The 143,632-nt window shown below is 38.5% G+C and overlaps 1 protein-coding gene, 36 non-coding genes and 1 pseudogene across 37 annotated transcripts; 36 read left to right on the forward strand and 2 right to left on the reverse strand.

The window, feature by feature from the left end:
* The first annotated feature begins 30,672 nt into the window (after positions 1 to 30,672).
* Positions 30,673 to 30,744, forward strand: trnap-agg (transfer RNA proline (anticodon AGG)). The gene has a single exon. It is a non-coding gene; the product is annotated as a tRNA-Pro (tRNA).
* Positions 30,745 to 32,228: 1,484 nt separating this feature from the next.
* trnap-agg (transfer RNA proline (anticodon AGG)) lies at positions 32,229 to 32,300 on the forward strand. The gene has a single exon. It is a non-coding gene; the product is annotated as a tRNA-Pro (tRNA).
* A 1,468-nt stretch (positions 32,301 to 33,768) lies between these two features.
* On the forward strand, positions 33,769 to 33,840 carry trnap-agg (transfer RNA proline (anticodon AGG)). The gene has a single exon. It is a non-coding gene; the product is annotated as a tRNA-Pro (tRNA).
* Positions 33,841 to 34,441: 601 nt separating this feature from the next.
* On the forward strand, positions 34,442 to 34,513 carry trnap-agg (transfer RNA proline (anticodon AGG)). The gene has a single exon. It is a non-coding gene; the product is annotated as a tRNA-Pro (tRNA).
* Positions 34,514 to 35,819: 1,306 nt separating this feature from the next.
* trnap-agg (transfer RNA proline (anticodon AGG)) lies at positions 35,820 to 35,891 on the forward strand. The gene has a single exon. It is a non-coding gene; the product is annotated as a tRNA-Pro (tRNA).
* A 1,484-nt stretch (positions 35,892 to 37,375) lies between these two features.
* trnap-agg (transfer RNA proline (anticodon AGG)) lies at positions 37,376 to 37,447 on the forward strand. The gene has a single exon. It is a non-coding gene; the product is annotated as a tRNA-Pro (tRNA).
* Positions 37,448 to 38,048: 601 nt separating this feature from the next.
* trnap-agg (transfer RNA proline (anticodon AGG)) lies at positions 38,049 to 38,120 on the forward strand. Its single transcript has one exon. It is a non-coding gene; the product is annotated as a tRNA-Pro (tRNA).
* Positions 38,121 to 39,947: 1,827 nt separating this feature from the next.
* On the forward strand, positions 39,948 to 40,019 carry trnap-agg (transfer RNA proline (anticodon AGG)). Its single transcript has one exon. It is a non-coding gene; the product is annotated as a tRNA-Pro (tRNA).
* A 1,484-nt stretch (positions 40,020 to 41,503) lies between these two features.
* On the forward strand, positions 41,504 to 41,575 carry trnap-agg (transfer RNA proline (anticodon AGG)). Its single transcript has one exon. It is a non-coding gene; the product is annotated as a tRNA-Pro (tRNA).
* Positions 41,576 to 42,176: 601 nt separating this feature from the next.
* On the forward strand, positions 42,177 to 42,248 carry trnap-agg (transfer RNA proline (anticodon AGG)). Its single transcript has one exon. It is a non-coding gene; the product is annotated as a tRNA-Pro (tRNA).
* A 1,827-nt stretch (positions 42,249 to 44,075) lies between these two features.
* Positions 44,076 to 44,147, forward strand: trnap-agg (transfer RNA proline (anticodon AGG)). Its single transcript has one exon. It is a non-coding gene; the product is annotated as a tRNA-Pro (tRNA).
* A 1,484-nt stretch (positions 44,148 to 45,631) lies between these two features.
* trnap-agg (transfer RNA proline (anticodon AGG)) lies at positions 45,632 to 45,703 on the forward strand. The gene has a single exon. It is a non-coding gene; the product is annotated as a tRNA-Pro (tRNA).
* Positions 45,704 to 46,307: 604 nt separating this feature from the next.
* Positions 46,308 to 46,379, forward strand: trnap-agg (transfer RNA proline (anticodon AGG)). The gene has a single exon. It is a non-coding gene; the product is annotated as a tRNA-Pro (tRNA).
* A 1,484-nt stretch (positions 46,380 to 47,863) lies between these two features.
* On the forward strand, positions 47,864 to 47,935 carry trnap-agg (transfer RNA proline (anticodon AGG)). The gene has a single exon. It is a non-coding gene; the product is annotated as a tRNA-Pro (tRNA).
* Positions 47,936 to 48,536: 601 nt separating this feature from the next.
* On the forward strand, positions 48,537 to 48,608 carry trnap-agg (transfer RNA proline (anticodon AGG)). Its single transcript has one exon. It is a non-coding gene; the product is annotated as a tRNA-Pro (tRNA).
* Positions 48,609 to 50,435: 1,827 nt separating this feature from the next.
* trnap-agg (transfer RNA proline (anticodon AGG)) lies at positions 50,436 to 50,507 on the forward strand. Its single transcript has one exon. It is a non-coding gene; the product is annotated as a tRNA-Pro (tRNA).
* A 1,484-nt stretch (positions 50,508 to 51,991) lies between these two features.
* Positions 51,992 to 52,063, forward strand: trnap-agg (transfer RNA proline (anticodon AGG)). Its single transcript has one exon. It is a non-coding gene; the product is annotated as a tRNA-Pro (tRNA).
* Positions 52,064 to 52,664: 601 nt separating this feature from the next.
* trnap-agg (transfer RNA proline (anticodon AGG)) lies at positions 52,665 to 52,736 on the forward strand. The gene has a single exon. It is a non-coding gene; the product is annotated as a tRNA-Pro (tRNA).
* A 1,827-nt stretch (positions 52,737 to 54,563) lies between these two features.
* On the forward strand, positions 54,564 to 54,635 carry trnap-agg (transfer RNA proline (anticodon AGG)). The gene has a single exon. It is a non-coding gene; the product is annotated as a tRNA-Pro (tRNA).
* A 1,484-nt stretch (positions 54,636 to 56,119) lies between these two features.
* Positions 56,120 to 56,191, forward strand: trnap-agg (transfer RNA proline (anticodon AGG)). The gene has a single exon. It is a non-coding gene; the product is annotated as a tRNA-Pro (tRNA).
* Positions 56,192 to 56,792: 601 nt separating this feature from the next.
* Positions 56,793 to 56,864, forward strand: trnap-agg (transfer RNA proline (anticodon AGG)). Its single transcript has one exon. It is a non-coding gene; the product is annotated as a tRNA-Pro (tRNA).
* Positions 56,865 to 58,691: 1,827 nt separating this feature from the next.
* Positions 58,692 to 58,763, forward strand: trnap-agg (transfer RNA proline (anticodon AGG)). Its single transcript has one exon. It is a non-coding gene; the product is annotated as a tRNA-Pro (tRNA).
* Positions 58,764 to 60,247: 1,484 nt separating this feature from the next.
* On the forward strand, positions 60,248 to 60,319 carry trnap-agg (transfer RNA proline (anticodon AGG)). The gene has a single exon. It is a non-coding gene; the product is annotated as a tRNA-Pro (tRNA).
* A 601-nt stretch (positions 60,320 to 60,920) lies between these two features.
* trnap-agg (transfer RNA proline (anticodon AGG)) lies at positions 60,921 to 60,992 on the forward strand. The gene has a single exon. It is a non-coding gene; the product is annotated as a tRNA-Pro (tRNA).
* Positions 60,993 to 62,819: 1,827 nt separating this feature from the next.
* Positions 62,820 to 62,891, forward strand: trnap-agg (transfer RNA proline (anticodon AGG)). The gene has a single exon. It is a non-coding gene; the product is annotated as a tRNA-Pro (tRNA).
* A 1,484-nt stretch (positions 62,892 to 64,375) lies between these two features.
* Positions 64,376 to 64,447, forward strand: trnap-agg (transfer RNA proline (anticodon AGG)). Its single transcript has one exon. It is a non-coding gene; the product is annotated as a tRNA-Pro (tRNA).
* Positions 64,448 to 65,048: 601 nt separating this feature from the next.
* On the forward strand, positions 65,049 to 65,120 carry trnap-agg (transfer RNA proline (anticodon AGG)). Its single transcript has one exon. It is a non-coding gene; the product is annotated as a tRNA-Pro (tRNA).
* Positions 65,121 to 66,947: 1,827 nt separating this feature from the next.
* trnap-agg (transfer RNA proline (anticodon AGG)) lies at positions 66,948 to 67,019 on the forward strand. The gene has a single exon. It is a non-coding gene; the product is annotated as a tRNA-Pro (tRNA).
* Positions 67,020 to 68,322: 1,303 nt separating this feature from the next.
* On the forward strand, positions 68,323 to 68,394 carry trnap-agg (transfer RNA proline (anticodon AGG)). The gene has a single exon. It is a non-coding gene; the product is annotated as a tRNA-Pro (tRNA).
* A 1,827-nt stretch (positions 68,395 to 70,221) lies between these two features.
* On the forward strand, positions 70,222 to 70,293 carry trnap-agg (transfer RNA proline (anticodon AGG)). Its single transcript has one exon. It is a non-coding gene; the product is annotated as a tRNA-Pro (tRNA).
* A 1,303-nt stretch (positions 70,294 to 71,596) lies between these two features.
* Positions 71,597 to 71,668, forward strand: trnap-agg (transfer RNA proline (anticodon AGG)). Its single transcript has one exon. It is a non-coding gene; the product is annotated as a tRNA-Pro (tRNA).
* A 1,827-nt stretch (positions 71,669 to 73,495) lies between these two features.
* Positions 73,496 to 73,567, forward strand: trnap-agg (transfer RNA proline (anticodon AGG)). The gene has a single exon. It is a non-coding gene; the product is annotated as a tRNA-Pro (tRNA).
* A 1,484-nt stretch (positions 73,568 to 75,051) lies between these two features.
* On the forward strand, positions 75,052 to 75,123 carry trnap-agg (transfer RNA proline (anticodon AGG)). Its single transcript has one exon. It is a non-coding gene; the product is annotated as a tRNA-Pro (tRNA).
* A 1,283-nt stretch (positions 75,124 to 76,406) lies between these two features.
* trnap-agg (transfer RNA proline (anticodon AGG)) lies at positions 76,407 to 76,478 on the forward strand. The gene has a single exon. It is a non-coding gene; the product is annotated as a tRNA-Pro (tRNA).
* An 8,874-nt stretch (positions 76,479 to 85,352) lies between these two features.
* On the reverse strand, positions 85,353 to 99,644 carry LOC140680124 (uncharacterized). Its single transcript, XM_072916487.1, has 3 exons — positions 99,164 to 99,644; positions 89,980 to 90,237; positions 85,353 to 87,021 (listed from the first exon to the last, which is right to left on the reverse strand). The coding sequence occupies exons 1-3, from the start codon at positions 99,348 to 99,350 to the stop codon at positions 85,913 to 85,915; spliced, it is 1,554 nt and encodes a 517-aa protein (XP_072772588.1). The 5' UTR covers positions 99,351 to 99,644; the 3' UTR covers positions 85,353 to 85,912.
* A 13,618-nt stretch (positions 99,645 to 113,262) lies between these two features.
* Positions 113,263 to 113,333, forward strand: trnag-gcc (transfer RNA glycine (anticodon GCC)). Its single transcript has one exon. It is a non-coding gene; the product is annotated as a tRNA-Gly (tRNA).
* Positions 113,334 to 115,592: 2,259 nt separating this feature from the next.
* LOC140680180 (uncharacterized) lies at positions 115,593 to 119,056 on the forward strand (annotated as a pseudogene).
* A 705-nt stretch (positions 119,057 to 119,761) lies between these two features.
* Positions 119,762 to 119,834, reverse strand: trnav-cac (transfer RNA valine (anticodon CAC)). The gene has a single exon. It is a non-coding gene; the product is annotated as a tRNA-Val (tRNA).
* Positions 119,835 to 143,632: the final 23,798 nt, after the last annotated feature.

Below are 143,632 nucleotides of genomic sequence, written 5' to 3' on the forward strand. Positions count from 1 at the left end.
AGATATAAGCCATGAGCATTACACAGACAGAAAAAAAACCTAGGCAGGACAAGTAAAAATATTGGGGCAAGTAGATTTGAGAAGACGGGCAAGTAGAAAAAAAGCTTAACGTTGAACCCTGCATGTGTTGAGCTGCTGCCGCTTAAGGTTAGACGGCACTTTACATAGAGCGCTTCTGCTCGTTAGTAATAAATTCTAATGTTGGATCACTCCTTCACGCAGATGAGTATAGAAAAATATTTTCAACAGCCGAAAAGGGCTGGACTTGGAGAGGAGGTAGGCCTACAGTCCGGACCACAGGAGGTATTATCAAAACGGTGTAGACACTCAGAAATCTCATAAGGAAAGTGAACAGACGTCCATCAGTGTGAAAATTAATTTGCTTCCAATACTTCCAGGCTTCAACTAGTGCCGCAGCTGGCTGAGGCAGTAAGAGAGGGTGAGGAGGAAGGGATAGTAAGTACGCAGGGAGATGTTGTAGGAGAGGAGGAAGACAGGCAGCATGTAGAGCCAGCTAGGGTGGAGGCAACAGGTGAGACTCAGAAAACACTGAGAAATAAAGCAGGGTCAGATCAGAAATGCACTTTTCTCATGAAAAGGGTCCTATTTTATATTCTTATGTGCCTTATAGAGAGGACCACGACAAAACATTGAGCGACTGGGTTCGATCCAGTATGGCTAAAAATGCCCCAATTTAAGTCATGGCTGTATAACACCCAGCACGGTAAGTTTAGTATCTTTATTGATAAAGTTAAAGTTAAATTATTTAGTATGCACTAATTAAAGGGGCAGAGCTTTAAGAGACATTTTAGCTTTTATATTTTATAAGATATATTTTTTATAAGAACCACAATTAATAAATATATTTCAGTGAATAACTAATTGTTCAAATCTGTATATAAATATGTACATAAAGTGTTGTAATTATATTCCAACTCCACGTTCTTCTTGGTCATCGCCGCTGCCGCCCCCCCACCACACCACCACAAATAGATGCCTGTCCTGTGGGAAACACTGATATATATATATATATATATATATATATATATATATATATATATATATATATATATATATATATATATATATATATATATATATATATATATATATATAAATGCTGTTAAATGTAGCTTTGATGTGGCAAGCTACTTTTGCAGTGTAGCTTGTAGTGTAGCGTGCTACAATTCTCTGAGAATAGCTTAGCTCCATTTAATTGAGAGTAACTTGTAGCTTAGCTTACTACATTGTCCAGGTAGCTTGCCCATCACTGTCTATTTGGCCTAGCTCACATGTCAATAGTTTGAATACTGCAAACTTCAATACAGTAACACCTCATTTGTTCTGCAGACGTCCAGCGGGTGTCAGCGGGGAGTCATGAAGAGGAGTGGCACACCAGTGTGGGACAGAAGGAGCTACAGGCCCCCTCCCACATTAAAGAGGAGCAGCTTCATGATGAAGATGAAGCTCAGTCCTTACAGCTTCATCACAGTCAAAGTGAGGAGAACAGAGGGGCGGAGCTTGTAAGTCAACACATCACAGAAGCTGATGGAGAGCATTGTGAAGATATCAAGTCAGAACCAGACAGCATCTTTGCTCCACTGTCAGACATGGACCACATGATGTCACACTCTTCTGATCACAGTGACCACATCCAAAAACATTTGGAGAGTAAAAATGACTCTAAAGGTGATACGAGACATCACACTAACAACAAACACTTTGACTGCTCTGAATGTGGGAAGTCATTTAGACTAAAAATTGATTTTACAAGACACATGAGAACACATACTGGAGAGAAACCTTTTACTTGCTCTGTTTGTAAGAAGAGTTTCTCCACAAAACCTAACATGACCACACACATGAGAATACACACTGGAGAGAAACCTTTTACTTGCTCTGTTTGTAAGAAGAATTTCTTGCAAAAGGTACACATGACCACACACATGAGAACACACACTGGAGAGAAACATTTTACTTGCTCTGTTTGTCAGAAGAGTTTCTCCAGTAAGCGAAATATGACCACACACATGAGAACACACACTGGAGAGAAACCTTTTGCTTGCTCAGCTTGTGCTAAAAGATTCTACTCTAAGAATGAGGTGATATTACACATGAGAATACATACTGGAGAGAAACCTTTTACTTGCTCTGTTTGTAAGAAGAGTTTCTCCATAAAGCGTAACATGACCACACACATGAGAACACACACTAGAGAGAAACCCTTTACTTGCTCTGTTTGTAAGAAGAGTTTCTCCAACAAGCATCACATGACCAGACACATGAGAACACACACTGGAGAGAAACCGTCTAGTTGCTTTGCGTGTGTTAAAAGGTTCAGGTTTATGTATCAGGCCAGTAAACACAAGTGTGTAACAGTCATGGAAGCTGCAGGGATGTAAAAACACTTAAACAGTGATTGTGCTAAATGTAGTTTAAAAACACAGCATGTTTAATATGAATGTATATTTGATGTTGTATGTAGTGCTTCTCATCTTCTAGTCTTATATGTTGTCCTGTACTTACTTTTTAAGTTGTGTGCATGTATTGAATATTATATATGTAGCTACTATTTTATTTTATTTTATCATTGTTTAAAGAGATGGCATCTTATTTAAATTTGGTTTTTTTTGTGTCTTATAAAATCACACATTTTTTTGATTGCATTTTATTGATGTTATTATCCAACTAAAAGTATGAATGAATAAAATGGTTAACTAAATGTGGACTCTGGTAGATTAGCAGCATTGTTACATCATGGATGTTAACTACTGCAAAACATCAACAAAGAAGAAAAATGCTGAAGTTAGCAACACATCACTGAACTTTAGAGCCATCGTGAGTGGAGTTGCTTGTTTTTATTGCTGCATTTGTACTTATTTCACCTCACATCTTCACTTTTAATCCTAAAGTCTTCTTCACATATATTGTTGTAGGCTTCTAACATTTATGTTTCTGACGTGTGTGTGTAGTCTGTGGAAAGGGTTGTTGTCCCTTGTGGATCCAATTGTTCACTTGCATAGATACATCTTCATCATCATCATCATCATCACCGGCCCAATACTGGACGGAACCTTAGCATTAATGTTTTAATATAAGTGCGACCTCATTATTCCTTGATAATAAGACTAAAAATACAGATTTAAGCACTGTATTAGAGTGCTTCTTGTAGTACTCCAAGTCGCCACACTGAGAAGTGGGGGCGATCATGAGCTAGCAGATGCATGTTGCTATCATGTTTTATCAGCGAGGAAGACAACATTTGTGTTTACTTTTTTGTGAGATCCAAGTTTTAATGCTCTGCTGAATAAATGAATCACTATGGCTGCCAATATGGAGGATTATTTATATATTTAATCAAATACTTTTCTTAACAGCTAGAAAAATGACACCACAAAAAGTGAAACAGCAGCAGGACTCAGTAAATATTTTATTAATTGACTAATTAATAAACTGTAAAGAGTAACATGACAGTGGATATTTCACAAGAGTTGACTAAAAAGTGTAAAATGGGAATGCTACATAAAATGCTTAACATAGACTGGTACTGATACTGTGTAATCATTTATTTGTCCTAACATTATTTTGGGATATAAATTGATGTCCCCCCAATGTTAAACTCATTTCTACGCTCACTGTGTGAAGACTGGAGGTTAATGTACTAATAAAGTAAAAACATGGACCACAAATGATGTGTATATATGTTAGCCAATAACAAGTCCGTCTGTAAGTGTCAGGCTTGGACGTAGGAAGGGACTCAGATGCAGAGAGGTGATTCCAAATAAAGCTTTTATTTTGAAAAAACTCTTTAAGCCTCCAGAGCCGAGTAAATTCTAATACTATGAAATAGAAAAATACTATCGACAAAATGTTCCAAAAGGGAAAAACCGAAAATCACTCCAAAAGGGAGGGAATACAAAAATAAGGACGATATAATTAGCACCGTATCTGTTATCAAAAAACTTTAACTCTAAACGCTCCAACAGGAGGAAGAAAATAAAGACTATAAAACTTAACTACTCTAATCAATGTAAACAAAAAATCACTCAACAAACTTTGAGGAAAAAATCTTTAAGGAAAAATTATAACTCACCACTGCGGTAAAAAAAGGTAGGATAACAAAAGTCGCTCTGAGGGAGGAAAAAAGTTAATTCAAAATTACAGCGTGGGATATTCTGGGAGCAAGGACGTAGACATGAGACAAGGCAAGGCATGGACATGAACAGGGACATGGAACGCAAGACAGGCACGAAAGCTCGAGACAATCTGGCACAGAACAAGGGGAGGCTTGGGGTTTATAAAGAACATGAGGGTAATGGGAAACAGGTGGAAACAATCAAGGGTCCGGAATGACGTCAGACTGGTGACACAAGAGGAAGGACCCGTGATCTGAAACAAGAGGAGTTGCTTTTCAAAATAAAACATGTAAATCACAAGGCAGAAAAAACCAAGACAAGACTTCCCTCACCGCGGTGTAACAGTAAGGCACACAAACACATTTATTCAACATCGTTATGATGTAACATGGAAGATGCTAACGTTAAGCTAACTAGCGAGGTGATGCTGTGAAGAGCTGCTCCGCAAAGTTGGCATACAACCAAAAATGACTTTAAAATGTTATTATTAATGTTCACTTTCAATGTATTTATTTGGAACATGTCAAAACTTTACAAGCACAACTTTTGCTCAAGTGATCAAGCGTCCAACATGAGTGGAAGAAGCAGAGCTTGTCTGGTCCCCCCCAGTGTAAAAACTAAATGCTTGTCTGGTCCCCCCCAGTGTAAAAAGAAAATGCTTGTCTGGTCCCCCCCAGTGTAAAAACTAAATGCTTGTCTGGTCCCCCCCAGTGTAAAAACAAACTAAATGCCACTCAATGATGTGTTGAGTTGAGTTGAGTGTATTTATTTATATGTCACATTTAAAACAAGCTCAGTTGGCCAAAGTGCTGTACAGACATAAGACATAAGGTGCACATAGTGTCACATTAAAGGCCTACTGAAATGAAATGTTCTTATTTAAACGGGGATAGCAGGTCCATTCTATGTGTCATACTTGATCATTTCGCGATATTGCCATATTTTTGCTGAAAGGATTTAGTAGAGAACAATGACGATGAAGTTCGCAACTTTTGGTCGCTGATAAAAAAGCCTTGCCTGTAGCGGAAGTAGCAGACGAGTAGCGTGACGTCACAGGTTGTGGAGCTCCTCACATCTGCACATTGTTTACAATCATGGCCACCAGCAGCGTGAGCGATTCGGACCGAGAAAGCGACGATTGCCCCATTAATTTGAGCGAGGATGAAAGATTTGTAGATGAGGAAAGTGAGAGTGAAGGACTAGAGGGCAGTGAGAGCGATTCAGATAGGGAAGATGCTGTGAGAGGCGGGTGGGACCTGATATTCAGCTGGGAATGACTAAAACAGTAAATAAACACAATAATTATTTATACTCTATTAGCCACAACACAACCAGGCTTATATTTAATATGCCACAAATTAATCCCGCATAACAAACACCTCCCCCCTCCCGTCCATATAACCCGCCAATACAACTCAAACACCTGCACAACACACTCAATCCCACAGCCCAAAGTACCGTTCACCTCCCCAAAGTTCATACAGCACATGTATTTCCCCAAAGTTACGTACGTGACATGCTCATAGCGGCACGCACGCACAGGCAAGCGATCAAATATTTGGAAGCCGCAGCTGCGTACTCTTGGTAGCGCTTATCCAACTCAAAGTCCTCCTGGTATGAGTCTATGTTGTCCCAGTTCTCCACAGGCCAATGTGTATCCAACTCAAAGTCCTCCTGGTAAGAGTCTCTGTTGTCCCAGTTCTCCACAGGCCAATGTGTCTCCAACTCAAAGTCCTCCTGGTAAGAGTCTATGTTGTCCCAGTTCTCCACAGGCCAATGTGTCTCCAACTCAAAGTCCTCCTGGTAATAGTCTCTGTTGTCCCAGTTCTCCACAGGCCAATGTGTCTCCAACTCAAAGTCCTCCTGGTAAGAGTCTATGCTGTCCCAGTTCTCCACAGGCCAATGTGTATCCAACTCAAAGTCCTCCTGGTAAGAGTCTATGTTGTCCCAGTTCTCTACAGGCCAATGTGTCTCCAACTCAAAGTCCTCCTGGTAAGAGTCTCTGTTGTCCCAGTTCTCCACAGGCCAATGTGTCTCCAACTCAAAGTCCTCCTGGTAAGAGTCTATGTTGTCCCAGTTCTCCACAGGCCAATGTGTATCCAACTCAAAGTCCTCCTGGTAAGAGTCTCTGTTGTCCCAGTTCTCCACAGGCCAATGTGTCTCCAACTCAAAGTCCTCCTGGTAAGAGTCTCTGTTGTCCCAGTTCTCCACAGGCCAATGTGTCTGCAACTCAAAGTCCTCCTGGTAAGAGTCTATGTTGTCCCAGTTCTCCACAGGCCAATGTGTCTCCAACTCAAAGTCCTCCTGGTAAGAGTCTCTGTTGTCCCAGTTCTCCACAGGCCAATGTGTCTCCAACTCAAAGTCCTCCTGGTAAGAGTCTATGTTGTCCCAGTTCTCCACAGGCCAATGTGTCTCCAACTCAAAGTCCTCCTGGTAAGAGTCTATGTTGTCCCAGTTCTCCACAGGCCAATGTGTATCCAACTCAAAGTCCTCCTGGTAAGAGTCTCTGTTGTCCCAGTTCTCCACAGGCCAATGTGTCTCCAACTCAAAGTCCTCCTGGTAAGAGTCTCTGTTGTCCCAGTTCTCCACAGGCCAATGTGTCTCCAACTCAAAGTCCTCCTGGTAAGAGTCTCTGTTGTCCCAGTTCTCCACAGGCCAATGTGTATCCAACTCAAAGTCCTCCTGGTAAGAGTCTCTGTTGTCCCAGTTCTCCACAGGCCAATGTGTATCCAACTCAAAGTCCTCCTGGTAAGAGTCTATGTTGTCCCAATTCTCCACAGGCCAATGTGTCTCAAACTCAAAGTCCTCCTGGTAAGAGTCTCTGTTGTCCCAGTTCTCCACAGGCCAATGTGTCTCCAACTCAAAGTCCTCCTGGTAAGAGTCTCTGTTGTCCCAGTTCTCCACAGGCCAATGTGTCTCCAACTCAAAGTCCTCCTGGTAAGAGTCTATGTTGTCCCAGTTCTCCACAGGCCAATGTGTATCCAACTCAAAGTCCTCCTGGTAAGAGTCTATGTTGTCCCAGTTCTCCACAGGCCAATGTGTCTCCAACTCAAAGTCCTCCTGGTAAGAGTCTCTGTTGTCCCAGTTCTCCACAGGCCAATGTGTCTCCAACTCAAAGTCCTCCTGGTAAGAGTCTCTGTTGTCCCAGTTCTCCACAGGCCAATGTGTATCCAACTCAAAGTCCTCCTGGTAAGAGTCTCTGTTGTCCCAGTTCTCCACAGGCCAATGTGTCTCCAACTCAAAGTCCTCCTGGTAAGGGTCTCTGTTGTCCCAGTTCTCCACAGGCCAATGTGTCTCCAACTCAAAGTCCTCCTGGTAAGAGTCTATGTTGTCCCAGTTCTCCACAGGCCAATGTGTCTCCAACTCAAAGTCCTCCTGGTAAGAGTCTATGTTGTCCCAGTTCTCCACAGGCCAATGTGTATCCAACTCAAAGTCCTCCTGGTAAGAGTCTATGTTGTCCCAGTTCTCCACAGGCCAATGTGTCTCCAACTCAAAGTCCTCCTGGTAAGAGTCTCTGTTGTCCCAGTTCTCCACAGGCCAATGTGTCTCCAACTCAAAGTCCTCCTGGTAAGAGTCTCTGTTGTCCCAGTTCTCCACAGGCCAATGTGTATCCAACTCAAAGTCATCCTGGTAAGAGTCTCTGTTGTCCTAGTTCTCCACAGGCCAATGTGTATCCAACTCAAAGTCCTCCTGGTAAGAGTCTATGTTGTCCCAGTTCTCCACAGGCCAATGTGTCTCCAACTCAAAGTCCTCCTGGTAAGGGTCTCTGTTGTCCCAGTTCTCCACAGGCCAATGTGTCTCCAACTCAAAGTCCTCCTGGTAAGAGTCTCTGTTGTCCCAGTTCTCCACAGGCCAATGTGTCTCCAACTCAAAGTCCTCCTGGTAAGAGTCTATGTTGTCCCAGTTCTCCACAGGCCAATGTGTATCCAACTCAAAGTCCTCCTGGTAAGAGTCTCTGTTGTCCCAGTTCTCCACAGGCCAATGTGTATCAAACTCAAGGTCCTCCTGGTAAGAGTCTCTGTTGTCCTAGTTCTCCACAGGCCAACGTGTATCCAACTCAAAGTCCTCCTGGTAAGAGTCTCTGTTGTCCCAGTTCTCCACAGGCCAATGTGTATCCAACTCAAGGTCCTCCTGGTAAGAGTCTCTGTTGTCCTAGTTCTCCACAGGCCAATGTGTATCCAACTCAAAGTCCTCCTGGTAAGAGTCTCTGTTGTCCCAGTTCTCCACAAGCCAATGGTAAAGCTTGACTGTCATCGTTCGGGAATGTAAACAATGAAACACCGGCTACAACGTAGCCGCTACGTGTTTGTGTTGCTGCAGTCGGGCGCTAATACACCGCTTCCCACCTACAGCTTTCTTCTTTGCTGTCTCCATTGTTCATTAAACAAATTGTAAAACATTCACAAACACAGATGTCCAGAATACTGTGGAATTTTGCGATGTAAACAGACGACTTAATAGCTGGCCACCATGCTGTCCCATACCGAGACGTTTTCAGCAGGATATTTCGCAGGAAATTTAAAATTGCACTTTATAAGTTAACCCGGCCGTATTGGCATGTGTTGCAATGTTAAGATTTCATCATTGATGTATAAACTATCAGACTGCGTGGTCGGTAGTAGTGGCTTTCAGTAGGCCTTTAACATGGTAACATAGAAGGATGAATACAATATAATAGTAAAATATACCTTAAATAGAACTGCAGAATATATCATCTAAAATACTAAAATGTAATAAATTAATAAAAAAGGATAAAACAAGAAATAAACAAAACAAGCAAGACATCCTGCCTAACTGGATATGAACGCCAGTAGGCCAAAAGGTGAACCAGGAAAAAGTGGCTAGAGAGTGATTTTGGCGGGTTTTTTTTTTTAGAGCCATAAATGTATAAAAATAGGAATTACCAAAAAACGAAAATCTTATGCAGCTGTTTTGTCTTGTAAATGTGTTTACATTCATTCTGGAAACAGAATCTCTCTCACAAATGGACATTAATACATATACCTAACATTTGAGACAAGTATTTTAGCATTGCTATACTTTCATTTGAATTGAAACCATGAAACATACAAAAACAAATGAAAAAAAGGCTTCCAAATAAGTGAATAGCAAGCTGTACAATTGAACATACACATGGTACATTTTGCTAAACAATGATGTTTTATACATTCAACATTTCAGTAGATACTGTGTTATAAGAGGAAGTCAAACATACAATAAAATAAAGAAAAGCACAATGGCTGACATCAATCAAAATATGTAATAATAGGCCGTAAGGTGAAGCCGTGTTTGGTGTCATGTGGTTCTCATGTCTGGCCACGAAATCATTGTTGCTTCTTAAAAAAGATATTTTGCTTTTCAATGAGAAAAAAAAAGTTCTCCACTGGACATCCAGGCAATTTTTTAAATGAGTCTTTAAAGTGGGGACTATTTCTTGCTTGGCGTAACAATATATTCGTCTCAAGAGGTGACCTTTTTGTCACGTGCTTCACATTCCACCAATCAGGTAGCCGCACAGATCCAAGATGGCCATGTCAACAACGTCTAGCGATGAAGAGGAAAATACTCTAAAACAATAAAAAAGTTCTAAAAAAGAAGAACAAAATATGCTACATGCATGTTACGTCTGTTAGGAATGAAGAGGTGAATGATGTCACTATCACAAGGTGGAATACTTACAGGAATTGTTTGAAACGCTGACTTTGCTGTGATGGAGAGTCTCATCAAGTAGTCCAGACATTCACATCCTGTATCCATGTGGAATTTAAAGATATTCCTGATGACTAATCCTGTATCCATGTGGAATTTAAAGATATTCCTGATGACTAATCCTGTATCCATGTGTAATTTAAAGATATTCCTGATGACAAATCCTGTATCCATGTTGAATTTAAAGATATTCCTGATGACAAATCCTGTATTAATGTTGAATTTAAAGATATTCCTGATGACAAATCCTTTATCCATGTTGAATTTAAAGATATTCCTTATGACAAATCCTGTATCCATGTTGAATTCAAAGATATTCCTGATGACAAATCCTGTATCCATGTTGAATTCAAAGATATTCCTGATGACAAATCCTGTATCCATGTGGAATTTAAAGATATTCCTGATGACAAATCCTGTATCCATGTGGAATTTAAAGATATTCCTGATGACAAATCCTGTATCCATGTGGAATTTAAAGATATTCCTGATGACAAATCCTGTATCCATGTGGAATTTAAAGATATTCCTGATGACAAATCCTGTATCCATGTTGAATTTAAAGATATTCCTGATGACAAATCCTGTATCCAGGTGGAATTTAAAGATATTCCTGATGACAAATCCTGTATCCATGTGGAATTTAAAGATATTCCTGATGACAAATCCTGTATCCATGTGGAATTTAAAGATATTCCTGATGACAAATCCTGTATCCATGTGGAATTTAAAGATATTCCTGATGACAAATCCTGTATCCATGTTGAATTTAAAGATACGCACACACACACACACACACACACACACACACACACACACACACACACACACACACACACACACACACACACACAAACCCCGTTTCCATATGAGTTGGGAAATGGTGTTAGATGTAAATATAAACGGAATACAATGATTTGCAAATCCTTTTCAAGCCATATTTGTCAGGTGTGGGTTTACGCTTGCTGCGTGGTTGTTCTCCCAAGATGCAAAACTGACGGCTCCGGACCAAGACGTGAAGTTAGGAATGATTTATTGAACATAAGTCATCCAACTTACAAAAACACAGGCAAAACAAGAAAAAGGCAAGCGTGCCTAAAAGACACAAAGCTAAGACTTAGCATAGGCTGGGGAAGAAAGAAGCTAACACTTAGCATGGACTTGAAAGCACCAAACTTTACGCTGACAGCTTGCATGAAGCAAACAATGAAGCCACGACCAGTGACCGGAAAAGGCAGGCTTAAAATAGTAGTCTCTTGATTAGACCCAGGTGTGTCCCAAACATCAGAGGCAGGTGAAAATCATAAGTAACCATGGTGACTAAACTCAGGAGGTGCACAAACAGGCACTAAAAGGAGTCCAAAACTAACAGAACATAACTAAACAAAACATGATCCGACCACAGATCATGACAATATGTCATTGAATGCACTACAAAGACAACATATTTGATGTTCAAACTCATAAACTTTTTTTTTTTTTTGCAAATAATAATTAACTTAGAATTTCATGGCTGCAACACGTGACAAAGAAGTTGGGAAAGGGCATGTTCACCACTGTGTTACATGGCCTTTCCTTTTAACAACACTCAGTAAATGTGAGGAGACACATTTTTGAAGCTTCTCAGGTGGAATTCTTTCCCATTCTTGCTTGATGTACAGCTTAAGTTGTTCAACAGTCCGGGGGTCTCCGTTGTGCTATTTTAGGCTTCATAATGCACCACACATTTTCAATGGGAGACAGGTCTGGACTACAGGCAGGCCAGTCTAGTACCCGCACTCTTTTACTATGAAGCCATGTTGATGTAACATGTGGCTTGGCATTATCTTGCTGAAATAAGCAGGGGCGTCCATGGTAACGTTGCTTGGATGGCAACATATGTTGCTCCAAAACCTGTATGGACCTTTCAGCATTAATGGTGCCTTCACAGATGTGTAAGTTATCCATGTCTTGGGCACTAATACACCCCCATACCATCACACATGCTGCCTTTTCAACGTTGCGCCTATAACAATCCGGATGGTTCTTTTCCTCTTTGGTCCGGAGGACACGACGTCCACAGTTTCCAAAAACAATTTGAAATGTGGACTCGTCAGACCACAGAACACTTTTCCACTTTGTATCAGTCCATCTTAGATGAGCTCAGGCCCAGCGAAGCCGACGGCGTTTCTGGGTGTTGTTGATAAACGGTTTTTGCCTTGCATAGGAGAGTTTTAACTTGCACTTACAGATGTAGCGACCAACTGTAGTTACTTACAGTGGGTTTCTGAAGTGTTCCTGAGCCCATGTGGTGATATCTTTTACACACTGATGTCGCTTGTTGATGCAGTACAGCCTGAGGGATCGAAGGTCACGGGCTTAGCTGCTTACGTGCAGTGATTTCTCCAGATTCTCTGAACCCTTTGATGATATTATGGACCGTAGATGGTGAAATCCCTAAATTCCTTGCAATAGCTGGTTGAGAAAGGTTTTTCTTAAACTGTTCAACAATTTGCTCAGGCATTTGTTGACAAAGTGGTGACCCTCGCCCCATCCTTGTTTGTGAATCACTGAGCTATTCATTGAATCTACTTTTATACCCAATCATGGCACCCACCTGTTCCCAATTTGCCTGTTCACCTGTGGGATGTTCCAAATAAGTGTTTGATGAGCATTCCTCAACTTTATCAGTATTTATTGCCACCTTTCCCAACTTCTTTGTCACGTGTTGCTGGCATCAAATTCTAAAGTTAATGATTATTTGCAAAAAAAAAAAAAAAATGTTTATCAGTTTGAACATCAAATATGTTGTCTTTGTAGCATATTCAACTGAATTTGGGTTGAAAATGATTTGTAAATCATTGTATTCCGTTTATATTTACATCTAACACAATTTCACAACTCATATGGAAACAGGGTTTGTACAAACCATTTCCATCCATCCATCCATCCATCCATTTTCTACCGCTTATTCCCTTCGGGGTTGCGGGGGCGCTGGAGCCTATCTCAGCTACAATCGGGCGGAAGGCGGGGAACACCCTGGACAAGTCGCCACCTCATCATCTTTTATTTTTAGGCCAGTTGATGAACGCTGCCAGGATAAAGCAAGACAGCATATTGAAGACAGAGACTGTGTGGCCATGGAGGTGCGCTACCACAAGTCCTGTTCCAGACAGTAGACCAGCTTCATGACAAAGTCTGATGTAACACTTACTGGAACCACAGATGAAGAAGTGTGAGTTATTAAATTGCTTTATCAATTATATACACACTATACATTACAATTCATATTATAGATGCATGACGGATACAGTGTCAATAATTATGAAATGAATATAGAATAAATCACTTTTTGAATGGACTTTTCCATGATATTACATTTGTTTTAGATGCACTTGTAAAGGCTGTTTGTATGTAGCTACAATCTTGACTGCATACCTTTTGGCACATATTACATATGTGTGTGTGTGTGTGTGTGTGTGTGTGTGTGTGTGTGTGTGTGTGTGTGTGTGTGTGTGTGTGTGTGTGTGTGTGTGTGTGTGTGTGTGTGTGTGTGTGTGTGTGTGTGTGTTCTTTTCAGAAGTGAAGCAACCTTTGATGCCAGCTACAACATATTCTGCGAGAGGATCATCCGCCAAAGGATACCGTATTTTCCGCACAATAAGCCGCCCCGGGTTATTAGCCGCACCTTCAATGAATGGCATATTTCAAAACTTTGTTCACCTATAAGCCGCCCCGGGTTATAAGCCGCGCCTACGCTGCGCTAAAGGGAATGTCAAAAAAACAGTCAGATAGGTCAGTCAAACTTTAATAATATATTACAAACCAGCGTTCTAACAACTCTGTTCACCCCCAAAATGTAATGTGCAAATGTGCAATCACAAAAATAGTAACACTCAAATTAGTGCAGAGCAATAGCAACATCAATAACTCAACGTTGCTCGAACGTTAATGTCACACAACACACAAAATAAACATTTAAAGCTCACTTTCTGAAATTATTCCTCATCCATAAATCCCTCGAATTTTTCTTCAGTGTCTGAATTAACAAGTTGGGCGAATAAGGCATTCAAAATGGCCGGCTCCGTCTCGTCGAAGTCATCAGAGTCAATGTTGCTGTTGTTGTCCAGCAGTTCCGTGAATCCTGCCTTCCGGAAAGCTCGGACCACAGTTGAGACCGATATATCCGCCCAGGCATTTACAATCCACTGGCAGATGTTGGCGTATGTCGTCCGGTGCTGTCTCCCTGTCTTAGTGGCGCAGGTCATCTTGTTGCTTCCTCTACCTACGCACCATTGATTCATTTATGTTCAATTCTCTCGCTGCTGCTCTATTTCCGTGTTCTACTGCGTGACTTATTGCCTTGAGTTTGAATTTTGCGTTGTACGCGTGTCTCTTAATAGGAGCCATTTTGTGGTCTTTACAGATGTAAACACACAAATGAAATGAAACGTAATATCCGCGCGCTTCTTCTTCTACGGGGGCGGGTGCTTACCTTGGTGGTTGCTTACAGTAGAAGAAGAAGCGCTTCCTCTTCTATGGGGGCGGGTGCTTACCTTGGCGGTTGCTTACCGTAGAAGAAGAAGCGCTTCCTCTTCTACGGGGAAAAAAGATGGCGGCTGTTTACCGTAGTTGCGAGACCTAAACTTTATGAAAATGAATCTTAATATTAATCCATATATAAAGCGCACCGAGTTATAAGCCGCACTGTCAGCTTTTGAGAAAATTTGTGGTTTTTAGGTGCGGCTAATAGTGCGGAAAATACGGTAATTGTTAATCAGGAGGTGCTGAGAATGAAGCAGCTACGACCAATGTTTTTAAATACGGTGCAAAAACATGAAGATTGTGAGGCTTCAAACTACAGGTAAATGGTAAATGGGTTGTACTTGTATAGCGCTTTTCTACCTTTTTTTTTAAGGAACTCAAAGCGCTTTGACACTATTTCTGCTATGGTTTGCAGGGGAAGGTGACGGCAACAGACACTAGAGGAAAATTTTAGCTCTATGTATTTATTATATATTTAACTATATATATAATAATCAAACAATAGTAATATAACTAAGGAAATGGAGTGTGAAATAGATCCAAAAGGGAATGGGTGACAGACTATGTGAAGTATTTAGCTGAGGTGTGTTACCAAATGTTGTCAAGAGACGAGGAAGTCCAGGGGAGAGAGAAGTCTACAGGTCAGAGTCCAAAGCCAGGGAAGTCAGGGATCGAGGGAGGCAGTCAGAGTCCAGAGGGTAATCTGGGGAAAAGTGAGACGCACAGCTCACTTTCAAGACGACGGAGGGTACTGCGGGGACGACACAAGAAAACCCACTGAGAACACGGAGGGGCAAAACCCAGAGAGAGCAGGATTGCATCAAGCAGGATCGTGGCTTACTGTACGACAACAGAAGACTATATTCCGGCCCCAGCCTGCCAGGTTGTGCAGGCTTATGAAGGCAGCTTGATCATCACATGCAGGTGCACTGATTGCCGGTGAATGATTGCAGCTGGTGGCTGCTGCAGGGCAGAGATGCGCACGGCGCGTCCCTGGATGTGCGCGGCCGTGGGCGTGTCCCGAGGTGAGACAATCAGAGAGCAAGGATGAGGGTGCATTCCAATGCGTCCTGGCCGTGACAATTTCCACATTCACCCATTCACACACACACATTCATACATTCACACACTGATGGCGGGAGCTGCCATGCACGGTGCTAACCAGGCTCATCAGGAGCAAGGGTGAAGTGTCTTGCTCAAGGACACAACGGATGTGACTAGGATGGTAGAAAGTGGAGATTGAACCAGTAACCCTCAGATTGCTGGCACGGCCACTCTCCCAACTTTGCCACGCCGTAAAAACAGAAGCTTATTTTGGCAGCGATGTAAAACACTTTTATGCTGGAAAATTGTCAGGTTCAAACACTGATGACATCTATTAATCAGACAAGAAGCAAGGAATCAATCAGAGACAGAGTTCAATTTAGCTCATGAGGAGAACGCATGGAGCCGGACCCTTAGTCACAGTCTCGCCCTACGAAGCAAGGAATCAATCAGAGACAGAGTTCAATTTAGCTCATGAGGAGAACGCATGGAGCCGGACCCTTAGTCACAGTCTCGCCCTACGCTCTAAGGTCCAGCTCTTGCATCCCTCTTTTTATTCAGGAGTTCCACAGTCAGCAATACTAAGGTTGCCTCTAAAAGGAGTGGTCACATATTTTATGCAAAGCAGGTCCAGGACGCGCGATACGTGACGGAATGTTCTGGGGGCCTTGTGCTTTCGCCCCATCACCGCTTTGTCTGCGTGTTGGAATCTTATCTTGTTGAGGTCCTTGAAGTCTCTGCCTCGTCCGTGTGCCGTCATCCCATCTTCGCTGAAGTCGGTTGAAGTCCTTGGCTGTTGGCGGGCTCAAACAAAGATAACATCTACAGCTGAGGCCACCCCTCAGACAAGAAGTATTTGCCCTTGCTCACATTAGAAAAAGTCCAACTTGAGCACAATAGCTAAATAACTAAAGCAACGGACTTTAAGCATACTAAAGTAAGTGTGATAATATATACATAATTATTCTAACAAAAATATCAAAATAATAATACATAATTTAAAAAAAGTCTTTGATCGTATATTTAAACTACTAATACTTATGAATATATCTTTATTTACACCCTTGTGCTCCTCTTTCACTGTGTTCTTATGTTGCAGGCAGGATCAATTGAAGAGAAGGCTGACTCTGGACTTTCCCCAACTGGTGTTTCAAGCCCAACATCTACCAACTGCTTTTTGTTGAGACATTGTCTGCTGATAAGCTGATAGACAGGCTACCTCATCCATCAGGTGCAGACACAACTGAGTCAACCGGAGTAAGCCAAGGTGAAAGTGACACTGAACACATGGCAAGAACAACACAAACTACCGAGAACACTTTATAGTGCAGCGCTGATATTGAAGCAGCTACTATGTGACTCTCCCGGTATGACGTGCCCCTGGCCACCCACATCACATGATTTAAATGCAAAATGTGTTGTGCCACTTGAACTGTACAATGTTATTGCTTGGATTGTAGGTGCAACAGAGGAACCAACGTTAGCCTGTTATGTTGATATTCCAGAAGATGTCAACCTAAAAGTGATATCTGTTTGTCAAGACATTATGTTTCTTGCATCTAAAGGTCGGAGGCAGACACCCAAATCATTATGTCTTGGTCTAAGTATTGGGCATTTAACAGGTTCCTCACTGCTGAGTGGACGAGGACATTGTGCTTCATGAGACATTCTCTCAAAGGTATAATGTCTGTCCCTTCACCCAATGGCAATGGATGGCACATTGAGTTCAAAGTGACATGGATGACTACAAATCCTGCCCCTGATAGTGTGTTAAAGGTAGTCCACTGCAGCTGCAAGCAGAGCAAATGTGAGACAGGAAGATGTTCCTGTATGTCTGCAAGACTGTCCTGTACTCATTTGTGTCGCTGCCAAAATGGTGCCAATATTTCCATGGAAACAGAGGATAAAAGCACATGGGAAGATGGCTGTGATGATAGTGATAGCTAAGAGATGAACAATGTCTCCCTCCTTCAGAAAACGCAAAGTCACACTTAATGAGTTAGTTCTCTAATCAAGAGTTGTTGCCACATATGAGAAAAATCCCTCAGAGTATTTTACTATGTATTTTCTTTTAGTTACTTAAGTTAAATACTTTAAAAATAGAATGTGAGGTTACAGTGCACTTGACCTAAAAAAAAAAAAAAAAAATCATAGTTTGAGTTTGTGCCAAATTTGAGAAATATCTATCAAAGAATTCTTGAGATATGGCTTTAACAATGTGCAAAGTTAAGACAAAATAATAAAAAAATGTATTTAAAAAAATCCTCAAGACCTGCTGTGACATCAACACATTGTTGTGTTCATGTAAATATTGTTTTGTATCATATTGTGTACACATTCTAAACTGTAATGCACTTTTTGTTGTATTTCCATTTTTCGGTATTATTCGATATTTTGATTGATGTCAGCCATTTTGGGCCAAAGTGTTCTTTATTTTATTGTATTTTTGACTTCCTCTTATTACACAGTATCTACTGAAATGTTGAATGTATAAAACATCATTGTTTATCAAAATGTACCATGTGTATGTTCAATTGTACAGCTTGTACACTTATTTGGAAGCGTTTTTTCATTTTCTTTTGTTCGTTTCATGGTTTCAATTCAAATGAAAGTATACCAATGCTAAAAAACTTGTCTCAAATGTTAGGTAAATGTATTAATGTCAATTTGTGAGAGAGATTCTGTTTCCAGAATGAATGTAAATACATTTATAAGAAAAAACAGCTGCCTAAGATTTTCGTTTTTTTGTAATTCCTATTTTTATACATTTATGGCTCTAAAAAAACCCGCCAGGATATTTTGCGGATAACTTTTAACCTAATGTCCACAATGACATTGTCTATGCAAAAATGCAAAAAAAGAGTAGTGCCCAGACGTGGGAACCAAAATCACTTTCTAGCCACTTTTTCCTGGTTCACCTTTTGGCCTATGTGGGGAAACTACGAATGTGCGCTTCATTCACTAACGGTGTTTAAAAAAAAGATCAATTAGAATAATCCATAATGTTGGATATAGAGAACATACAAACTATTTAATGAATCAAATATATTGAATTTCAACGACTCGGTGAGTTTGCAAACAGCTAAAATTATGTACAAAGCAAACTAATCTGCTCGCCAAGAATCTACAACAATTCTTCTCAAGAAAAGAGGAGAAATATAACCTAAAATCTAATTTAAAACATTTGTACGCTCGTACAACACTTAAAACATTTAGCATATCAGTATGTGGAATTAAATTATAAAATGATTAAGCAAGGAAATCAAACAAAAGACAAAGTTTAAGAAAGTGTTCAAACTACAAGTGTTCACTGTCATGAAGTGGTGGTGAGGAACCCCAAGATGCAGAGATGACAGGCTTGGTCAAAGAAAACATGGTTTTAATGTTAAACAAAAAGCAAGGAAAACACAAAGCAGAAAGCAGGAAAGAGCAAACAGGGACAGGAGTCAGGATCCAGGGAATAGCTCACAGCATTGAAGAAACAGGCAACAGCAAACGATACTCCAGCACTGACTGGAGGGCAAGGCAGGTCTAAATAGCAGCCGACTGATTGACAGCAGGTGTGGCCAGGTGCCAATCAGTCGCAGCTGAGGGGAACAGCGCTAATGGAGGCAAGCAGGAAACTGAACACAAATAAGAGCGCTGACAGGAAATAAAACACAAACAGAGGGAAAACTAAAACATAACCAAAACTGTCAGTGACAAGCCTGACATTCACTAAGTACAAAGAATAAGAATTATGATAAACATCTTGAACTTTTTCTTTATTATTGTTGTATGTCTAATATTTAAGTATGTATTATTTGTTTACTTACTTATTGTAAAAAAAAGTATTTACTTGTTCACTGTTCTGTTCAAAAACAGAGAACAACAAATGATTAAAATGCTATGATATGAAAAGGGGTAGAATAAATAAGCTTTGCTTCTTCCTACTCCTTTTCCGACACCGTTATATTTTTTGGGGGTGTGTTGGTATGGACTAGGGAGTGAAGAATAACGGTGCAGTGCTCTCTGCCGTTATTAAAAAGAGACGACTGACTTTTATTACAACTTTACTGACATAAACACCCAGCGATCATGATGGAGTATCAACCTTTTGTCTTAAAAACTTTCATAAAGAAATAATTGACAGTGATTTGGTATACAAAAATGTCTGCAGAAGATGTAAAAATCTTAAAAAATAAGTAAGCCAATTTTGATGATATTCACACCCTGATAATACAAATGTCTCACACATATGTTTTGCTTTACAATCTATAATCAAATTATCTAGGTAGGTGTGTTTTTAGATGTTATGATATTTATAATAAGGGTTTTAAAAATGAATGAGTAATAATATTTCTAAAAAAAAAGTTTAATGTTCTTTTTTTCCACAAAGAATTATAGTATATGCTATATATGATAATAACCAACTAGTGTTATTTGAGTTGTTATGAAGTATTATCATGACGTTATTAAGAAGTTAAAAACTACAAGTACTCAACACTCAGCAAAATACTGTATTTTCAAAATAAGACTTGTACTATAACAGACTAGCAAAATGAAGACCATATATGTGTCATGTGTTTTTTAGTTGGTATAATGTTTAATCATAGTTCGTTATTGAAGGTGTGATACAAATTATTACCCACACATTTTTTTTTAAATTCAGCAAAATAGCATTGTTTCAAAACAAGAGTTGTAGTATAACCAACTGGACACCATCTATGCATTTAGCAAACAAAATGCAATGTTAATTCAGTGCACGTATTGAAAGTTACTTTTAAATGACATGATGAGGTAAAAAGATGTAAACAAACCTGATCTGTGTAGCATACCTTGAGGTTTCAAAACAGCATCCAGTAGTTCTTGTTGTCGCTCTTTTTCCTCTTTCGTCCGAGAAAGTTCCTCCTCATACTCTGCTATGGTTCTTTCAAACACTCCAAATATTTCTTCAATGACAGAAATTAGTCGCTGTTCCATCAACATTCTCAGCTTTCTGACCGGACACATTTTTTAAGCAAACAAAACCTGCGTGTTGCTAACTTCCGGCTTTTCTTCTTCGCTGGTTTCTCGCTGCAACGATCAAACGGGCGGACTTAGAGCTGATTTTAAAAGTTGAATTAAGATCAATCAATTAATCAATCAAAGTTTATTTATATAGCCCTTAATCACAAGTGTCTCAAAGGGCTGCACAAGCCACAAGGACATCCCACATCAGGGCAAGAAAAAACTCAAGAAAAAGTCAACCCAATGGGCACAAAGAGAAACCTTGGAGCGGACCATAGATGTGGGGGTTCTGGGGAGCCTGGCTGCCCTGACGGAACAATTGCTGCAGGGTACATGAGAGACTCCTGGGAGAAATGGAGAATTAAGTGACTCTCAGTGTTTACCGTCCAGGACGTGGAAGACCTCTACCTATTTGGAACCGTGATCGCTGGCCATCTGCTGATTGGGCTGAGCATTGCTTTGGTGTATCCTCAAATTCGGTGGATGATGGCAGACATTCAAGGAGCCCAAAAGGCTGCCCATCAAAATGGATGACATGGGTCCAGCTGTGGGAACACAGACTGTGGCCATTTCAGAACTGAATCATAAGTTGGATCAGGACTCTCTCCAGAGGCTGCAGCACTTACAGAACTCTGCTGCTCGTCTTTTAACCAAAACCAAACGATGTGAGCACATTACCCCTGTACTGACTTCCCTTCAATTTAGAATTGTACTTATTGTTTTTAAATGCTTACACCAAGAAGCCCCGTCCTATCTTATTGAGCTGCTGCAGCCTTGTTGTCTCAGCAGGACCCTGAGGTCTTCAGACTAGGCTAAAAACCAGAGGAGATGGATCCTTCTCAGTGGCAGGGCCCAGACTGTGGAACAACCTTCCACTATCTATTAGATCCTCCAGTCTCTGAAACAACTTAAATATAAAAACATATTTTTACTCCCTGGCGTTCAAATCCAGTTAGGCAGGATATCTTGGTTGTTTTGTTATTTCTTGTTTTATCCTTTTTTATTAATTTATTACATTTTAGTATCTTTGGTGATATATTCTGCACTTCTTTTAAGGTATATTTTACTATTGTATTGTATTCATCCTCCTATGTTACCATGTTAAAGGCCTACTGAAATGTGATTTTCTTATTTAAACGGGGATAGCAGGTCCATTCTATGTGTCATACTTGATCATTTCGCGATATTGCCATATTTTTGCTGAAAGGATTTAGTAGAGAACATCGACGATAAAGTTCGCAACTTTTGGTCGCTGATAAAAAAAAAGCCTTGCCTGTAGCGGAAGAAGCAGACGAGTAGCGTGACGTCACAGGTTGTGGAGCTCCTCACATCTGCACATTGTTTACAATCATGGACGCCAGCAGCGTGAGCGATTCAGACCGAGAAAGCGACAATTTCCCCAATAATTTGAGCCAGGATGAAAGATTCGTGGATGAGGAAAGTGAGAGTGAAGGACTAGAGGGCAGTGGGAGCGATTCAGATAGGGAAGATGCTGTGAGAGGCGGGTGGGACCTGATATTCAGCTGGGAATGACTAAAACAGTAAATAAACACAATATACTCTATTAGCCACAACACAACCAGGCTTATATTTAATATGCCACAAATTAATCCCGCATAAGAAACACCTCCCCCCTCCCGTCCATATAACCCGCCAATACAACTCAAACACCCGCACAAAACACTCAATCTCACAGCCCAAAGTACCGTTCACCTCCCCAAAGTTCATACAGCACATATATTTCCCCAAAGTTACGTACGTGACATGCACATAGCGATCAAATGTTTGGAAGCCGCAGCTGCATGCGCACTCACGGTAGCGCGTCTGCTATCCAACTCAAAGTCCTCCTGGTTGTGTTACTGCAGCCAGTCGCTAATACACCGCTTCCCACCTACAGCTTTCTTCTTTGCTGTCTTCATTGTCCATGAAACAAATTGCAAAAGATTCACCAACACAGATGTCCAGAATACTGTGGAATTTTGCGATGAAAACAGAGCTGTTTGTATTGGGACACAATGGTGTCCCAATACTTCTGCTCAATCCGTGATGTCACGCGCAAACGTCATCATACCGAGATGTTTTCAGCCGGATACTTCCCAGGAAATTTAAAATTGCACTTTATAAGCTAACCCGGCCGTATTGGCATGTGTTGCAATGTTAAGATTTCATCATTGATGTATAAACTATCAGACTGCGTGGTCGGTAGTAGTGGCTTTCAGTAGGCCTTTAAGCATTTTATGTAGCATTCCCATTTTACACTTTTTAGTCTACTCTTGTGAAATATCCACTGTCATGTTACTCTTTATAGTTTATTAATTAGTCAATTAATAAAATATTTAATGAGTCCTGCTGCTGTTTTACTTTTTTCTAGCTGTTAAGAAAAGTATTTGATTAAATATATAAATAATCCTCCATATTGGCAGCCATAGTGATTCATTTATTCAGCAGAGCATTAAAACTTGGATCTGACAAAAAGTAAACACAAATGCTGTCTTCCTCGCTGATAAAACATGATAGCAACATGCATTTGCTAGCTCATGATCGCCCCCACTTCTCAGTGTGGCGAGTTAGAGTACTACAAGAAGCACTCTAATACAGTGCTTAAATCTGTATTTTTAGTCTTATTATCAAGGAATAATGAGGTCACACTTATATTAAAACATTAATGCTAAGGTTTCGTCCAGTATTGGGCCGGTGATGATGATGATGATGATGATGATGATGAAGATGTATCTGTGCAAGTGAACAATTGGATGCACAAGGGACAACAACCCTTTCCACAGACTACACACACACATCAGAAACATAAATGTTAGAAGCCTACAACAATATATGTGAAGAAGACTTTAGGATTAAAAGTGAAGATGTGAGGTGAAATAAGTACAAATGCAGCAATAAAAACAAGCAACTCCACTCACGATGGCTCTAAAGTTCAGTGATGTGTTGCTAACTTCAGCATTTGTCTTCTTTGTTGATGTTTTGCAGTAGTTAACATCCATGATGTAACAATGCTGCTAATCTACCAGAGTCCACATTTTGTTAACCATTTTATTCATTCATACTTTTAATTGGATAATAACATCAATAAAATGAAATGGAAAAATGTGTGGAAAAAAAACAAAGAAAATAATAAGATGTCCTCTCTTCAAAGATGAGAAAAAATAGTAGCTACAAATATAATATTTAATACATGCACACAACTTAAAAAGTAAGTACAGGACAACATATAAGACTAGAAGATGAGAAGCACTACATACAACATCAAATATACATTCTTATTAAACATGCTGTGTTTTTAAACTACATTTAGCACAATCACTGTTTAAGTGTTTTTACATCCCTGCAGCTTCCATGACTTTTACACACTTGTGTTTACTGACCTGATACTTATACCTGAACATCTTATCACACACAGTGCAACTAAACGGTTTCTCTCCAGTGTGTGTTCTCATGTGTGTGGTCATGTCACGCTTTCTGGAGAAACTTGTCTTACAAACAGAGCAAGTAAAAGGTTTCTCACCTGTGTGTGTTCTAATGTGCAATATAATTTTCTTCTTAGTGTTGAATCTTTTAGCACAAGCTGAGCAAGCAAAAGGTTTCTCTCCAGTGTGTGTTCTCATGTGTCTGGTCATGAGTTGCTTGCTGGAGAAACTCTTCTTACAAACAGAGCAAGTAAAAGGTTTCTCACCTGTGTGTGTTCTCATGTGCAAAATCATTTCCTTCTTAGTATTGAATCTTTTAGCACAAGCTGAGCAAGAAAAAGGTTTCTCTCCAGTGTGTGTTCTCATGTGTTTGGTCATTTGTTCCTTTATGGCAAAACTCTTCTTACAAACAAAGCAAGTAAAAGGTTTCTCACCTGTGTGTGTTCTCATGTGCAATATCATTTCCTTCTTAGTGTTGAATCTTTTAGCACAAGCTGAGCAAGCAAAAGGTTTCTCTCCAGTGTGTGTTCTCATGTGTATGGTCATGTGTTCCTTTCTGGAGAAACTATTCTTACAAACAGAGCAAGTAAAAGGTTTCCCACCTGTGTGTGTTCTCATGTGTAATGTCATGTCATTCTTAGTGTTGAATCTTTTAGCACAAGCTGAGCAAGCAAAAGGTTTCTCTTCAGTGTGTGTTCTCCTGTGCAATACAATTTCCTTCATAGTGTTGAATGTTTTAGCACAAACTGAGCAAGCAAACGGTTTCTCTGCAGTGTGTGTTCTCATGTGTATGGTCATGTGTTCCTTTCTGGAGAAACTCTTGTTACAAACAGAGCAAGTAAAATGTTTCTCACCTGTGTGTATTCTCATGTGTGTCGCCATTTCATTCTTAGTGTTGAATCTTTTAGCATAAGCTGAGCAAGCAAAAGGTTTCTCTCCAGTGTGTGTTCTCATGTGTCTAGTCATGCTTTGATTTGTGGAGAAACTCTTCTTACAAAAAGAGCAAGTAAAAGGTTTCTCACCTGTGTGTGTTCTCATGTGCAATATCATTTCCTTCTTAGTGTTGAATCTTTTAGCACAAGCTGAGCAAGCAAAAGGTTTCTCTCCAGTGTGTGTTCTCATGTGTGTGGTCATGTCACCCTTTCTGGAGAAACTCTTCTTACAAACAGAGCAAGTAAAAGGTTTCTCCCCAGTGTGTGTTCTCATGTGTCTGGTCATGTGTGGCTTTCTGGAGAAAATCTTCTTACAAACAGAGCAAGTAAAAGGTTTCTCTCCAGTATGTGTTCTTATGTGTCTTGTACAATCTCTCTTCCATCTAAATGATTTCCCACATTCAGAGCAGTCAAAGTGTTTGTTGTTAGTGTGATGTCTCGTATCACCTTTAGAGTCATTTTTACTCTCCAAAGGTTTTTGGATGTGGTCACTGTGATCAGAAGAGTGTGACATCATGTGGTCCATGTCTGACAGTGGAGCAAAGATGCTGTCTGGTTCTGACTTGATATCTTCACAATGCTCTCCATCAGCTTCTGTGATGTGTTGACTTACAAGCTCCGCCCCTCTGTTCTCCTCACTTTGACTGTGATGAAGCTGGAAAGACTGAGCTTCATCTTCATCGTTAGCCTCCACCAACCTTTGAAGCTGCTCCCACAGTTCCTCCTCTTCCTCTTTAATGTGTGGGGGCTCCAGCTCCTTCTGTCCCACACTGGAGCTCCACTCCTGCTGCTTGGAGGGAATCTCTTCTTGACTCCCCGCTGACACCCGCTGGACGTCTGCAGAACAAATGAGGTGTTACTGTATTGAAGTTTGCAGTATTCAAACTATTGACATGTGAGCTAGGCCAAATAGACAGTGATGGGCAAGCTACCTGGACAATGTAGTAAGCTAAGCTACAAGTTACTCTCAATTAAATGGAGCTAAGCTATCCTCAGAGAATTGTAGCACGCTACACTACAAGCTACACTGCAAAAGTAGCTTGCCACATCAAATATATATATATATATATATATATATATATATATATATATTGGCCCACATGTATAATATCAATGTTTATGTTGTCCATGGAAAGAAGTTAGTAAGAAGCAAAAGAAAAACAACCAACCATGGATGACAAAAGGACTGAAAAATGCTTGTCACAAAAAAAAGACATTATATGGAATATTAATAACACAGACATCTATAGAGGCAGGAAATAAGTATAAGAAATATAAAAATAATCTAATTGGTATACTAGGAACATGTAAGAAGGAATACTACAGACAATTATTAAAGAAGAACAGAAACAACATGAGAGCAACATGGGGCATCCTAAATAGCATCATTAAAAATGCTGCTAAGAAAGATTACCCCCAGTACTTTCTACATGGAAATACAAAAAATGACAATATGAACCAAATAGTTGAACGTTTTAATGATTACTTTGTTAATATCGAAAAAATGCGGAACAAAGATTTCCAAATGCTGATGATGGATCAGTTGAGGACTTGAGTGAGCTCATAGACAGAAATCCCAATTCCATGTTTCTTAAGAACGTGACAAAAGAAGAAATAATCAAAATTGTAAAACATTGTAAATCCAAGACCTCAACCGACTGTCATGGAATAGATATGGTAACCATAAAAAAGGTTATAGAAGACATTTCAGAACCTCTGACATATATCAGCAACGTATCATTTCTAACCCGCAAATTCCCTGACAAAATGAAAATTGCAAAAGTCGTACCAATTTCTAAGAATGGAGACATACACCAGTTTACTAACTACACACCAGTTTCATTACTTCCACCATTCTCCAAAATCATGGAAAAACTATTCAATAGCTGATTAGATTTATTTATTAACAAAAGTGGGACGCTGGTGGAGAACCAATATGGACTCCCAGCAAATATCTCAACATCTGGTCAACATATGTAATAACAAGTGTATGTAAGATATTGAAATGAATCAAAACAATGTGTATATATATATATATATATATATGTTTATATATTTAAAAATGCTGGTCCTAAAGAGGTAAGCATTTTTCAGAGGTTGTCAAGAAGGCCACACATACAATAATGTGTGTGTGTGTGTGTGTGTGTGTGTGTGTGTGTGTGTGTGTGTGTGTGTGTGTGTGTGTGTGTGTGTGTGTGTGTGTGTGTGTGTGTGTGTGTGTGTGTGTGTGTGTGTGAGTGTGTGTGTGTTTTTGAGACATGAAAAAGGAAAAGTATCTTTAATATGAGGAGGTGTGAACAAGTGATGACATAAATCATGGTCCCAATAACATTGCATCTAATACTAGAGTCTGTGAACATTGCTCCAAAGTCAGGATTTTTTGTTGATTTAATGTGCATATAAAACTAACATTGACAATGCAAAGGCAGCAATATATGATAAAACAAGACGGCAGCTAAAGAAGGACTTCCCTATTCATCCCCAAAAAACCTGCCAGGTGAGCAGCTGATTTGACCACTTCTGGTGCTGACGTAAGACAACCTGCGTCCCATATGTTTATTTTAATGAAATACGTTTATTTCCATCATATAATCAACCATCAACCATTCTGTGTGACCAGTTTAACAGTACAGATGATACATATTTAACAATCATACACATTTACACACAAAAAGAAAAGAAAAAGAATGACAGAAAAAGGAATAGGCTGAAGCCAAAGCTTATATTTGGGGGGATTACCCCCAATACTTCTTAGACGGAAACGCAAATAATGACAACATGAAGGAAGTAGTTGAAAGCTTCAATAATTACTTTGTAAATATTGGAAGAAAGGATTCCAGACCCAGTTTCAATTGAGGACTATAATGATACCATAGAGCCAAATCCCAACTCCATGTTCCTCAGTAATGTGACACAGGAGGAAATAGTTATAATCCTGTAATCTAAGACTTCAACTGATTGTAATGGAATTGATATGGAAACCATAAAAAAGGTTCTAGAAGAGATCTCAGGACCATTCATGTATATTAGTAACCTATCATTTCAAATACCCAAACTAAATGAAAATAGCTAAAGTTGCACCAATTTATAAGACTGGAGACAAACACCAATTTACAAATTATAGACCTGTTTCTTTACTTCCACAGTTTTCTAAAATCATTGAAAAAGTGTCCAATAACAGATTAGAGAGTTTCACAAACAAACATGGAATACTAGAAGAGAAGCAATATGGATACACAGCTAATATTTCAACTTTGATGGCTTTAATTGAAATGACAGAAGAAATGAGCAATGCAATAGATAGTAAAAAATGTGCAGCAGCAGTGTTGTTGGATCGAACTAAAGCATTTGACACAATTAATCACAATATTTTCATCAAAAAACTAGAAGGATATGGCATCAGAGGGTTGGTCTTAAACTGGATAAGAAGTCATTTAACCAACAGAAAACAATACGTGAAGCTAGGCCAACACACTTCTACAACACTAAATATATCCTGTGGTGTACCTCAGGGATCAATACTAGGACCTCAATTATTCAATCTCTATATAAATGACATTTGTAAAGTTACAAAAGATTTAAAGTTAGTATTATTTGCAGATGATACAACAGTGTTTTGTTCATGAGAGAACACACAGAAGATAATACAAATAATAACAGAAGAAATGAACACATTAAAAAGATGCTTTGACAATTTTTGAATCTCAGTAAAAGTAAAATAATGCTATTTGGTAACAGTAGAAGAGAAAGTCAGACACAAACACAAATAGACGGAATAGAAATTGAAAGAGTAAATGAAACCACATGTCTAGGTATAATAATTGATGAAAAATGACTTCATATTCTCTACTGCTCACTAGTGTTACATATCTGACTTATTGTGTAGAAATATGGGAAATAACTACAAAAGTACACTTCATTCATTAAATGTGTTACAAAAAAGATCAGTTATAATAATATATCATGTTGGATATAGAGAACATAACAACTTTGTATTTATTGAATCAAAAATACTGAAATTCAACCACATAGTGAATTTGCAAACAGCTAAAATGATACACAAAGCAAACTCAACTCCCGGACAAGCCCTTAACAGTGATCTTGAAGTCTTAGCTAAATTTTCCAAACTGCACACAATGAAGGGATCAATGAAAATGTATAAAATCAAATACAATGGTAGCTCAATTTTCTATCTGTAATTGTTTTAGGACAGAGCTTGTAACCCTTAGTTCTTTTTTGCAGGAAAATAGCCATACCTTTAAATTAGTGGTAAAAGTGCAATATACTAACCCAGTTTCAGAATGATTTCCCTGTTAAAATCTCACAATTCATAAGATTTTTATCTAAAATGACATATTTGGGATTGTTGGTCTAGTGGTATGATTCTTGCTTAGGGTGCGAGAGGTCCCTGGTTCAACTCCCAGACAAGCCCTTAACAGTGATTTTGAAGTCTTAGCATAATTTTCCAAACTGCACACAATGAAGGGATCAATGAAAATGTATAAAATCAAATACAGTGGTAGCTCAATTTACTAGCTCTAATTGTTTTAGGACAGAGCCTGTAACCCTTAGTTCTTTTTTGCAGGAAAATAGCCATACCTTCAAATTAGTGGTAAAAGTGCAATATACTAACCTAGTTTTAGATTTTTCCCTATCAACATGTCACATTTATTGAGATTCTTGCAAAATGATAAGTTAGAACTTGTTGGTCTAGTTGTTTGATTCTCGCCTGAGGTCTGGGGTTCAATTACTGAAAAAGCTCTTGTTCATTTATGCATGAAAATTGTAGTGAATCAAAATTTGTGTTAATAAAAGTGCAGTTACAGGTTGTTTCCCCAGATAAAATATAAACTTTTTTGGGAATTTGGTAACTTTTGCCGTAGGGCTTGTTGGTGTAGTGGTATGATTCTCGCTTAGGGTGCGAGAGGTCCCGGGTTCAACTCCCGGACAAGCCCCTGACAGTGATCTAGAAGTCTTAGCTAAATTTTCCAAACTGCACACAATGAAGGGATCAATGAAAATGTATAAAATCAAATACAGTGGTAGCTCAATTTACGAGCTCTAATTGTTTTAGGACAGAGCCTGTAACCCTTAGTTCTTTTTTGCAGGAAAATAGCCATACCTTTAAATTAGTGGTAAAAGTGCAATATACTAACCCAGTTTCAGAATGATTTCCCTGTTAAAATCTCACAATTCATGAACATTTTTGATGAAACTTCATTTTTAGGGGCTTGTTGTTCTAGTGGTAGGATTCTCGCTTAGGGTGCGAGAGGTCCCAGGTTCAATTCCCGATGAAGTCTTAACAGTGATTTAAAACTCTTAGCTTAATTTTCCAAACTGCACACAATGAAGGGATCAATGAAAATGTATAAAATCAAATACAGTGGTAGCTCAATTTACGAGCTCTAATTTTTTTAGGACAGAGCTTGTAACTCCTAGTTCTTTTTTGCAGGAAAATAGCCATACCTTTAAATTAGTGGTAAAAGTGCAATATACTAATCCAGTTTCAGAATTTTTTCCCTGTTAAAATCTCACAATTCATGAACATTTTTGATGAAACTTGATTTTTCGGGGCTTGTTGGTCTAGTGGTATGATTCTCGCCTAGGGTGCGAGAGGTCCCAGGTTCAATTCCCGGTGAAGCCTTAACAGTGATTTAAAACTCTTAGCTTAATTTTCCAAACAGCACACACTCAAGGGATCAATGAAAATGTATAAAATCAAATACAGTGGTAGCTCAATTTACAAGCTCTGATTGTTTTAGGACAGAGCTTGTAACCCTTAGTCCTTTTTTGCAGGAAAATAGCCATACCTTTAAATTAGTGGTAAAAGTGCAATATACTAACCCAGTTTCAGAATGATTTCCCTGTTAAAATCTTACAATTCATGAGATTTGTATCTAAAATGATATTTTTCTTGGCTTGTTGGTCTAGTGGTATGATTCTCGCTTAGGGTGCGAGAGGTCCCGGGTTCAACTCCCGGACAAGCCCCTGACAGTGATCTTGAAGTCTTAGCTAAATTTCCCAAACTGCACACAATGAAGGGATCAATGAAAATGTATAAAATCAAATACAGTGGTAGCTCAATTTACGAGCTCTAATTGTTTTAGGACAGAGCCTGTAACCCTTAGTTCTTTTTTGCAGGAAAATAGCCATACCTTTAAATTAGTGGTAAAAGTGCAATATACTAACCCAGTTTCAGAATGATTTCCCTGTTAAAATCTCACAATTCATGAACATTTTTGATGAAACTTGATTTTTAGGGGCTTGTTGTTCTAGTGGTAGGATTCTCGCTTAGGGTGCGAGAGGTCCCAGGTTCAATTCCCGATGAAGTCTTAACAGTGATTTAAAACTCTTAGCTTAATTTTCCAAACTGCACACACTCAAGGGATCAATGAAAATGTATAAAATCAAATACAGTGGTAGCTCAATTTACGAGCTCTAATTTTTTTAGGACAGAGCTTGTAACCCCTAGTTCTTTTTTGCAGGAAAATAGCCATACCTTTAAATTAGTGGTAAAAGTGCAATATACTAATCCAGTTTCAGAATTTTTTCCCTGTTAAAATCTCACAATTCATGAACATTTTTGATGAAACTTGTTTTTTCGGGGCTTGTTGGTCTAGTGGTATGATTCTCGCTTAGGGTGCGAGAGGTCCCAGGTTCAATTCCCGGTGAAGCCTTAACAGTGATTTAAAACTCTTAGCTTAATTTTCCAAACAGCACACACTCAAGGGATCAATGAAAATGTATAAAATCAAATACAGTGGTAGCTCAATTTACAAGCTCTGATTGTTTTAGGACAGAGCTTGTAACCCTTAGTCCTTTTTTGCAGGAAAATAGCCATACCTTTAAATTAGTGGTAAAAGTGCAATATACTAACCCAGTTTCAGAATGATTTCCCTGTTAAAATCTCACAATTCATGAACATTTTTGATGAAACTTGATTTTTAGGGGCTTGTTGTTCTAGTGGTATGATTCTCGCTTAGGGTGCGAGAGGTCCCGGGTTCAACTCCCGGACAAGCCCCTAACAGTGATCTTGAAGTCTTAGCTACATTTTCCAAACTGCACACAATGAAGGGATCAATGAAAATGTATAAAATCAAATACAGTGGTAGCTCAATTTACGAGCTCTAATTGTTTTAGGACAGAGCTTGTAACCCTTAGTTCTTTTTTGCAGGAAAATAGCCATACCTTTAAATTAGTGGTAAAAGTGCAATATACTAACCTAGTTTTAGATTTTTCCCTATCAACATGTCACATTTATTGAGATTCTTGCAAAATGACAAGTCAGAACTTGTTGGTCTAGTTGTTTGATTCTCGCCTGAGGTCTGGGGTTCAATTACTGAAAAAGCTCTTGTTCATTTATGCATGAAAATTGTAGTGAATCAAAATTTGTGTTAATAAAAGTGCAGTTACAGGTTGTTTCCCCAGATAAAATATAAACTTTTTTGAGAATTTGGTAACTTTTGCCGTAGGGCTTGTTGGTCTAGTGGTATGATTCTCGCTTAGGGTGCGAGAGGTCCCGGGTTCAATTCCTGGACAAGCCCTTAACAGTGATTTAAAAGTCTTAGCTCAATTTTCCAAACTGCACACAATGAAGGGATCAATGAAAATGTATAAAATCAAATACAGTGGTAGCTCAATTTTTTTAGGACAGAGCTTGTAACCCTTAGTTCTTTTTTGCAGGAAAATAGCCATACCTTTAAATTAGTGGTAAAAGTGCAATATACTAACCCAGTTTCAGAATGATTTCCCTGTTAAAATCTCACAATTCATGAACATTTTTGATGAAACTTGTTTTTTAGGGGCTTGTTGTTCTAGTGGTAGGATTCTCGCTTAGGGTGCGAGAGATCCCAGGTTCAATTCCCGATGAAGCCTTAACAGTGATTTAAAACTCTTAGCTTAATTTTCCAAACTGCACACACTCAAGGGATCAATGAAAATGTATAAAATCAAATACAGTGGTAGCTCAATTTACGAGCTCTAATTGTTTTAGGACAGAGCTTGTAACCCTTAGTTCTTTTTTGCAGGAAAATAGCCATACCTTTAAATTAGTGGTAAAAGTGCAATATAATAACTTTTTCAGAATGATTTCCCTGTTAAAATCTTACAATTCATGAGATTTGTATTTAAAATGATATTCTTCGGGGCTTGTTGGTCTAGTGGTATGATTCTCGCTTAGGGTGCGAGAGGTCCCAGGTTCAATTCCCGGTGAAGCCTTAACAGTGATTTAAAACTCTTAGCTTAATTTTCCAAACAGCACACACTCAAGGGATCAATGAAAATGTATAAAATCAAATACAGTGGTAGCTCAATTTACAAGCTCTAATTGTTTTAGGACAGAGCTTGTAACCCTTAGTCCTTTTTTGCAGGAAAATAGCCATACCTTTAAATTAGTGGTAAAAGTGCAATATACTAACCCAGTTTCAGAATGATTTCCCTGTTAAAATCTCACAATTCATGAACATTTTTGATGAAACTTGATTTTTAGGGGCTTGTTGTTCTAGTGGTATGATTCTCGCTTAGGGTGCGAGAGGTCCCGGGTTCAACTCCCGGACAAGCCCCTAACAGTGATCTTGAAGTCTTAGCTACATTTTCCAAACTGCACACAATGAAGGGATCAATGAAAATGTATAAAATCAAATACAGTGGTAGCTCAATTTACGAGCTCTAATTGTTTTAGGACAGAGCTTGTAACCCTTAGTTCTTTTTTGCAGGAAAATAGCCATACCTTTAAATTAGTGGTAAAAGTGCAATATACTAACCTAGTTTTAGATTTTTCCCTATCAACATGTCACATTTATTGAGATTCTTGCAAAATGACAAGTCAGAACTTGTTGGTCTAGTTGTTTGATTCTCGCCTGAGGTCTGGGGTTCAATTACTGAAAAAGCTCTTGTTCATTTATGCATGAAAATTGTAGTGAATCAAAATTTGTGTTAATAAAAGTGCAGTTACAGGTTGTTTCCCCAGATAAAATATAAACTTTTTTGAGAATTTGGTAACTTTTGCCGTAGGGCTTGTTGGTCTAGTGGTATGATTCTCGCTTAGGGTGCGAGAGGTCCCGGGTTCAATTCCTGGACAAGCCCTTAACAGTGATTTAAAAGTCTTAGCTCAATTTTCCAAACTGCACACAATGAAGGGATCAATGAAAATGTATAAAATCAAATACAGTGGTAGCTCAATTTTTTTAGGACAGAGCTTGTAACCCTTAGTTCTTTTTTGCAGGAAAATAGCCATACCTTTAAATTAGTGGTAAAAGTGCAATATACTAACCCAGTTTCAGAATGATTTCCCTGTTAAAATCTCACAATTCATGAACATTTTTGATGAAACTTGTTTTTTAGGGGCTTGTTGTTCTAGTGGTAGGATTCTCGCTTAGGGTGCGAGAGATCCCAGGTTCAATTCCCGATGAAGCCTTAACAGTGATTTAAAACTCTTAGCTTAATTTTCCAAACTGCACACACTCAAGGGATCAATGAAAATGTATAAAATCAAATACAGTGGTAGCTCAATTTACGAGCTCTAATTGTTTTAGGACAGAGCTTGTAACCCTTAGTTCTTTTTTGCAGGAAAATAGCCATACCTTTAAATTAGTGGTAAAAGTGCAATATAATAACTTTTTCAGAATGATTTCCCTGTTAAAATCTTACAATTCATGAGATTTGTATTTAAAATGATATTCTTCGGGGCTTGTTGGTCTAGTGGTATGATTCTCGCTTAGGGTGCGAGAGGTCCCGGGTTCAACTCCCGGACAAGCCCTTAACAGTGATCTTGAAGTCTTAGCTAAATTTTCCAAACTGCACACAATGAAGGGATCAATGAAAATGTATAAAATCAAATACAATGGTAGCTCAATTTTCTATCTGTAATTGTTTTAGGACAGAGCTTGTAACCCTTAGTTCTTTTTTGCAGGAAAATAGCCATACCTTTAAATTAGTGGTAAAAGTGCAATATACTAACCCAGTTTCAGAATGATTTCCCTGTTAAAATCTCACAATTCATGAACATTTTTGATGAAACTTGATTTTTAGGGGCTTGTTGTTCTAGTGGTATGATTCTCGCTTAGGGTGCGAGAGGTCCCGGGTTCAACTCCCGGACAAGCCCCTGACAGTGATCTAGAAGTCTTAGCTAAATTTTCCAAACTGCACACAATGAAGGGATCAATGAAAATGTATAAAATCAAATACAGTGGTAGCTCAATTTACGAGCTCTAATTGTTTTAGGACAGAGCCTGTAACCCTTAGTTCTTTTTTGCAGGAAAATAGCCATACCTTTAAATTAGTGGTAAAAGTGCAATATACTAACCCAGTTTCAGAATGATTTCCCTGTTAAAATCTCACAATTCATGAACATTTTTGATGAAACTTCATTTTTAGGGGCTTGTTGTTCTAGTGGTAGGATTCTCGCTTAGGGTGCGAGAGGTCCCAGGTTCAATTCCCGATGAAGTCTTAACAGTGATTTAAAACTCTTAGCTTAATTTTCCAAACTGCACACAATGAAGGGATCAATGAAAATGTATAAAATCAAATACAGTGGTAGCTCAATTTACGAGCTCTAATTTTTTTAGGACAGAGCTTGTAACTCCTAGTTCTTTTTTGCAGGAAAATAGCCATACCTTTAAATTAGTGGTAAAAGTGCAATATACTAATCCAGTTTCAGAATTTTTTCCCTGTTAAAATCTCACAATTCATGAACATTTTTGATGAAACTTGATTTTTCGGGGCTTGTTGGTCTAGTGGTATGATTCTCGCCTAGGGTGCGAGAGGTCCCAGGTTCAATTCCCGGTGAAGCCTTAACAGTGATTTAAAACTCTTAGCTTAATTTTCCAAACAGCACACACTCAAGGGATCAATGAAAATGTATAAAATCAAATACAGTGGTAGCTCAATTTACAAGCTCTGATTGTTTTAGGACAGAGCTTGTAACCCTTAGTCCTTTTTTGCAGGAAAATAGCCATACCTTTAAATTAGTGGTAAAAGTGCAATATACTAACCCAGTTTCAGAATGATTTCCCTGTTAAAATCTTACAATTCATGAGATTTGTATCTAAAATGATATTTTTCTTGGCTTGTTGGTCTAGTGGTATGATTCTCGCTTAGGGTGCGAGAGGTCCCGGGTTCAACTCCCGGACAAGCCCCTGACAGTGATCTTGAAGTCTTAGCTAAATTTCCCAAACTGCACACAATGAAGGGATCAATGAAAATGTATAAAATCAAATACAGTGGTAGCTCAATTTACGAGCTCTAATTGTTTTAGGACAGAGCCTGTAACCCTTAGTTCTTTTTTGCAGGAAAATAGCCATACCTTTAAATTAGTGGTAAAAGTGCAATATACTAACCCAGTTTCAGAATGATTTCCCTGTTAAAATCTCACAATTCATGAACATTTTTGATGAAACTTGATTTTTAGGGGCTTGTTGTTCTAGTGGTAGGATTCTCGCTTAGGGTGCGAGAGGTCCCAGGTTCAATTCCCGATGAAGTCTTAACAGTGATTTAAAACTCTTAGCTTAATTTTCCAAACTGCACACACTCAAGGGATCAATGAAAATGTATAAAATCAAATACAGTGGTAGCTCAATTTACGAGCTCTAATTTTTTTAGGACAGAGCTTGTAACCCCTAGTTCTTTTTTGCAGGAAAATAGCCATACCTTTAAATTAGTGGTAAAAGTGCAATATACTAATCCAGTTTCAGAATTTTTTCCCTGTTAAAATCTCACAATTCATGAACATTTTTGATGAAACTTGTTTTTTCGGGGCTTGTTGGTCTAGTGGTATGATTCTCGCTTAGGGTGCGAGAGGTCCCAGGTTCAATTCCCGGTGAAGCCTTAACAGTGATTTAAAACTCTTAGCTTAATTTTCCAAACAGCACACACTCAAGGGATCAATGAAAATGTATAAAATCAAATACAGTGGTAGCTCAATTTACAAGCTCTGATTGTTTTAGGACAGAGCTTGTAACCCTTAGTCCTTTTTTGCAGGAAAATAGCCATACCTTTAAATTAGTGGTAAAAGTGCAATATACTAACCCAGTTTCAGAATGATTTCCCTGTTAAAATCTCACAATTCATGAACATTTTTGATGAAACTTGATTTTTAGGGGCTTGTTGTTCTAGTGGTATGATTCTCGCTTAGGGTGCGAGAGGTCCCGGGTTCAACTCCCGGACAAGCCCCTAACAGTGATCTTGAAGTCTTAGCTACATTTTCCAAACTGCACACAATGAAGGGATCAATGAAAATGTATAAAATCAAATACAGTGGTAGCTCAATTTACGAGCTCTAATTGTTTTAGGACAGAGCTTGTAACCCTTAGTTCTTTTTTGCAGGAAAATAGCCATACCTTTAAATTAGTGGTAAAAGTGCAATATACTAACCTAGTTTTAGATTTTTCCCTATCAACATGTCACATTTATTGAGATTCTTGCAAAATGACAAGTCAGAACTTGTTGGTCTAGTTGTTTGATTCTCGCCTGAGGTCTGGGGTTCAATTACTGAAAAAGCTCTTGTTCATTTATGCATGAAAATTGTAGTGAATCAAAATTTGTGTTAATAAAAGTGCAGTTACAGGTTGTTTCCCCAGATAAAATATAAACTTTTTTGAGAATTTGGTAACTTTTGCCGTAGGGCTTGTTGGTCTAGTGGTATGATTCTCGCTTAGGGTGCGAGAGGTCCCGGGTTCAATTCCTGGACAAGCCCTTAACAGTGATTTAAAAGTCTTAGCTCAATTTTCCAAACTGCACACAATGAAGGGATCAATGAAAATGTATAAAATCAAATACAGTGGTAGCTCAATTTTTTTAGGACAGAGCTTGTAACCCTTAGTTCTTTTTTGCAGGAAAATAGCCATACCTTTAAATTAGTGGTAAAAGTGCAATATACTAACCCAGTTTCAGAATGATTTCCCTGTTAAAATCTCACAATTCATGAACATTTTTGATGAAACTTGTTTTTTAGGGGCTTGTTGTTCTAGTGGTAGGATTCTCGCTTAGGGTGCGAGAGATCCCAGGTTCAATTCCCGATGAAGCCTTAACAGTGATTTAAAACTCTTAGCTTAATTTTCCAAACTGCACACACTCAAGGGATCAATGAAAATGTATAAAATCAAATACAGTGGTAGCTCAATTTACGAGCTCTAATTGTTTTAGGACAGAGCTTGTAACCCTTAGTTCTTTTTTGCAGGAAAATAGCCATACCTTTAAATTAGTGGTAAAAGTGCAATATAATAACTTTTTCAGAATGATTTCCCTGTTAAAATCTTACAATTCATGAGATTTGTATTTAAAATGATATTCTTCGGGGCTTGTTGGTCTAGTGGTATGATTCTCGCTTAGGGTGCGAGAGGTCCCGGGTTCAACTCCCGGACAAGCCCTTAACAGTGATCTTGAAGTCTTAGCTAAATTTTCCAAACTGCACACAATGAAGGGATCAATGAAAATGTATAAAATCAAATACAATGGTAGCTCAATTTTCTATCTGTAATTGTTTTAGGACAGAGCTTGTAACCCTTAGTTCTTTTTTGCAGGAAAATAGCCATACCTTTAAATTAGTGGTAAAAGTGCAATATACTAACCCAGTTTCAGAATGATTTCCCTGTTAAAATCTCACAATTCATAAGATTTTTATCTAAAATGACATATTTGGGATTGTTGGTCTAGTGGTATGATTCTTGCTTAGGGTGCGAGAGGTCCCTGGTTCAACTCCCAGACAAGCCCTTAACAGTGATTTTGAAGTCTTAGCATAATTTTCCAAACTGCACACAATGAAGGGATCAATGAAAATGTATAAAATCAAATACAGTGGTAGCTCAATTTACTAGCTCTAATTGTTTTAGGACAGAGCCTGTAACCCTTAGTTCTTTTTTGCAGGAAAATAGCCATACCTTCAAATTAGTGGTAAAAGTGCAATATACTAACCTAGTTTTAGATTTTTCCCTATCAACATGTCACATTTATTGAGATTCTTGCAAAATGATAAGTTAGAACTTGTTGGTCTAGTTGTTTGATTCTCGCCTGAGGTCTGGGGTTCAATTACTGAAAAAGCTCTTGTTCATTTATGCATGAAAATTGTAGTGAATCAAAATTTGTGTTAATAAAAGTGCAGTTACAGGTTGTTTCCCCAGATAAAATATAAACTTTTTTGGGAATTTGGTAACTTTTGCCGTAGGGCTTGTTGGTGTAGTGGTATGATTCTCGCTTAGGGTGCGAGAGGTCCCGGGTTCAACTCCCGGACAAGCCCCTGACAGTGATCTAGAAGTCTTAGCTAAATTTTCCAAACTGCACACAATGAAGGGATCAATGAAAATGTATAAAATCAAATACAGTGGTAGCTCAATTTACGAGCTCTAATTGTTTTAGGACAGAGCCTGTAACCCTTAGTTCTTTTTTGCAGGAAAATAGCCATACCTTTAAATTAGTGGTAAAAGTGCAATATACTAACCCAGTTTCAGAATGATTTCCCTGTTAAAATCTCACAATTCATGAACATTTTTGATGAAACTTCATTTTTAGGGGCTTGTTGTTCTAGTGGTAGGATTCTCGCTTAGGGTGCGAGAGGTCCCAGGTTCAATTCCCGATGAAGTCTTAACAGTGATTTAAAACTCTTAGCTTAATTTTCCAAACTGCACACAATGAAGGGATCAATGAAAATGTATAAAATCAAATACAGTGGTAGCTCAATTTACGAGCTCTAATTTTTTTAGGACAGAGCTTGTAACTCCTAGTTCTTTTTTGCAGGAAAATAGCCATACCTTTAAATTAGTGGTAAAAGTGCAATATACTAATCCAGTTTCAGAATTTTTTCCCTGTTAAAATCTCACAATTCATGAACATTTTTGATGAAACTTGATTTTTCGGGGCTTGTTGGTCTAGTGGTATGATTCTCGCCTAGGGTGCGAGAGGTCCCAGGTTCAATTCCCGGTGAAGCCTTAACAGTGATTTAAAACTCTTAGCTTAATTTTCCAAACAGCACACACTCAAGGGATCAATGAAAATGTATAAAATCAAATACAGTGGTAGCTCAATTTACAAGCTCTGATTGTTTTAGGACAGAGCTTGTAACCCTTAGTCCTTTTTTGCAGGAAAATAGCCATACCTTTAAATTAGTGGTAAAAGTGCAATATACTAACCCAGTTTCAGAATGATTTCCCTGTTAAAATCTTACAATTCATGAGATTTGTATCTAAAATGATATTTTTCTTGGCTTGTTGGTCTAGTGGTATGATTCTCGCTTAGGGTGCGAGAGGTCCCGGGTTCAACTCCCGGACAAGCCCCTGACAGTGATCTTGAAGTCTTAGCTAAATTTCCCAAACTGCACACAATGAAGGGATCAATGAAAATGTATAAAATCAAATACAGTGGTAGCTCAATTTACGAGCTCTAATTGTTTTAGGACAGAGCCTGTAACCCTTAGTTCTTTTTTGCAGGAAAATAGCCATACCTTTAAATTAGTGGTAAAAGTGCAATATACTAACCCAGTTTCAGAATGATTTCCCTGTTAAAATCTCACAATTCATGAACATTTTTGATGAAACTTGATTTTTAGGGGCTTGTTGTTCTAGTGGTAGGATTCTCGCTTAGGGTGCGAGAGGTCCCAGGTTCAATTCCCGATGAAGTCTTAACAGTGATTTAAAACTCTTAGCTTAATTTTCCAAACTGCACACACTCAAGGGATCAATGAAAATGTATAAAATCAAATACAGTGGTAGCTCAATTTACGAGCTCTAATTTTTTTAGGACAGAGCTTGTAACCCCTAGTTCTTTTTTGCAGGAAAATAGCCATACCTTTAAATTAGTGGTAAAAGTGCAATATACTAATCCAGTTTCAGAATTTTTTCCCTGTTAAAATCTCACAATTCATGAACATTTTTGATGAAACTTGTTTTTTCGGGGCTTGTTGGTCTAGTGGTATGATTCTCGCTTAGGGTGCGAGAGGTCCCAGGTTCAATTCCCGGTGAAGCCTTAACAGTGATTTAAAACTCTTAGCTTAATTTTCCAAACAGCACACACTCAAGGGATCAATGAAAATGTATAAAATCAAATACAGTGGTAGCTCAATTTACAAGCTCTGATTGTTTTAGGACAGAGCTTGTAACCCTTAGTCCTTTTTTGCAGGAAAATAGCCATACCTTTAAATTAGTGGTAAAAGTGCAATATACTAACCCAGTTTCAGAATGATTTCCCTGTTAAAATCTCACAATTCATGAACATTTTTGATGAAACTTGATTTTTAGGGGCTTGTTGTTCTAGTGGTATGATTCTCGCTTAGGGTGCGAGAGGTCCCGGGTTCAACTCCCGGACAAGCCCCTAACAGTGATCTTGAAGTCTTAGCTACATTTTCCAAACTGCACACAATGAAGGGATCAATGAAAATGTATAAAATCAAATACAGTGGTAGCTCAATTTACGAGCTCTAATTGTTTTAGGACAGAGCTTGTAACCCTTAGTTCTTTTTTGCAGGAAAATAGCCATACCTTTAAATTAGTGGTAAAAGTGCAATATACTAACCTAGTTTTAGATTTTTCCCTATCAACATGTCACATTTATTGAGATTCTTGCAAAATGACAAGTCAGAACTTGTTGGTCTAGTTGTTTGATTCTCGCCTGAGGTCTGGGGTTCAATTACTGAAAAAGCTCTTGTTCATTTATGCATGAAAATTGTAGTGAATCAAAATTTGTGTTAATAAAAGTGCAGTTACAGGTTGTTTCCCCAGATAAAATATAAACTTTTTTGAGAATTTGGTAACTTTTGCCGTAGGGCTTGTTGGTCTAGTGGTATGATTCTCGCTTAGGGTGCGAGAGGTCCCGGGTTCAATTCCTGGACAAGCCCTTAACAGTGATTTAAAAGTCTTAGCTCAATTTTCCAAACTGCACACAATGAAGGGATCAATGAAAATGTATAAAATCAAATACAGTGGTAGCTCAATTTTTTTAGGACAGAGCTTGTAACCCTTAGTTCTTTTTTGCAGGAAAATAGCCATACCTTTAAATTAGTGGTAAAAGTGCAATATACTAACCCAGTTTCAGAATGATTTCCCTGTTAAAATCTCACAATTCATGAACATTTTTGATGAAACTTGTTTTTTAGGGGCTTGTTGTTCTAGTGGTAGGATTCTCGCTTAGGGTGCGAGAGATCCCAGGTTCAATTCCCGATGAAGCCTTAACAGTGATTTAAAACTCTTAGCTTAATTTTCCAAACTGCACACACTCAAGGGATCAATGAAAATGTATAAAATCAAATACAGTGGTAGCTCAATTTACGAGCTCTAATTGTTTTAGGACAGAGCTTGTAACCCTTAGTTCTTTTTTGCAGGAAAATAGCCATACCTTTAAATTAGTGGTAAAAGTGCAATATAATAACTTTTTCAGAATGATTTCCCTGTTAAAATCTTACAATTCATGAGATTTGTATTTAAAATGATATTCTTCGGGGCTTGTTGGTCTAGTGGTATGATTCTCGCTTAGGGTGCGAGAGGTCCCGGGTTCAACTCCCGGACAAGCCCTTAACAGTGATCTTGAAGTCTTAGCTAAATTTTCCAAACTGCACACAATGAAGGGATCAATGAAAATGTATAAAATCAAATACAATGGTAGCTCAATTTTCTATCTGTAATTGTTTTAGGACAGAGCTTGTAACCCTTAGTTCTTTTTTGCAGGAAAATAGCCATACCTTTAAATTAGTGGTAAAAGTGCAATATACTAACCCAGTTTCAGAATGATTTCCCTGTTAAAATCTCACAATTCATAAGATTTTTATCTAAAATGACATATTTGGGATTGTTGGTCTAGTGGTATGATTCTTGCTTAGGGTGCGAGAGGTCCCTGGTTCAACTCCCAGACAAGCCCTTAACAGTGATTTTGAAGTCTTAGCATAATTTTCCAAACTGCACACAATGAAGGGATCAATGAAAATGTATAAAATCAAATACAGTGGTAGCTCAATTTACTAGCTCTAATTGTTTTAGGACAGAGCCTGTAACCCTTAGTTCTTTTTTGCAGGAAAATAGCCATACCTTCAAATTAGTGGTAAAAGTGCAATATACTAACCTAGTTTTAGATTTTTCCCTATCAACATGTCACATTTATTGAGATTCTTGCAAAATGATAAGTTAGAACTTGTTGGTCTAGTTGTTTGATTCTCGCCTGAGGTCTGGGGTTCAATTACTGAAAAAGCTCTTGTTCATTTATGCATGAAAATTGTAGTGAATCAAAATTTGTGTTAATAAAAGTGCAGTTACAGGTTGTTTCCCCAGATAAAATATAAACTTTTTTGGGAATTTGGTAACTTTTGCCGTAGGGCTTGTTGGTGTAGTGGTATGATTCTCGCTTAGGGTGCGAGAGGTCCCGGGTTCAACTCCCGGACAAGCCCCTGACAGTGATCTAGAAGTCTTAGCTAAATTTTCCAAACTGCACACAATGAAGGGATCAATGAAAATGTATAAAATCAAATACAGTGGTAGCTCAATTTACGAGCTCTAATTGTTTTAGGACAGAGCCTGTAACCCTTAGTTCTTTTTTGCAGGAAAATAGCCATACCTTTAAATTAGTGGTAAAAGTGCAATATACTAACCCAGTTTCAGAATGATTTCCCTGTTAAAATCTCACAATTCATGAACATTTTTGATGAAACTTCATTTTTAGGGGCTTGTTGTTCTAGTGGTAGGATTCTCGCTTAGGGTGCGAGAGGTCCCAGGTTCAATTCCCGATGAAGTCTTAACAGTGATTTAAAACTCTTAGCTTAATTTTCCAAACTGCACACAATGAAGGGATCAATGAAAATGTATAAAATCAAATACAGTGGTAGCTCAATTTACGAGCTCTAATTTTTTTAGGACAGAGCTTGTAACTCCTAGTTCTTTTTTGCAGGAAAATAGCCATACCTTTAAATTAGTGGTAAAAGTGCAATATACTAATCCAGTTTCAGAATTTTTTCCCTGTTAAAATCTCACAATTCATGAACATTTTTGATGAAACTTGATTTTTCGGGGCTTGTTGGTCTAGTGGTATGATTCTCGCCTAGGGTGCGAGAGGTCCCAGGTTCAATTCCCGGTGAAGCCTTAACAGTGATTTAAAACTCTTAGCTTAATTTTCCAAACAGCACACACTCAAGGGATCAATGAAAATGTATAAAATCAAATACAGTGGTAGCTCAATTTACAAGCTCTGATTGTTTTAGGACAGAGCTTGTAACCCTTAGTCCTTTTTTGCAGGAAAATAGCCATACCTTTAAATTAGTGGTAAAAGTGCAATATACTAACCCAGTTTCAGAATGATTTCCCTGTTAAAATCTTACAATTCATGAGATTTGTATCTAAAATGATATTTTTCTTGGCTTGTTGGTCTAGTGGTATGATTCTCGCTTAGGGTGCGAGAGGTCCCGGGTTCAACTCCCGGACAAGCCCCTGACAGTGATCTTGAAGTCTTAGCTAAATTTCCCAAACTGCACACAATGAAGGGATCAATGAAAATGTATAAAATCAAATACAGTGGTAGCTCAATTTACAAGCTCTAATTGTTTTAGGACAGAGCCTGTAACCCTTAGTTCTTTTTTGCAGGAAAATAGCCATACCTTTAAATTAGTGGTAAAAGTGCAATATACTAACCCAGTTTCAGAATGATTTCCCTGTTAAAATCTCACAATTCATGAACATTTTTGATGAAACTTGATTTTTAGGGGCTTGTTGTTCTAGTGGTAGGATTCTCGCTTAGGGTGCGAGAGGTCCCAGGTTCAATTCCCGATGAAGTCTTAACAGTGATTTAAAACTCTTAGCTTAATTTTCCAAACTGCACACACTCAAGGGATCAATGAAAATGTATAAAATCAAATACAGTGGTAGCTCAATTTACGAGCTCTAATTTTTTTAGGACAGAGCTTGTAACCCCTAGTTCTTTTTTGCAGGAAAATAGCCATACCTTTAAATTAGTGGTAAAAGTGCAATATACTAATCCAGTTTCAGAATTTTTTCCCTGTTAAAATCTCACAATTCATGAACATTTTTGATGAAACTTGTTTTTTCGGGGCTTGTTGGTCTAGTGGTATGATTCTCGCTTAGGGTGCGAGAGGTCCCAGGTTCAATTCCCGGTGAAGCCTTAACAGTGATTTAAAACTCTTAGCTTAATTTTCCAAACAGCACACACTCAAGGGATCAATGAAAATGTATAAAATCAAATACAGTGGTAGCTCAATTTACAAGCTCTGATTGTTTTAGGACAGAGCTTGTAACCCTTAGTCCTTTTTTGCAGGAAAATAGCCATACCTTTAAATTAGTGGTAAAAGTGCAATATACTAACCCAGTTTCAGAATGATTTCCCTGTTAAAATCTCACAATTCATGAACATTTTTGATGAAACTTGATTTTTAGGGGCTTGTTGTTCTAGTGGTATGATTCTCGCTTAGGGTGCGAGAGGTCCCGGGTTCAACTCCCGGACAAGCCCCTAACAGTGATCTTGAAGTCTTAGCTACATTTTCCAAACTGCACACAATGAAGGGATCAATGAAAATGTATAAAATCAAATACAGTGGTAGCTCAATTTACGAGCTCTAATTGTTTTAGGACAGAGCTTGTAACCCTTAGTTCTTTTTTGCAGGAAAATAGCCATACCTTTAAATTAGTGGTAAAAGTGCAATATACTAACCTAGTTTTAGATTTTTCCCTATCAACATGTCACATTTATTGAGATTCTTGCAAAATGACAAGTCAGAACTTGTTGGTCTAGTTGTTTGATTCTCGCCTGAGGTCTGGGGTTCAATTACTGAAAAAGCTCTTGTTCATTTATGCATGAAAATTGTAGTGAATCAAAATTTGTGTTAATAAAAGTGCAGTTACAGGTTGTTTCCCCAGATAAAATATAAACTTTTTTGAGAATTTGGTAACTTTTGCCGTAGGGCTTGTTGGTCTAGTGGTATGATTCTCGCTTAGGGTGCGAGAGGTCCCGGGTTCAATTCCTGGACAAGCCCTTAACAGTGATTTAAAAGTCTTAGCTCAATTTTCCAAACTGCACACAATGAAGGGATCAATGAAAATGTATAAAATCAAATACAGTGATAGCTCAATTTTTTTTAGGACAGAGCTTGTAACCCTTAGTTCTTTTTTGCAGGAAAATAGCCATACCTTTAAATTAGTGGTAAAAGTGCAATATACTAACCCAGTTTCAGAATGATTTCCCTGTTAAAATCTCACAATTCATGAACATTTTTGATGAAACTTGATTTTTCGGGGCTTGTTGGTCTAGTGGTATGATTCTCGCCTAGGGTGCGAGAGGTCCCAGGTTCAATTCCCGGTGAAGCCTTAACAGTGATTTAAAACTCTTAGCTTAATTTTCCAAACAGCACACACTCAAGGGATCAATGAAAATGTATAAAATCAAATACAGTGGTAGCTCAATTTACAAGCTCTGATTGTTTTAGGACAGAGCTTGTAACCCTTAGTCCTTTTTTGCAGGAAAATAGCCATACCTTTAAATTAGTGGTAAAAGTGCAATATACTAACCCAGTTTCAGAATGATTTCCCTGTTAAAATCTTACAATTCATGAGATTTGTATCTAAAATGATATTTTTCTTGGCTTGTTGGTCTAGTGGTATGATTCTCGCTTAGGGTGCGAGAGGTCCCGGGTTCAACTCCCGGACAAGCCCCTGACAGTGATCTTGAAGTCTTAGCTAAATTTCCCAAACTGCACACAATGAAGGGATCAATGAAAATGTATAAAATCAAATACAGTGGTAGCTCAATTTACGAGCTCTAATTGTTTTAGGACAGAGCCTGTAACCCTTAGTTCTTTTTTGCAGGAAAATAGCCATACCTTTAAATTAGTGGTAAAAGTGCAATATACTAACCCAGTTTCAGAATGATTTCCCTGTTAAAATCTCACAATTCATGAACATTTTTGATGAAACTTGATTTTTAGGGGCTTGTTGTTCTAGTGGTAGGATTCTCGCTTAGGGTGCGAGAGGTCCCAGGTTCAATTCCCGATGAAGTCTTAACAGTGATTTAAAACTCTTAGCTTAATTTTCCAAACTGCACACACTCAAGGGATCAATGAAAATGTATAAAATCAAATACAGTGGTAGCTCAATTTACGAGCTCTAATTTTTTTAGGACAGAGCTTGTAACCCCTAGTTCTTTTTTGCAGGAAAATAGCCATACCTTTAAATTAGTGGTAAAAGTGCAATATACTAATCCAGTTTCAGAATTTTTTCCCTGTTAAAATCTCACAATTCATGAACATTTTTGATGAAACTTGTTTTTTCGGGGCTTGTTGGTCTAGTGGTATGATTCTCGCTTAGGGTGCGAGAGGTCCCAGGTTCAATTCCCGGTGAAGCCTTAACAGTGATTTAAAACTCTTAGCTTAATTTTCCAAACAGCACACACTCAAGGGATCAATGAAAATGTATAAAATCAAATACAGTGGTAGCTCAATTTACAAGCTCTGATTGTTTTAGGACAGAGCTTGTAACCCTTAGTCCTTTTTTGCAGGAAAATAGCCATACCTTTAAATTAGTGGTAAAAGTGCAATATACTAACCCAGTTTCAGAATGATTTCCCTGTTAAAATCTCACAATTCATGAACATTTTTGATGAAACTTGATTTTTAGGGGCTTGTTGTTCTAGTGGTATGATTCTCGCTTAGGGTGCGAGAGGTCCCGGGTTCAACTCCCGGACAAGCCCCTAACAGTGATCTTGAAGTCTTAGCTACATTTTCCAAACTGCACACAATGAAGGGATCAATGAAAATGTATAAAATCAAATACAGTGGTAGCTCAATTTACGAGCTCTAATTGTTTTAGGACAGAGCTTGTAACCCTTAGTTCTTTTTTGCAGGAAAATAGCCATACCTTTAAATTAGTGGTAAAAGTGCAATATACTAACCTAGTTTTAGATTTTTCCCTATCAACATGTCACATTTATTGAGATTCTTGCAAAATGACAAGTCAGAACTTGTTGGTCTAGTTGTTTGATTCTCGCCTGAGGTCTGGGGTTCAATTACTGAAAAAGCTCTTGTTCATTTATGCATGAAAATTGTAGTGAATCAAAATTTGTGTTAATAAAAGTGCAGTTACAGGTTGTTTCCCCAGATAAAATATAAACTTTTTTGAGAATTTGGTAACTTTTGCCGTAGGGCTTGTTGGTCTAGTGGTATGATTCTCGCTTAGGGTGCGAGAGGTCCCGGGTTCAATTCCTGGACAAGCCCTTAACAGTGATTTAAAAGTCTTAGCTCAATTTTCCAAACTGCACACAATGAAGGGATCAATGAAAATGTATAAAATCAAATACAGTGGTAGCTCAATTTTTTTAGGACAGAGCTTGTAACCCTTAGTTCTTTTTTGCAGGAAAATAGCCATACCTTTAAATTAGTGGTAAAAGTGCAATATACTAACCCAGTTTCAGAATGATTTCCCTGTTAAAATCTCACAATTCATGAACATTTTTGATGAAACTTGTTTTTTAGGGGCTTGTTGTTCTAGTGGTAGGATTCTCGCTTAGGGTGCGAGAGATCCCAGGTTCAATTCCCGATGAAGCCTTAACAGTGATTTAAAACTCTTAGCTTAATTTTCCAAACTGCACACACTCAAGGGATCAATGAAAATGTATAAAATCAAATACAGTGGTAGCTCAATTTACGAGCTCTAATTGTTTTAGGACAGAGCTTGTAACCCTTAGTTCTTTTTTGCAGGAAAATAGCCATACCTTTAAATTAGTGGTAAAAGTGCAATATAATAACTTTTTCAGAATGATTTCCCTGTTAAAATCTTACAATTCATGAGATTTGTATTTAAAATGATATTCTTCGGGGCTTGTTGGTCTAGTGGTATGATTCTCGCTTAGGGTGCGAGAGGTCCCGGGTTCAACTCCCGGACAAGCCCTTAACAGTGATCTTGAAGTCTTAGCTAAATTTTCCAAACTGCACACAATGAAGGGATCAATGAAAATGTATAAAATCAAATACAATGGTAGCTCAATTTTCTATCTGTAATTGTTTTAGGACAGAGCTTGTAACCCTTAGTTCTTTTTTGCAGGAAAATAGCCATACCTTTAAATTAGTGGTAAAAGTGCAATATACTAACCCAGTTTCAGAATGATTTCCCTGTTAAAATCTCACAATTCATAAGATTTTTATCTAAAATGACATATTTGGGATTGTTGGTCTAGTGGTATGATTCTTGCTTAGGGTGCGAGAGGTCCCTGGTTCAACTCCCAGACAAGCCCTTAACAGTGATTTTGAAGTCTTAGCATAATTTTCCAAACTGCACACAATGAAGGGATCAATGAAAATGTATAAAATCAAATACAGTGGTAGCTCAATTTACTAGCTCTAATTGTTTTAGGACAGAGCCTGTAACCCTTAGTTCTTTTTTGCAGGAAAATAGCCATACCTTCAAATTAGTGGTAAAAGTGCAATATACTAACCTAGTTTTAGATTTTTCCCTATCAACATGTCACATTTATTGAGATTCTTGCAAAATGATAAGTTAGAACTTGTTGGTCTAGTTGTTTGATTCTCGCCTGAGGTCTGGGGTTCAATTACTGAAAAAGCTCTTGTTCATTTATGCATGAAAATTGTAGTGAATCAAAATTTGTGTTAATAAAAGTGCAGTTACAGGTTGTTTCCCCAGATAAAATATAAACTTTTTTGGGAATTTGGTAACTTTTGCCGTAGGGCTTGTTGGTGTAGTGGTATGATTCTCGCTTAGGGTGCGAGAGGTCCCGGGTTCAACTCCCGGACAAGCCCCTGACAGTGATCTAGAAGTCTTAGCTAAATTTTCCAAACTGCACACAATGAAGGGATCAATGAAAATGTATAAAATCAAATACAGTGGTAGCTCAATTTACGAGCTCTAATTGTTTTAGGACAGAGCCTGTAACCCTTAGTTCTTTTTTGCAGGAAAATAGCCATACCTTTAAATTAGTGGTAAAAGTGCAATATACTAACCCAGTTTCAGAATGATTTCTCTGTTAAAATCTCACAATTCATGAACATTTTTGATGAAACTTCATTTTTAGGGGCTTGTTGTTCTAGTGGTAGGATTCTCGCTTAGGGTGCGAGAGGTCCCAGGTTCAATTCCCGATGAAGTCTTAACAGTGATTTAAAACTCTTAGCTTAATTTTCCAAACTGCACACAATGAAGGGATCAATGAAAATGTATAAAATCAAATACAGTGGTAGCTCAATTTACGAGCTCTAATTTTTTTAGGACAGAGCTTGTAACTCCTAGTTCTTTTTTGCAGGAAAATAGCCATACCTTTAAATTAGTGGTAAAAGTGCAATATACTAATCCAGTTTCAGAATTTTTTCCCTGTTAAAATCTCACAATTCATGAACATTTTTGATGAAACTTGATTTTTCGGGGCTTGTTGGTCTAGTGGTATGATTCTCGCCTAGGGTGCGAGAGGTCCCAGGTTCAATTCCCGGTGAAGCCTTAACAGTGATTTAAAACTCTTAGCTTAATTTTCCAAACAGCACACACTCAAGGGATCAATGAAAATGTATAAAATCAAATACAGTGGTAGCTCAATTTACAAGCTCTGATTGTTTTAGGACAGAGCTTGTAACCCTTAGTCCTTTTTTGCAGGAAAATAGCCATACCTTTAAATTAGTGGTAAAAGTGCAATATACTAACCCAGTTTCAGAATGATTTCCCTGTTAAAATCTTACAATTCATGAGATTTGTATCTAAAATGATATTTTTCTTGGCTTGTTGGTCTAGTGGTATGATTCTCGCTTAGGGTGCGAGAGGTCCCGGGTTCAACTCCCGGACAAGCCCCTGACAGTGATCTTGAAGTCTTAGCTAAATTTCCCAAACTGCACACAATGAAGGGATCAATGAAAATGTATAAAATCAAATACAGTGGTAGCTCAATTTACGAGCTCTAATTGTTTTAGGACAGAGCCTGTAACCCTTAGTTCTTTTTTGCAGGAAAATAGCCATACCTTTAAATTAGTGGTAAAAGTGCAATATACTAACCCAGTTTCAGAATGATTTCCCTGTTAAAATCTCACAATTCATGAACATTTTTGATGAAACTTGATTTTTAGGGGCTTGTTGTTCTAGTGGTAGGATTCTCGCTTAGGGTGCGAGAGGTCCCAGGTTCAATTCCCGATGAAGTCTTAACAGTGATTTAAAACTCTTAGCTTAATTTTCCAAACTGCACACACTCAAGGGATCAATGAAAATGTATAAAATCAAATACAGTGGTAGCTCAATTTACGAGCTCTAATTTTTTTAGGACAGAGCTTGTAACCCCTAGTTCTTTTTTGCAGGAAAATAGCCATACCTTTAAATTAGTGGTAAAAGTGCAATATACTAATCCAGTTTCAGAATTTTTTCCCTGTTAAAATCTCACAATTCATGAACATTTTTGATGAAACTTGTTTTTTCGGGGCTTGTTGGTCTAGTGGTATGATTCTCGCTTAGGGTGCGAGAGGTCCCAGGTTCAATTCCCGGTGAAGCCTTAACAGTGATTTAAAACTCTTAGCTTAATTTTCCAAACAGCACACACTCAAGGGATCAATGAAAATGTATAAAATCAAATACAGTGGTAGCTCAATTTACAAGCTCTGATTGTTTTAGGACAGAGCTTGTAACCCTTAGTCCTTTTTTGCAGGAAAATAGCCATACCTTTAAATTAGTGGTAAAAGTGCAATATACTAACCCAGTTTCAGAATGATTTCCCTGTTAAAATCTCACAATTCATGAACATTTTTGATGAAACTTGATTTTTAGGGGCTTGTTGTTCTAGTGGTATGATTCTCGCTTAGGGTGCGAGAGGTCCCGGGTTCAACTCCCGGACAAGCCCCTAACAGTGATCTTGAAGTCTTAGCTACATTTTCCAAACTGCACACAATGAAGGGATCAATGAAAATGTATAAAATCAAATACAGTGGTAGCTCAATTTACGAGCTCTAATTGTTTTAGGACAGAGCTTGTAACCCTTAGTTCTTTTTTGCAGGAAAATAGCCATACCTTTAAATTAGTGGTAAAAGTGCAATATACTAACCTAGTTTTAGATTTTTCCCTATCAACATGTCACATTTATTGAGATTCTTGCAAAATGACAAGTCAGAACTTGTTGGTCTAGTTGTTTGATTCTCGCCTGAGGTCTGGGGTTCAATTACTGAAAAAGCTCTTGTTCATTTATGCATGAAAATTGTAGTGAATCAAAATTTGTGTTAATAAAAGTGCAGTTACAGGTTGTTTCCCCAGATAAAATATAAACTTTTTTGAGAATTTGGTAACTTTTGCCATAGGGCTTGTTGGTCTAGTGGTATGATTCTCGCTTAGGGTGCGAGAGGTCCCGGGTTCAATTCCTGGACAAGCCCTTAACAGTGATTTAAAAGTCTTAGCTCAATTTTCCAAACTGCACACAATGAAGGGATCAATGAAAATGTATAAAATCAAATACAGTGGTAGCTCAATTTTTTTAGGACAGAGCTTGTAACCCTTAGTTCTTTTTTGCAGGAAAATAGCCATACCTTTAAATTAGTGGTAAAAGTGCAATATACTAACCCAGTTTCAGAATGATTTCCCTGTTAAAATCTCACAATTCATGAACATTTTTGATGAAACTTGTTTTTTAGGGGCTTGTTGTTCTAGTGGTAGGATTCTCGCTTAGGGTGCGAGAGATCCCAGGTTCAATTCCCGATGAAGCCTTAACAGTGATTTAAAACTCTTAGCTTAATTTTCCAAACTGCACACACTCAAGGGATCAATGAAAATGTATAAAATCAAATACAGTGGTAGCTCAATTTACGAGCTCTAATTGTTTTAGGACAGAGCTTGTAACCCTTAGTTCTTTTTTGCAGGAAAATAGCCATACCTTTAAATTAGTGGTAAAAGTGCAATATAATAACTTTTTCAGAATGATTTCCCTGTTAAAATCTTACAATTCATGAGATTTGTATTTAAAATGATATTCTTCGGGGCTTGTTGGTCTAGTGGTATGATTCTCGCTTAGGGTGCGAGAGGTCCCGGGTTCAACTCCCGGACAAGCCCTTAACAGTGATCTTGAAGTCTTAGCTAAATTTTCCAAACTGCACACAATGAAGGGATCAATGAAAATGTATAAAATCAAATACAATGGTAGCTCAATTTTCTATCTGTAATTGTTTTAGGACAGAGCTTGTAACCCTTAGTTCTTTTTTGCAGGAAAATAGCCATACCTTTAAATTAGTGGTAAAAGTGCAATATACTAACCCAGTTTCAGAATGATTTCCCTGTTAAAATCTCACAATTCATAAGATTTTTATCTAAAATGACATATTTGGGATTGTTGGTCTAGTGGTATGATTCTTGCTTAGGGTGCGAGAGGTCCCTGGTTCAACTCCCAGACAAGCCCTTAACAGTGATTTTGAAGTCTTAGCATAATTTTCCAAACTGCACACAATGAAGGGATCAATGAAAATGTATAAAATCAAATACAGTGGTAGCTCAATTTACTAGCTCTAATTGTTTTAGGACAGAGCCTGTAACCCTTAGTTCTTTTTTGCAGGAAAATAGCCATACCTTCAAATTAGTGGTAAAAGTGCAATATACTAACCTAGTTTTAGATTTTTCCCTATCAACATGTCACATTTATTGAGATTCTTGCAAAATGATAAGTTAGAACTTGTTGGTCTAGTTGTTTGATTCTCGCCTGAGGTCTGGGGTTCAATTACTGAAAAAGCTCTTGTTCATTTATGCATGAAAATTGTAGTGAATCAAAATTTGTGTTAATAAAAGTGCAGTTACAGGTTGTTTCCCCAGATAAAATATAAACTTTTTTGGGAATTTGGTAACTTTTGCCGTAGGGCTTGTTGGTGTAGTGGTATGATTCTCGCTTAGGGTGCGAGAGGTCCCGGGTTCAACTCCCGGACAAGCCCCTGACAGTGATCTAGAAGTCTTAGCTAAATTTTCCAAACTGCACACAATGAAGGGATCAATGAAAATGTATAAAATCAAATACAGTGGTAGCTCAATTTACGAGCTCTAATTGTTTTAGGACAGAGCCTGTAACCCTTAGTTCTTTTTTGCAGGAAAATAGCCATACCTTTAAATTAGTGGTAAAAGTGCAATATACTAACCCAGTTTCAGAATGATTTCCCTGTTAAAATCTCACAATTCATGAACATTTTTGATGAAACTTCATTTTTAGGGGCTTGTTGTTCTAGTGGTAGGATTCTCGCTTAGGGTGCGAGAGGTCCCAGGTTCAATTCCCGATGAAGTCTTAACAGTGATTTAAAACTCTTAGCTTAATTTTCCAAACTGCACACAATGAAGGGATCAATGAAAATGTATAAAATCAAATACAGTGGTAGCTCAATTTACGAGCTCTAATTTTTTTAGGACAGAGCTTGTAACTCCTAGTTCTTTTTTGCAGGAAAATAGCCATACCTTTAAATTAGTGGTAAAAGTGCAATATACTAATCCAGTTTCAGAATTTTTTCCCTGTTAAAATCTCACAATTCATGAACATTTTTGATGAAACTTGATTTTTCGGGGCTTGTTGGTCTAGTGGTATGATTCTCGCCTAGGGTGCGAGAGGTCCCAGGTTCAATTCCCGGTGAAGCCTTAACAGTGATTTAAAACTCTTAGCTTAATTTTCCAAACAGCACACACTCAAGGGATCAATGAAAATGTATAAAATCAAATACAGTGGTAGCTCAATTTACAAGCTCTGATTGTTTTAGGACAGAGCTTGTAACCCTTAGTCCTTTTTTGCAGGAAAATAGCCATACCTTTAAATTAGTGGTAAAAGTGCAATATACTAACCCAGTTTCAGAATGATTTCCCTGTTAAAATCTTACAATTCATGAGATTTGTATCTAAAATGATATTTTTCTTGGCTTGTTGGTCTAGTGGTATGATTCTCGCTTAGGGTGCGAGAGGTCCCGGGTTCAACTCCCGGACAAGCCCCTGACAGTGATCTTGAAGTCTTAGCTAAATTTCCCAAACTGCACACAATGAAGGGATCAATGAAAATGTATAAAATCAAATACAGTGGTAGCTCAATTTACGAGCTCTAATTGTTTTAGGACAGAGCCTGTAACCCTTAGTTCTTTTTTGCAGGAAAATAGCCATACCTTTAAATTAGTGGTAAAAGTGCAATATACTAACCCAGTTTCAGAATGATTTCCCTGTTAAAATCTCACAATTCATGAACATTTTTGATGAAACTTGATTTTTAGGGGCTTGTTGTTCTAGTGGTAGGATTCTCGCTTAGGGTGCGAGAGGTCCCAGGTTCAATTCCCGATGAAGTCTTAACAGTGATTTAAAACTCTTAGCTTAATTTTCCAAACTGCACACACTCAAGGGATCAATGAAAATGTATAAAATCAAATACAGTGGTAGCTCAATTTACGAGCTCTAATTTTTTTAGGACAGAGCTTGTAACCCCTAGTTCTTTTTTGCAGGAAAATAGCCATACCTTTAAATTAGTGGTAAAAGTGCAATATACTAATCCAGTTTCAGAATTTTTTCCCTGTTAAAATCTCACAATTCATGAACATTTTTGATGAAACTTGTTTTTTCGGGGCTTGTTGGTCTAGTGGTATGATTCTCGCTTAGGGTGCGAGAGGTCCCAGGTTCAATTCCCGGTGAAGCCTTAACAGTGATTTAAAACTCTTAGCTTAATTTTCCAAACAGCACACACTCAAGGGATCAATGAAAATGTATAAAATCAAATACAGTGGTAGCTCAATTTACAAGCTCTGATTGTTTTAGGACAGAGCTTGTAACCCTTAGTCCTTTTTTGCAGGAAAATAGCCATACCTTTAAATTAGTGGTAAAAGTGCAATATACTAACCCAGTTTCAGAATGATTTCCCTGTTAAAATCTCACAATTCATGAACATTTTTGATGAAACTTGATTTTTAGGGGCTTGTTGTTCTAGTGGTATGATTCTCGCTTAGGGTGCGAGAGGTCCCGGGTTCAACTCCCGGACAAGCCCCTAACAGTGATCTTGAAGTCTTAGCTACATTTTCCAAACTGCACACAATGAAGGGATCAATGAAAATGTATAAAATCAAATACAGTGGTAGCTCAATTTACGAGCTCTAATTGTTTTAGGACAGAGCTTGTAACCCTTAGTTCTTTTTTGCAGGAAAATAGCCATACCTTTAAATTAGTGGTAAAAGTGCAATATACTAACCTAGTTTTAGATTTTTCCCTATCAACATGTCACATTTATTGAGATTCTTGCAAAATGACAAGTCAGAACTTGTTGGTCTAGTTGTTTGATTCTCGCCTGAGGTCTGGGGTTCAATTACTGAAAAAGCTCTTGTTCATTTATGCATGAAAATTGTAGTGAATCAAAATTTGTGTTAATAAAAGTGCAGTTACAGGTTGTTTCCCCAGATAAAATATAAACTTTTTTGAGAATTTGGTAACTTTTGCCGTAGGGCTTGTTGGTCTAGTGGTATGATTCTCGCTTAGGGTGCGAGAGGTCCCGGGTTCAATTCCTGGACAAGCCCTTAACAGTGATTTAAAAGTCTTAGCTCAATTTTCCAAACTGCACACAATGAAGGGATCAATGAAAATGTATAAAATCAAATACAGTGGTAGCTCAATTTTTTTAGGACAGAGCTTGTAACCCTTAGTTCTTTTTTGCAGGAAAATAGCCATACCTTTAAATTAGTGGTAAAAGTGCAATATACTAACCCAGTTTCAGAATGATTTCCCTGTTAAAATCTCACAATTCATGAACATTTTTGATGAAACTTGTTTTTTAGGGGCTTGTTGTTCTAGTGGTAGGATTCTCGCTTAGGGTGCGAGAGATCCCAGGTTCAATTCCCGATGAAGCCTTAACAGTGATTTAAAACTCTTAGCTTAATTTTCCAAACTGCACACACTCAAGGGATCAATGAAAATGTATAAAATCAAATACAGTGGTAGCTCAATTTACGAGCTCTAATTGTTTTAGGACAGAGCTTGTAACCCTTAGTTCTTTTTTGCAGGAAAATAGCCATACCTTTAAATTAGTGGTAAAAGTGCAATATAATAACTTTTTCAGAATGATTTCCCTGTTAAAATCTTACAATTCATGAGATTTGTATTTAAAATGATATTCTTCGGGGCTTGTTGGTCTAGTGGTATGATTCTCGCTTAGGGTGCGAGAGGTCCCGGGTTCAACTCCCGGACAAGCCCTTAACAGTGATCTTGAAGTCTTAGCTAAATTTTCCAAACTGCACACAATGAAGGGATCAATGAAAATGTATAAAATCAAATACAATGGTAGCTCAATTTTCTATCTGTAATTGTTTTAGGACAGAGCTTGTAACCCTTAGTTCTTTTTTGCAGGAAAATAGCCATACCTTTAAATTAGTGGTAAAAGTGCAATATACTAACCCAGTTTCAGAATGATTTCCCTGTTAAAATCTCACAATTCATAAGATTTTTATCTAAAATGACATATTTGGGATTGTTGGTCTAGTGGTATGATTCTTGCTTAGGGTGCGAGAGGTCCCTGGTTCAACTCCCAGACAAGCCCTTAACAGTGATTTTGAAGTCTTAGCATAATTTTCCAAACTGCACACAATGAAGGGATCAATGAAAATGTATAAAATCAAATACAGTGGTAGCTCAATTTACTAGCTCTAATTGTTTTAGGACAGAGCCTGTAACCCTTAGTTCTTTTTTGCAGGAAAATAGCCATACCTTCAAATTAGTGGTAAAAGTGCAATATACTAACCTAGTTTTAGATTTTTCCCTATCAACATGTCACATTTATTGAGATTCTTGCAAAATGATAAGTTAGAACTTGTTGGTCTAGTTGTTTGATTCTCGCCTGAGGTCTGGGGTTCAATTACTGAAAAAGCTCTTGTTCATTTATGCATGAAAATTGTAGTGAATCAAAATTTGTGTTAATAAAAGTGCAGTTACAGGTTGTTTCCCCAGATAAAATATAAACTTTTTTGGGAATTTGGTAACTTTTGCCGTAGGGCTTGTTGGTGTAGTGGTATGATTCTCGCTTAGGGTGCGAGAGGTCCCGGGTTCAACTCCCGGACAAGCCCCTGACAGTGATCTAGAAGTCTTAGCTAAATTTTCCAAACTGCACACAATGAAGGGATCAATGAAAATGTATAAAATCAAATACAGTGGTAGCTCAATTTACGAGCTCTAATTGTTTTAGGACAGAGCCTGTAACCCTTAGTTCTTTTTTGCAGGAAAATAGCCATACCTTTAAATTAGTGGTAAAAGTGCAATATACTAACCCAGTTTCAGAATGATTTCCCTGTTAAAATCTCACAATTCATGAACATTTTTGATGAAACTTCATTTTTAGGGGCTTGTTGTTCTAGTGGTAGGATTCTCGCTTAGGGTGCGAGAGGTCCCAGGTTCAATTCCCGATGAAGTCTTAACAGTGATTTAAAACTCTTAGCTTAATTTTCCAAACTGCACACAATGAAGGGATCAATGAAAATGTATAAAATCAAATACAGTGGTAGCTCAATTTACGAGCTCTAATTTTTTTAGGACAGAGCTTGTAACTCCTAGTTCTTTTTTGCAGGAAAATAGCCATACCTTTAAATTAGTGGTAAAAGTGCAATATACTAATCCAGTTTCAGAATTTTTTCCCTGTTAAAATCTCACAATTCATGAACATTTTTGATGAAACTTGATTTTTCGGGGCTTGTTGGTCTAGTGGTATGATTCTCGCCTAGGGTGCGAGAGGTCCCAGGTTCAATTCCCGGTGAAGCCTTAACAGTGATTTAAAACTCTTAGCTTAATTTTCCAAACAGCACACACTCAAGGGATCAATGAAAATGTATAAAATCAAATACAGTGGTAGCTCAATTTACAAGCTCTGATTGTTTTAGGACAGAGCTTGTAACCCTTAGTCCTTTTTTGCAGGAAAATAGCCATACCTTTAAATTAGTGGTAAAAGTGCAATATACTAACCCAGTTTCAGAATGATTTCCCTGTTAAAATCTTACAATTCATGAGATTTGTATCTAAAATGATATTTTTCTTGGCTTGTTGGTCTAGTGGTATGATTCTCGCTTAGGGTGCGAGAGGTCCCGGGTTCAACTCCCGGACAAGCCCCTGACAGTGATCTTGAAGTCTTAGCTAAATTTCCCAAACTGCACACAATGAAGGGATCAATGAAAATGTATAAAATCAAATACAGTGGTAGCTCAATTTACGAGCTCTAATTGTTTTAGGACAGAGCCTGTAACCCTTAGTTCTTTTTTGCAGGAAAATAGCCATACCTTTAAATTAGTGGTAAAAGTGCAATATACTAACCCAGTTTCAGAATGATTTCCCTGTTAAAATCTCACAATTCATGAACATTTTTGATGAAACTTGATTTTTAGGGGCTTGTTGTTCTAGTGGTAGGATTCTCGCTTAGGGTGCGAGAGGTCCCAGGTTCAATTCCCGATGAAGTCTTAACAGTGATTTAAAACTCTTAGCTTAATTTTCCAAACTGCACACACTCAAGGGATCAATGAAAATGTATAAAATCAAATACAGTGGTAGCTCAATTTACGAGCTCTAATTTTTTTAGGACAGAGCTTGTAACCCCTAGTTCTTTTTTGCAGGAAAATAGCCATACCTTTAAATTAGTGGTAAAAGTGCAATATACTAATCCAGTTTCAGAATTTTTTCCCTGTTAAAATCTCACAATTCATGAACATTTTTGATGAAACTTGTTTTTTCGGGGCTTGTTGGTCTAGTGGTATGATTCTCGCTTAGGGTGCGAGAGGTCCCAGGTTCAATTCCCGGTGAAGCCTTAACAGTGATTTAAAACTCTTAGCTTAATTTTCCAAACAGCACACACTCAAGGGATCAATGAAAATGTATAAAATCAAATACAGTGGTAGCTCAATTTACAAGCTCTGATTGTTTTAGGACAGAGCTTGTAACCCTTAGTCCTTTTTTGCAGGAAAATAGCCATACCTTTAAATTAGTGGTAAAAGTGCAATATACTAACCCAGTTTCAGAATGATTTCCCTGTTAAAATCTCACAATTCATGAACATTTTTGATGAAACTTGATTTTTAGGGGCTTGTTGTTCTAGTGGTATGATTCTCGCTTAGGGTGCGAGAGGTCCCGGGTTCAACTCCCGGACAAGCCCCTAACAGTGATCTTGAAGTCTTAGCTACATTTTCCAAACTGCACACAATGAAGGGATCAATGAAAATGTATAAAATCAAATACAGTGGTAGCTCAATTTACGAGCTCTAATTGTTTTAGGACAGAGCTTGTAACCCTTAGTTCTTTTTTGCAGGAAAATAGCCATACCTTTAAATTAGTGGTAAAAGTGCAATATACTAACCTAGTTTTAGATTTTTCCCTATCAACATGTCACATTTATTGAGATTCTTGCAAAATGACAAGTCAGAACTTGTTGGTCTAGTTGTTTGATTCTCGCCTGAGGTCTGGGGTTCAATTACTGAAAAAGCTCTTGTTCATTTATGCATGAAAATTGTAGTGAATCAAAATTTGTGTTAATAAAAGTGCAGTTACAGGTTGTTTCCCCAGATAAAATATAAACTTTTTTGAGAATTTGGTAACTTTTGCCGTAGGGCTTGTTGGTCTAGTGGTATGATTCTCGCTTAGGGTGCGAGAGGTCCCGGGTTCAATTCCTGGACAAGCCCTTAACAGTGATTTAAAAGTCTTAGCTCAATTTTCCAAACTGCACACAATGAAGGGATCAATGAAAATGTATAAAATCAAATACAGTGGTAGCTCAATTTTTTTAGGACAGAGCTTGTAACCCTTAGTTCTTTTTTGCAGGAAAATAGCCATACCTTTAAATTAGTGGTAAAAGTGCAATATACTAACCCAGTTTCAGAATGATTTCCCTGTTAAAATCTCACAATTCATGAACATTTTTGATGAAACTTGTTTTTTAGGGGCTTGTTGTTCTAGTGGTAGGATTCTCGCTTAGGGTGCGAGAGATCCCAGGTTCAATTCCCGATGAAGCCTTAACAGTGATTTAAAACTCTTAGCTTAATTTTCCAAACTGCACACACTCAAGGGATCAATGAAAATGTATAAAATCAAATACAGTGGTAGCTCAATTTACGAGCTCTAATTGTTTTAGGACAGAGCTTGTAACCCTTAGTTCTTTTTTGCAGGAAAATAGCCATACCTTTAAATTAGTGGTAAAAGTGCAATATAATAACTTTTTCAGAATGATTTCCCTGTTAAAATCTTACAATTCATGAGATTTGTATTTAAAATGATATTCTTCGGGGCTTGTTGGTCTAGTGGTATGATTCTCGCTTAGGGTGCGAGAGGTCCCGGGTTCAACTCCCGGACAAGCCCTTAACAGTGATCTTGAAGTCTTAGCTAAATTTTCCAAACTGCACACAATGAAGGGATCAATGAAAATGTATAAAATCAAATACAATGGTAGCTCAATTTTCTATCTGTAATTGTTTTAGGACAGAGCTTGTAACCCTTAGTTCTTTTTTGCAGGAAAATAGCCATACCTTTAAATTAGTGGTAAAAGTGCAATATACTAACCCAGTTTCAGAATGATTTCCCTGTTAAAATCTCACAATTCATAAGATTTTTATCTAAAATGACATATTTGGGATTGTTGGTCTAGTGGTATGATTCTTGCTTAGGGTGCGAGAGGTCCCTGGTTCAACTCCCAGACAAGCCCTTAACAGTGATTTTGAAGTCTTAGCATAATTTTCCAAACTGCACACAATGAAGGGATCAATGAAAATGTATAAAATCAAATACAGTGGTAGCTCAATTTACTAGCTCTAATTGTTTTAGGACAGAGCCTGTAACCCTTAGTTCTTTTTTGCAGGAAAATAGCCATACCTTCAAATTAGTGGTAAAAGTGCAATATACTAACCTAGTTTTAGATTTTTCCCTATCAACATGTCACATTTATTGAGATTCTTGCAAAATGATAAGTTAGAACTTGTTGGTCTAGTTGTTTGATTCTCGCCTGAGGTCTGGGGTTCAATTACTGAAAAAGCTCTTGTTCATTTATGCATGAAAATTGTAGTGAATCAAAATTTGTGTTAATAAAAGTGCAGTTACAGGTTGTTTCCCCAGATAAAATATAAACTTTTTTGGGAATTTGGTAACTTTTGCCGTAGGGCTTGTTGGTGTAGTGGTATGATTCTCGCTTAGGGTGCGAGAGGTCCCGGGTTCAACTCCCGGACAAGCCCCTGACAGTGATCTAGAAGTCTTAGCTAAATTTTCCAAACTGCACACAATGAAGGGATCAATGAAAATGTATAAAATCAAATACAGTGGTAGCTCAATTTACGAGCTCTAATTGTTTTAGGACAGAGCCTGTAACCCTTAGTTCTTTTTTGCAGGAAAATAGCCATACCTTTAAATTAGTGGTAAAAGTGCAATATACTAACCCAGTTTCAGAATGATTTCCCTGTTAAAATCTCACAATTCATGAACATTTTTGATGAAACTTCATTTTTAGGGGCTTGTTGTTCTAGTGGTAGGATTCTCGCTTAGGGTGCGAGAGGTCCCAGGTTCAATTCCCGATGAAGTCTTAACAGTGATTTAAAACTCTTAGCTTAATTTTCCAAACTGCACACAATGAAGGGATCAATGAAAATGTATAAAATCAAATACAGTGGTAGCTCAATTTACGAGCTCTAATTTTTTTAGGACAGAGCTTGTAACTCCTAGTTCTTTTTTGCAGGAAAATAGCCATACCTTTAAATTAGTGGTAAAAGTGCAATATACTAATCCAGTTTCAGAATTTTTTCCCTGTTAAAATCTCACAATTCATGAACATTTTTGATGAAACTTGATTTTTCGGGGCTTGTTGGTCTAGTGGTATGATTCTCGCCTAGGGTGCGAGAGGTCCCAGGTTCAATTCCCGGTGAAGCCTTAACAGTGATTTAAAACTCTTAGCTTAATTTTCCAAACAGCACACACTCAAGGGATCAATGAAAATGTATAAAATCAAATACAGTGGTAGCTCAATTTACAAGCTCTGATTGTTTTAGGACAGAGCTTGTAACCCTTAGTCCTTTTTTGCAGGAAAATAGCCATACCTTTAAATTAGTGGTAAAAGTGCAATATACTAACCCAGTTTCAGAATGATTTCCCTGTTAAAATCTTACAATTCATGAGATTTGTATCTAAAATGATATTTTTCTTGGCTTGTTGGTCTAGTGGTATGATTCTCGCTTAGGGTGCGAGAGGTCCCGGGTTCAACTCCCGGACAAGCCCCTGACAGTGATCTTGAAGTCTTAGCTAAATTTCCCAAACTGCACACAATGAAGGGATCAATGAAAATGTATAAAATCAAATACAGTGGTAGCTCAATTTACGAGCTCTAATTGTTTTAGGACAGAGCCTGTAACCCTTAGTTCTTTTTTGCAGGAAAATAGCCATACCTTTAAATTAGTGGTAAAAGTGCAATATACTAACCCAGTTTCAGAATGATTTCCCTCTTAAAATCTCACAATTCATGAACATTTTTGATGAAACTTGATTTTTAGGGGCTTGTTGTTCTAGTGGTAGGATTCTCGCTTAGGGTGCGAGAGGTCCCAGGTTCAATTCCCGATGAAGTCTTAACAGTGATTTAAAACTCTTAGCTTAATTTTCCAAACTGCACACACTCAAGGGATCAATGAAAATGTATAAAATCAAATACAGTGGTAGCTCAATTTACGAGCTCTAATTTTTTTAGGACAGAGCTTGTAACCCCTAGTTCTTTTTTGCAGGAAAATAGCCATACCTTTAAATTAGTGGTAAAAGTGCAATATACTAATCCAGTTTCAGAATTTTTTCCCTGTTAAAATCTCACAATTCATGAACATTTTTGATGAAACTTGTTTTTTCGGGGCTTGTTGGTCTAGTGGTATGATTCTCGCTTAGGGTGCGAGAGGTCCCAGGTTCAATTCCCGGTGAAGCCTTAACAGTGATTTAAAACTCTTAGCTTAATTTTCCAAACAGCACACACTCAAGGGATCAATGAAAATGTATAAAATCAAATACAGTGGTAGCTCAATTTACAAGCTCTGATTGTTTTAGGACAGAGCTTGTAACCCTTAGTCCTTTTTTGCAGGAAAATAGCCATACCTTTAAATTAGTGGTAAAAGTGCAATATACTAACCCAGTTTCAGAATGATTTCCCTGTTAAAATCTCACAATTCATGAACATTTTTGATGAAACTTGATTTTTAGGGGCTTGTTGTTCTAGTGGTATGATTCTCGCTTAGGGTGCGAGAGGTCCCGGGTTCAACTCCCGGACAAGCCCCTAACAGTGATCTTGAAGTCTTAGCTACATTTTCCAAACTGCACACAATGAAGGGATCAATGAAAATGTATAAAATCAAATACAGTGGTAGCTCAATTTACGAGCTCTAATTGTTTTAGGACAGAGCTTGTAACCCTTAGTTCTTTTTTGCAGGAAAATAGCCATACCTTTAAATTAGTGGTAAAAGTGCAATATACTAACCTAGTTTTAGATTTTTCCCTATCAACATGTCACATTTATTGAGATTCTTGCAAAATGACAAGTCAGAACTTGTTGGTCTAGTTGTTTGATTCTCGCCTGAGGTCTGGGGTTCAATTACTGAAAAAGCTCTTGTTCATTTATGCATGAAAATTGTAGTGAATCAAAATTTGTGTTAATAAAAGTGCAGTTACAGGTTGTTTCCCCAGATAAAATATAAACTTTTTTGAGAATTTGGTAACTTTTGCCGTAGGGCTTGTTGGTCTAGTGGTATGATTCTCGCTTAGGGTGCGAGAGGTCCCGGGTTCAATTCCTGGACAAGCCCTTAACAGTGATTTAAAAGTCTTAGCTCAATTTTCCAAACTGCACACAATGAAGGGATCAATGAAAATGTATAAAATCAAATACAGTGGTAGCTCAATTTTTTTAGGACAGAGCTTGTAACCCTTAGTTCTTTTTTGCAGGAAAATAGCCATACCTTTAAATTAGTGGTAAAAGTGCAATATACTAACCCAGTTTCAGAATGATTTCCCTGTTAAAATCTCACAATTCATGAACATTTTTGATGAAACTTGTTTTTTAGGGGCTTGTTGTTCTAGTGGTAGGATTCTCGCTTAGGGTGCGAGAGATCCCAGGTTCAATTCCCGATGAAGCCTTAACAGTGATTTAAAACTCTTAGCTTAATTTTCCAAACTGCACACACTCAAGGGATCAATGAAAATGTATAAAATCAAATACAGTGGTAGCTCAATTTACGAGCTCTAATTGTTTTAGGACAGAGCTTGTAACCCTTAGTTCTTTTTTGCAGGAAAATAGCCATACCTTTAAATTAGTGGTAAAAGTGCAATATAATAACTTTTTCAGAATGATTTCCCTGTTAAAATCTTACAATTCATGAGATTTGTATTTAAAATGATATTCTTCGGGGCTTGTTGGTCTAGTGGTATGATTCTCGCTTAGGGTGCGAGAGGTCCCGGGTTCAACTCCCGGACAAGCCCTTAACAGTGATCTTGAAGTCTTAGCTAAATTTTCCAAACTGCACACAATGAAGGGATCAATGAAAATGTATAAAATCAAATACAATGGTAGCTCAATTTTCTATCTGTAATTGTTTTAGGACAGAGCTTGTAACCCTTAGTTCTTTTTTGCAGGAAAATAGCCATACCTTTAAATTAGTGGTAAAAGTGCAATATACTAACCCAGTTTCAGAATGATTTCCCTGTTAAAATCTCACAATTCATAAGATTTTTATCTAAAATGACATATTTGGGATTGTTGGTCTAGTGGTATGATTCTTGCTTAGGGTGCGAGAGGTCCCTGGTTCAACTCCCAGACAAGCCCTTAACAGTGATTTTGAAGTCTTAGCATAATTTTCCAAACTGCACACAATGAAGGGATCAATGAAAATGTATAAAATCAAATACAGTGGTAGCTCAATTTACTAGCTCTAATTGTTTTAGGACAGAGCCTGTAACCCTTAGTTCTTTTTTGCAGGAAAATAGCCATACCTTCAAATTAGTGGTAAAAGTGCAATATACTAACCTAGTTTTAGATTTTTCCCTATCAACATGTCACATTTATTGAGATTCTTGCAAAATGATAAGTTAGAACTTGTTGGTCTAGTTGTTTGATTCTCGCCTGAGGTCTGGGGTTCAATTACTGAAAAAGCTCTTGTTCATTTATGCATGAAAATTGTAGTGAATCAAAATTTGTGTTAATAAAAGTGCAGTTACAGGTTGTTTCCCCAGATAAAATATAAACTTTTTTGGGAATTTGGTAACTTTTGCCGTAGGGCTTGTTGGTGTAGTGGTATGATTCTCGCTTAGGGTGCGAGAGGTCCCGGGTTCAACTCCCGGACAAGCCCCTGACAGTGATCTAGAAGTCTTAGCTAAATTTTCCAAACTGCACACAATGAAGGGATCAATGAAAATGTATAAAATCAAATACAGTGGTAGCTCAATTTACGAGCTCTAATTGTTTTAGGACAGAGCCTGTAACCCTTAGTTCTTTTTTGCAGGAAAATAGCCATACCTTTAAATTAGTGGTAAAAGTGCAATATACTAACCCAGTTTCAGAATGATTTCCCTGTTAAAATCTCACAATTCATGAACATTTTTGATGAAACTTCATTTTTAGGGGCTTGTTGTTCTAGTGGTAGGATTCTCGCTTAGGGTGCGAGAGGTCCCAGGTTCAATTCCCGATGAAGTCTTAACAGTGATTTAAAACTCTTAGCTTAATTTTCCAAACTGCACACAATGAAGGGATCAATGAAAATGTATAAAATCAAATACAGTGGTAGCTCAATTTACGAGCTCTAATTTTTTTAGGACAGAGCTTGTAACTCCTAGTTCTTTTTTGCAGGAAAATAGCCATACCTTTAAATTAGTGGTAAAAGTGCAATATACTAATCCAGTTTCAGAATTTTTTCCCTGTTAAAATCTCACAATTCATGAACATTTTTGATGAAACTTGATTTTTCGGGGCTTGTTGGTCTAGTGGTATGATTCTCGCCTAGGGTGCGAGAGGTCCCAGGTTCAATTCCCGGTGAAGCCTTAACAGTGATTTAAAACTCTTAGCTTAATTTTCCAAACAGCACACACTCAAGGGATCAATGAAAATGTATAAAATCAAATACAGTGGTAGCTCAATTTACAAGCTCTGATTGTTTTAGGACAGAGCTTGTAACCCTTAGTCCTTTTTTGCAGGAAAATAGCCATACCTTTAAATTAGTGGTAAAAGTGCAATATACTAACCCAGTTTCAGAATGATTTCCCTGTTAAAATCTTACAATTCATGAGATTTGTATCTAAAATGATATTTTTCTTGGCTTGTTGGTCTAGTGGTATGATTCTCGCTTAGGGTGCGAGAGGTCCCGGGTTCAACTCCCGGACAAGCCCCTGACAGTGATCTTGAAGTCTTAGCTAAATTTCCCAAACTGCACACAATGAAGGGATCAATGAAAATGTATAAAATCAAATACAGTGGTAGCTCAATTTACGAGCTCTAATTGTTTTAGGACAGAGCCTGTAACCCTTAGTTCTTTTTTGCAGGAAAATAGCCATACCTTTAAATTAGTGGTAAAAGTGCAATATACTAACCCAGTTTCAGAATGATTTCCCTGTTAAAATCTCACAATTCATGAACATTTTTGATGAAACTTGATTTTTAGGGGCTTGTTGTTCTAGTGGTAGGATTCTCGCTTAGGGTGCGAGAGGTCCCAGGTTCAATTCCCGATGAAGTCTTAACAGTGATTTAAAACTCTTAGCTTAATTTTCCAAACTGCACACACTCAAGGGATCAATGAAAATGTATAAAATCAAATACAGTGGTAGCTCAATTTACGAGCTCTAATTTTTTTAGGACAGAGCTTGTAACCCCTAGTTCTTTTTTGCAGGAAAATAGCCATACCTTTAAATTAGTGGTAAAAGTGCAATATACTAATCCAGTTTCAGAATTTTTTCCCTGTTAAAATCTCACAATTCATGAACATTTTTGATGAAACTTGTTTTTTCGGGGCTTGTTGGTCTAGTGGTATGATTCTCGCTTAGGGTGCGAGAGGTCCCAGGTTCAATTCCCGGTGAAGCCTTAACAGTGATTTAAAACTCTTAGCTTAATTTTCCAAACAGCACACACTCAAGGGATCAATGAAAATGTATAAAATCAAATACAGTGGTAGCTCAATTTACAAGCTCTGATTGTTTTAGGACAGAGCTTGTAACCCTTAGTCCTTTTTTGCAGGAAAATAGCCATACCTTTAAATTAGTGGTAAAAGTGCAATATACTAACCCAGTTTCAGAATGATTTCCCTGTTAAAATCTCACAATTCATGAACATTTTTGATGAAACTTGTTTTTTAGGGGCTTGTTGTTCTAGTGGTAGGATTCTCGCTTAGGGTGCGAGAGATCCCAGGTTCAATTCCCGATGAAGCCTTAACAGTGATTTAAAACTCTTAGCTTAATTTTCCAAACTGCACACACTCAAGGGATCAATGAAAATGTATAAAATCAAATACAGTGGTAGCTCAATTTACGAGCTCTAATTGTTTTAGGACAGAGCTTGTAACCCTTAGTTCTTTTTTGCAGGAAAATAGCCATACCTTTAAATTAGTGGTAAAAGTGCAATATAATAACTTTTTCAGAATGATTTCCCTGTTAAAATCTTACAATTCATGAGATTTGTATTTAAAATGATATTCTTCGGGGCTTGTTGGTCTAGTGGTATGATTCTCGCTTAGGGTGCGAGAGGTCCCGGGTTCAACTCCCGGACAAGCCCTTAACAGTGATCTTGAAGTCTTAGCTAAATTTTCCAAACTGCACACAATGAAGGGATCAATGAAAATGTATAAAATCAAATACAATGGTAGCTCAATTTTCTATCTGTAATTGTTTTAGGACAGAGCTTGTAACCCTTAGTTCTTTTTTGCAGGAAAATAGCCATACCTTTAAATTAGTGGTAAAAGTGCAATATACTAACCCAGTTTCAGAATGATTTCCCTGTTAAAATCTCACAATTCATAAGATTTTTATCTAAAATGACATATTTGGGATTGTTGGTCTAGTGGTATGATTCTTGCTTAGGGTGCGAGAGGTCCCTGGTTCAACTCCCAGACAAGCCCTTAACAGTGATTTTGAAGTCTTAGCATAATTTTCCAAACTGCACACAATGAAGGGATCAATGAAAATGTATAAAATCAAATACAGTGGTAGCTCAATTTACTAGCTCTAATTGTTTTAGGACAGAGCCTGTAACCCTTAGTTCTTTTTTGCAGGAAAATAGCCATACCTTCAAATTAGTGGTAAAAGTGCAATATACTAACCTAGTTTTAGATTTTTCCCTATCAACATGTCACATTTATTGAGATTCTTGCAAAATGATAAGTTAGAACTTGTTGGTCTAGTTGTTTGATTCTCGCCTGAGGTCTGGGGTTCAATTACTGAAAAAGCTCTTGTTCATTTATGCATGAAAATTGTAGTGAATCAAAATTTGTGTTAATAAAAGTGCAGTTACAGGTTGTTTCCCCAGATAAAATATAAACTTTTTTGGGAATTTGGTAACTTTTGCCGTAGGGCTTGTTGGTGTAGTGGTATGATTCTCGCTTAGGGTGCGAGAGGTCCCGGGTTCAACTCCCGGACAAGCCCCTGACAGTGATCTAGAAGTCTTAGCTAAATTTTCCAAACTGCACACAATGAAGGGATCAATGAAAATGTATAAAATCAAATACAGTGGTAGCTCAATTTACGAGCTCTAATTGTTTTAGGACAGAGCCTGTAACCCTTAGTTCTTTTTTGCAGGAAAATAGCCATACCTTTAAATTAGTGGTAAAAGTGCAATATACTAACCCAGTTTCAGAATGATTTCCCTGTTAAAATCTCACAATTCATGAACATTTTTGATGAAACTTCATTTTTAGGGGCTTGTTGTTCTAGTGGTAGGATTCTCGCTTAGGGTGCGAGAGGTCCCAGGTTCAATTCCCGATGAAGTCTTAACAGTGATTTAAAACTCTTAGCTTAATTTTCCAAACTGCACACAATGAAGGGATCAATGAAAATGTATAAAATCAAATACAGTGGTAGCTCAATTTACGAGCTCTAATTTTTTTAGGACAGAGCTTGTAACTCCTAGTTCTTTTTTGCAGGAAAATAGCCATACCTTTAAATTAGTGGTAAAAGTGCAATATACTAATCCAGTTTCAGAATTTTTTCCCTGTTAAAATCTCACAATTCATGAACATTTTTGATGAAACTTGATTTTTCGGGGCTTGTTGGTCTAGTGGTATGATTCTCGCCTAGGGTGCGAGAGGTCCCAGGTTCAATTCCCGGTGAAGCCTTAACAGTGATTTAAAACTCTTAGCTTAATTTTCCAAACAGCACACACTCAAGGGATCAATGAAAATGTATAAAATCAAATACAGTGGTAGCTCAATTTACAAGCTCTGATTGTTTTAGGACAGAGCTTGTAACCCTTAGTCCTTTTTTGCAGGAAAATAGCCATACCTTTAAATTAGTGGTAAAAGTGCAATATACTAACCCAGTTTCAGAATGATTTCCCTGTTAAAATCTTACAATTCATGAGATTTGTATCTAAAATGATATTTTTCTTGGCTTGTTGGTCTAGTGGTATGATTCTCGCTTAGGGTGCGAGAGGTCCCGGGTTCAACTCCCGGACAAGCCCCTGACAGTGATCTTGAAGTCTTAGCTAAATTTCCCAAACTGCACACAATGAAGGGATCAATGAAAATGTATAAAATCAAATACAGTGGTAGCTCAATTTACGAGCTCTAATTGTTTTAGGACAGAGCCTGTAACCCTTAGTTCTTTTTTGCAGGAAAATAGCCATACCTTTAAATTAGTGGTAAAAGTGCAATATACTAACCCAGTTTCAGAATGATTTCCCTGTTAAAATCTCACAATTCATGAACATTTTTGATGAAACTTGATTTTTAGGGGCTTGTTGTTCTAGTGGTAGGATTCTCGCTTAGGGTGCGAGAGGTCCCAGGTTCAATTCCCGATGAAGTCTTAACAGTGATTTAAAACTCTTAGCTTAATTTTCCAAACTGCACACACTCAAGGGATCAATGAAAATGTATAAAATCAAATACAGTGGTAGCTCAATTTACGAGCTCTAATTTTTTTAGGACAGAGCTTGTAACCCCTAGTTCTTTTTTGCAGGAAAATAGCCATACCTTTAAATTAGTGGTAAAAGTGCAATATACTAATCCAGTTTCAGAATTTTTTCCCTGTTAAAATCTCACAATTCATGAACATTTTTGATGAAACTTGTTTTTTCGGGGCTTGTTGGTCTAGTGGTATGATTCTCGCTTAGGGTGCGAGAGGTCCCAGGTTCAATTCCCGGTGAAGCCTTAACAGTGATTTAAAACTCTTAGCTTAATTTTCCAAACAGCACACACTCAAGGGATCAATGAAAATGTATAAAATCAAATACAGTGGTAGCTCAATTTACAAGCTCTGATTGTTTTAGGACAGAGCTTGTAACCCTTAGTCCTTTTTTGCAGGAAAATAGCCATACCTTTAAATTAGTGGTAAAAGTGCAATATACTAACCCAGTTTCAGAATGATTTCCCTGTTAAAATCTCACAATTCATGAACATTTTTGATGAAACTTGTTTTTTAGGGGCTTGTTGTTCTAGTGGTAGGATTCTCGCTTAGGGTGCGAGAGATCCCAGGTTCAATTCCCGATGAAGCCTTAACAGTGATTTAAAACTCTTAGCTTAATTTTCCAAACTGCACACACTCAAGGGATCAATGAAAATGTATAAAATCAAATACAGTGGTAGCTCAATTTACGAGCTCTAATTGTTTTAGGACAGAGCTTGTAACCCTTAGTTCTTTTTTGCAGGAAAATAGCCATACCTTTAAATTAGTGGTAAAAGTGCAATATAATAACTTTTTCAGAATGATTTCCCTGTTAAAATCTTACAATTCATGAGATTTGTATTTAAAATGATATTCTTCGGGGCTTGTTGGTCTAGTGGTATGATTCTCGCTTAGGGTGCGAGAGGTCCCGGGTTCAACTCCCGGACAAGCCCTTAACAGTGATCTTGAAGTCTTAGCTAAATTTTCCAAACTGCACACAATGAAGGGATCAATGAAAATGTATAAAATCAAATACAATGGTAGCTCAATTTTCTATCTGTAATTGTTTTAGGACAGAGCTTGTAACCCTTAGTTCTTTTTTGCAGGAAAATAGCCATACCTTTAAATTAGTGGTAAAAGTGCAATATACTAACCCAGTTTCAGAATGATTTCCCTGTTAAAATCTCACAATTCATAAGATTTTTATCTAAAATGACATATTTGGGATTGTTGGTCTAGTGGTATGATTCTTGCTTAGGGTGCGAGAGGTCCCTGGTTCAACTCCCAGACAAGCCCTTAACAGTGATTTTGAAGTCTTAGCATAATTTTCCAAACTGCACACAATGAAGGGATCAATGAAAATGTATAAAATCAAATACAGTGGTAGCTCAATTTACTAGCTCTAATTGTTTTAGGACAGAGCCTGTAACCCTTAGTTCTTTTTTGCAGGAAAATAGCCATACCTTCAAATTAGTGGTAAAAGTGCAATATACTAACCTAGTTTTAGATTTTTCCCTATCAACATGTCACATTTATTGAGATTCTTGCAAAATGATAAGTTAGAACTTGTTGGTCTAGTTGTTTGATTCTCGCCTGAGGTCTGGGGTTCAATTACTGAAAAAGCTCTTGTTCATTTATGCATGAAAATTGTAGTGAATCAAAATTTGTGTTAATAAAAGTGCAGTTACAGGTTGTTTCCCCAGATAAAATATAAACTTTTTTGGGAATTTGGTAACTTTTGCCGTAGGGCTTGTTGGTGTAGTGGTATGATTCTCGCTTAGGGTGCGAGAGGTCCCGGGTTCAACTCCCGGACAAGCCCCTGACAGTGATCTAGAAGTCTTAGCTAAATTTTCCAAACTGCACACAATGAAGGGATCAATGAAAATGTATAAAATCAAATACAGTGGTAGCTCAATTTACGAGCTCTAATTGTTTTAGGACAGAGCCTGTAACCCTTAGTTCTTTTTTGCAGGAAAATAGCCATACCTTTAAATTAGTGGTAAAAGTGCAATATACTAACCCAGTTTCAGAATGATTTCCCTGTTAAAATCTCACAATTCATGAACATTTTTGATGAAACTTCATTTTTAGGGGCTTGTTGTTCTAGTGGTAGGATTCTCGCTTAGGGTGCGAGAGGTCCCAGGTTCAATTCCCGATGAAGTCTTAACAGTGATTTAAAACTCTTAGCTTAATTTTCCAAACTGCACACAATGAAGGGATCAATGAAAATGTATAAAATCAAATACAGTGGTAGCTCAATTTACGAGCTCTAATTTTTTTAGGACAGAGCTTGTAACTCCTAGTTCTTTTTTGCAGGAAAATAGCCATACCTTTAAATTAGTGGTAAAAGTGCAATATACTAATCCAGTTTCAGAATTTTTTCCCTGTTAAAATCTCACAATTCATGAACATTTTTGATGAAACTTGATTTTTCGGGGCTTGTTGGTCTAGTGGTATGATTCTCGCCTAGGGTGCGAGAGGTCCCAGGTTCAATTCCCGGTGAAGCCTTAACAGTGATTTAAAACTCTTAGCTTAATTTTCCAAACAGCACACACTCAAGGGATCAATGAAAATGTATAAAATCAAATACAGTGGTAGCTCAATTTACAAGCTCTGATTGTTTTAGGACAGAGCTTGTAACCCTTAGTCCTTTTTTGCAGGAAAATAGCCATACCTTTAAATTAGTGGTAAAAGTGCAATATACTAACCCAGTTTCAGAATGATTTCCCTGTTAAAATCTTACAATTCATGAGATTTGTATCTAAAATGATATTTTTCTTGGCTTGTTGGTCTAGTGGTATGATTCTCGCTTAGGGTGCGAGAGGTCCCGGGTTCAACTCCCGGACAAGCCCCTGACAGTGATCTTGAAGTCTTAGCTAAATTTCCCAAACTGCACACAATGAAGGGATCAATGAAAATGTATAAAATCAAATACAGTGGTAGCTCAATTTACGAGCTCTAATTGTTTTAGGACAGAGCCTGTAACCCTTAGTTCTTTTTTGCAGGAAAATAGCCATACCTTTAAATTAGTGGTAAAAGTGCAATATACTAACCCAGTTTCAGAATGATTTCCCTCTTAAAATCTCACAATTCATGAACATTTTTGATGAAACTTGATTTTTAGGGGCTTGTTGTTCTAGTGGTAGGATTCTCGCTTAGGGTGCGAGAGGTCCCAGGTTCAATTCCCGATGAAGTCTTAACAGTGATTTAAAACTCTTAGCTTAATTTTCCAAACTGCACACACTCAAGGGATCAATGAAAATGTATAAAATCAAATACAGTGGTAGCTCAATTTACGAGCTCTAATTTTTTTAGGACAGAGCTTGTAACCCCTAGTTCTTTTTTGCAGGAAAATAGCCATACCTTTAAATTAGTGGTAAAAGTGCAATATACTAATCCAGTTTCAGAATTTTTTCCCTGTTAAAATCTCACAATTCATGAACATTTTTGATGAAACTTGTTTTTTCGGGGCTTGTTGGTCTAGTGGTATGATTCTCGCTTAGGGTGCGAGAGGTCCCAGGTTCAATTCCCGGTGAAGCCTTAACAGTGATTTAAAACTCTTAGCTTAATTTTCCAAACAGCACACACTCAAGGGATCAATGAAAATGTATAAAATCAAATACAGTGGTAGCTCAATTTACAAGCTCTGATTGTTTTAGGACAGAGCTTGTAACCCTTAGTCCTTTTTTGCAGGAAAATAGCCATACCTTTAAATTAGTGGTAAAAGTGCAATATACTAACCCAGTTTCAGAATGATTTCCCTGTTAAAATCTCACAATTCATGAACATTTTTGATGAAACTTGATTTTTAGGGGCTTGTTGTTCTAGTGGTATGATTCTCGCTTAGGGTGCGAGAGGTCCCGGGTTCAACTCCCGGACAAGCCCCTAACAGTGATCTTGAAGTCTTAGCTACATTTTCCAAACTGCACACAATGAAGGGATCAATGAAAATGTATAAAATCAAATACAGTGGTAGCTCAATTTACGAGCTCTAATTGTTTTAGGACAGAGCTTGTAACCCTTAGTTCTTTTTTGCAGGAAAATAGCCATACCTTTAAATTAGTGGTAAAAGTGCAATATACTAACCTAGTTTTAGATTTTTCCCTATCAACATGTCACATTTATTGAGATTCTTGCAAAATGACAAGTCAGAACTTGTTGGTCTAGTTGTTTGATTCTCGCCTGAGGTCTGGGGTTCAATTACTGAAAAAGCTCTTGTTCATTTATGCATGAAAATTGTAGTGAATCAAAATTTGTGTTAATAAAAGTGCAGTTACAGGTTGTTTCCCCAGATAAAATATAAACTTTTTTGAGAATTTGGTAACTTTTGCCGTAGGGCTTGTTGGTCTAGTGGTATGATTCTCGCTTAGGGTGCGAGAGGTCCCGGGTTCAATTCCTGGACAAGCCCTTAACAGTGATTTAAAAGTCTTAGCTCAATTTTCCAAACTGCACACAATGAAGGGATCAATGAAAATGTATAAAATCGAGTACAGTGGTAGCTCAATTTACAACGTTTAATTGTTTTAGGACAGAGCTTGTAACCCTTAGTTCTTTTTTGCAGGAAAATAGCCATACCTTTAAATTAGTGGTAAAAGTGAAATATACTAACACAGTTTCAGAATGATTTCCCTGTTAAAATCTCACAATTTGTAAGACTTTTTGTTGAAACATGTTTTTGCGGTTTATGTTGGTCGAGTCGTATGATTCTCGCTTAGGGTGCAAAAGGTCCAGAGCTTGTAACCTTTAGTTCTTTTTTGCATGAAAATAGCCATACCTTTAAATTAGTGGTAAAAGTGCAATATACCAACCCAGTTTCAGAATGATGTCCCTGTTAAAATCTCACAATTCATGAACATTTTTGATGGGCTTGTTGGTCTAGTCCAGGGGTCGGCAACCTTTACCACTCAAAGAGCCATTTTGACCAGTTTCACAAATTAAAGAAAACAATGGGAGCCACAAAAATCTTTTGAAATTTAGAATGAAATAACACTGCATTCAAAGTTTTTTTTTTTGCTTTGTGCTATGTATAAACCAAGGGTCTCAGACACGCAGCCATCACCTCAATATGAAAATTGAATGTTAGTGCGGCCCGCAAGTTTTATATGAATGGCGCTTGACAGCGTCATACTTGGCAGACTACAAATTTCAGGGCAACTGTTCTCTCGAACGTGCCGTGATGGTACAGCATTTAGTGCCCACTACAACCAGCGTGCCGGCCCAACCACACGTTGTACGGGGCTTTTACTTGCTCACGTAAGTGACAGCAAGGCATACTTGGTCAACAACCACACAGGTTACACTGACGGTGGCGGTATAAAAAACTTTAACACTCTTACAAATAATGCGCCACACTGTGAACCCACACCAAACAAGAATGACAAACACATTTCGGTAGAACATCTGCACCTTAACACAACATAAACACAACAGAACAAATACCCAGAATCCCATGCAGCCCTAACTCTTCCCGGCTACATTATACACCCTCGCTACCAAACCCCGCCCACCTCAACCGACGCACGGAGGGGGGGGGGGTTGATGTGTGGGGGAGCAGGGTTGGGGTGGGGGCGGGGTTTGGTGGTAGCAGGGGTGTATAATGTAGCCCGGAAGAGTAAGGGCTGCATGGGATTCTGATTTCCCTGTTAAAATCTCACTATTCATGAGATTTTTATCTAAAATTTTATTTTTTGGGGCTTGTTGGTCTAGTGGTATGATTCTCGCTTAGGGTGCGAGAGGTCCCGGGTTCAATTCCTGGACAAGCCCTTAACAGTGATTTAAAAGTCTTAGCTCAATTTTCCAAACTGCACACACTCAAGGGATTGATTGATTGAGACTTTTATTAGTAGGTTGCACAGTGAAGTACATATTCCGTACAATTGACCACTAAATGGTAACACCCCAATAAGTTTTTCAACTTGTTTAAGTCGGGGTTCATATATATATACTAACGTCATAATACAGTCATCACACAAGAGAATCACATTGAATTATTTACATTATTTACAATCTGGGGTCTGGAGGGGGGGCGGGGGGGGGGGGGGGGGGGTTTGGTTTGCATTCATTTTGTGGTTTGAAAACAAACTGAGAAAGTGTTACAGAAAAAACTTCAAGACACTGACGGGATTTGAGCCCAACATCTCCTATTTAACAAACAGGCACCTTGACTGACAGCTACAGCGCCTGGAACAGCATGGGATTTCAACACGATGTCTATAACCCTACACTGAATTAATGATAGCCAATTTGAGGCGATAGCATTGATTATCAGTCATTTACATTAGTTTAAACAAGCATGGCTTGAAAGTTATGTTGCAAACGTTTTAACTAGAAACTTTTTTGCAAATTTAAGAGAGAGAGAGAGAGAGAGAGAGAGAGAGAGAGAGAGACAGAGATCAGAAGGCATAAGAAAAAGTATCTACATTTGATCATTTACATTTGATTATTAACAATGAAAGAGTTAAAGACTTGCTTCAACAACACTACTTTGCAACAAAGAAATGCTATAAACAAAAAGCTGCTACATGCGTCTTGTCATTTTATCTGCAGTGTTTACAATTAAAACTGACTTCTTTTCAATTTGGACTCAAAACTCATGTTTTCCAGTCTTCGTCAAAAGGCCACCCTTCAAAAGTTTGTAACCTATTCTCCCAAAAGTACATCGTAAATGTATCACTTTCGTTAAAAAGCTCCATTTGGGCTTGATTTAAAAGCCGGATAAAAGTTGTAAAAATGGCAAAAAAAACAACAACAAGCAAAGCGAATTGAAATATGACAGTTTTCTTGAAAATGTTTTGATTGGATAGTTTTCTTCTTCATGGTTGAGCCACACAAGTGCTGGTGCGGCCTACGCCACCTTGTGGTTGTCTTGCCCAACTGTTGAAGAAAAACATGTAAATACTACAACTAACATTTGATGCAATAAATCAAAGTCCCTTTATTTTGCATACTGAGAGACAATATCAATAATTGTATGATGGAAACTCCTCATGAACGCTACTTCCGCTTCCTAGTCTAGCAACACAACGCCATCAAGTGCTTGATTGGCGTCAACATTGAAGTAACAACAATACTATAGTTTAAGTATTTCAAACAATAAATCAAACCAAAATTCACTTTCTTTAATCTACTAATATGAGTTGTAATGATCAGTTTATTCTCCAGAGGAGTCAATGTGTCAAGCATAATAACATCACATCCTGTATGCCATATCAAAATAAAGGCAACACCACAGTAAGAGACAAAATAAAGACTTGATGACGCGACTACCGCTAAATGCAAACTGCTATTGGTCAGAATTTGAGGCGCGGGAAACAGTGGTGGTCTCTCTTCCGCTGTAAATAAAGATGGAAGGAAGGAGTTTGCTTATTTCTCACAGTGGTGTATTGTGAAAGTGGGCTCCTTACTACGGAATCATGTCTTTCTCAGTACCGGAGACAACCAAGTGTATGTCTTTAACTCCCAGGACAGAAATCTGAAGGCCACTATTAGATGATACACACACCATTTGGCATTTGTTTCCGCATGTAGCGACAAACTGCTTCTCTCCGCCTCTTCCCTTTTCAAGGTTGGGAAAAGACTTTTCTTGCTTCATTTGTTTTGTGGTGGTAGAAGATGATGCCCTCTCAGTCTCTGCAGCTCATTGACAAGTCAGGTGGGAAGGCTTTTTGTCCAAAATAGTCCAAGATCCTTTACATGCTTTTTGTGTCCCAACTGAAGCACGCCCAAATAGCCAGGACCAGGTCAAAGATTTTTTCTAAAAAGGGCCTTTTCTTTTCTCCCTCCCCCCCCCATTCCCGAGGCGGCGTTTAACGGTAAGGGGGAGAAACTTTTTGTTTTGTTTTGTTTTTTACCTCAGAAAAACACGAAAAAAGATTGTTATCATTACCGATTTTAACATGGAAGAAAAGCTGGACTCAAGTTGTGCACGAAAACTTTTTTTCTGTCACCAAGCGTAAAGTCGGCAAAGTTGTTGGAGCCCCCCCCCCTACCACATTTTTCGAAAACTTTTCTTTTTTTTTGGGCGAGTGAAGTTTTGTACAAATATTAAAAAAGAAGAGGAAAGAATGGCGAAGGACAGTCGTAAGGGGGGACCCCGGACCAAAGAGGAAAGGGGACCGTCGCGGGGGGGCCAACTTTTCTCACATTTGTTTTTTTTTCCAAACTCCTTCCATCAACCCCAACCCGGGATTGAACAGGCCGAAGGACACTTCCTCGTTTCGACGAGAGGAAGCAAGTCGGCTGCAAAGAAAATGCAAATTAAAGCTTTTAAATTGAAAACCCCGTCGCCGAAATGTTTTTCCGGAAAAAAATAAAGGAAAGAAGAAAGCGTCCTTTTGCAATGAAGTTTAGGATGAAATAGGCTGGCATCATCATTACCACTTGTGGTCCCCTCCAAGGTTTCTTCCATTCCAAATATCCACCGCGCCCAGCAAAAGCCTTCCATCTTTTCAGGACCAAAGCCTTGAAAACAACTCACATCTCTTTTTGTCATCTTACACACGTGACTTACACACAACATGTATCACGTGACTTACACACAACATGTATCACGTGACTTACACACAACATGTATCACGTGACTTACACACAACATGTACCACGTGACTTACACACAACATGTATCACGTGACTTACACACAACATGTATCACGTGACTTACACACAACATGTATCACGTGACTTACACACAACATGTATCACGTGACTTACACACAACATGTATCACGTGACTTACACACAACATGTATCACGTGACTTACACACAACATGTATCACGTGACTTACACACAACATGTATCACGTGACTTACACACAACATGTATCACGTGACTTACACACAACATGTATCACGTGACTTACACACAACATGTATCAGGTGACTTACACACAACATGTATCACGTGACTTACACACAACATGTATCACGTGACTTATACACAATATTAGTATTTCCAACTAGGACTTTCCCTCATGTGTGTTGTGGCAAAATGTGAATGGCTGACAAAAATGTGTTTCCTTGGCGGAGGTCACTGAACCTCCATTTGTGTCTTGGTGTGTCCACAGTGGATTAGTAGGTGTGAGACAAACACTTTATCTTCCTGGTTGTTGTATCGCTACGTGTTTGACATTATTTAAGACTTTATGGTGCCTGGAAAAGGACAGTTTGCCTCTTCTGTGGTATTGATGAGATTTAAAGGAGTGTTGTTAGTCCCATGGTGATGTGATAAAACCTCTTTCTTGTTTGGAAGATACACACAATTGTAACTGTTATTTCTTCCTGCACATAATAAATATGTACAACGTGTTTGGATGTATTCATTTATGTAACATTGTCATTAAATGTAACATTGCCTGACAAAAAGTGATTCCACGTAATATTTTGATATTTATACATCGCATATTTGACTAGAATACCCTTATGAGCATTACATATATCAACATCAACTACCTACTGTACTGTTTACTTGTTGAAATACCCTTTTTGGAGCAAATATATACCCATATAGTTTATATGTCTATATATATATATATATATATATATATATATATATATAATATAAATATGTATAAGCATGTATATATATATATATTTTTTTATATATACATATATATTATATGTTATATGTATTATATATTACTGTAACTTGTTCTTAAAAATAGTAGTTATTTTGTATGTCAAATTGAGTGTTTGTGTGTATATATGTATACTGTATATATGTATGTGTGTGTGTATATATATATATATATATATATATATATATATATATATATATATATATATATATATATATATATATATATATATATATATATATATATATATATATATATATATATATATATATATATATATATATATATAAAATGACACAAATATAACACATGTTTCATTATTTATTTATTTATTTATTTTTCCTCTCAGCACCAGCATGGAGCTGTGTAGCATTTGTCTGTGACAGAATGACATCACACTAAGACATTCAGTGACAGTTTTACAGTGTTTATCAGTCATTTTTATTTACTTATTTAGAATTTTGGTACAGTAGAAACCTTTTAAACAAAGTGTTTGCTTGTGAAATTTTTCTGAAAGTCGTAGGTATATTCTTGCTATCGTTCATATTTTCAGAATGTATAATATTGTTTTTTAGAGAAATGTTTTGACATTTTGTTATTATTGTTAATATTGTCTGGAATCTATTTTTGGCAGCAGCAACGTGGCCATTTGGGTAGTTTTTAGCTCTAAAAAGGGTATTTCAACAAGTAAACAGTACAGTAGGTGTTGATATATGTAATGCTCATAAGGGTATTCTAGTAGAATATGCAGAGATGAGATGTGTCAATATCAAAATATTACTTGAAATCATTTCTTGGCAGCAGCAAAGTGGTTGTTTTGGCATATTTTAACTTTGTAAAGGGTATTTCTACAAGTAAACAGTAAAATAGGTACTTGATTTATATACAGTATATGTAATGCTCATAAGGGTATTCTAGTAGAGTATGCAGAAATGAGATGTGTCAACATTGCCGTTGTTAGGCCTATTTTAGGGGGGCTCAAGCCCCCCTAAATATTCTTAAGCCCCCCTAAATCATTTGGTGTTATATATTTTTATTTTTTTATTTTACAAATACATGCCGACATATTCATTATAAAGTGGGCCGAATATGAGTTTAAATAAATAATCATATAACCTGTCATTATTCACTCAGTTTCCCCTCACTTCATAGCGTAAGGTAGCGAGCCCCTTTAGTGCGTCGGTATCCAATCCATTCCACTTCTTCATATAGAAAATGCCCACATCACTCAAAATCCAGTCCGCATTTTCTCTGCGACCTTGCTTGCGGTCCTGCAGGTGTACGAAGCACATTAGCACACAGCACTGCAGATTGCAGAACAAGAACGTGAACGGATGCAAAATGGAGATAAGAAACGTTTTCAAGGAAGTAAGTATTCATCACTGCTTGTAGTAAAATGTATTAGCTCCACTTTACACCTGGTCTGTGTTTGACAAAAAGTTACTTTCCCGCTCTAAATACACCATCTTTGTAGTCATTTTTCTCCTGCGTGGACTTCCGTCCTCCTTTACAATGAGTGAAGCTGCACGAAACCTTGTGTCTGCAATTGTAAATCATTTACTTTTTAACTTTTGTGTTTCTTGTAGAATCTATATCAAGTAATATACATTAGCCTATTGTTCAAATAATGGAAAAAGCATCATTAAATAGATTTGTTGTATTGTATTGTTACATTAATAGCTGCACGGTGGCAGAGGGGTTAGTGCGTCTGCCTCACAATACGAAGGTCCTGACTAGTCCTGGGTTCAATCCCGGGCTCGGGATCTTTCTGTGTGGAGTTTGCATGTTCTCCCCGTGACTGCGTGGGTTCCCTCCGGGTACTCCGGCTTCCTCCCACCTCCAAAGACATGCACCTGGGGATAGGCCCCTCCCACCTCCAAAGACATGCACCTGGGGATAGGCCCCTCCCACCTCCAAAGACATGCACCTGGGGATAGGCCCCTCCCACTTCCAAAGACATGCACCTGGGGATAGGTTGATTGGCAACACTAAATGGTCCCTAGTGTGTGAATGTGAGTGTGAATGTTGTCTGTCTATCTGTGTTGGCCCTGTGATGAGGTGGCGACTTGTCCAGGGTGTACCCTGCCTTCCGCCCGATTGTAGCTGAGATAGGCTCCAGCACCCCCCGCGACCCCGAAGGGAATAAGCGGTAGAAAATGGATGGATGGATGGGTGTTAATCATTTCATAGGATTTTCAGAGGGAGGAAAAACCACGACATTGAATACAAAATGTAAAATGAATAAATACATAAAAAGAAAAAGTGAAAAAAATGGTTAAAAGCCATCGTCCCGGGGAGCATTTCATTTCGTCCCGTGCATTTTTTTACCGTCCCCGGGACGACGGGACTACATTGATCTCAAGCCCTGGAAGTTACATTTTATTGTTTACATTATTTGTTTCAACATTGCACTTTGAAGATGGTCCCTCAGCTCTTTGACAGCTTTGGCTCTTTTTCACATCAGCAGTCTTTCTTATTTACAGTATATATAAACCTTTCTCATTTCTATTCAGACTTCCATATATATTTCATTTCCTTAACGACTTGCCATAATATATATATATATATATATATATATATATATATATATATATATATATATATATATATATATATATATATATATATATATATATAAGCCAAATTATCCCAGTCCAGATATTACTTTAATTCAAGTAATTAAGTAATATTTCCAGGGCTTGAATTTACAACCATTTTAGTCACATATGTTCCCAAAATGTAATCTGTGCAACTTCAAAATATTTGGGAACAAACAATTATAGTATTGTGAGCGAAAGTGGTGGCATTAGCCTCTATGTTGTGAAGTAATAACATCGAGGCTAATGCCACGACTTTCATTGTGTTTCAGTGTATCTTGAAGGATCATGCAAGTCATTGTTTCTTGTTGATGCTGTCAACAAAATGTCATTGTTGTTGTTGTACTGAACACACATTGAAAATAAACCCACTGAAATAATAATAATAACAATGAATCATTTCTAAGTCTTTGTTAGCCGTTTGTGAAGATTTGTGCTCGTGCGCTACGTTCGCTCGCATCCTGTGCATCTCCTGGGGGCTAAGCCCCCCCTGTCCTTAAAAGCTAGTGACGCCCCTGTGTGTCAATATCAAAATATTATTTGAAATACATTTTTGGCAGCAACAAAGTGTCCATGTGGGTAGATATTTGCTCTAAAAAGGATATTTCAACAAGTAAACAGTACAGTAGGGGGTTAGGGTAACCCTAAACCTAACCCAGCAGGACCCTGAGGTCTTCAGACCAGCTCCTCCTGGCTGTTCCAAGAACTAGGCTAAAAACCAGAGGAGATGGATCCTTCTCAGTGGCAGGGCCCAGACTGTGGAACAACCTTCCACTATCTATTAGATCCTCCCAGTCTCTGAGACTATTTCTATATAAAAACATATTTTTACTCCCTGGCGTTCAAATCCAGTTAGGCAGCATCTTGGCTGTTTTTAATTATTTCTTGTTTTATACTTTTGTATTTATTTATCACATTTTAGTATTTTAGGTGATATATTCTGCACTTCTTTTAAGGTATATTTTACTATTGTATTGTATTCATCCTCCTGTGTTACCATATTAATGTGACACTATGTGCACCTTATGTCTTATGTCTGTACAGCACTTTGGCCAGCTGAGCTTGTTTTAAATGTGACATAGAAATAATTACACTCAACTCAACTCAACACATCATTGAGTGGCATTTACTTTTTACACTGGGGGGGACCAGAAAAGCATTTAGTTTTTACACTGGGGGGGACCAGACAAGCATTTAGTTTTTACACTGGGGGGACCAGACAAGCATTTAGTTTTTACACTGGGGGGGACCAGACAAGCTCTGCTTCTTCCACTCATGTTGGACGCTTGATCACTTGAGCAAAGTTTTGACATGTTCCAAGTAAATACATTTAAAGTGAACATTAATAATAACATTTTAAAGTATGTTTTGGTTGTATGCTTAACGTTAGCATCTTCCATGTTACATCATAACGATGTTGAATAAATGTGTTTGTGTGCCTTACAGACGGACTTGTTATTGGCTAACATATATACACATCATTTGTGCTACATGTTTTTACTTCATTAGTACATTAACCTCCAGTCTTCACACAGTGAGCATAGAAATGAGTTTAACATTGGGGGGATATCAATTTATATCCCAAAATAATGTTAGGACAAATAAATGATTACACAGTATCAGTATCAGTCTATGTTAAGCATTTTATGTAGCATTCCCATTTTACACTTTTTAGTCAACTCTTGTGAAATATCCACTGTCATGTTACTCTTTATAATTTATTAATTAGTCAATTAATAAAATATTTACTGAGTCCTGCTGCTGTTTCACTTTTATTGTGGTGTCATTTTTCTAGCTGTTAAGAGAAGTATTTGATCTTAAATATATAAATAATCCTCCATATTGGCAGCCATAGTGATTCATTTATTCAGCAGAGCATTAAAACTTGGATCTGACAAAAAAGTAAACACAAATGCTGTCTTCCTCGCTGATAAAACATGATAGCAACATGCATCTGCTAGCTCATGATCGCCCCCACTTCTCAGTGTGGCGAGTTGGAGTACTACAAGAGGCACTCTAATACAGTGCTTACATCTGTATTTTTAGTCTTATTATCAAGGAATAATGAGGTCACACTTATATTAAAACATTAATGCTAAGATTTCGTCCAGTAGCGGACCAGTGATGATGATGATGATGATGAAGATGTATCTGTGCAAGTGAACAATTGGATCCACAAGGGACAACAACCCTTTCCACAGACTACACACACACATCAGAAACATAAATGTTAGAAGCCTACAACAATATATGTGAAGAAGACTTTAGGATTAAAAGTGAAGATGAGAGGTGAAATAAGTACAAATGCAGCAATAAAAACAAGCAACTCCACTCACAATGGCTCTAAAGTTCAGTGATGTGTTGCTAACTTCAGCATTTTTCTTCTTTGTTGATGTTTTGCAGTAGTTAACATCCATGATGTAACAATGCTGCTAATCTACCAGAGTCCACATTTTGTTAACCATTTTATTCATTCATACTTTTAATTGGATAATAACATCAATAAAATACAATCGAAAAAATGTGTAATTTTATAAGACACACAAAAAAACAAATTTAAAAAATAAGATGCAATCTCTTTAAACAATGAGAAAATAAAATAAAATAGTAGCTACATATATAATACTCAATACATGCACACAACTTAAAAAGTAAGTACAGGACAACATATAAGACTAGAAGATGAGAAGCACTACATACAACATCAAATATACATTCATATTAAACATGCTGTGTTTTTAAACTACATTTAGCACAATCACTGTTTAAGTGTTTTTACATCCCTGCAGCACGGTGGGAAGGGGTTAGTGCGTCTGCCTAACAATATGAGGGTCCTGAGTAGTCGAGAGATCAATCCCGACCTCGGGATCTTTCTGTGTGGAGTTTGCATGTTCTCCCCGTGACTGCGTGGGTTCCCTCAGGGTACTCCGGCTTCCTCCCACCTCCAAAGACAAGCACCTGGGGATAGGTTGATTGGCAACACTAAATGGTCCCTAGTGTGTCAATGTGAGTGTGAATGTTGTCTGTCTATCTGTGTTGGCCCTGCGATGAGGTGGCGACTTGTCCAGGGTGTACCCCGCCTTCCGCCCGATTGTAGCTGAGATAGGCTCCAGCGCCCCCCACAACCCCGAAGGGAATAAGCGGTAGAAAATGGATGGATGGATGGATGGACATCCCTGCAGCTTCCATGACTGTTACACACTTGTGTTTACTGACCTGATACTTAAACCTGAATGTTTCATCACACACACTGCAACTAAAAGGTTTCTCTCCAGTGTGTGTTCTCATGTGTGTGGTCATGCATTTCATGCTGGAGAAACTCTTCTTACAAACAGAGCAAGCAAAAGGTTTCTCTCCAGTGTGTGTTCTCATGTGTGTGGTCATGTGATGCTTTCTGGAGAAACTCTTCTTACAAACAGAGCAACTAAATTGTTTCTCACCTGTGTGTGTTCTCATGTGATATATCATGTATTTTTTAATATTGAATCTTTTAGCACAAACAGAGCAAGTAAAAGGTTTCTCTCCAGTGTGTGTTCTCATGTGTGTGGTCATGTCAAGCTTTCTGGAGAAACTCTTCTTACAAACAGAGCAAGTAAAAGGTTTCTCTCCAGTGTGTGTTCTCATGTGTGTGGTCAAGTTAGGTTTTGTGGAGAAACTCTTCTTACAAACAGAGCAAGTAAAAGGTTTCTCCCCAGTATGTGTTCTCATGTGTACTGTAAAATGACTCTTCTTTCTAAATGATTTCCCACATTCAGAGCAGTCAAAGTGTTTGTTGTTAGTGTGATGTCTCGTATCACCTTTAGAGTCATTTTTACTCTCCAAAGGTTTTTGGATGTGGTCACTGTGATCAGAAGAGTGTGACATCATGTGGTCCATGTCTGACAGTGGAGCAAAGATGCTGTCTGGTTCTGACTTGATATCTTCACAATGCTCTCCATCAGCTTCTGTGATGTGTTGACTTACAAGCTCCGCCCCTCTGTTCTCCTCACTTTGACTGTGATGAAGCTGTAAGGACTGAGCTTCATCTTCATCATGAAGCTGCTCCTCTTTAATGTGGGAGGGGGCCTGTAGCTCCTTCTGTCCCACACTGGTGTGCCACTCCTCTTCATGACTCCCCGCTGACACCCGCTGGACGTCTGCAGAACAAATGAGGTGTTACTGTATTTTACTTTGCAGCTCTTATGCCAACCATCCACATGATGTGAGGTTGGCCTAATCAAATATATGCATAAAAACTATCATATCTAAATAATTTATAGCTCTTATTACACATCTTACTGGAAGTCTTTTATGGTTGTGAACTTTTATTAACCAATAACAGGACAAACATGAAATATGGTGATGATTGAATAATAGTTAGTTAGTTAAATGGATATGCAGTCACGGGTGGCAGATGTGGGGTCCTAGTCCTTGTTTGTTTACATGGACGTCCTCACAAGACGCAAAGTTGAATGATAAAATCCAACCTTACCTGCATGATTTATCCGTGAGAAATGGGTAGTCATTATAATAATCATTTTATTTCCTCTGGTTTTCTCTATAATTCTGACAACTTTACTGAAGTTCCGCTAACTCCGGAAAGAACCGTTGAAAATACCCAGGTTTTTAACTTTATGCCCTTTACCACAACAGAGGTCATGAGGGCTCTAAAACAACTTAAACCTAGAAAGCCAGCTGGCTCAGATAAGTGGGAGCCGCTCTTCCTAAAGTTGGCAGCTGAAATTAAAGCTGGACCACTGAATCACATTTTTAACCTTACTCTAATTTCAAATGAAATCCCCTTGGATTGGAAATCTGCCCTTGTTATCCCCCTATTAAAAGGAGGTGACCCTAGTAATCTAAATAATTACAGACCGATCTCTAAACTCGCTGTTCTGGAAAAAGTGCTTGAATCCCTTATCAGTGAACAGATAAAATACTTTTTGGACACCAACTTTATTCTGTCACCATTTCAGTCAGGTTTTGGCAGAAATCACAGTACAGTACTGTTACTGCTGCTATGAAGTTTATAAACGATGTAACTGAAGCTCTTGACAAGAAGCAGTGCTGTCTGTCCCTCTTTATTGACTTTTCAAAGGCATTTGATACTGTTGATCATGTCATTTTAATCAAACGTCTTTCAGCTATTGGTTTTTCTCAGCAAGCAGTTGGATGGTTTGCAAATGATCTCACAAGTAGAACTCAGGCTGTTCAGATAGAGGGTTCCTTCCCGGACGTACTGCAAGTGGAAAAGGGTTTCCCTCAAGGTTCTGTGTTGGGTCCATTATTAATTAATAATTAATCATCTTGGACAGAATATTCCGAACTCAACTTTCCATTCCTACGCTGATGATACTGTCATATACTGCACAGCACCCACTCCTGCTGAGGCCTTTAAATATCTACTACATGCATTTGACAGAGTACAAGAACAACTTTGCTATCTTCAACTGCTTTTAAATGCAGAGAAAACAAAGTGTATGTTCTTTACCACATCAAAAACTGTAATATCAGCACTGTGTGAGAACATTTGAACAAGAAAAAGGCAAAAAATTGTGTTAGTATCTTCTTTTAAATATTTAGGATTTTTAATTGATGACCACTTGAGTTTTAAGGAGCACATTCAGTATGTTTTTAAAAAAAAAAACTGAAACTTTTACTGGGATTTTATTATAGAAACAAGTCTTGCTTTTCTTTTACTGTGAAACAGAAATTGGTGGAAACAACCTTTTTACCTGTTATTGACTATGGAGATGTGTTGTACATGAATGCTACTGCTGGTTGTCCCCACAAGCTGGATAGTGTGTACCACGGGGCACTGAGATTCATCACCAATTTACTCACCATTGTGTGTTATACTCAATGGTTAACTTACTCACCATTGCGTGTTATACTCAATGGTTAACTTACTCACCATTGTGTGTTATACTCAATGGTTAACTTACTCACCATTGTGTGTTATACTCAATGGTTAACTGGACATCTGTATGTTCTCGGCGCCTCAATCATTGGTATATGTTCATCGACAAAACCATTCTGGGTATCACCCCATCTTATCTGTCTTGTATTTTTACAAAGAAACAAGGAAGTCACAGTCTTCGTTCAATGAATGTTCTGCAATTTGTCGTCCCCAAAGTAAGAACTGAACTGGGCAAGAAAGCATTTAGGTTTTCAGCAGCGAAGGCTTGGAATAACCTACAATCCAATATTCAACTTCAAACCCTTGTTACATTAAATGAGTTTAAAGCTTCTGTGAAAGGATTGCAGTCTACCTTGTCTGTATGCACATGTGTTATGTCAGCAAGTTTTAATGTTGTACATTTGATGTTTTAAGTGTTGTTTACTGTTTTTAATGTAACCTTGCTGCTGCCCTCTTGGCCAGGTCTCCCTTGGAAAATAAATATTTGATCTCAATGGGATTTTACCTGCTTAAATAAAAACTAAATAAAAACTAAATAATAAAAATCACTGAATATTACACACTGCAAACTTCCTGAGAGCCAACAAACATAATAAAACATCACTTACTGTACAAGGTCTGCTGTCACTATGACGCAGACTGATAGAATCTCGTTATATTTCCATTTAGATGAAGAATGATTCATAATCGTCGCACGGAAAAGGGGGGTGACGTCAAGTGTCTTTTTGTGTCGTTCGCCATTGCTGGGTCTAAATTGGCTGTCAAACGATATCAACTTGTCAGAGTACATCCTCATCCTTCTGCTATCCAGGTGAGAGGCACGATTCATGATCTGGAATAATCTTTTACCAGCACCGAGGTGAGAAAGGAGCTCACCCACAAAATGCAAATGGAGTATTGTTGGCACTTTTTGGATGGTTATAGAGGACCTCCCATTGGCTTATTTACATTTATGAGTTAGAATGTGATTTTAAAACAATATATATCAACCATCATGTCTTTTATAATGATTGTGAACGATAGAAAAATTCCCCCAAAAAGTGCAGTTCCCCTCTAAATTCCAATGATTAGATTTAAGACTTGAAGTGCATGAGCATGAAGTGATGAAGCCTACTTGGATGAGTCTTCTAAGACAAAGTGAACAGTCCAGTTGTGATGGATTGAATGCCCTGAGAATAAAATGATATGTGCTTACTTGGACTGTGATGAAGCTGTGAGGACTCAGGTGCTTTGTCTTCATGCTCTTCAGTCTTCACAGCAACAGTCAGTGGAAACTTGCTGACATCATCCTCCTCCTGCCCTACAACACACTCTCCCTCCTCTTCCTTTTTCATCTGTGGATCCTCCTCTTCCTCTTTAATGTGGGTGGGCTGTGGATCATTATCTTCCTCTTTAATGTTCGTGGGCTGTGGATAATCCTCTTCCTCTTTAATGTGAAGGGGCTGTTGAACGTCTGTTGGGTAAATAAGTAAATAAGATAAAGAGAGAATAGAAATAGTTTTGGACTGACACTATTAACACAATGACATTATTTGTGTTCTTTTATGTGTTGTTTTAAAAATGTGTAACAAAACAACCAATAAAAACACGGGAAATACTTCCTTTTGTCCCAGCCACTAAAATTAATTCAAAAGTGAGTACAAAAACAGACTTGGAAATTTGATGAGGAGCAAGTTTTTTTATAAGTACAAGGCAGCATTGATTGAGGCATTCTTAACTTTACACTAACTGATATAATGTGTGTAAATATTTTATTCTGTATACAGTCTATGACACCTAAACTTTATCTTTAAACCTAACCATATTTTTTTAATGACATAGTCATCACCATAACTTCAATATCATGGTAATAAAAAAAATCTAATTCCAAAATCATTTAAAAAAAACATTCATGGTATGTTTTTGTCATCATGCAGAATACTTTTTTGTGGTCATTTTGTTGGCTAGGCCAAAACAAACTTTTGCCAAAACATGTTTTACTATGTGCTGTTTTATGGAGTATATCCATCAACAATTCCTCTTTAGGAATTGGAGACCATCTACGACACGCTGACAGAAAGCAAGCCACCTTTATGTTCTTTTAATAATTCATGTGTTGACTACTTTGGTTACTGAAAATAAATGTTTACTTTCACTTATTGTTGCATGTAAGTCAGAATCAGGAAGTGAAATTATAACATTAATTAGATTTCATTACAGTATAACATGTATTTGGTGAGTGTGTGAGTTTTAAATAATACAATTCAATCAAATATTAACATACTACTCAAAGATACATACCGATGATACTTTGTTTGGCATAAGATTCGAGCAGATGAAAACGTTTGCAAGCGTCACCGAACTAGCTTAAAGTAGACCTGAAAGGAACTCCTTACTGTAAACTAGGCAATGCTGCCTCCCGCTGTCTAAAGGAGGAAGTGCACCTCACTGTTGAATTCCAAAGTGAACTTAAACACTGGTTTTACATATATCATCGATAAATTCAACAAACAAGACTGAACAATCTGCTTATTTTCTATTTTAACATGTTCTATCTACACTTCTGTTAAAATGTAATAATCACTTATTCTTCTGTTGTTTGGATACTATACATTATTTTTGGATGATACCACAAATTTGGGTATCAAACTGATACCAAGTAGTAACAGGATCATACATTGGTCATATTCAAAGTCTTCATGTGTCCAGGGACGTATTGCCTGAGTTTATAAACATAATATACATGTTTAAAAAACGAAAGAAGATGTGATGCCAAAAAAAATTGATGTAATCATAGTAGTAGTACTTTTTAGAGGCGGTATAGTACCGAATATGATTCATTAGTATCGCAATACTATATGAATGCTGGTATACCGTACAACCCTAGTTCTTACACAGTAGGATCACCCGGCTGGTGGGTAGAAATACACTTACGACTCTAACACAAGCACTCATTTAACCCCACTTTGACTACAGAGTTCATGTTTGGTACCGTGCCTTAAAAGCCCTGAAAAACAAACTCCAGACAACCCAAAACAAAATGATTGGGCTTCTACTCAACCGTCCATCTCGGGCTCACCTTTCAGCCAACCATTTCCTTAAAGTGGGGAGGCTCTTGGTAGGTGACAGAGTACATCTTCTTGCAGTTGGTACAAGATACACCATACCACTAAAATACCCATGTACCTGTCTAGATACTTCAAAATATATTGACCATTATAACACCAGAGGTAGTTGTACAAGTCACATTCAACCCAGATCTCACTCCAAAAAAGGTTCTAATTAGTTTGCCTGCTATACCGCCAACATGTGGAACTCCCTATCAATAGCCATAAAGGAGTGTAAATCCTTTACTTCCTTCAAAGCAGCTTTGACAAGACATTACAGGTTGTGGCTACTCGTAACTGGGAATATACAAAGCCTTTTGCTGCAATTTCCTTGCAGTATTGTTGTCTTTTTGCTACTTTCTACATACTTTGTGTTCTATCTGTGTGAGTGAACAAATATTTCAACTGAAACCATCCCAGGCTTTCTTGTAGCAGTGAATGTGTACCGTGATGAAAATGTAGCCTTTCCTATGCAAACTTCTCACAACTCCTTCAATCAATCAATCACACATTGTTACAAACTGAGAGGAACATCAACCTCAAACTGTCTCGTTTTCATGAAGAATCTAAATGAAAGCATTGCATCATCCCCACAAGATAAAGCATATATTGAAGAAAAGTGTTAATAATGAAATATAAAGTTAGTAAAGATGTGAGAGTAAGAAGTAAACAAAGCTGTTGTGTGTAACACAACTTGACGTTTCTTGAAAACAGCGTCCAGTAATTGATTGTTCTCTTTCGTTCTAGAAAGTTCCGCCTGGTAATCTGCTATCGTTCTTTCGCACATTTTCACACAATCACAAAACTTTACACTCACATGTTCACACAATCACAACACTTTACACTCACATTTGATCTCTACTTAGCGATGTGTTGATAACATCCGCGTCTCTTTGTTAGCAGCTAACAAGCTAAGCTAGCTAAACTTGCTAGCACGATAAGGTTCTCGCTCACCGAGACGGGTTTTTTCCTGAATTACAGACTCAAAGATGTATTTTATACGACATACATTTTTACAAACTGGAGAACAAATAATAAGACTGACTTATTAGCGTCCTTCTGGCTTCTTTCTGCGTCAATGTGCTTTCACGACAGTTGGCACGCTTGACGTTACAAGTCTATGACTGCTCTGCTCTCGCGAGATGTGTCATGCGCAGAAGACTCAAAGCTTTGTAGTAAATCAGGAGCGTGATCACTTTTTGATTTTCTACATTTATTTTGCATTATTGACTTTGTTAAAACTGTTGTTTGTAATAAAATGATTAATTTTATTATTTTGTTGTAATTGTTACATTAACTAAAATGATGTGTATATTGTTGTATTATTCACCAATAAAACGATACATTTTAGTCCTGTGTTTTATTCTGATGATAATGAAAAATTAGGTAAAAGGCAAAGTGATAAGTGAAACTAAGCTACTGCCTCTCGCCTACACGTCAATTTATCGTGTGGTAGCCAAAAGTCACCAGTAGATGGCAGTGCAATATTGTAAAGTCCTACATATAGAATACATATATTGAAATGTTGCTGGTCATATTAATAAAACGCTAAATCCTTTATTTTTGACAAAATACCTCTAGTAGTGATACAAATGTGCTCTGGCAAAATAATCGTATTTCCTTTGTTTGGCTTGAAAGAAGCTATGAAAATAAACATGACAAAAAATGAGTAGTTCTCAGGAAGAAAAAAAGGTTGGAAATGATGTGAAAGGACCAAATCCTCTGTTTAAGAATAATACGAATAATAATAATCAATGTTATTTATAAGGTGCCTTTCTAGAGACGATACAAACATTACAACATTGAACAATATAAAACAGAAAATGTCAGTTTAGACAAGAAACTAGAAATAGCTGAAAATAAAGTGAATAAGCATTCTGGAATAAGTGTGTTCTTGATTTGAAAAGGCTAAATGAGTCCATATTGTGGAAGTCTTGCTGTTCCAAAAATATGGAGGGTCAAATTGGACAAAATTAAACAATTGATTGATTGAAATAAATACATCTTTAAATAATTACTTAATATGATAATTCATTACAAATGAATTTAAATACATAAATGTATTTTATCTTTCAAACTCAGCCATCAAAGTCAGTGGGCGGGTTCTAATATCTGATTGGTTCCACCGACCAGAGAGAATAGCGGTTGATATCTTCGTCCGAAAGTGAGGAAATTGTGACATCTTTGTAACTGTTTTGGACTTAAGTTTGCTTGTTATCTGTATGTGGTATATAAGTTCCTGTCCTGTGCCCATATTTGGTATTTTTCACTTCCTCGTGCTGTTCACAGGCTTCCACACCAACTGCCTGATATGCAAACGGGACAAACCTGTACCATGTTGCCAATCAATCTCTTATTTCAGTCCAGATTGTCATCCAGACAGCGTCGGATCTCTGCTTCGCATACACGTGTTGTTTCCGGTACAAAATGAGTTCCGTCTCTTGCGCATTTACTTCTGCACTCGCCTTCTTTTGTTTTCCCCCACTCCTTTTGTGGTTGAGTTTTCTGTTCTTTTCTTCCCTTCATGTGAGTGCACCTTTTGTTTGTATTAAATAATATTATTTTACTCAGCGTCTGCCTCCCGTCTCTGCATCCTTGGGGTCTCGTTCGTCACTAAGCTGCATTCCAGCTCCTGACAGAAATAACTGTATTAAATTCCTCTACTTTATTTCCTACATGCTGTGGGTCAGCATAGGTCTTACTTGCACATGTTCCACATCTACCAGCAACTCCCCAGAAAGTATTAAAAAGTATGTCCTTCTAAGACGTCATGTTTTCAAATACTTTTAAAGTTCCAAAGATATGAAGATATGACGGGGTGAGGTTGTGGATATTCAAGAAATACACAACGCACTTACCCGTGTAACAAATTATCCAAGGAGCGGAACCTTAAACGATGGGTTAGTGTGGCTGACACTGGGCTTAAGCTGAATAATTGTTTGTTTAAGGAGTTATCCGGCTTAATGTAGACAGGGCCTGACTTTGCCTGTGACCTTTGCTAAATTAATTTTGTCAAATCTTTTAAGGAAGTCCTGGCCTCTGACTGTTCAATGGCAGAACATATATATATATATATATATATATATATATATATATATATATATATATATATATATATATATATAAATATATATATATAAATACATCCATTTTCTACCGCTTGTCCCTTTATATATGTGTATATATATATATATATATATATATATATATATATATATATATATATATATATATATATATATATATGCAGGGCTCACATTTAACCACGGAAACCGTGGCATTTTCCGTGACCACCCTTGTGACTTGCCATAATGCCCGAAAAAATTGACCGGCATTTAAGGCAAGAACATGCCGTGACCACCCTTGACTTTTTACTTATTAATGGACTATGGATGTAACAATAAACGGTATAATGATACACAGCGGTGAAATTCCAGATGTTTAGTAACACGTTTACATTTTTAATGACCGAAAAACTGTCATTTATCAACGCACTTTACGCAACTGCTTACTTCCTGAACACTGAAGCGCCGCAGCGTCTGCTCATGCTCACTAGAGTCGTACGGCTCGGGAGACATGGCGGTGACTTCATGCACTTTATTTTGAAAATGTTCCCTCCGAGCTAACGGAGCCGATCTCTTGGTTTCACTTCATTGCAATGGCTTCTACTTCCATGGAGTGCCGGTGTGCGATTAAGAGCACAATGCTGTTGGAGGAGAACAATATTTGATGTTGCACTTTCATTTTGAACCTGAAGCTAGCGTCCTTCCGTCAGCTGCTGGGACTGAGAGTTAGCATGCAGCAGGTGATGTGTGGGGAACCTTGTCACAACTTCTTTATAAAGTCTGTCGTTTGTTTACTGGGATGCTCACTCCTCCTTTATTTAACTGCTTTCTTTGTTAATGTTCCAATAACATCAATACTAGCTCAAATGTTTTGTCATCTTATCCAATTGATCGCTGGCTGAGTTGTCGGTGAGGCACAAAGATTGTGTGTTAGATGTGAGCGGTATCATTCTTTATTTTTGTTGGCCAAACTGTTGTACTGAAGTACGTGGTTGTTGTTGAAGAACAAAGATCGTTTATTAGACTTAATTTTCATTATTCAAACTGCTTTATGTTTTATACACCATGTTTTTTTTACATTACTTGTGGGGTTTTTTTCATTTCACAAAGTAATTACTTTAATAACCATTCATGTCACACAGCATTTTGTTCATGTTATATTGTGTATAAATAATTCCTATACAACATATTTCTGCTCAAACTCTCAATGGATCTGTCCTGATACAGCATGTACATGTACACACATTAGTACATGTAAATGTACATCACTTATACAATTCTTCTCTCTATGAAAATGTAAAACTAGAGATAAAGGCATCATGTATTAACAATTCTGACGTGCTGATACTATTAATGAACAAAAACACAAATATTTGTCTTTAAATATATAGATCCAGAATCTACAGCATTTGTATGAGATATTACAAATGACATGATGTTCACACCAACACTGTTTTACCAAACAATGAATAATCATGATTAATAATCAAGATATCAATATTGATACAAATAATATTAATTATTATTTTGCCCATAAACCTGCAGTCCTAGGTGTAAGACTAGATCTTATACATGAACACTAATTGTATCTATATGGACAAAAAGTGCAGTTACATCTTATATCCACAAGGTGCCATCTTACAAATTGTTCACATTTTTTTTTATATATTTATATTATTATTTTGTTTCTGCCATATGACTTTGTTTATAATGCTTGTGTTGCTTTCAGATGCACATTCAACTTTCTACTTGAGGTACATATATATATTTTGACACAGTTTGTGTTTTAAAAAAAAAAACCTAAAACCTGGTAAAAGGATTTCAGTATAAGTAGTTTTTGAAAATGTTGAGCACATTTAAAATGACCGCGATAATAATGATAACCGTGATAATTGTGGTCACAATAACTGTGATAAATGTTCATACCGTGACATCCTTATAATGGACAATTGTAACGTAATTGTTTCCTCGAATAAATTGATAAAAACACATCTTTTTCTTACATTTTCAGCTGTTTAAGACATTGCATAATTAACATTAATCGGTATAAACAACATGCGCAGCCATTTTGGAAGCATGTGTCAAAGTTTAACCGACAACGAGAACAGCCGAGTTGTTGTAAGATTTTCCCAGAGATACACTAGTTGCATCAGGGTCTGGAAGGACATCAGGTGTTCCCTGAACTTAGGTCAGGCACATGCACCCTAGACCGGCCAGGTAGGCCGGCGTAATGGGACACTATGCTCACTTTATTTATATTTATATATATATATATATATATATATATATATATATATATATATATATATATATATATATATATATATATATATATATATATATATATATGGAGCCCCTGCCTTGAAAGAACATGTTTGCCTTGGTGCCCTAACATATGAGCCCTCCTTTAAGGCAACACTTGCCTTAACCTTAAAAAGTTACAATTGGAGGCCTGTATACAGGTAAAAGCCAGTAAATTAGAATATTTTGAAAAACTTGATTTATTTCAGTACTTGCATTCAAAAGGTGTAACTTGTACATTATATTTATTCATTGCACACAGACTGATGCATTCAAATGTTTATTTCATTTAATTTTGATGATTTGAAGTGGCAACAAATGAAAATTCAAAATTCCGTGTGTCACAAAATTAGAATATTACTTAAGGCTAATACAAAAAAGGGATTTTTAGAAATGTTGGCCAACTGAAAAGTATGAAAATGAAAAATATGAGCATGTACAATACTCAATACTTGGTTGGAGCTCCTTTTGCCTCAATTACTGCGTTAATGCGGCGTGGCATGGAGTCGATGAGTTTCTGGAACTGCTCAGGTGTTATGAGAGCCCAGGTTGCTCTGATAGTGGCCTTCAACTCTTCTGCGTTTTTGGGTCTGGCATTCTGCATCTTCCTTTTCACAATACCCCTCAGATTTTCTATGGGGCTAAGGTCAGGGGAGTTGGCGGGCCAATTTAGAACAGAAATACCATGGTCCGTAAACCAGGCACGGGTAGATTTTGCGCTGTGTGCAGGCGCCAAGTCCTGTTGGAACTTGAAATCTCCATCTCCATAGAGCAGGTCAGCAGCAGGAAGCATGAAGTGCTCTAAAACTTGCTGGTAGACGGCTGCGTTGACCCTGGATCTCAGGAAACAGAGTGGACCGACACCAGCAGATGACATGGCACCCCAAACCATCACTGATGGTGGAAACTTTACACTAGACTTCAGGCAACGTGGATCCTGTGCCTCTCCTGTCTTCCTCCAGACTCTGGGACCTCGATTTCCAAAGGAAATGCAAAATTTGCATGGTTGGGTGATGGTTTGGGGTGCCATGTCATCTGCTGGTGTCGGTCCACTCTGTTTCCTGAGATCCAGGGTCAACGCAGCCGTCTACCAGCAAGTTTTAGAGCACTTCATGCTTCCTGCTGCTGACCTGCTCTATGGAGATGGAGATTTCAAGTTCCAACAGGACTTGGCGCCTGCACACAGCGCAAAATCTACCCGTGCCTGGTTTACGGACCATGGTATTTCTGTTCTAAATTGGCCCGCCAACTCCCCTGACCTTAGCCCCATAGAAAATCTGTGGGGTATTGTGAAAAGGAAGATGCAGAATGCCAGACCCAAAAACGCAGAAGAGTTGAAGGCCACTATCAGAGCAACCTGGGCTCTCATAACACCTGAGCAGTGCCAGAAACTCATGGACTCCATGCCACGCCGCATTAACGCAGTAATTGAGGCAAAAGGAGCTCCAACCAAGTATTGAGTATTGTACATGCTCATATTTTTCATTTTCATACTTTTCAGTTGGCCAACATTTCTAAAAATCCCTTTTTTGTATTAGCCTTAAGTAATATTCTAATTTTGTGACACACGGAATTTTGGATTTTCATTTGTTGCCACTTCAAATCATCAAAATTAAATGAAATAAACATTTGAATGCATCAGTCTGTGTGCAATGAATAAATATAATGTACAAGTTACACCTTTTGAATGCAATTACTGAAATAAATCAAGTTTTTCAAAATATTCTAATTTACTGGCTTTTACCTGTATGTGTGTTACCAATAGTAACAAGCTAGTCATTGATTTTTAGTTTTCGTTTAAGCAAGTTGCAAACAAGACACTTAAATGTTTGCGGTCATTGTGATTATATTATACATTAAAATGTCATTTTCTTGTTATTAGTCAATATAAAGTTAGTAAAGATGTGAGAGTAAGAAGTCAACAAACCTGTTCTGTGTAACACAACTTGATGTTTCTTGAAAACAGCGTCCAATAGTCGATTGTTCTGCTCCTTTGTTCTAGAAAGTTCCGCCTCGTATTCTGCTATCGTTCTTTCTAACACTACAAATATTTCTTCAACGGCAGCAGTTAGTCGCTGATCCACCAACGCTCTCAACATGTGTAATGTAGACATTTTCACACAATCACAACACTTTACTCTCACACTTGATCTCTACTTAGCGATGTGTTGATAACTTCTGCTAGCAGCTAACAAGCTAAGCTAACTAGCGAGCTAGGCTAACTAACAATAAACGAGCACGAGAAGCAGCAAAGTGCTTCTAGCACATCGAGATCATTTTATCATTGAATAAAGAATCAAAGATGTATTTTATAGGACGTAAATATTTCAAACTGGAGAACAAATAATCAGACTGACTTATTAGCGTCCTTCTCACGTCTTTCTCCGTCGATGTGCTTTCACGACAGTTCGCACACTTGACGTTACAAGACGGTACCACTCTGCTCTCGCGAGATGTGTCATGCGCAGGAGAGCCAAAGAAACGATGCGTCATCACGGCCACCTTTTGAATCATTGACTGCGTATTTAGTGCACTACAGCAGTGGTCCCCAACCACCGGACCGCGGCCCGGTACCGGTCCGTGGATCGATTGGTACCGGGCCGCACAAGAACTAAAAAAAAAAAAAAAAACTAATTCTTGTGCAGCCCGGTACCGGTACCAAAAAAAACAAAAAAAAACAAAAAAAAAAAACCACTTACAATTAGTACACTTACCCAAAAAAACCTCCCTCCCCCATTCACACTCATTCACACTCATTCACACAAGTTAATTTAAAGTAGCAATGATAGTCACACACACACTAGGTGTGGTGAAATGTGTCCTCTGCATTTGACCCATCCTTTTGTTCACCACCTGGGAGGTGAGGGGAGCAGTGGGCAGCAGCGGTGCCGCGCCCGGAAATCATTTTTGGTGATTTAACCCCCAATTCCAACCCTTGATGCTGAGTGCCAAGCAGGGAGGTAATGGCTCCCATTTTTATAGTCTTTGGTATGACTCGGCTGGGGTTTGAACTCACAACCTACCCATCTCAGGGCGGACACTCTAACCACTTGGCCACTGAGTAAAAGGGTTGTTTCTTTCTGTTATTAATATTCTGGTTCCTAAATTATATATCAATATATATCAATACAGTCTGCAGGGATACAGTCCGTAAGCACACATGATTGTATTTTTTTATGACAAAAAATAAATAAATAAATATTAATAATAATACAAAAGGTTGGGGACCACTGCACTACAGGGACAAGCGGTATGAAATGGATGGATGGATACAGAGGTCTATCAGTGATTAAAATCAGCATAACTCACTGAATGTTCAACTGATTTTCAGGCCGTTTGCTTGAATTTAAATGTCAGACACGTAATTATCATGCAACATATTTTGATTCAACATTAAAATGCTGCTTTTCATAGCAAAATAAATACATAGTGTGGCAGAGTGTGCACTATCATTAAAACTTGCTGTTTGTTTGCATATTAAAACAGAATAGTAGATAATAATAACGAAAAAATCAATGCCAAACTATTTTAATAATATTACGTTATGTATGAGAATAAACTGAAAAAAATATATGTATAGTTTATATATACAAAAGCCAAAAGCAGTGAAGTTGTCACGTTGTGTAAATGGTAAATAAAAAGAGAATACAACAAATCCTTTTCAACTTATATTCAATTGAATAGACTGCAAAGACAAGATATTTCATGTTCACACTGAGAAACATGTATATTTGTTTGCAAATAATCATTAACTTAAAATTTAATGGCAGCAACACATTGCAAAAAAGTTTTTACCAGTGTGTTACATGGCCTTTCCTTTTAACAACACTCAGTAAACGTTTGGGAACTGAGGAGACACATTTTTGAAGTGGAATTCTTTCCCATTCTTGCTTGATTTACAGCTTAAGTCTCATATTTTAGCCTTCATATTGCACCACACATTTTTAATGTCTGGACTACAGGCAGGCCAGTCTAGTACATGCACTCTTTTACTATGAAGCCACACTGTTGTAACACCTGGCTTCTTGCTGAAATAAGCAGGGGCGTCCATGATAACGTTGCTTAGGTGGCAACATGTGTTGTTTCAAAACCTGTATGTACCTTTCAGCATTAATGGCTCCTTTACAGATGTGTAAGTTACCCATGTCTTGGGCACTAATTCACCCCCATACCATCACACATGCTGCCTTTTACACTTTGCGCCTATAACAATCCGGATGATTCTTTTCCTCTTTGGTCCGGAGGACACCACGTCCACAGTTTCCAAAAACAATTTGAAATGTGGACTCGTCAGACCACAGAAGACTTTTCCACTTTGTATCAGTCCATCTTAGATGAGCTCAGGCCCAGCGAAGCCGACAGCGTTTCTGGGTGTTGTTGATAAATGGCTTTGGCTTTGCATAGTAGAGTTTTAACTTGCATTTACAGATGTAGCGACCAACTGTAGTTACTGACAGTGGGTTTCTGAAGTGTTCCTGAGCCCATGTGGTGATATCCTTTACACACTGATGTGGCTTTTTGATGCAGTACCGTCTGAGGGATCCAAGGTGCGTAATATCATGGCTTACGTGCAGTGATTTCTCCACATTCTCTGAACCTTTTGATGATATGGGGACGGCGTGGCGAAGTTGGGAGAGTGGCCGTGCCAGCAATCTGAGGGTTCCTGGTTCAATCCCCACCTTCTACCATCCTAGTCACGTCCGTTGTGTCCTTGAGCAAGACACTTCACCCTTGCTCCTGATGGGCCTGGTTAGCGCCGTGCATGGCAGCTCCCGCCATCAGTGTGTGTTTGTGTGTGTGAATGGGTGAATGTGGAAATAGTGTCAAAGCGCTTTGAGTTCCTTAAAAAAAAGGTAGAAAAGCGCTATACAAGTACAACCCATTTACCATTTACCATATTACGGACCGTAGATGGTGAAATCCCTAAATTCCTTGCAATAGCTGCTTGAGAAATGTTGTTCTTAAACAATTTGCTCAGGCATTTGTTGACAAAGTGGTGACCCTCGCCCCGTCCTTGTTTGTGAATGACTGAGCATTTCATGGAATCTACTTTTATACCCAATCATGGCACCCACCTGTTCCCAATTAGCCTGTTCACCTGTGGGATGTTCCAAATATGTGTTTGATGAGCATTCCACAACGTTCTCACTCTTTTTTGCCACTTGTGCCAGCTTTTTTGAAACATGTTGCAGGCATCAAATTCCAAATGAGCTAATATTTTCAAAAAATAATGTTTTCCAGTTCGAACGTTAAATATCTTGTCTTTGCAGTCTATTCAATTGAATATAAGTTGAAAAAGATTTGCAAATCTTTGTACTCTCTTTTTATTTACCATTTACACAACTTCACTGCTTTTGGCTTTTGTATATATATATATATATATATATATATATATATATATATATATATATATATATATATATATATATATATATATATATATACACACAATATATAGCATATACAGCATATTAAAGTCAAGTTAATAACTCTTACACAGCAGAAGTGTGACAGAAGTCATGTGGTCTAGTGGTTAGAGTGTCCGCCCTGAGACTGGAAGGTTGTGAGTTCAAACCCCAGCCGAGTCATACCAAAAACTATAAAAATGGGAGCCATTTCCTCCCTGCTTGGCACTCAGCATCAAGGGTTGGAATTGGGGGATTAAATCACCAAAAATGATTCCCGGGTGCGGCACCGCTGCTGCTCACTGCTCCCCTCACCTCCCAGGGGGTGAACAAGGGGATGGGTCGAATGCAGAGGACACATTTCACTACACCGAGTGTGTGTGTGTGTGTGTGTGTGTGTGTGTGTGTGTGTGTGTGTGTGTGTGTGTGTGTGTGACTATCATTGGTACTTTAACTTTAACTTTACTGAGCCAAAAGTTGCGTTATTACAAGCGAGCGTCATTATTCAGGGTTGCAGGACATGGAGGAGGTCAGGTCAAAAGATGAGGCACTCCTCCCTTGGAGAAGCCAAACCATCAGTTTTATATTCCTACCCCCTGTCTGCGTGTGTGTGCTGGGTCAGGAGTGTACACCCTGACCATAAAAGGGGGCTTTGTGTGTAAGTGGCTGAAAAACAACAGATGTATGTTAGATGTTTACATCCAGCTAAACATTTAGTCCAGGGGTGTCAAAGTCATTTTAGATGGGGGGCCACATGGAGAAAAATCTACTCCCAAGTGGACCGGACTGGTACAATCACGGCACGATAACTTCAAAATAAAGACAACTTCAGATTGTTTTCTTTGTTTAAAAATAGAACAAGCACATTCTGAAAATGTACACATCATAATGTTGTTGTTTTTTTACACTTAAATGTTGCTGTTAATAATATTCTACCTTTATTTGTCCTTATTTATACTTTCTGAATAAATGATGTGATAATGTTCATCAGTCAACTCATTGGTGTTCATTTTCAATCTATATCTAAAAAAGTAACATCAAAAATCAATTTACATGATGTTATTTATATACTTTGCTCATTTTCTTTGATTTTTTTTTTTTTTTTTTTTTTTTTTTTTTTACATATGTAGCATCATCTACAAAGATACAAATAATTGCTATTGTGACATCTAGTGGACATATTTGCATACCAAGGTCCAACTTTGTTGCCTCTTCTTCTGCCAGAACTAAGTTGAGTTTGGTTGTTATCATCAATCATCAACAATTGAGAACAGAGAAATGGATATTGAAACAGTGTAGGTCTGACTTGGTAGGATATGGACAGCAAGTAGTGGAGAGAGAGAGAGAGAGAGAGAGAGAGAGAGAGAGAGAGAGAGAGAGAGAGAATAGAAGGCATAAGAAAAAGTATCTGCATTTGATTGTTTACATTTGATTATTAACAATCCGGGGAGGGTGTTAGTTTAGGGTTGAAGTTGCCTGGAGGTGAACTTTTAGTGCGGTTTTGAAGGAGGATAGAGATGCCCTTTCTTTTATACCAGTTGGGAGCACATTCCACATTGATGTGGCATAGAAAGAGAATGAGTTAAGACCTTTGTTAGTTCGGAATCTGGGTTTAACGTGGTTAGTGGAGCTCCCCCTGGTGTTGTGGTTATGGCGGTCAAGGTTAAGGTTAAGGAAGTAGTTTGACATGTACTTCGGTATCAGGGAGGTGTAGCAGATTTTATAGACTCACTGTTTTACATTGTTGTGTTCATATATGTTTATATTGTTCACAAAATGATAGTCAAAATCATTTAATGATCTTGAAAACTTTCCCTGTATTTACTGGGTGGTGTGATCAATACCAACATGTACAGTAACGCCCACAAACACTTGCACTTTGTCAGCAAAGTTCTTGTGACAAAGAAAAGAAAAGAAGAATGTTGCTGAGCTAATGCCCCGCCTATCCTCCCCCGAGCCACTAACCACTTCATCTGGGACACAAAGGACAAGACAAAACTGCAACACTAAATGTATGCATCCTTTCCAACGGCCACTGGGGGGCAGTAGAGGTAACTGTTCCAGCAAGGTTTTACAAAGTGTTTTACAAGGTCTGACTCAAATTGTCTACCTGGTCTGTGTGACTACACTCTGGCAACCCATCTTGTCTGATATAGTCCTCAAACATACATGTTGCTACTGTAAAGGCACGCTGGAAAAGGTTGACATAGCGTGTGAAGTAGTCCCTAACCACAAGTACACACCTGTTGTCCTGAGATGTAACAGGTAACTCAGTAATATTCATAGCGGCAGGTCCTATCATGTTGGAATGTACCATCTTTATCTTTCATGATGGTCACTGCGGTTAAGTGGCTTGGATCAAGCGTCCAGTCAATGTTTGGCTTACCGTGTCTAATTTCACATTACACTTTCCTTTTCTTGGATGCTTGTAATGGCCATAGGGGTCCATCGAGGCGTATATATATAATGAATATTGCCAGTCACACATGTTGTGTGTAAGTCACGTGATACATGTTGTGTGTAAGTCACGTGATACATGTTGTGTGTAAGTCACGTGATACATGTTGTGTGTAAGTCACGTGATACATGTTGTGTGTAAGTCACGTGATACATGTTGTGTGTAAGTCACGTGATACATGTTGTGTGTAAGTCACGTGATACATGTTGTGTGTAAGTCACGTGATACATGTTGTGTGTAAGTCACGTGATACATGTTGTGTGTAAGTCACGTGATACATGTTGTGTGTAAGTCACGTGATACATGTTGTGTGTAAGTCACGTGATACATGTTGTGTGTAAGTCACGTGATACATGTTGTGTGTAAGTCACGTGATACATGTTGTGTGTAAGTCACGTGATACATGTTGTGTGTAAGTCACGTGGTACATGTTGTGTGTAAGTCACGTGATACATGTTGTGTGTAAGTCACGTGATACATGTTGTGTGTAAGTCACGTGATACATGTTGTGTGTCAGTCACGTGATACATGTTGTGTGTAAGTCACGTGGTACATGTTGTGTGTAAGTCACGTGATACATGTTGTGTGTAAGTCACGTGATACATGTTGTGTGTCAGTCACGTGATACATGTTGTGTGTAAGTCACGTGATACATGTTGTGTGTAAGTCACGTGATACATGTTGTGTGTCAGTCACGTGATACATGTTGTGTGTAAGTCACGTGATACATGTTGTGTGTAAGTCACGTGATACATGTTGTGTGTAAGTCACGTGATACATGTTGTGTGTAAGTCACGTGATACATGTTGTGTGTAAGTCACGTGATACATGTTGTGTGTAAGTCACGTGGTACATGTTGTGTGTAAGTCACGTGATACATGTTGTGTGTAAGTCACGTGATACATGTTGTGTGTCAGTCACGTGATACATGTTGTGTGTAAGTCACGTGATACATGTTGTGTGTAAGTCACGTGATACATGTTGTGTGTAAGTCACGTGATACATGTTGTGTGTCAGTCACGTGATACATGTTGTGTGTAAGTCACGTGGTACATGTTGTGTGTAAGTCACGTGATACATGTTGTGTGTAAGTCACGTGATACATGTTGTGTGTCAGTCACGTGATACATGTTGTGTGTAAGTCACGTGATACATGTTGTGTGTAAGTCACGTGATACATGTTGTGTGTCAGTCACGTGATACATGTTGTGTGTAAGTCACGTGATACATGTTGTGTGTAAGTCACGTGATACATGTTGTGTGTAAGTCACGTGATACATGTTGTGTGTAAGTCACGTGATACATGTTGTGTGTAAGTCACGTGATACATGTTGTGTGTAAGTCACGTGATACATGTTGTGTGTAAGTCACGTGATACATGTTGTGTGTAAGTCACGTGATACATGTTGTGTGTAAGTCACGTGATACATGTTGTGTGTAAGTCACGTGATACATGTTGTGTGTAAGTCACGTGTGTAAGATGCCAAAAAGAGATGTGAGTTGTTTTCAAGGCTTTGGTCCTGAAAAGATGGAAGGCTTTTGCTGGGCGCGGTGGATATTTGGAATGGAAGAAACCTTGGAGGGGACCACAAGTGGTAATGATGATGCCAGCCTATTTCATCCTAAACTTCATTGCAAAAGGACGCTTTCTTCTTTCCTTTATTTTTTTCCGGAAAAACATTTCGGCGACGGGTTTTTCAATGTAAAAGCTTTAATTTGCATTTTCTTTGCAGCCGACTTGCTTCCTCTCGTCGAAACCAGGAAGTATCCTTCGGCCCGTTCAATCCCGGGTTGGGGTTGATGGAAGGAGTTTGGAAAAAAAAACAAATGTGAGAAAAGTTGGCCCCCCCGCGACGGTCCCCTTTCCTCTTTGGTCCGGCGTCCCCCCTTACGACTGTCCTTCGCCATTCTTTCCTCTTCTTTTTTAATATTTGTACAAAACTTCACTCGCCCAAAAAAAAAGAAAAGTTTTCGAAAAATGTGGTAGGGGGGGGGGGGCCTCCAACAACTTTGCCGACTTTACGCTCGGTGACAGAAAAAAAGTTTTCGTGCACAACTTGAGTCCAGCTTTTCTTCCATGTTAAAATCGGTAATGATAACAATCTTTTTTCGTGTTTTTCTGAGGTAAAAAACAAAATAAAAAAAAAAGTTTCTCCCCCTTACCGTTAAACGCCGCCTCGGGAATGGGGGGGGGGAGAAAAGAAAAGGCCCTTTTTAGAAAAAATCTTTGACCTGGTCCTGGCTATTTGGGCGTGCTTCAGTTGGGACAAAAAAAGCATGTAAAGGATCTTGGACTGTTTTGGACAAAAAGCCTTCCCACCTGACTTGTCAATGAGCTGCAGAGACTGAGAGGGCATCATCTTCTACCACCACACAAACAAATGAAGCAAGAAAAGTCTTTTCCCAACCTTGAAAAGGGAAGAGGCGGAGAGAAGCAGTTTGTCGCTACATGCGGAAACAAATGCCAAATGGTGTGTGTATCATCTAATAGTGGCCTTCAGATTTCTGTCCTGGGAGTTAAAGACATACACTTGGTTGTCTCCGGTACTGAGAAAGACATGATTCCGTAGTAAGGAGCCCACTTTCACAATACACCACTGTGATAAATAAGCAAACTCCTTCCTTCCATCTTTATTTACAGCGGAAGAGAGACCACCACTGTTTCCCGCGCCTCAAATTCTGACCAATAGCAGTTTGCATTTAGCGGTAGTCGCGTCATCAAGTCTTTATTTTGTCTCTTACTGTGGTGTTGTCTTTATTTTGATATGGCATACAGGATGTGATGTTATTATGCTTGACACATTGACTCCTCTGGAGAATAAACTGATCATTACAACTCATATTAGTCGATTAAAGAAAGAATTTTGCTTTGATTTATTGTTTGAAATACTTAAACTATAGTATTGTTGTTACTTCAATGTTTACGCCAATCAAGCACTTGATGGCGTTGTGTTGCTAGACTAGGAAGCGGAAGTAGCGTTCATGAGGAGTTTCCATCATACAATTATTGATATTGTCTCTCAGTATGCAAAATAAAGGGACTTTGATTTATTGCATCAAATGTTAGTTGTAGTATTTACATGTTTTTCTTCAACAGTTGGGCAAGACAACCACAAGGTGGCGTAGGCCGCACCAGCACTTGTGTAGCTCAACCATGAAGAAGAAAACTATCCAATCAAAACATTTTCAAGAAAACTGTCATATTTCAATTCGCTTTGCATGTTTTTTTTTTGCCATTTTTACAACTTTTATCCGGCTTTTAAATCAAGCCCAAATGGAGCTTTTTAACGAAAGTGAAACATTTACGATGTACTTTTGGGAGAATAGGTTACAAACTTTTGAAGGGTGGCCTTTTGACAAAGACTGGAAAACGTGAGTTTTGAGTCCAAATTGAAAAGAAGTCAGTTTTAATTGTAAACACTGCAGATAAAATGACAAGACGCATGTAGCAGCTTTTTGTTTATAGCATTTCTTTGTTGCAAAGTAGTGTTGTTGAAGCAAGTCTTTAACTCTTTCATTCTTAATAATCAAATGTAAATAATCAAATGTAGATACTTTTTATTATGCCTTCTGATCTCTCTCTCTCTCTCTCTCTCTCTCTCTCTCTCTCTCTCTCTCTCTCTCTCTCTCTCTCTCTCTCTCTCTCTCTCTCTCAAATTTGCAAAAAAGTTTCTAGTTAAAACGTTTGCAACATAACTTTCAAGCCATGCTTTTTTAAACTAATGTAAATTACTGATAATCAATGCTATCGCCTCAAATTGGCTATCATTAATTCAGTGTAGGGTTATAGACATCGTGTTGAAATCCCATGCTGTTCCAGGCACTGTAGCTGTCAGTCAAGGTGCCTGTTTGTTAAATAGGAGATGTTGGGCTCAAATCCCGTCAGTGTCTTGATGTTTTTTCTGTAACACTTTCTCAGTTTGTTTTCAAACCACATGAATGCAAGCCAAATTATATTAGTTTTGAATAAAATCCCAATGGATCCACAGAGTTTGATGTTTACTGCAATGTTTTCTTCAAAAAAATGCCATTTTAAATGTGGATTGAACCAGGACTCAGAAAGAAACACTACTTCAGATGGGTTCCAAATTACTTTGTAGTTTAAGACAGCAGAGTGGCGCAGCGGAAGAGTGCTGGGCCCATAACCCAGAGGTCGATGGATCGAAACCATCCTCTGCTATGATTTAGGTTTCAGGTGACTATTTGACTGGTTCTTAATTTGAAAGCAAGGCCAACATCAAAACTTACAAGTTGATTTTGGGCCAATGGAAAACATGGTGCTCGCTAGTCTTATTGCTGTTATTAGCTGCATTGCATTTCTTGCCTTTTGTAAATGTTGTTAAATCCCTTGTGCACGTAGAACGTGTTCTACTTTGTAGCATGTTTTGTCTGTCGCGGCCCGCATTTCAAACATTCTTCCTCTTAACCGAGTTTAGAAAACTTTTTTTACTCCACAGGCATTGGTGGTTCAGTGGTAGAATTCTTGCCTGCCACGCGGGAGACCCGGGTCCGATTCCCAGCCAATGCATTCTGTTGCTTTTATTACATTTTAACTAATATTCATAAGGGACAAAAGCAATGTTTGTGAAAACCGCAAGACGCAGGCATTCCACCCAAAAGGCATATTGGACTCCCTGAAGTCTGAAGCAGTGTACTTCTAGTTACGCTAATCCAAAGACAACGACATCGGGACATCGTAACATGAGATTTTATAATTTTTTGGGGAGTAATTAATCATGTAAACCAGTAAGTCTCTGTGGCGAAGTGGGTCAGCGTGTTCGGCTGTTAACTGAGAGGATGGTGGTTCAAGCCCACCCAGGGACAAAATCTTTCCTCGAGCACAGGGGTTTGAGGGTTTTCTTGTACAGCCCATGTCCATCTCTAAATTTGCAAAAAAGTTTCTAGTTAAAACATGTGCCACAATTGCAATATAACTTTCAAGCCATTCTTGTTTAAACTAATGTAAATTACTGATAATCAATGCTATCGCCTCATATTGGCTATCATTAATTCAGTGTAGCATGTTTGGTCCGTCGCAGCCCGCATTTCAAACGTTCTTCCTCTTAACCGAGTTCATAAATCTCTTTTACTCCACAGGCATTGGTGGTTCAGTGGTAGAATTCTTGCCTGCCACGCGGGAGACCCGGGTCCGATTCCCGGCCAATGCATTCTGTTGCTTTTATTCCATTTTAACTAATATTAATGAGGGACAAAAGCAATGTTTGTGACAACCGCAAGACGCAGGCATTCCACCCAAAAGGCATATTGGACTCCCTGAAGTCTGAAGCAGTGTACTTCTAGTTACGCTAATCCAAAGACAATGACTTTGGGACATCGTAACATGAGATTTTATAATTTTTTGGGGAGTAAGTAATCATGTAAACCAGTAAGTCTCCGTGGCGCAATGGGTCAGGGCGTTCGGCTGTTAACTGAGAGGATGGTGGTTCAAGCCCACCCAGGGACGAAATCTTGACTCGAGCACAGGGTTTTGAGGGTTTTCTTGTACAGCCCATGTCCTTCTCTAAATTTGCAAAAAAGTTTCTAGTTAAAACGTGTGCCACGTTTGCAACATAACTTTCAAGCCATTCTTGTTTGAATTAATGTAAAATACTGATAATCAATGCTATCGCCTCATATTGGCTATCATTAATTCAGTGTAGCATGTTTGGTCCGTCACAGCCCGCATTTCAAACGTTCTTCCTCTTAACCGAGTTCATAAATCTCTTTTACTCCACAGGCATTGGTGGTTCAGTGGTAGAATTTTCGCCTGCCACGCGGGATACCCGGGTCCGATTTCCGGCCAATGTATTCTGTTGCTTTTATTACATTTTAACTAATATTCATAAGGGACAAAAGCAATGTTTGTGACAACCGCAAAATGCAGGCATTCCACCCAAAGGACATATTGGACTCACCAAAGGCTGAATCAGTATACTTCTAGTTACGTCCATCCAAAGACAATGACAATCGGTCAGCACGTTCGGCTGTTAACTGAGAGGATGGTGGTTCAAGCCCACCCAGGGACGAAATCTTGACGCGAGCACGAGGGTTTGAGGGTTTTCTTGTACAGCCCATGTCCTTCTCTAAATTTGCAAAAAAGTTTCTAGTTAAAACGTTTGCAACATAACTTTCAAGCCATGCTTGTTTAAACTAATGTAAATTACTGATAATCAATGCTATCGCCTCAAATTGGCTATCATTAATTCAGTGTAGGGTTATAGACATCGTGTTGAAATCCCATGCTGTTCCAGGCACTGTAGCTGTCAGTCAAGGTGCCTGTTTGTTAAATAGGAGATGTTGGGCTCAAATCCCGTCAGTGTCTTGATGTTTTTTCTGTAACACTTTCTCAGTTTGTTTTCAAACCACATGAATGCAAGCCAAATTATATTAGTTTTGAATAAAATCCCAATGGATCCACAGAGTTTGATGTTTACTGCAATGTTTTCTTCAAAAAAATGCCATTTTAAATGTGGATTGAACCAGGACTCAGAAAGAAACACTACTTCAGATGGGTTCCAAATTACTTTGTAGTTTAAGACAGCAGAGTGGCGCAGCGGAAGAGTGCTGGGCCCATAACCCAGAGGTCGATGGATCGAAACCATCCTCTGCTATGATTTAGGTTTCAGGTGACTATTTGACTGGTTCTTAATTTGAAAGCAAGGCCAACATCAAAACTTACAAGTTGATTTTCAGCCAATGGAAAACATGGTGCTCGCTAGTCTTATTGCTGTTATTAGCTGCATTGCATTTCTTGCCTTTTGTAAATGTTGTTAAATCCCTTGTGCACGTAGAACGTGTTCTACTTTGTAGCATGTTTTGTCTGTCGCGGCCCGCATTTCAAACATTCTTCCTCTTAACCGAGTTTAGAAAACTTTTTTTACTCCACAGGCATTGGTGGTTCAGTGGTAGAATTCTTGCCTGCCACGCGGGAGACCCGGGTCCGATTCCCAGCCAATGCATTCTGTTGCTTTTATTACATTTTAACTAATATTCATAAGGGACAAAAGCAATGTTTGTGAAAACCGCAAGACGCAGGCATTCCACCCAAAAGGCATATTGGACTCCCTGAAGTCTGAAGCAGTGTACTTCTAGTTACGCTAATCCAAAGACAACGACATCGGGACATCGTAACATGAGATTTTATAATTTTTTGGGGAGTAATTAATCATGTAAACCAGTAAGTCTCTGTGGCGCAGTGGGTCAGCGTGTTCGGCTGTTAACTGAGAGGATGGTGGTTCAAGCCCACCCAGGGACAAAATCTTTCCTCGAGCACAGGGGTTTGAGGGTTTTCTTGTACAGCCCATGTCCATCTCTAAATTTGCAAAAAAGTTTCTAGTTAAAACATGTGCCACAATTGCAATATAACTTTCAAGCCATTCTTGTTTAAACTAATGTAAATTACTGATAATCAATGCTATCGCCTCATATTGGCTATCATTAATTCAGTGTAGCATGTTTGGTCCGTCGCAGCCCGCATTTCAAACGTTCTTCCTCTTAACCGAGTTCATAAATCCCTTTTACTGCACAGGCATTGGTGGTTCAATGGTAGAATTCTCGCCTGCCACGCGGGGGACCCGGGTCCGATTCCCGGCCGATGCATTCTGTTGCTTTTATTACATTTTCACTAATATTCATAAGGGACAAAAGCAATGTTTGTGACAACCGCAAGACGCAGGCATTCCACCCAAAAGGCATATTGGACTCACCGAAGGCTGAATCAGTATACTTCTAGTTACGCTAATCCAAAGACAATGACATCAGAACATCGTAACATGAGATTTTATAATTTTTTGGGGAGTAATTAATCAAGGAAACCAGTAAGTCTCTGTGGTGCAATCGGTCAGCGCGTTCGGCTGTTAACTGAGAGGATGGTGGTGCAAGCCCACCCAGGGACAAAATCTTGACTCAAGCACAGATTTTTGAGGGTTTTCTTGTACAGCCCATGTCCTTCTCTAAATTTGCAAAAAAGTTTCTGGTTAAAACGTGTGCCACGTTTGCAACATAACTTTCAAGCCATTCTTGTTTAAACTAATGTAAATTACTGATAATCAATGCTATCGCCCCATATTGGCTATCATTAATTCAGTGTAGCATGTTTGGTCCGTCGCAGCCTGCATTTCAAACGTTCTTCCTCCGAGTTCAGAAACCTCTTTTACTCCACAGGCATTGGTGGTTCAGTGGTAGAATTCTCGCCTGCCACGCGGGAGACCCGGGTCCGATTCCCGGCCAATGCATTCTGTTGCTTTTATTACATTTAATTAGTATTCATAAGGGACAAAAGCAATGTTTGTGAAAACCGCAAGACGCAGGCATTCCACCCAAAGGGCATATTGAACTCACCGAAGGCTGAATCAGTATACTTCTAGTTACGCCCATCCAAAGACAATGACAATCGGTCAGCGCGTTTGGCTGTTAACTGAGAGGATAGTGGTTCAAGCCCACCCAGGGACGAAATATTGACGCGAGCACGAGGGTTTGAGGGTTTTCTTGTACAGCCCATGTCCTTCTCTAAATTTGCAAAGAAGTTTCTAGTTAAAACGTTTGCAACATAACTTTCAAGCCATGCTTGTTTAAACTAATGTAAATTACGGATAATCAATGCTATCGCCTCAAATTGGCTATCATTAATTCAGTGTAGGGTTATAGACATTGTGTTGAAATCCCATGCTGTTCCTGGCGCTGTAGCTGTCAGTCAAGGTGCCTGTTTGTTAAATAGGAGATGTTGGGCTCAAATTCCGTCAGTGTCTTGAAGTTTTTTCTGTAACACTTTCTCAGTTTGTTTTCAAACCACATGAATGCAAACCAAATTCTATTCATTTTGAATAAAATCCCAATGGATCCAAAGTTTGATGTTTACTGCAATGTTTTCTTCAAAAAAATGCCATTTTAAATGTGGATTGAACCAGGACTCAGAAAAAAAACCCTACTTCAGATGGGTTCCAAATCACTTTGTTACAAGTAGTTTGTCAGGATATTCACCAGAGTAAGCATATTGTAGTTTAAGACAGCAGAGTGGCGCAGCGGAAGCGTGCTGGGCCCATAACCCAGAGGTCGATGGATCGAAACCATCCTCTGCTATGATTTAGGTTTCAGGTGACTATTTACCTGGTTCTTAATTTGAAAGCAAGGCCAACACTCATTCAGACTGCAGCTGTCTTCTCTAACTCTTTGGGAATTACACCTATGATTCCTGCTAAAAGAGAGGTTAAACATCTTATAAGTCAATCTAAACAGTACAGTTGCAATCCATTGAAAGCCCTGAGAATACAGTGACTTGAATGAATGAGAAATTTCACAGGTTTGTGCGTGACATTTTCATGCAACCCACCATTCAGGTGTGACTTCCGGTTCCGGTTCACGGTGTGTGACTGCTCGCTGACTGCTCGCTGTTTCGAAAAAGCTAAGTATCGTTCTATTTGTGTGCTTTTAATTGTTCTGCAGCTTTCTTTCTTACTTTCTCAACATATTTAGTAGTACTATTTAACTTGCAAATCACGCAATCTCTGTCTCACCACCCCTCCCGCAGCTAGCTAGCAGCTAGCTGCTAAGCTAACAAAGCTAGCACGGAGAAAGGCGTCGCCGGTCAGAAGGAATCTACTCCTGCACACCGTGACCAGGACTTCTCGGAAGACAGCAGGAACTTCACTTGGTGACAGAAAACACCGTGAGTATGGCTTCCTGCGCGTCTTGCACCTTACTCACGGAGAGGCTGGCTCTGCTAGAGGGCCGTGTCCGCCAGTTAGAGCAGAGTAATCTCGTAACTTTAGATGTTGCGGACACATCTGCTAGCGTTAGCTGTAGCGAGCTAACTAGCCCAGCCTGTAGTAGCCCTAAGCGGCCTACAAGCTGCAGTGTACCGGTCGAGACGCATAATAGATTTAGCTCTTTAGCTAGTCCTACACCCCAGTCTACCGGGCACCACACCTTAGTCATAGGGGACTCCATCACCCGAAACATAAAGCTTAGCAAACCAGCCACAATTAAGTGCATCCCTGGGGCCCGAGCACCTGACATTGAGGCTAATCTTAGGGAGCTAACTCGCAACATGCCTAGTAAACACGTACGACAGGCTAATCGCACCACTAGTTATGCGAATATAGTTGTACACGTTGGCTCCAATGACACTAGAATGAGACAGTCAGAGATTACAAAGAGAAACATAGCCAGGACTTGTGATCTCGCTAGAAAGATGTCCAGGCATCGAGTAATTGTCTCTGGCCCCCTGCCTGCGAGAGGCAATGATGAGAGATATAGCAGATTAGTCTCGCTTAACAAGTGGCTGGCTAGCTTCTGTAGACAACAGGGACTAACGTTTATTGATAATTGGCCCTCTTTCTGGGGCAAACTAGGCTTGCTGATGAGGGACGGCCTTCACCCTAACCAGGAAGGCGCCATCATCCTGTCTAAGAACATAGACTACTGTTTAAGTCACATTTGACTAACTACACTAGAGCAAGCCCGGTCACAGGCAATTACAGAGCCTGCTAGTCCGGGTGAGGAGTCAGTTAAGCTAGAACTAGCCAGCACCAGGCTGGATAATTCCTGTACGCATAGCAATTTTCTTAGAATAACACACAACTCACATAATGTGTTTTCTGTTGTGAATGTGTCCGGGGTAGATATGCATTCTACTGAGGTGGCAAATCATGATGCGTTCAGTCGATCGCAGCATCAAGCAAACAATCTGAAAATTCCCGCCGTATCAATTCCTAGATATGGTCGAAACTATTTAAAGTGCACTACGTATAATAAACGCAACATTATTAATATTTCTACTACGGATAATTTAAACAAAAACTCGTCAAAACAGCCCAATACTTATAATATGGGCTTTTTAAACATAAGATCATTGTCTCCCAAAACGTTATTAGTTAATGAGGTCATTAGAGACAACAATCTTAACGTCATTGGTCTTAGCGAAACTTGGCTCAAACCAGACGATTTTTTTGCGCTAAATGAGGCATCTCCTCCTAACTATACGAATGCGCATATTGCCCGTCCCCTTAAAAGGGGTGGGGGGGTCGCATTAATATACAATGAAAACTTTAACCTTACCCCAAACCTAAATAATAAATACAAATCGTTTGAGGTGCTTACTATGAGGTCTGTCGCACCGCTGCCTCTCGATATGGCTGTTATCTACCGCCCCCCAGGGCCCTACTCGGACTTTATTAATGAATTCTCAGAGTTTGTTGCTGATCTAGTGACGCACGCAGACAATATAATCATAATGGGGGACTTTAATATCCATATGAATACCCCATCGGACCCTCAGTGCGTGGCGCTCCAGACTATAATTGATAGCTGTGGTCTTACACAAATAATAAATGAACCTACGCATCGCAACGGCAATACGATAGATTTAGTGCTGGTCAGGGGTGTCTCCACCTCCAAAGTTATGGTACTCCCGTATACTAAAGTAATGTTCGATCATTACCTTATAAAATTCGAAGTTCTGACTCATTGTCAACAAACTAATAATAATAATAACTGCTATAGCAGCCGCAACATTAATGCTGCCACAACGATGACTCTTGCTGACCTACTGCCTTCGGTAATGGCACCATTCCCAAATTATGTCGGCTCTATTGATAACCTCACTAACAACTTTGACAATGCCCTGCGCAAAACCATTGATAGTATAGCACCGCTAAAACAAAAAAGGGCCCCTAAAAGGCGCACCCCATGGTTTACAGAAGAAACCAGAGCTCATAAATTATCATGTAGAAAGTTGGAACGCAAATGGCGCGCGGCCAAGCTTGAGGTTTTCCATCAAGCATGGAGTGATAGTTTAATATCGTATAAACGCATGCTTACCTTAGCTAAAGCTAAATATTACTCAAATCTCATCCGCCTCAACAAAAACGACCCTAAATTTTTGTTTAGTACATTAGCATCGCTAACCCAACAAGGGACTCCTCCCAATAGCTCCACCCACTCGGCAGATGACTTTATGAATTTATTTAATAAGAGAATTGAACTCATTAGAAAGGAGATTAAAGACAACGCATCCCAGCTACAACTGGGTTCTATGAACACAGATACAACTGTATTTACGACGGATACTGCAATACAAAATAGTCTCTCTCTTTTTGATGAAATAACATTAGAGGAACTATTACAGCGTGTAAGTGGGATAAAACAAACAACATGTTTACTTGACCCACTTCCTGGGAAACTTATCAAGGAGCTTTTTGTATTAAAGTTAAAGTTAAAGTACCAATGATTGTCACACACACACTAGGTGTGGCGAGATTATTCTCTGCATTTGACCCATCACCCTTGATCACCCCCTGGGAGGTGAGGGGAGCAGTGGGCAGCAGCGGTGGCCGCGCCCAGGAATCATTTTTGGTGATTTAACCCCCAATTCCAACCCTTGATGCTGAGTGCCAAGCAGGGAGGTAATGGGTCCCATTTTTATAGTCTTTGGTATGACTCGGCCGGGATTTGAACTCACAACCTACCGATCTCAGGGCGGACACTCTAACCACTAGGCCACTTCATTAGGTCCATCAGTGCTAAATATTATAAACGTATCACTTTCCTCTGGCACTGTTCCCCTAGCATTCAAGAAAGCGGTTATTCATCCTCTGCTCAAAAGACCTAACCTTGATCCTGACCTCATGGTAAACTACCGACCGGTGTCCCACCTTCCCTTTATTTCGAAAATCCTCTAAAAAATTGTCGCACAACAGCTAAATGAACACTTAGTGTCTAACAATCTCTGTGAACCTTTTCAATCCAGTTTCAGGGCAAAACACTCTACGGAGACAGCCCTCGCAAAAATGACTAATGATCTACTGCTAACGATGGATTCTGATGCGTCATCTATGTTGCTGCTTCTTGATCTTAGCGCTGCTTTCGATATCGTCGATCATAATATTTTATTAGAGCGTATCAAAACACGTATTGGTATGTCAGACTTAGCTTTGTCGTGGTTTAACTCTTATCTTACTGACAGGATGCAGTGCGTCTCCCATAATAATGTGACCTCGGACTATGTTAAGGTAACGTGCGGAGTTCCTCAGGGTTCGGTTCTTGGCCCTGCACTCTTTAGTATTTTTATGCTGCTGCTAGGCGACATCATACGCAAATACGGTGTTAGCTTTCATTGTTATGCTGATGACACCCAACTCTACATGCCCCTAAAGCTGACCAACACGCCGGATTGTAGTCAGCTGGAGGCGTGTCTTAATGAAATTAAACAATGGATGTCCGCTAACTTCTTGCAACTCAAGCCAAGAAAACGGAAATGCTGATTATCGGTCCTGCTAAACACCGACATTTATTTAATAATACCACCTTAACATTTGACAACCAAACAATTACACAAGGCGAATCAGTAAAGAATCTGGGTATTATCTTCGACCCAACTCTCTCCTTTGAGTCACACATTAAGAGTGTTACTAAAACGGCCTTCTTTCATCTCCGAAATATCGCTAAAATTCGTTCTATTATATCCACTAGCGACGCTGAGATCATTATTCATGCGTTCGTTACGTCTCGTCTCGACTACTGTAACGTATTATTTTCGGGTCTCCCTATGTCTAGCATTAAAAGATTACAATTGGTACAAAATGCGGCTGCTAGACTTTTGACAAGAACAAGAAAGTTTGATCATATTACGCCTATACTGGCTCACCTGCACTGGCTTCCTGTGCACTTAAGATGTGACTTTAAGGTTTTACTACTTACGTATAAAATACTACACGGTCTAGCTCCGTCCTATCTTGTCGATTGCATTGTACCATATGTCCCGGCAAGAAATGTGCGTTCAAAGAACTCCGGCTTATTAGTGATTCCCAGAGCCCAAAAAAAGTCTGCGGGCTATAGAGCGTTTTCTATTCGGGCTCCAGTACTATGGAATGCCCTCCCGGTAACAATTAGAGATGCTACCTCAGTAGAAGCATTTAAGTCCCATCTTAAAACTCATTTGTATACTCTAGCCTTTAAATAGCCCCCCTGTTAGACCAGTTGATCTGCCGTTTCTTTTCTTTTCTCCTCTGCTCCCCTTTTCCTTGAGGGGGGGGCACAGGTCCGGTGGCCATGGATGAAGTGCTGGCTGTCCAGAGTCGGGACCCGGGGTGGACCGCTCGCCTGTGCATCGGCTGGGAACATCTCTGCGCTGCTGACCCGTCTCCGCTCGGGATGGTGTCCTGCTGGCCCCACTATAGACTGGACTCTTACTATTATGTTGGATCCACTATGGACTGGACTCTCACGATATTATGTCAGACCCACTCGACATCCATTGCTTTCGGTCTCCCCTAGAGGGGGGGGGGGGGGGGGGGGGGGGTTACCCACATATGCAGTCCTCTCCAAGGTTTCTCATAGTCATTCACATCGACGTCCCACTGGGGTGAGTTTTTCCTTGCCCTTATGTGGGCTTTGTACCGAGGATGTCGTTGTGGATTGTGCAGCCCTTTGAGACACTTGTGATTTAGGGCTATATAAATAAACATTGATTGATTGATTGATTAATCATGATGTTGAAGCCTGAGGTCTGCCTATATGAGAACCCTCTAAATTTGGTGTTGTGTGTGCTCGGCTGTACATGAGGTGGTCAGCTATGTTGCAAACTACTTTATGATGAAACACAGGACCTTGCTATCATTTATTTCCTTGCTTATTTATAGAGGTAAGAAGGAAAGTAAAAATACCTTGTTTCCACCCTGTTTCGAACAGGGGACCTTTCACGTGTGAGGCGAATGTGATAACCACTACACCATGGAAACTGCTGCAAGTTGCAGACCTTTATCAAGACTTACAAGTTGATTTTGGGCCAATGGAAAAAATGGTGCTCGCTAGTCTTATTGCTGTTATTAGCTGCATTGCATTTCTTACCTTTTGTGGATGTTGTTAAATCCCTTGTGCACGTAGAATGTGTTCTACTTTGTAGCATGTTTTGTCTGTAGCAGCCCGCATTTCCAACGTTCTTCCTCTTAACCGAGTTCTGAAACATCTTTTACTCCACAGGCATTGGTGGTTCAATGGTAGAATTCTCGCCTGCCATGCGGGAGACCCGGGTCCGATACCCGGCCAATGCATACTGTTGCTTTTATAACATTTTAACTAATATTCATAAGGGACAAAAGCAATGTTTGTGACAATCGCAAGACGCAGGCATTCCATCAAAAAGGCATATTGGACTCGCCGAAGTCTGAAGCAGTGTACTTCTAGTTACGCCCATCCAAAGACAATGACATCGGGACATCGTAACATGAGATTTTATAATTTTTTGGGGAGTATTTAATCATGTAAACCAGTAAGTCTCTGTGGCGCAATCGGTCAGCGTGTTCGGCTGTTAACTGAGAGGATGGTGGTTCAAGCCCACCCAGGGACGAAATCTTGACTCGAGCACAGGGTTTTCTTGTACAGCCCATGTCCTTCTCTAAATTTGCAAAAAAGTTTCTAGTTAAAACGTGTGCCACGTTTGCAACATAACTTTTAAGCCATTCTTGTTAAACTAATGTAAATTACTGATAATCAATGCTATCGCCTCATATTGGCTATCATTTATTCAGTGTAGCATGTTTGGTCCGTCGCAGCCCGCATTTCAAACGTTTTCCTCTTAACCGAGTTCATTAATCTCTCTTACTCCACAAGCATTGGTGGTTCAGTGGTAGAATTCTTGCCTGCCACGCGGGAGACCCGGGTCCGATTCCCGGCCAATGCATTCTTTTGCTTTTATTACATTTTAACTAATATTCATTAGGGACAAAAGCAATTTTTGTGAAAACCGCAAGACGCAGACATTCCACCCAAAAGGCATATTGGACTCACCGAAGGCTGAATCAGTATACTTCTAGTTACGCCCTGTACAGCCCATGTCCTTCTCTAAATTTGCAAAAAAGTTTCTAGTTAAAACGTGTGCCACGTTTGCAACATAACTTTCAAGCCATTCTTGTTTAAACTAATGTAAATTACTGATAATCAATGCTATCGCCTCAAATTGGCTATTATTAATTCAGTGTAGGGTTATCGACATCGTGTTGAAATCCCATGCTGTTCCAGGCGCTGTAGCTGTCAGTCAAGGTGCCTGTTTGTTAAATAGGAGATGTTGGGCTCAAATCCCGTCAGTGTCTTGAAGTTTTTTCTGTAACACTTTCTCAGTTTGTTTTCAAACCACATGAATGCAAGCCAAATTCTATTTGTTTTGAATAAAATCCCAATGGATCCACAGAGTTTGATGTTTACTGCAATGTTTTCTTCAAAAAAATGCCATTTTAAATGTGGATTGAACCAGGACTCAGAAAGAAACACTACTTCAGATGGGTTCCAAATCACTTTGTTGCAAGTAGTTTCTCTCTCTCTCTCTCTCTCTCTCTCTCTCTCTCTCTCTCTCTCTCTCTCTCTCTCTCTCTCTCTCTCTCTCTCTCTCTCTCTCTCTCTCTCTCTCTCTTCTCTCTCTCTCTCTCTCTACTTGCTGTCCATATCCTACCAAGTCAGTCCTACACTGTTTCAATATCCATTTCTCTGTTCTCAATTGTTGATGACTGATGATAACAACCAAACCCACCCCCCTCCAGACCCCAGATTGTAAATAATTCTATGTGATTCTCTTGTGTGATGACTGTATTATGACGATAGTATATATATATATATATATGAAGTGGACCCCAACTTAAACAAGTTGAAAAACTTATTGGGGTGTTACCATTTAGTGGTCAATTGTACGGAATATGTACTTCACTGTGCAACCTACTAATAAAAGTCTCAATCAATCAATCAATCAATCCTTTGAGTCTGTGCAGTTTAGAAAATTGAGCTGAGGGTTCAAAAGCACTGTTAAGGGCTTGTCCAGGAATTGAACGCAGGACCTCTCGCACCCTAAGCGAGAATCAGACCACTAGACCAACAAGCCCAGAAAAATATCATTTTAGATACAAATCTCATGAATTGTGAGATTTTAACAGGGAAATCATTCTGAAACTGTGTTAGTATATTGCACTTTTACCACTAATTTAAAGGTAGGGCTATTTTCCTGCAAAAAAGAACTAAGGGTTACAAGCTCTGTCCTAAAACAATTAGAGCTTGTAAATTGAGCTACCACTGTATTTGATTTTATACATTTTCATTGATCCCTTGAGTGTGTGCAGTTTGGAAAATTAAGCTAAGAGTTTTAAATCACTGTTAAGGGCTTCTCCGGGAATTGAACCCAGGACATCTCACACCCTAAGCGAGAATCATACCACTAGACCAAAAAGTCCCGAAAAACATCATTTTAGATAAAAATCTCATGAATTGTGAGATTTTAACAGGGAAATCATTCTGAAACTGGGTTAGTATATTGCACTTTTACCACTAATTTAAAGGTATGGCTATTTTGACCTAAAAAAATAACTAAGGCTTACAAGCTCTTTCGTAAACAATTAGAGCTCGTAAATTGAGCTACCACTGTATTTGATTTTATACATTTTCATTGATCCCTTCATTGTGTGCATTTTGGAAAATGTAGCTATAGTTCAAAATCACTGTTAAGAACTTGTACGGGAATTGAACCCGGGACCTCTTGCACCCAAAGCGAGAATCATACGACGAGACCAACAAGCCCCGAAAAATATCATTTTAGATAAAAATCTCATGAATTGTGAGATTTTAACAGGGAAATCATTCTGAAACTGGGTTAGTATATTGCACTTTTACCACTAATTCAAAGGTATGGCTATTTTCCTGTAAAAAAGAACTAAGGGTTACAAGCTCTGTCCTAAAACAAATAGAGCTCGTAAATTGAGATACCACTGTATTTGATTTTATACATTTTCATTGATCCCTTGAGTGTGTGCAGTTTGGAAAATTAAGCTAAGAGTTTTAAATCACTGTTAAGGGCTTGTCCAGGAATTGAACCTGGGACCTTTCGCACCCTAAGCAAGAATCATACCACTAGACCAACAAGCCCCGGAAAACATCATTTTAGATAAAAATCTCATGAATTGAGAGATTTTAACAGGGAAATCATTCTAAAACTGGGTTAGTATATTGCACTTATACCACTAATTTAAAGGTGAACATTATCACCAGACCTATGTAAGCGTCAATATATACCTTGATGTTGCAGAAAAAAGACCATATATTTTTTTAAACCGATTTCCGAAATCTAAATGGGTGAATTTTGGCGAATTAGACGGCTTTCTATTAGTCGCTCTCGGAGCGATGACGTCACAACGTGACGTCACATCGGGAAGCAATTCGCCATTTTCTCACTTTCGTCGGTGTGTTGTCGGAGGGTGTAACAACACGAACAGGGACGGATTCAAGTTGCACCAGTGGCCCAAAGATGCCAAAGTGGCAAGGAATTGGACGGAATTTCTTCAAAATACGAGGGTGTGGGGAAAGCCGACGAAATGGTCAGTCGTTTGTTCCGCACACTTTACCGACGAAAGCTATGCTACGACAGAGATGGCAAGAATGTGTGGATATCCTGCGACACTCAAAGCAGATGCATTTCCAACCATAAAGTCAAAGAAATCTGCCGCCAGACCCCCATTGAATCTGCCGGAGTGTGTGAGCAATTCAGGGACAAAGGACCTCGCTAGCACGGCAAGCAATGGTGGCAGTTTGTTCCCGCAGACGAGCGAGCTAAACCCCCTGGATGTCTTGGCTCACACCGTCCCTTATGCCACTGAAGATGATCAAGAGAAGAATATCGACCCTAGCTTCCCTGGCCTGCTGACATCAACTCCAAAACTGGACAGATCAGCTTTCAGGAAAAGAGAGCGGATGAGGGTATGTCTACAGAATATATTAATTGATGAAATCTTTATTCATTACTCGCGGTTTTACGTAAATTATTATACATAAACTGTGTTTACCAATAATTTAGCTTAAAAACATTTATTTTTTTCAATCATTCGAGTACATTCGGGTAGTCTTGTGTAATGCAGTATTTTGTGTCTATTTAGGTATGGTTAACCTGAGTGCTGAAATCGTGGAAAAATATATGTTCTTAGCGCGCCTGAAATGGGCTGTCTGCACTCTCAAAGTGCATGTTGTTGCCAAATGTATTTCATATGCTGTAAACCTAGTTCATAGTTGTTAGTTTCCTTTAATGCCAAACAAACACATACCAATCGTTGGTTAGAAGGCGATCGCCGAATTCGTCCTCGCTTTCTCCCGTGTCGCTGGCTGTCGTGTCGTTTTCCTCGGTTTCGCTTGCATACGGTTCAAACCGATATGGCTCAATAGCTTCAGTTTCTTCTTCAATTTTGTTTTCGCTACCTGCCTCCACACTACAACCATCCGTTTCAATACATGCGTAATCTGTTGAATCGCTTAAGCCGCTGAAATCCGAGTCTGAATCCGAGCTAATGTCGCTATAGCTTGCTGTTCTATCCGCCATGTTTGTTTGTATTGGCATCACTATGTGACGTCACAGGAAAATGGACGGGTGTATATAACGATGGTTAAAATCAGGCACTTTGAAGCTTTTTTTAGGGATATTGCGTGATGGGTAAAATTTTGAAAAAAACTTCGAAAAATAAAATAAGCCACTGGGAACTGATTTTTAATGGTTTTAACCCTTCTGAAATTGAAATAATGTTCCCCTTTAAGTGTTTTTAAATCCCTGCAGCTTCCATGACTGTTACACACTTGTGTCTACTGGCCTGATACTTAAACCTGAACATCTTGTCACACTCAGTGCAACTAAACGGTTTCTCTCCAGTGTGTGTTCTCATGTGTGTGGTCATGTCACGCTTTCTGGAGAAACTCATCTTACAAACAGAGCAAGCAAAAGGTTTCTCTCCAGTGTGTGTTCTCATGTGTGTGGTCATGCATTCCTATCTGGAGAAACTCTTCTTACAAACGGAGCAAGTAAAAGGTTTCTCACCTGTGTGTATTCTCATGTGTAATATACGTTCCTTCTTAGTGTTGAATCTTTTAGCACAAGCTGAGCAAGCAAAAGGTTTCTCTCCAGTGTGTGTTCTCATGTGTGTGGTCATGATTTGCTTTCTGAAGAAACTCTTCTTACAAAAATAGCAATTAAAAGGTTTCTCACCTATGTGTGTTCTCATGTGTAATAAAAGTTCCCTTTTAGTGTTGAATCTTTTAGCACAAGCTGAGTGTCAGGTTCAAACACTTATGACATATATTCATCAGACAAGAAGCAAGGAATCATGCAGAGACAGAGTTCAATTTAGCTCATGAGGAGAACACATGGAGCTGCACACTTAATCACAGTCTCGCCCTACGCTCTAAGGTTCAGCTCCCGTGTCCCTCTATTTATTCAGTAGTTCCACAGTCAACATCACTGAGGCCGCCTCTAAAAGGAGTGGTCACATATATTATGCAAAGCAGGTCCAGGCCGCACAATACGTGACAGAATGTGGTGGGGGCCTTGTGATTTCGCCTTGTCTCCGCTTAGTCTGCGTGTTGTCAACTTATCTTCGTTGAGGTCCTTGAAGTCCTTGGCTGTTAGCGGGCTAAAACAAAAATAACATCTGTGGCTGAGGCCACCCCTCAGACAAGAAGTTTTTGTCCTTGCACAAATGGAAAAGTCTAACTTGAGCACAATAACTAATAACTAAAGCAACAAACTTTAAGCATGCTAAATTTAGTGTGATGATATACACATTATCATTCTAACACTGATCAAGCAAAAGGTTTCTCTCCAGTGTGTGTTCTCATGTGTAATATAATTTTCTTCTTAGTGTTGAATTTTTTAGCACAAGCTGAGCAAGAAAAAGGTTTCTCTCCAGTGTGTGTTCTCATGTGTCTGGTCATGTGTTCCTTTCTGGAGAAACTCTTCTTACAAACAGAGCAAGTAAAAGGTTTCTCACCTGTGTGTGTTCTCATGTGTAATATCATGTCATTCTTTTTGTTGAATCTTTTAGCACAAGCTGAGCAAGCAAAAGGTTTCTCTCCAGTGTGTGTTCTCATGTGTATGGTCATTTGTTCCTTTGTGGAGAAACTCTTCTTGCAAACAGAGCAAGTGAAAGGTTTCTCACCTGTGTGTGTTCTCATGTGTAATATAATTTTCCTCTTAGTGTTGAATCTTTTAGCACACGCTGAGCAAGCAAAAGGTTTCTCTCCAGTGTGTGTTCTCATGTGTGTGGTCATGTGTTCCTTTCTGGATAAACTCTTCTTACAAACAGAGCAAGTAAAAGGTTTCTCTCCAGTATGTATTCTAATGTGTCTTGTAAAATCACTCTTCCATCTAAATGATTTCCCACATTCAGAGCAGTCAAAGTGTTTGTTGTTAGTGTGATGTCTCGTATCACCTTTAGAGTCATTTTTACTCTCCAAAGGTTTTTGGATGTGGTCACTGTGATCAGAAGAGTGTGACATCATGTGGTCCATGTCTGACAGTGGAGCAAAGATGCTGTCTGGTTCTGACTTGATATCTTCACAATGCTCTCCATCAGCTTCTGTGATGTGTTGACTTACAAGCTCCGCCCCTCTGTTCTCCTCACTTTGACTGTGATGAAGCTGTGAGGACTGAGCTTCATCTTCTTCATTAGCCTCCACCAACCTTTGAAGCTGCTCCCACAGTTCCTCCTCTTCCTCTTTAATGTGTGGGGGCTCCAGCTCCTTCTGTCCCACACTGGAGCTCCACTCCTGCTGCTTGGAGGGAATCTCTTCTTGACTCCCCGCTGACACCCGCTGGACGTCTGCAGAACAAATGAGGTGTTACTGTATTGAAGTTTGCAGTATTCAAACTATTGACATGTGAGCTAGGCCAAATAGACAGTGATGGGTAAGCTACCTGGACAATGTAGTAAGCTAAGCTACAAGTTACTCTCAATTAAATGGAGCTAAGCTATCCTCAGAGAATTGTAGCACGCTACACTACAAGCTACACTGCAAAAGTAGCTTGCCACATCAAATATATATATATATATATATATATATATATATATATATATATATATATATATATATATATATATATATATATATATATATATATATATTGGCCCACATGTATAATGTCAATGTTTATGTTGTCCATGGAAAGAAGTTAGTAAGAAGCAAAAGAAAAACAACCAACCATGGATGACAAAAGGACTGAAAAATGCTTGTCACAAAAAAAAGACATTATATGGAATATTAATAACACAGACATCTATAGAGGCAGAAAATAAGTATAATAAATATAAAAAGAAGCTAATTGGTATACTAGGAACATGTAAGAAGGAATACTACAGACAATTATTAAAGAAGAACAGAAACAACATGAGAGCAACATGGGGCATCCTAAATAGCATCATTAAAAATGCTGCTAAGAAAGATTACCCCCAGTACTTTCTACATGGAAATACAAAAAATGACAATATGAACCAAATAGTTGAACGTTTTAATGATTACTTTGTTAATATCGGAAACAATGTGGAACAAAGATTTCCAAACGCAGATGATGGATCAGTTGAGGACTTGAGTGAGCTCATAGACAGAAATCCCAATTCCATGTTTCTTAAGAACGTGACAAAAGAAGAAATAATCAAAATTGTAAAACATTGTAAATCCAAGACCTCAACCGACTGTCATGGAATAGATATGGTAACCATAAAAAAGGTTATAGAAGACATTTCAGAACCTCTGAGATATATCAGCAACGTATCATTTCTAACCCGCAAATTCCCTGACAAAATGAAAATTGCAAAAGTCGTACCAATTTCTAAGAATGGAGACATACACCAGTTTACTAACTACACACCAGTTTCTTTACTTCCACCATTCTCCAAAATGATGGAAAAACTATTCAATAGCTGATTAGATTTATTTATCAACAAAAGTGGGACGCTGGTGGAGAACCAATATGGACTCTCAGCAAATATCTCAACATCTGGTCAACATATGTAATAACAAGTGTATGTAAGATATTGAAATCAATCAAAACAATGTATATATATATATATATATATATATATATATATATATATATATATATATATATATATATATATATATATATATATTTATATATATATATATATATATATATATATATATATATATATATATATTTATATATATATATATATATATATATATTTATATATATATATATATATATATATATATATTTATATATATATATATATATATATATATATATATACATATATTTATATATATATATATATATATATATATATATACATATATTTATATATATATATATATATATATATATATATATATATACATATATATATATATATATATATATATATATATATATATATAATATATATATATATATATATATATATAATATATATATATATATATATATTTATATATATATATAGGTAGAGAGAGAGAGAGAGAGAGAGAGAGAGAGAGAGAGAGAGAGAGAGAGATCATAATAATTTGAAGTAAATAATGAAGATTGAAAACCAATTACAAAAAACTAAATCCAAAACAAATTTACAAAAAGCTTACCTTTTTTATATTTGCATAGTATGTATATATTATTAATGTTGTAAATATAAATCTTTATATATTTAAAAATGCTGGTCCTTTTTCAGAGGTTGTCAAGAAGGTCACAAACACAATAATGTGTGTGCGGGTGTGTGTGTGTTCTTGAGACATGAAGAAGGAAAAGCATCTTCCATATGAGGAGGTGTGAACAAGTGATGACACAAATCTTGGTCCCAATAACATTGCATCTAATACTAGAGTCTGTGAACATTGCTCCAAAGTCAAGATTTGTTGTTGATTTAATGTGCATAAACAATGAACATTGACAGGTGCAAAGGCAGCAATATATGATAAAACAAGACGGCAGCTAAAGAAGGACTTCCCTATTCATCCCCAAAAAACCTGCCAGGTGAGCAGCTGATTTGACCACTTCTGGTGCTGACGTAAGACAACCTGCGTCCCATATGTTTATTTGAATGAAATAAGTTTATTTCCATCATATAATCAACCATCAACCATTCTGTGTGAGCAGTTTAACAGTACAGATGATACATATTTAACAATCATACACATTTACACACAAAAAGAAAAGAAAAAGAATGACGGAAAAAGGAATAGGCTGAAGCCAAAGCTTATATTTGGGGGGATTACCCCCAATACTTCTTAGACGGAAACACAAATAATGACAACATAAAGGAAGTAGTTGAAAGCTTCAATAATTACTTCGTAAATATTGGACCAAAATTGGAAGAAAGGAGTCCAGACCCAGTTTCAATTGAGGACTATAATGATACCATAGAGCCAAATCCCAACTCCATGTTCCTCAGTAATGTGACACAGGAGGAAATAGTTATAATCCTGTAATCTAAGACTTCAACTGATTGAAAAGTTGTATATAAATATTGGGACACTTAGGACTAACACTAGACAAACGAATTGGGACACTTAGGACTAACACTCGACAAAAGTATTGGGACACTTAGGACTAACACTTGACAAACGAATCGGGACACTTAGGACTAACACTCGACAAAAGTATTGTGACACTTAGGACTTACACTAGACAAAAGTATTGGGACACTTAGGACTAACACTCGACCAAAGTATTGGGACACTTAGGACTAACACTAGACACAAGCATTGGGACACTTAGGACTAGCACTGGACAAAAATATTGGGACACTTAGGACTAACACTAGACAAAAGTATTGGGACAATTAGGACAAACACGCTACAAAAGAAAAGGGACACTAAGAACTAACACTAGACAAAAGTATTGGGACACTTAGGACTAGCACTGGACAAAAGTATTGGGACACTTAGGACTAACACTACACACAAGTATTGGGACAATTAGGACGAACACGCTACAAAAGAAAAGGGACACTAAGAACTAACACTGGACACAAGTATTGGGACACTTTGGACTAACACTAGACAAAAGTATTGGGACACTTAGGACTAACAGTAGACATAATTATTGGGACACTTAGGACTAACACTAGACAAAAGTATTGGGACACTAAAGATTAACACTGGACAAAAGTATTGAGACACTTAGGACTAACACTAGACAAAAGTATTGGGACACTTAGGACTAACACTAGACACAAGTATTTGGACACTTAGGACTAACACGCGACAAAATAAATGGAACACTAGGGACTAACACTGGACACAAGTATTGGGACACTTTGGACTAACACTAGACAAAAGTATTGGGACACTTAGGACTAACAGTAGACAAAATTATTGGGACACTTAGGACTAACACTAGACAAAAGTATTGGGACACTAAAGATTAACACTGGACAAAAGTATTGAGACACTTAGGACTGGACTAACACTAGACAAAAGTATTGGGACACTTAGGACTAACACTAGACACAAGTATTTGGACACTTAGGACTAACACGCGACAAAAGAAATGGAACACTAGGGACTAACACTGGACACAAGTATTGGGACACTTTGGACTAACACGCGACAAAAGTATTGGGACACTTAGGACTAACACGCGACAAAAGTATTGGGACACTTAGGACTAACACTAGACAAAAGTATTGGGACACTAAAGACTAACACTGGACACAAGTATTGGGGCACTTAGGACTAACATTAGACAAAAGTATTGGGACACTTAGGACTAGCACTAGACAAAAGTATTGGGACACTTAGGACTAACACTGGACAAAAGTATTGGGACACTTAGGACTAACACTGGACAAAAGTATTGGGACACTTAGGACTAACACTGGACAAAAGTATTGGGACACTTAGGACTAACACTGGACAAAAGTATTGGGATACTTAGGACTAACACTAGACTGATTTTATGAGCCTTCAAAGAACCGCTGTGCTGATGCTGCTGCGCTGCTGCCGTCTCAAGATGACCGCTTAAAAGCAGGAAGCACCAGCGTGACCCCACTATGCAGAGAAGGTAGGTCATGTGCAGGTGAAGCTATGTTGTATGGGTGAAAGAAGGTAGCGCAGGTGTGGTCAAGGCAATGCAGACAAGGTTGGTAATGTGCAGGTGAAGATATGTTGCATAGGTTAAGAAAGAAAGCACAAGCGTGACCCCACTATGCAAAGAAGGTAGGTAATGTGCGGGTGGAAATAGGTTGAATGGGTAAAGGCAGGAAGTACCAGCGTGACCTTACTATGCAGAGAAGGTTAAATTACATGATTACATAGATATGTTGTATGGGTGAAAGAAATAAGCACCAGAATCGGTCCCGGCCATCGCTGCTTGCAGCTTTAATTTTTATTGTGATTACTTATGGAGTATATTGTGAATACATTGAGAACAGGAAGTGAACAAAAGTTTTAGCAACTGTTATGTAAAAGAAAAGGGGTAGGATTAAATAAGCTCTGCTTCTTCCTACTCCGTTTCCAACATGTTGAATAGACAAACTGGAAATAGTGATGCATCATGTTGTACCCTAACCCTAACCCTAAAGGGTTAGGGTTAGGGTTAGGAATAAAATGATATGTGCTTACTTGGACTGTGATGAAGCTGTGAGGACTCAGGTGCTTTGTCTTCATGCTCTTCAGTCTTCACAGAGACAACAGTCAGTGGAAACTTGCTGACATCATCCTCCTCCTGCCCTACAACACACTCTCCCTCCTCTTCCTCTTTCATGTGTGGATACTCCTCTTCCTCTTTTATGTGGGTGGCCTGTGGATCCTCCTCTTCCTCTTTAATGTAGGTGGGCTGTGGATCATCCTCTTCCTTTTTAATGTGGGGGGGCTGCTGGATGTCTGTTGGGTAAATAAGTAAATAAGATAAAGAGAGAATAGAAAAAGTTTTGGACTGACACTGTTAACACAATGACATTATTTGTGTTCTTTTGTGTGTTGTGTTAAAAGAGTGTAGCAAAACCAACAATAAAAACACGGGAAATACTTCCTTTTGTTCCAACCACTAAAATTCATTCACAAGTGAGTACAAAAACAGACTTGGAAATTTGATGAGGAGCAAGTTTTTTTTATAAGTACAAGGCAGCATTGATTGAGGCATTCTTAACTTTACACTCACTGATATAAAGTCTGTAAATATTTTATTCTGTATACGGTCTATGACACCTAAACTTTATCTCTAAACTTAACCATAATTTGTGGTGTAGAATGACATCTGGAATTCAAGATAGTTCCACATGTCTGGGAACGCCACCGACGAATAATCCTTGATATTACTCAACAAATCTTTAGGGATCTATTCCGTTTCATAATTAGATTTTTTTCTCGTATCTGCTTTTCGCAGGAAGATCTCGGCCAGGGGTGTTTAAACTAATTTTAGATGGGGGGCCACATGGAGGAAGATCTACTCCAAGTTGGCCGGACTGGTAAAATTAAGGCAAGATAACGTAAAAATAAAGACAACTGCAGATTGTTTTCTTTGTTTAAAAATAGAACAAACACAATCCAAGATGGCAGCCATGTCTATTCTGTGTTCAGTGTGTTCTTACCTGAGGTCTGAGTTTTTGTGTTTTTATGTATGAGATTTTAATTATTTTTAGTCTGAATGAGTGGTACTCTGCAAGATAAACAAATTCTCTGCAGAGTGGGATTTCTGGTGGATACTTTCCCATCAAATGTCACTGGATTGCCATAGACTTTGGCCTACCTATAATCCACCTGTTCAGGTAGCAGTAGCAGACAGCTAGCACCCTCGGCCTGCCTGCTAGCCTTCCACCATCGGCCTGCCTGCTGCGAACCTTCCAACATTGGCCTGCTTGCTGCTAGCCTTCCACCATCGGCCTGCCTGCTGCTAGCCATTCCACCATCGGCCTGCATGCTAACCTTCCAACATCGGCCTGCTTGTTGCTAGCCTTCCACCATCGGCCTGCCTGCTGCTAGCCATTCCACCATCGGCCTGCCTGCTAACCTTCCAACATCGGCCTGCTTGTTGCTAGCCTTCCACCATCGGCCTGCCTGCTGCTAGCCTTCCACCATCGGCCTGCCTGCTGCTAGCCTTCCACCATCGGCCTGCCTGCTGCTAGCCTTCCACCATCGGCCTGCCTACTGCTAGCCTATCGGCCTGCCTGCTGATAGCCTTCCACCATCGGCCTGCCTGCTGCTAGCCTTCCACCATCGGCCTGCCTACTGCTAGCCTATCGGCCTGCCTGCTGCTAGCCTTCCACCATCGGCCTGCTTGCTGCTAGCCATTCCACCATCGGCCTGCCGGCTAACCTTCCACCATCGGCCTGCTTGCTGCTAGCCTTCCACCATCGGTCTGCCTGCTGTTAACCATTCCACCATCGGCCTGCCTGCTAACCTTTCAACATCGGCCTGTTTGCTGCTAGCCATATTCCAACATCGGCCTGCCTTCTGCTGGCCCTCCACAATCAGCCTGCTGTTTGCCTCCAGCCATTGGTTTCGTCTACGGGCTTCCACCCATCGGCCTTGGTTGCTAGCCTTCAGCCCTGTCTGCTAACATCTTCAAAAGTGGTAAAACAAGTGGAACTTCTCCTCTCACTATGTCACAAATTATTATATTGTGTTTTATACTTTTGTGTGGTTTTACTGGTGTCCCAAATGGGTCTGTTAATCCCCCCTCACAAGCTATGCTACTTCAAGATGACAACTTTGATAATTTGACATTTCATCATAGTGACAGCTACAAAATAACCTCGGCCTTATCTCAGTTGAAGATTTCTGTGACTTTGGACAAAACAAAATGGCTGCATACTATGGTAGTGTCCATTCATTCTTATTGTTTCCTTGTTTTGAGAGATCACGTCAACATTACTGCATCCTCCCCTATTATGAGCACTTACTTTCACAGATTAAAGACAGACTCAAAAGATGATAACTTTAAGCGCAAATGTTTAGTTATATTATTGTTATTGCTCTCAGGAAATGTTGAGACTAATCCAGGCCCTGATACACCTACACAATGTTTTACACCTGCAGATTTTAAAACTAGATCTGGTCTTGGGATTATTCATATCAATGTTCGGAGTTTACTCCCTAAACTGGATATGATAAAGATCTGGATAAACTCAACAAATGCTGATATTGTAGTCTTATCTGAAACTTGGCTTAAACAATCTGTGGTTGATAAAGATATTTACATTCATGGCTATAATGTCTATCGTACTGACCGACAAAGAAAAGGTGGTGGAGTGGCCATATATATTAAACAGAGGTTTGATGTTAAATTAGTGCTCTCTGAATCAGTAAGTAAAGAACTTGAACTGTTAGCACTTGAAATTGAATTAGCTAGAAATCACCACATAATGGTAGTGGGGTGTTATAGGCCTCCATCTGCCCCTAGTAATTCCCTATCTACTCTTGTGAAGCTTCTGTCTCAACTGAAATACAATGAAATAGTGATGGTTGGTGATTTGAACTGAGACTGGCTCACATCTGTGTCTGACTCTTTGAAAGCACAGTGTGAATCTCTAAATTTAACACAATTAATTAACTCAGCTACAAGACCTAATCCTAAATGCCCTCAAAAAGCTACACTCATTGACTTAATTCTAACAAATATGCCCTTTAAATGTGTTGCATCTGGTGTTTTCCCTAATGATGTGAGTGATCATTGTGTGATTGCAGTAGTGCGAGACACAAGGATTCCTAAAAGCAAGCCTCGTCTTGTTGAAAAACGTAATATGAAATTATTTGAGACGCAAGCTTTTTTACATGACTTGCATCTTTTTAATTGGGATAGAATTGCTCTTTTTGATAATGTTGAACTGGCTTGGAAATATTTTCACGAAAACGTCTTGAGTATAGTGAACAAACATGCCCCTTTTAGAAAATGTAGGGTTAAAGGACGTGACAATCAGTGGTTTACATCGGACCTGTCAGATTTATTGCATGAGCGTAATGCTGCTAGGGCCAGGGCACGCAAGTCAGGGTTAGAAGCAGATTGGTTGAATTTTAGACAATTAAGAAATCAATTTACCTCTCTCCTTCGGAAAGTCAAATCAGAATTTTATTTCTCCACAACAACTGAAAATCTCAAACACCCAAAGAAGTTTTGGAAAATCATCAAATCTTTGTCCGGCTGCTGTAATTCAGTCAATCTCCCACCTAGTATTCTTGTTGATGGTGTCAGAGTAAGTGACAGAAGAGAAATGGGTAGTCATTTTAATAATAATTTTATTTCCTCTGGTTTTCTCTACAATTCTGACAACTCTATTGAAGCTCCGCTAACTCCGGAAAGAACCGTTGAAAATACCCAGGTTTTAAACTTTACGCCCTTTACCACAACAGAGGTCACGAGGGCTCTAAAACATCTTAAACCTAGAAAGCCAGCTGGCTCAGATAAGTTGGAGCCGCTCTTTTTAAAGTTAGCAGCTGAAATTATAGCTGAACCACTGACTCACATTTTTAACCTTACTCTAATTTCAAATGAAATCCCTTTGGATTGGAAATCTGCCCTTGTAATCCCCCTATTAAAAGGAGGCGACCCTAGTAATCTAAATAATTACAGACCGATCTCTAAACTCTCTGTTCTGGCAAAAGTGCTTGAATCCCTTATCAGTGAACAGATAAAAGACTTTTTGGACACCAATTTTATTCTGTCACCATTTCAGTCAGGTTTTCGTAGAAATCACAGTACTGTTACTGCTGCTATGAAGTTTATAAATGATGTAACTGAAGCTCTTGACAAGAAGCAGTGCTGTCTGTCCCTCTTTATTGACTTTTCAAAGGCATTTGATACTGTTGATCATGTCATTTTAATCAAACGTCTTTCAGCTATTGGTTTTTCTCAGCAAGCAGTTGGATGGTTTGCAAATTACCTCACAAGTAGAACTCAGGATGTTCAGATAGAAGGTTCCTCCTCGGACGTACTGCAAGTGAAAAAGGGTGTCCCTCAAGGTTCTGTGTTGGGCCCCTTATTATTCACTATTTACATAAATAATCTTGGACAGAATATTCCGAACTCAACTTTCCATTTCTATGCTGATGATACTGTCATATACTGCACAGCACCCACTCTTGCTGAGGCTTTTAAATATCTACAACATGCATTTGACAGAGTACAAGAACAACTTTGCTATCTTCAACTGGTTTTAAATGCAGAGAAAACAAAGTGTATGCTCTTTACCACATCAAAAACTGTAAGATCAGCACTGTGTGAGAACATTTGAACAAGAAATGGGCAACAAATTATGTTAGTATCTGCTTTTAAATATTTAGGATTTTTAATTGATGACCACTTGAGTTTTAAGGAGCACATTCAGTATGTTGTAAAAAAACTGAAACTTTTACTGGGATTTTATTATAGAAACAAGTTTTGCTTTTCTTTTACTGTGAAACAGAAATTGGTGGAAACAACCTTTTTACCTGTTATTGACTATAGAGATGTGTTGTACATGAATGCTACTGCTGGTTGTCTCCACAAGCTGGATAGTGTGTACCACGGGGCACTGAGATTCATTACCAACTGCGCTCCCCTTACTCACCATTGTGTGTTATACTCAATGGTTAACTGGACATCTTTATGTGCTCGACGCCTCAATCATTGGTATGTTTTCATCTACAAAACCATTCTGGGTATCACTCCATCTTATCTGTCTTGTCTTTTAACAAAGAAACAAGGAAGTCACAATCTTCGTTCAATGAATGTTCTGCAATTTGTCGTCCCCAAAGTAAGAACTGAACTGGGCAAGAAAGCATTTAGGTTTTCAGCACCGAAGGCTTGGAATAACCTACAATCGAACATTAAACTTCAAACCCTAGTTACGTTGAATGAGTTTAAAGCTTCTGTGAAAGGATTGCAGTCTACCTTGTCTGTATGCACATGTGTCATGTGAGCAAGTTTTAATGTTGTAAATGTGATGTTTTATGTATTTGTTTACTGTTTTTAATGTAACCTTGCTGCTGCCCTCTTGGCCGGGTCTCCCTTGGAAAAGAGATCTTTGATCTCAATGGGATTTTACCTGGTTAAATAAAGGCTAATAATAAAATAATAATAATAAATTCTGAAAATGTACAAATCATGTTTTGTTTTTTTACATACAATAGTATTCTATCTTTAGTTGTCCTTTTTTACACTTTCAGAATCAATTATGTGATAATGTTCATCAGTCAACTCATTGGTGTTCATTTTCAATCTATCATGATAAATAAATAATATCAAAATCAAATTACAGGATGTTATTGATGTAGTTTACTCATTTTCCCCGACTGGTGTGCTAACATTGTGTGTTTTAGTTGTGTTTTACATATGTAGCATCATCTACAAAGATACAAAGAATTGCTATTGCAACATCTAGAGGACACATTTAGAACAGCAGTTTCTTTCATTCAAAAATGTCGACTCATTTTTGTACTTAGCAAACTCATCCCGTCTTATTCACTCATTCACACACTAATGGCGGGATCTGCCATGCAAGGCGCTTACCACGACCCATCAGGAGCAAGGGTGAAGTGTCCTGCTCAAAGACACAACAGACATGACTAGGTCGGTAGAAGGTGGGGATTGAACCAGGAACCCTCAGGCATGGCCACTCTACCAACCGCGCCACTAGCCTTCCACCATCGACCTGCCTGCTAGCCTTCCACCATTGACCTGCCTGCTAGCCTTCCACCATCAACCTGCCTACCAGCCTTCCACCATCGGCCTGCATGATAGCCTTCCGCCATCAGCCTGCCTGCTTACCTTCCACCATCGGCCTGTCTACCAGCCTTCCACCATCGGCCTGTCTACCAGCCTTCCACCATCGACCTGCCTGCTAGCCTTCCACCATCGACCTGCCTACTAGCCTTCCATCGGCCTGCTGTTTGCCTCCAGCCTTTGGCTTTGTCTACGGGCTTCCACCCGTCGGCCTTGGTTGCTAGTCTTTAGCCCTGTCTGCTAACATCTTCAAAAGTGGTGAAACAAGTGGAACTTCTCCTCTCACTATGTCACAAATTATTATATTGTGTTTTATACTTTTGTGTGGTTTTACTTGTGTCCCAAATGGGTCTGGTCACCCCCACTCACGAGCTATGCTACTTCAAGATGCACAGTTTGACATATTTGATAATTTGACAATTCATCATAGAGGCAGCTACTTATCTCAGTTGAAGATTTCTGTGACTTTGGACAAAACAAAATGGCTGCATACTATGGTAGAGTCCATTCATTCTTATTGTTTCCTTGTTTTGAGAGATCACGTCAACATTACTGCATCCTCCCCTATTGTGAGCACTTACTTTCACAGATTAAAGACCGACTCAAAAGATGGTAACTTTAAGCGCAAATGTTTAGTTATATTATTGTTATTGCTCTCAGGAAATGTTGAGACTAATCCAGGCCCCGATACACCTACACAATGTTTTACACCTGCATATTTTAAAACTAGATCTGGTTTTGGGATTATTCATATCAATGTTCGGAGTTTACTCCCTAAACTGGATATGATACATCCATCCATCCATCCATTTTCTACCGCTTATTCCCTTTGGGGTTGCGGGGGGCGCTGGAGCCTATCTCAGCTACAATCGGGCGGAAGGCGGGGTACACCCTGGACAAGTCGCCACCTCATCGCAGGGATATGATACAGATCTGGATAAACTCAACAAATGCTGATATTGTAGTCTTATCTGAAACTTGGCCTAAACAATCTGTGCTTAATAAAGATATTTACATTCATGGCTATAATGTCTATCGTACTGACCGACAAAGAAAAGGTGGTGGAGTGGCCATATATATTAAGCAGAGGTTTGATGTTAAATTAGTGCTCTCTGAATCAGTAAGTAAAGAACTTGAACTGTTAGCACTTGAAATTGAATTAGCTAGAAATCACCACATTATGGTAGTGGGGTGTTATAGGCCTCCATCTGCCCCTAGTACAGGGGTCGGCAACCCGCGGCTCCGGAGCCACATGCGGCTCTTTGATCACTCTGATGAGGCTCAGCTGCATACTTACCGCCCCCCCTGATTTTCCTGGGAGATTTCCGGATTTCAGTGCCTCTCCCAGAAATCTCCCGGGACAAATATTCTCAGATTTTCACCCTAACAATTATAATAAGGGCGTGCCGTGATGGTACAGCATTTAACGCCCTCTACAACCTGTACTAACAGCGTGCCAGCCCAGCCACATGTTGTATGCAACTGCTGCTTGCTTACATAAGTGACAGCAAGGCATACTTGGTCAACAGCCACACAGGTCACACTGAGGGTGGCCGTATAAAACAACTTTAACACTCTTACCAATATGCGCCACACTGTGAACCAAAACCAAACAAGAATGACAAACACATTTCGGGAGAACATCCGCACCTTAACACAACATAAACACAACAGAACAAATACCCAGAATCCCATGCAGCCCAAACTCTTCCGGGCTACATTATACACCCCCGCTACCACCAAACCCCACCCACCCCAACCTTGTTCCCCCCCAACCATCACCCCCCACCCCCCTCCGTGCGTCGGTTGAGGTGGGCGGAGTTTGGTGGTGGGGGGGTGTATAATGTAGCCCGGAAGAGTTAGGGCTGTAAAGGATTTTGGGTATTTGTTCTGTTGTGTTTATGTTGTGTTAAGGTGCGGATGTTCTCCCGAAATGTGTTTGTCATTCTTGTTTGGTGTGGGTTCACAGTGTGGCGCATTATTAGTAAGAGTGTTAAAGTTGTTTTATACGGCCACCGTCAGTGTGACCTGCGTGGCTGTTAACCAAGTATGACTTGCTGTCACTTGTGTGAGTTAGCAGAAGCCTCATACATCCTGTGGCTGGGCCGGCACACTGTTTGTACAGGTTGTAGAGGATGTTAAATGCCGTGCCATCACGGCACGCTTGAGAGAATAGTTGCCCTGAAATTATTCGTAGTCTCCCGGAAAAATCGGGAGGGTTGGCAAGTATGACGCTGTCAAGCGCCATTCATATAAAACTCCTGGGCCGCAGTAACAATACATTTTCATATTAAGGTGCGGGCCGAGTGTCTGAGACCCCTGGTTTATACATAGCACAAAGAAAAAAAAAAACTTTGTATGTAGTGTTATTTCTTTTAAATTTCAACAGAGTTTTGTGGCTCCCATTGTCTTCTTTAATTTGTGAAACTGGTCAAAATGGCTCTTTGAGTGGTAAAGGTTGCCGACCCCTGACCTAGTAATTCCCTATCTACTCTTGTGAAGCTTCTGTCTCAACTGAAATACAATGAAATAGTGATTTGAACTGGGACTGGCTCACATCTGTGTCTGACTCTTTGAAAGCACAGTGTGAATCTCTAAATTTAACACAATTAATTAACTCAGTTAAAAGACCTAATCCTAAATGCCCTCAAAAAGCTACACTCATTGACTTAATTCTAACAAATATGCCCTTTAAATGTGTTGCATCTGGTGTTTTCCCTAATGATGTGAGTGATCATTGTGTGATTGCAGTAGTGCGAGACACAAGGATTCCTAAAAGCAAGCCTTGTCTTCTTGAAAAGCGTAATATGAAATTATTTGAGACGCAAGCTTTTTTACATTTCATCTTTTTAATTGGGATATAATTGCTCTTTTTGATAATGTTGAACTGGCTTGGAAATATTTTCACAAAAACCTCTTGAGTATAGTGAACAAACATGCCCCTTTTAGAAAATGTAGGGTTAAAGGAAGTGACAATCAGTGGTTTACATCGGACCTGTCAGATGTATTGCATGAGCGTAATGCTGCTTGGGCCAGGGCACGCAAGTCAGGGTTCGGAAAGTCAAATCAGAATTGTATTTCTCCACAACAACTGAAAACCTCAAACACCCAAAGAAGTTTTGGAAAATCATCAAATCTTTGTCCGCCTGCTGTAATTCAGTCAATCTCCCACCTAGTATACTTGTTGATGGTGTCAGAGTAAGTGACAGAAGAGAAATGGGTAGTCATTATAATAATCGTTTTATTTCCTCTGGTTTTCTGTATAATTCTGAAAACTTTATTGAAGTTCCGCTAACTCCGGAAAGAACCGTTGAAAATACCCAAGTTTTTAACTTTACATCCTTTACCACAACAGAGGTCATGAGGGCTCGAAAACAACTTAAACCTAGAAAACCAGCTGGCTCAGATAAATTGAAGCCGCTCTTCCAAAAGTTGGCAGCTGAAATTATAGCTGGACCACTGACTCACATTTTTAACTTTACCGTATTTTCCGCACTATAAGGCGCACCTAAAAACCACACATTTTCTCAAAAGCTGACAGTGCGCCTTATAACCCGGTGCGCTTTATATATGGATTAATATTAAGATTCATTTTCATAAAGTTTCGGTCTCGCAACTTCGGTAAACAGCCGCCATCTTTTTTCCCGGTAGAACAGGAAGCGCTTCTTCTTCTACGCAAGCAACCGCCAAGGTAAGCACCCGCCCCCATAGAACAGGAAGCGCTTCTTCTTCTACTGTAAGCAACCACCCGCCCGCGTAGAAGAAGAAAAAGTGCGCGGATATTACCGTACGTTTCATTTCCTTTGTGTGTTTACATCTGTAAAGACCACAAAATGGCTCCTACTAAGCGACAGGGATCCGGTTCATGAAAAGACGCAATCTCTCCATCCGCACACGGATTACTATTTCACAGCAACTGATATTCCTGTGAACCGCACTGTGGATACAACGGGAGCACGTACGGTGAATATTCGCACCACAGGGAATGAGAAGTCATCCTTCACTGTGGTTCTAGCTTGCCATGCTAATGGCCAGAAACTTCCACCCATGGTGATATTCAAAAGGAAGACCTTGCCAAAAGAGACCTTTCCAGCCGGCGTCATCATAAAAGCTAACTCGAAGGGATGGATGAAGAAAAGATGAGCGAGTGGTTAAGGTAAGTTTAAGTTTACGCGAAGAGGCCGGGTGGCTTTTTTCAGCAGCTCTGTCCATGTTGATATACGATTCCATGCGCGCCCACATCACGCTGGTTTTAATATATTATTAAAGTTTGACTGACCTATCTGACTGTTTTTTTGACATTCCTTTAGCGCAGTTAGATGCGGCTTACAACACGGGGCGGCTTATAGGTGGACAAAGTTTTGAAATATGCCGTTCATTGAAGGCGCGGCTTATAACCCAGGGCGCCTTATGGTGCGGAAAATACGGTACTCTAATTTCAAATGAAATCCCCTTGGATTGGAAATCTGCCCTTGTAATCCCCCTATTAAAAGGAGGTGACCCCAGTAATCTAAATAATTACAGACCAATCTCTAAACTCTCTGTTCTGGCAAAAGTGCTTGAATCCCTTATCAGTGAACAGATAAAATACTTTTTGGACACCAACTTTATTCTGTCATCATTTCAGTCAGGTTTTGGCAGAAATCACAGTACTGTTACTGCTGCTATGAAGTTTATAAATGATGTAACTGAAGTTCTTGACAAGAAGCAGTGCTGTCTGCCCTTCTTTATTGACTTTTCAAAGGCATTTGATACTGTTGATCATGTCATTTTAATCAAACGTCTTTCAGCTATTGGTTTTTCTCAGCAAGCAGTAGGATGGTTTGCAAATGACCTCACAAGTAGAACTCAGGCTGTTCAGATAGAAGGTTCCTTCTCGGACGTACTGCAAGTGGAAAAGGGTGTCCCTCAAGGTTCTGTATTGGGCCCATTATTAATTAATAATTAATAATCTTGGACAGATTATTCTGAACTCAACTTTCCATTCCTACGCTGATGATACTGTCATATACTGCTCAGCACCCACTCCTGCTGAGGCCTTTAAATATCTACAACAAGCATTTGACAGAGTACAAGAACAACTTTGCTATCTTCAACTGCTTTTAAATGCAGAAAAAACATGTTCTTTACCACATCAAAAACTGTAAGATCAGCACTGTGTGAGAACATTTGAACAAGAAATGGGCAACAATTTGTGTTAGTATCTGCTTTTAAATATTTAGGTTTTTTAATTGATGACCACTTGAGTATTAAGGAGCACATTCAGTATGTTGTAAAAAAAAACCTGAAACTTTTACTGGGATTTTATTATAGAAACAAGTCTTGCTTTGCTTTTACTGTGAAACAGAAATTGGTGTAAACAACCTTTTTACCTGTTATTGACTATGGAGATGTGTTGTACATGAATGCTACTGCTGGTTGTCTCCACAAGCTGGATAGTGTGTACCACGGGGCACTGAGATTCATCACCAACTTACTCACCATTGTGTGTTATACTCAATGGTTAACCTACTCACCATTGTGTGTTATACTCAATGGTTAACTTACTCACCTTTGTGTGTTATACTCAATGGTTAACTGGACATCTTTATGTGCTCGACGCCTCAATCATTGGTACGTGTTCATCTACAAAACCATTCTGGGTATCACCCCATCTTATCTGTCTTGTCTTTTAACAAAGAAACAAGGAAGTCACAATCTTCTTTCAATGAATGTTCTGCAATTTGTCGTCCCCAAAGTAAGAACTGAACTGGGCAAGAAAGCATTTAGGTTTTCAGCAGTGAAGGCTTGGAATAACCTACAATCCAATATTCAACTTCAAACCCTTGTTACATTGAATGAGTTTAAAGCTTCTGTGAAAGGATTGCAGTCTACCTTGTCTGTATGCACATGTGTTATGTCAGCAAGTTTTAATGTTGTACATTTAATGTTTTATGTGTTGTTTACTGTTTTAATGTAACCTTGCTGCTGCCCTCTTGGCCAGGTCTCCCTTAGAAAAGAGATATTTGATCTCAATGGGATTTTTACCTGGTTAAATAAAGAAAAAAAACAAGAAAAAAAAACCAGCTGTTTATTTGAAGTCTTAAAGAAGTC

This window comes from Nerophis lumbriciformis, linkage group LG28 (genome assembly GCF_033978685.3).
Source record: "Nerophis lumbriciformis linkage group LG28, RoL_Nlum_v2.1, whole genome shotgun sequence".
Classification (NCBI taxonomy): domain Eukaryota; kingdom Metazoa; phylum Chordata; class Actinopteri; order Syngnathiformes; family Syngnathidae; genus Nerophis; species Nerophis lumbriciformis.

Coding starts and splice junctions, on each gene's coding strand:
- LOC140680124 (XM_072916487.1), bottom strand. CDS start 99,350: ATGTCTACATTACACATGTTGAGAGCGTTGGTGGATCAGCGACTAACT. Junction 90,238..99,163: donor AGTTGTGTTACACAGAACAG/GTTTGTTGACTT, acceptor TTTACCCAACAG/ACGTTCAACAGCCCCTTCAC. Junction 87,022..89,979: donor ACAGCTTCATCACAGTCCAA/GTAAGCACATAT, acceptor TTTGTTCTGCAG/ACGTCCAGCGGGTGTCAGCG.